The 132071-nt window shown below is 42.6% G+C and overlaps 1 protein-coding gene across 3 annotated transcripts; it reads right to left on the bottom strand.

Annotated features, from left to right (window-relative positions):
- Positions 1 to 5200: 5200 nt before the first annotated feature.
- Positions 5201 to 108667, bottom strand: med23 (mediator complex subunit 23). 3 transcript variants are annotated; one of them, XM_060913754.1, is made up of 29 exons: positions 108496 to 108667; positions 100479 to 100510; positions 100281 to 100368; positions 97294 to 97418; positions 95974 to 96085; positions 94189 to 94287; positions 92806 to 92907; positions 92633 to 92702; positions 92395 to 92507; positions 81893 to 81988; positions 72670 to 72870; positions 72150 to 72293; positions 65629 to 65774; positions 63161 to 63406; positions 54664 to 54806; positions 54246 to 54420; positions 51285 to 51448; positions 51077 to 51201; positions 46963 to 47168; positions 27832 to 28012; positions 26962 to 27132; positions 23058 to 23274; positions 22472 to 22708; positions 21994 to 22159; positions 19995 to 20067; positions 13289 to 13503; positions 10293 to 10413; positions 9662 to 9793; positions 5201 to 7394 (listed from the first exon to the last, which is right to left on the bottom strand). In XM_060913754.1, exons 1-29 carry the CDS (start codon positions 108544 to 108546, stop codon positions 7203 to 7205), a joined length of 4143 nt encoding a protein of 1380 aa, XP_060769737.1. In that variant the 5' UTR covers positions 108547 to 108667; the 3' UTR covers positions 5201 to 7202. The 3 variants fall into 3 exon arrangements, with proteins under 3 accessions (XP_060769737.1, XP_060769736.1, XP_060769735.1); XM_060913753.1 differs by having other exon boundaries at positions 108484 to 108667; XM_060913752.1 differs by lacking the exon at positions 108496 to 108667 and adding an exon at positions 104334 to 104749.
- Positions 108668 to 132071: the final 23404 nt, after the last annotated feature.

A 132071-nucleotide genomic window follows, 5' to 3' on the forward strand; every position in this document is an offset into this window, starting at 1 on the left:
CACAGTGTTACTGTTCAAAGTACTGTGTGTAATGTTACAGTGGCCAACAATATTAAATATACTTGTTAAATAAAACCTCCGCCTTGTTTTTAATGAATACTTAGGCCTACTACGCTACTGTATTTTAATATTGGTCATTATGGTGGTACTTGGAGAGCCAAGTATTTTCTGAGGTGGTACTTGGTGAAAAAAGTTTGAGAACCACTGTGTTAGACCATTGCGGTGTAAAGCATTACCAACTGTTTGCTTGGTGACTGTAATCCCAGCTGCTTTAAGATCATCCACTAACTCTGCCCGTGTTGTATTAGGTCTATTTCTCACCGTTCTCATGATCCTGGAAACCCCATGAGGTGAGATCTTGTTTGGAGCCCCAGACCTAGGTCGATTGATGATCATGTTGTGAGTCTTGTACTTGTGCACAATTGCACCAACAGTTGTCACCTTAACGCCCAGCTTCTTGCTAATGGTTTTGTAGCCCATACCGGTCTTGTGCAGGTCTACAATCTTCTCCCTTAAATCCACAGAAAGCTCTTTAGTCTTTCCCATGTTGGAGAGTTTGGAGTCTGACAAACTGATTGATTCTGTGGCCAGGTGGCTTTTATACAAGTCATTAGTGATATCAGGTGTCTTCAATTTAGGTGACAAGGTAATTTGGAGAGTCTAACTTGTCTGTATTAACAAGAACTCTTGATGGTTACTAGGGGATCAAATACTTCTTTTTCTCAATAAAATACAAATAAATTAATATAGATATTTAAAAGTTATTTTCTGGATTTTCTTTTTGATATTCTGTCTCCACATGTTAGACTACACCTACCATTAAAATTACAGACTGATCAAGTCTTTCTTAGTGGGTAAACCAACAAAATCAGCAAGGGATCAAATACTTGTTTTCCCCACTGTATTAGCATATTTATAGTGGTTACACTACCCTAGAAATCACAATCGCAAATTTTCACTGCTGTTAAATTAGCTAGCTTCAAACACAACACTGAAAATCCCATAGCTGCTGATGGAAATTAGCATTAATTAACTCGTTAACTGTAAAGCAGCGACCCAACAAGCAAACATTTCTTGCCATACAAGATCCGGGTCATATCTACTTCAACGTACGGAGAGTCATAAACCAGAACCGGATTGACAAGACGCTCCATCTACGACGCATGTATTTTTCTCCACAACGAACAAAACAAAGCGAATTGTCTTAAATCTGTGCACACATCATGGTAATAACCTGAAACGCTAGCGGTTTCTGAAGGCGATCAGGTCGTTTGACTAAAGGGGGTGGGACTAATGTAACCCAGCCAGAATGTTGCTCTGTTTATGTTTTAAGCATTTTTCATCTGTCTCCATTCGAAGATTTAAGCATTAACCACATTTTTACGGACCCAATCTTACACAGCAACATTAAATGGACAAAAACTAAACCAGACTATAACAAACAGGGCGCTGGGTGAAGTTGCGACTTTAGTAGCAGGACAGTGTTTCAGCAGTCAGGTTGGATTCTGCTTTACAACTTTTTTTCTTTTGTGCGCAAAGCCACGAACAAAGACTTGTATCATACAGAACTTTCCTCAACGGCATCCCTGCGAGAGGTGCCATGCTTTCAGCCTGGAAAGAACCAGCGTCATTTGAAGTGAGCATCAAAGCAGTCTTTAGAGAGAAACGGAGAGAGCTTGATTGACGGAATGTCTCCACTCGGCGCACGCGCTCTGAGCGACGTTTCATGCAGAACGAGTGAATTATAATCAACAAACAAACCGTGAAAGTTAACTGTCAAGCACCAATGTGCTCATGCGGGAAGTGTGGCGTGTCGACCAACACAACGAGTTTAGTGCTCCAAATAGTCATATCTATATCTCAGGATAAAGGTTTGCTTCCTTTCCTTCCTTCAGATTTACACCTCAAGTGGGCGTGGCTTGAACTGGAACGGTTCTCCTTTCCACCTCTTTCTTTACATCTATCCTTCCTTCTGTTCTTCTTTCCATTTTCTCTTATTTCCTCTGATCCTTCGTTCATTCTGTCTATCCTACTTTCTGATACGATACTCACTCACAGCAGCCTCAGCTGAGTCGCACGCCTGGAGCCCCAATCCTGTCGATCAGCCATGCAGTTGGCAAGCTCAGCAGTACTGGCAGAACCCACGTCCCTTTTCAGGGTGTTGATGAAGGTTGCGGGGGGAAAGCCTCGACTTCTGCAACCCTGGAGAGGCTCCTACAGCACAAGCTGACCAGCAGGCAGATTCTTGTGCCTGAAGCAGTAGCCCAAAAGCCCAAGTCTCTGCCAAGCCACCTTGTTAGAAATTCTGAGGAGGGTACCATATAAATCTTCATTTGGTACATAGCTCTGCTAGCTGATGTTCAGGCCCACATGTAGCATTTGAGCATAGGAGCCATCAAGAGAGCTTTCTAAGGTATGAGGTGTGTCAGAAAAGAAACAGGACTGGGGTCACAAAAAATGTGTCAAATCCAAAGGTTTTCCCCTTCGAAATAATTCCCCTCGAGTCTAACGCACTTCCCCATCCTTCTCTGCCACGCCTCCATGCACTCCTGGAATGATTCTCCTGGGATTCTCTGCAGCTCTGTCATCCCGGCCCTCTTGATGGCTTCCATGTCTGGAAAATGGGTCCCCTTAATGACCCCCTTGAGCTTGGGGAAATGGAAAAATCACGCGGAGCCAGGTCGGGTGAGTAGGGAGGTTACTCCAGCACGGCGATGTTTTTCTCAGCAAGGAACTGCCAGATGCTCAGGGCGTTGTGAGCCGGTGCGTTGTCGTGGTGAAGCAGCCACGAGTTGTCCTGCCACAACTCTCGCCTCTTGTCACGCACTGAACGAAGCAAACCCTGCAGGATCTCTTTGTAGACATGCTGGTTGATCGTCTGGCCCTGTGGCAAGAACTCTATGTGGACGATGCCCCTCACATCGAAGAAGCACACTAAGTCCTGTTACTTTTCTGACACACCTTGTAGAGATAAGGGACCAGCATTCGCATCCGTACAGGACGACAGACTTGACGGTGGCCACATGGTACGATACGATTTTGATTTAGTCATCTCCAATCGATGCATGAGGAACATTGCTCAGAATCTGGGCTAGACCTAACATTAATTCATGAATGATGATCGTGATGAAGAAGAGACGGACTGTTTTAGAAGCCAAAATCAGAGTTACGTCCAAATCCCATCGCTAAATTATTTACGTCAGTTTAACAATATGAATTATCCTTTACCTTTACACACAAGTTTGTTTGCCCTTTCTTTGGATAATATCTCCATCTCTAGTGCCATTCCATCAAAAAGAAAGGCATTAAAAGGAAAGGAGATTTGCTTAGTTCCACTGGACATCAGCTACAGGACTGCACTGGGCTTCGTTTCTTTTCAGGAAAGTTTTAAAGTAATACCTAAATAATTTCACTCTTCTATATGACTCCGTAAAAACAAAGCAATCTGGCAGACAGATGGCGCGCGCTCTATTGTACAAATACTCCATCACTCCAGAGTGTTGAAAATGCTTGAAAACAATGACAAACCCAGGCTTGAACATTGGGTAGGTACTCTTAGGTAGCTGGGAAAGTGTTTTATTTTAGCCTTCAGGTAATAAAATAAGTAGAGTAGATCTAAACTAGCACTGTTCTGGTACACTGGCTGCAGTCTAGTGACTACTTTCCACGACAGTAGTCTTCACTAAGTGACGCATCTCTGTGCCACACTGTGCTTTTCAGAGGTTGGGATTCGGTATTGCCAAATTGAACCAAAAACAATTATTTTATCTTGGCCTGAGTTATAACTTATTGACAGGAATTACTATTGTACCAACAATTACGTCAGTAAAAGATTTTAACAACAGCTGGTACTGGTAATCATTAATATAAACAAAAACAGGTGGTCTGTTACAATCATCCCTCCACCATGTCTACTTGTCAGCTTGCCGAGATCTGAGTGGCACTCACTCACCTCATTGTGGTTGTCAATGTGGCGGTCCTGGTACGGCTCTATCCCAGGCCCTACAATCTCCCTCTCACTACTGTAAGCACATTACTGTAAGCAGCCATACTGTTAAGCTAAGAACCTGGTGCTTAGGAACTGCATTGTCCGTGGAATTGCCAACAAATTTCTCAAGGATGCGTGAATCTGGGATAAGTGTACCAGGATAGTTTCTTCTTTGGAAGGAGTTGGACTGAGATTTTTGGACTCCCCAGACAAAGTCAAAGTCCTTCCAGTGCCAGGACCTGGTCTTCTCAGGCAGTCTCCCGTCCCAGTACTAACCAGGCCCTTGCAGCGCCAATCTCCTATTCTATAGCCCTTGGTCTCTCATCTATTATACAGCTAGACACACACAGCGTGGGGGCGGTTCCTCTGGTAACCATGAGAGTTTGACTCCACACTCATCTGTATTGCAACGTGCCTTGCCAGATAGCAGTAGGTACTATTTTTACGATGGTATTTGGTATGACCCGACCATGAGTAGAACTCATGATCTTCCAACTGAGAGGTGGATACGCTAACCACTAGACCAGCTTGCGGTCAGACTCCCCAATCAAGTCAAGTCGAAGTCCCTCTCACGCCAGAATCTGGTCTTCACAGGCAGTCCCAGTACTAACCAACTCTTTAAGGCGTATGGGTGCAGCACCGATTTCCATTTCGATAGTCCTCGGCCCCTCGCCTATACAGCTAGGGTTACAGTGGGAGGTGAACACACTAACCACTAGGCCAACTTGCAGTCAGACTCCCCAATGGATGGCCAAAAAAGAAACCACCTGAAAATGAATTCCCATTTTTCGATCAAGTATTTTCTTAGCAACCAAGCCAACCCAATCAATCCCAGGACAGATTACAATCATGAGGCCATCTTGCCTTTTCTGAAAGCTTGTGTCCTATTTTCACATTGGAGTAAAACCCGATGCACATGCTCTGCGCAAATGACCAGACAAACCCTTTTATTCCCTTAATGGGATGGCAAACAAGAAGTTTATGAACGGGAATGGGATTGTAAAGCATGTCTATTGTCTAGCGTATGTGTACAGAACGTCGCATCGTATACGCGCACAAAATCAGCTTTCCATCTTTACAGGACACTGGACAGAAATATTTATTCATTTAGGTTTATTTCAAAAATGTGATTCATTTTAAGTGCAACACTCCGAATCAAGTGTTTTGGAACCATTAGCTGGGAGTAGAACCAGCTTACTAAAGAGTACTTGATTCATGGAAAACACCGTTTTTATTTTTAGATCAAGAAAGGGAGACAAAAAAAAAAATACTATACAGTCGTCATGCTTACAAATTTCAAATGCTTTACATTTAAAAAAAGACACACAGAACCTCAGCATCATCTTTTGAAATGTCCATTGATAGTTAACGCAACATCATTAACGGTTTAGTCCATGCACAGGTTTACTTCCTGTTATATGGTCATTCTTAGTTACAGATGAATAGCTCACCCAGGAAATGCTAATGTAGTCAAATCACACAAGCCCACATACACTACCGTTCAAAAGTTTGGGGTCACCCAGACAATTTTGTGTAGTTTTCCATGAAAAGTCACACTTTTATTTACCACCATAAGTTGTAAAATGAATAGAAAATAGAGTCGAGACATTTTTCTGGCCATTTTGAGCATTTAATCGACCCCACAAATGTGATGCTCCAGAAACTCAATCTGCTCAAAGGAAGGTCAGTTTTATAGCTTCTCTAAAGAGCTCAACTGTTTTCAGCTGTGCTAACATGATTGTACAAGGGTTTTCTAATCATCCATTAGCCTTCTGAGGCAATGAGCAAACACATTGTACCATTAGAACACTGGAGTGAGAGTTGCTGGAAATGGGCCTCTATACACCTATGGAGATATTGCACCAAAAACCAGCAGCTAGAATAGTCATTTAGCACATTAGCAATGTATAGAGTGGATTTCTGATTAGTTTAAAGTGATCTTCATTGAAAAGAACAGTGCTTTTCTTTCAAAAATAAGCACATTTCAAAGTGACCCCAAACTTTTCAACGGTAGTGTAAGTGTTAGCATTATGCTGTATAATTTGACCTAACTGACTTCACTGTTATTAGCAACCATTTTGGGGGAAGTACACTTTTAATGAACTCATCTTCACAGTTCGATTGCTAACAGATATTCCCACCCTGCTAAACAATCTGGAAAGGCTTCCAAGAATCATTCTTCCATGATTTCCTGCCAAGTTCTAGTTAAAGAAAGGGCTCAGTTTGCTTGCAAAGTTGAAACTCGTATTCCGCCAGCAGCTTGGACTCAATCTAGCGTTTGTGGCAAGAATTCCACTCGCTTGGATTCTACATAGAGCCAAGAATGCTTGTGGGGTCGATCTCAGTTTTTCAGCCAGATCACAGCTCTGACTGTTTTCTTCCCCTCTCTTAAGGTCATTCCATACATATTTAAATCAACAAAATATTTCACAGAGTGCCGGAAACTGTCGAGTCCTGGTTTTAACTGATCTATCACTTACCTGCCGACCAGGACAGGGCCAAGTAATCGTCTGAGGGGTTACGAGGCAGTGGAAAATGCAGGTGCCGGGGTAATTGGATGGACAGGATAGAGAAATGGTAGGAGGTCAAATAGGAAAAGATTGAAAGGTTAGTGGGGAACAGAGGAATGTTGAGACCAGAGGCGAACATAAAGAGAACTGCCGCCTGCCAACTTCAAATAGGTGGTTAGCGAGTGACAAGTCAAAACTCATTTGCACTTTGTCTCTTATGAGCATGCATCAATCGCTACTGTCGTCACTTGCGGGCGTGACCTGTCAAGAAACCAAAATGTATACTAACTACGTTCCATTATACAATTTCTACGCACCACTTTTGCTTAAAATGTATTGAAATTTGGTTTACGTATAACGTACCTAGTGCTAGCTTCATTCTCAAATGAGATTAGCCAACCGTACTAGCTACGTACACTCGCCAAAGGCACCAACAATCTCTGCTACTCTCTTCCAAGCTTTATTTTTATTCGTAATGCCTCTATACACATTTAATGACATGATAAGAAGTTATAAATTTTACTTCCATATTTGAGTGATGCCTCATAGCAGTGCACTCTGATGTTAAAATACATCGTTCCGACGTAAAATACTGACAGGTCTGGGGATAAAAAGCAAGGTCGGTGATGGTGGATTGATGGTCCGTGGGAAACACAAAGATGGACGTCAGGGTTAGAGAGGTGATTACGAAACATGGCCGAGGATCACTGGGGAACTGAGAGAGGGATACTAGAAGGTCCGCTTCCAGTTTGAGGGGCAGGAGAGGACACCGTGGTGGGCTGGGAGGCGGAGGCTGCCGTGACGACGGCTGTGGCAGGCTCCATCTTGCTTGTGTGTGTGATGAAACGGAGGCGAAGCTTCATGGCTGACCTCAGTGTGCAGATGATTTTCTCCACCTGAGAAAAGGGTGAGAATTTGAAAAGCCTTAGATCTATGAAGTTGTGACAAAAGGGGTGAGAAAAATGAAGTGATTCATTGGGCTTATTCTACTGTGGTAAGTAAATCTGATGTTGAGAAGCAATGGTCAAAACGGAGATGTGGATGATGGGATCAATGGGGATGTGTTGTGGGCCATGGAGAACAGAAATGTAAAGTCACTGTGAAACAAACTAAGGAATGGGAGGTGGTCATTTGGGAAAAGGGTAGGAAGGATAGTAGGAGGTCATTGGCAACCAGATAGAGAGATGGCTGAAGGTAACTGGGGAACAGAAAAAGATGGTAAAAGGTTATTTTGGAACAAACAGAAAGATGGTTGGTGGGTATTGGGGAACAAATAGCGGGATGATTGAACCAGATAGCGGCATGTTAGAAGGTCACTGGGGGCCAGATAGCGGGATGTTTGAAGGTCGCTGGGGAACAGATAGCGGGATGTTTGAAGGTCGCTGGGGAACAGATAGAAAGATGGTTCAAGATCACTGAGGAAAAGACAGAGGGATGATTGAAGATCACTAGGGGCCAGATAGCGGGATGTTTGAAGGTCGCTGGGGAACAGATAGCGGGATGTTTGAAGGTCGCTGGGGAACAGATAGCGGGATGTTTGAAGGTCGCTGGGGAGCAGATAGCGGGATGTTTGAAGGTTGCTGGGGAGCAGATAGCAGGATGTTAGAAGGTCACCGGGGACCAAATAGCTAGATGTTAGAAGGTCACTGGGGAGCAGATAGCGAGATGTTAGAAGGTCACTGGGGAGCAGATAACGAGATGTTAGAAGGTTATTGAGGAACAGACAGAGGGATGTTAGAAGGTCACCGGGGACCAGATAGCTAGATGTTAGAAGGTCACTGGGGAGCAGATAGCGAGATGTTAGAAGGTCACCGGGGAGCAGATAGCTAGATGTTAGAAGGTCACTGGGGAGCAGATAGCGAGATGTTAGAAGGTCACCGGGGAGCAGATAGCTAGATGTTAGAAGGTCACCGGGGACCAGATAGCTAGATGTTAGAAGGTCACTGGGGAGCAGATAGCGAGATGTTAGAAGGTCACTGGGGAGCAGATAACGAGATGTTAGAAGGTCACTGGGGAGCAGATAGCAAGATGTTAGAAGGTCGCCGGGGAGTAGATAGTGGGATGTTAGAAGGTTATTGAGGAACAGACAGAGGGATGTTAGAAGGTCACCGGGGACCAGATAGCTAGATGTTAGAAGGTCACTGGGGAGCAGATAGCGAGATGTTAGAATGTTAGAAGGTCACTGGGGAGCAGATAGCGAGATGTTAGAAGGTCACCGGGGAGCAGATAGCTAGATGTTAGAAGGTCACTGGGGAGCAGATAGCGAGATGTTAGAAGGTCACCGGGCAGCAGATAGCGAGATGTTAGAAGGTCACCGGGGACCAGATAGCTAGATGTTAGAAGGTCACCGGGGACCAGATAGCTAGATGTTAGAAGGTCACTGGGGAGCAGATAGCGAGATGTTAGAAGGTCACCGGGGACCAGATAGCGAGATGTTAGAAGGTCACCGGGGACCAGATAGCGAGATGTTAGAAGGTCACCGGGGACCAGATAGCGAGATGTTAGAAGGTCACCGGGGACCAGATAGCTAGATGTTAGAAGGTCACCGGGGACCAGATAGCTAGATGTTAGAAGGTCACCGGGGACCAGATAGCTAGATGTTAGAAGGTCACTGGGGAGCAGATAACGAGATGTTAGAAGGTCACTGGGGAGCAGATAGCAAGATGTTAGAAGGTCGCCGGGGAGTAGATAGTGGGATGTTAGAAGGTTATTGAGGAACAGACAGAGGGATGTTAGAAGGTCACCGGGGACCAGATAGCTAGATGTTAGAAGGTCACTGGGGAGCAGATAGCGAGATGTTAGAATGTTAGAAGGTCACTGGGGAGCAGATAGCGAGATGTTAGAAGGTCGCCGGGGAGTAGATAGTGGGATGTTAGAAGGTTATTGAGGAACAGACAGAGGGATGGTTGAAGGTCACTGGGGAACAAATAAAGGGATGTTTGAAGGTCGCTGGGGGCCAGATAGAGGGATGTTTGAAGGTCACTGGGGAACAGATAAAAGGATGGTTCAAGATCATTGAGGAAAAGACAGAGGGATGGTTGAAGGTCACTGGGGGCCAGATAGCGGGATGTTTGAAGGTCGCTGGGGAACAGATAGAAGGATGGTTGAAGATCATTGGGGAAAAGACAGAGGGATGGTACTGATACTTGACATCTGTGTTTACCTGGTCTTTGACGCTGTCTCCTGTGAACATATACTTGATGTGGTACAGGAAGTCACAGATGGGGTCCATGTACGCCAGGTGCTTGCTGTGGTGATCAACGGCCTGCAGCATCTCATAGAACGCTACCCCAATCTGAGGATGCATGGAGTCGTGTGAAGTTATGAGACACTAATCAGAATGTACATGCGTGAACTTGAGCCTGTAGCTGGAGCAGGTGTGTGTGCGTGCATAATAATGCATTACAGCTAATATTAGATGTCTGGGGAACTGGAGCGGAAGCTGTACATATGAATAAAACTGTGCGCTCAGAATGGTTGGAATGAAAAGCACCAAAGCATGTATGCAGTGGGGGGAAAAAGCGAATGTTATCATGGGAAAAACAAATTCCTGTTTAATACTGATGAAAGGTGCATGTGTAGAGAAAGAACAAACCTTTAAGCGTAGCTCATAAACACAGTCTGGCGAGTTAAAATTAAAGACCTGGCCTGCATCCTGGCCCTGGAGTTTAGCTTTGCTTACTCAGCTGCCACAACAGAAAACAGGCTCCAGACACGAACACGAGCTCAAAGTTAAGCGGAAAACCAAGAAAGCGTGTAAATGGAGCAGGTTTACAGAGTGAACGCATGCGAACCTCGAGCATGCAGCGTGTCCTCTCCTGCTGGAAGCGCTGGAGAAAAGGCCCAACCAGGTGATAGATATAGAGCAGCTGAAATTCGGTTTTGACCAGCGGCTTCAGGACCTCCGACAGAAACCTGCAACGTCACAAGCACAGAGGCTCACCATCATACAGTCCAACCCTGCACAATCCTCCGTTTAAATTACACTGAACTGAATTGAAGTTTGGATCTCGGTGGTTGTGCAGGAGAGACAGAGAGAGAGAGCATACATGTCAACCTATACGGAATGTCCGTATTTTATACGGATTTGATTCAATAAACGTAGTATACAAGCGTATAAATAAAGTTATATGGATTCTTTAAAAAAACTTCAATATTTATTTAGAGCTGTAATCAATTCCCACGATGATAAAAGAGCGCATAACATTTACAAACGTACTGTACGCCACAGACAGCCAGTAAAGAGTCTTATGAAATCGCGTGTTATCTTGTGGTAGCGAGACTTCGTTCCACTTTTGATCATGCGCACACCGCACTGCGAGAATCCCGCCAACCGTGAAGTCATAGACATATAAACATAGACGCCGCCTTCTGCGTAGAATCATACGTCATCCTCGCCGCCATATTGGATGTGGCAAAGTGGAGATTCTTCAGCCGTCTCTGGTATAGCGTCTAGACAGTAGCCGAGAATACAGATGCCTCATTCATGTGCTGCGTTTAACTGTACCAACAGGTTTACCGTCCAAACGAGATCACATGGGATTACTTTTCACAGGTGAGACTGGAAAAATACTTTTCATTGTATTTGGTCATTATAACGTAATTTTACGAACAGATTTTCCGGCTAATATGAAGTCTCGCGCATAATAGCCGCTCGGTGAAACCTGTCTCCAAACAACGAAGTATTTCCTTCGTAACTACGCTGATAACACTTTGTGTTTTTGTCGAACATTGGAGCTTTGTATTCATTCTGAAGGTTTATTGTTATTAATATTGAATAAAAAGTAACTGGGATATATCATTGTTAATTATCATTCAAATTTTAGGTAAATTATTTTAATTTGCATATTATACGGATTTTATAAGGGAAATACGGATTTTGGAGGTTGGTTATACAGGTTTGATTGACCAAAGGTTGACATGTATGAGAGAGAGAGTAATTGGTTGGGGGAAAAAAATGTGATATTAGCCAATCACAGCTCACTCTATACAGTTATAGTATACATAAAAATAAACACCATAGAATATAATTGCTGCCCAAATGAGGATGGGTTTGCCCAAATGAGGATGGGTTCCCTTTTGAGTCTGGTTCCTCTCGAGGTTTCTTCCTCATGTCGTCTGAGGGAGTTTTTCCTTGCCACCGTCGCCACAGGCTTGCTCATTGGGGATACCGTATTTTCTGGACTATAGAGCGCACCTGTATATAAGCCGCATCCGCTCTATTTTTAAAAAAAAATTTAAAAAAAGATATACAAGCCGCACGGGGCTATAAGCCGCAGATCTCTATGTTGAAAAATTAGATATTTACTGCATGTACAGAACGATTTTGTACTGTAAATGTACATGTATGTACCTGAACAGATTCTTTCCGAACAGTGCCTTTTAACACGGCAGCAACTTTGCTGATTAAAACGGAACAGAACCAAGAGAAAATAACCGGTATTTATTTACCTTCATTTCTCCTGTGTTTGAAACCACAAGTCACTTTAATCATCTTCGCTGGATTTGAAAATAATAACCAGTTAGTAATTTGTCGTGCGTGTTCTATCTGCTAAAGATCTGCTAATTCTTCTTTGCATTGATTTTTCGTCTATCTTATTTTTGATTCTACTTCCGGTTAGAGCGCCCCTAGCGGTGGAAGAAAAATCCACAGAATAGCCGCACCTTTGTATAAGCCGCATGGTTCAAAACCTAGGAAAAAAGTAGCGGCTTATAGTCCAGAAAATACGGTAGATTAGGGATAAAATTAGCTCATGTTTTAAGTCGTTCAAATTCTGTAAAGCTGCTTTGCGACAATGTTTATTGTTAAAAGCGCTATACAAATAAACTTGATTTGATTTGAATATACACACACCCCTTAATTTCATAAAATTAGAATTTATAGGCTTTGAACACAAACGTACTATACTAACATGCATATGCAAAAGTAACATCTCTTCCTCTCTAATATAATACAAAATAGTGACTCGGGTCAAAGACTTGATTCGGTTTACACCTTTTTGATTTTATTGCCAGGAAAATTATTTTTATACTTTTTTTTTTTTACAATACAGCTCGTAGAGCTTAGCCAGCTAACGCAGCAGAAATTGTCAAGCCACAGGACAGCTGAACAATATATTGCTGATCATTAACGCAATCCTGACCTTTGCAATGCTGAGATCATGCAATATGCAAATGAGGCTGAAGTATGCTAATGTGCACTTCTGGATCTGGATTTTTTTTTCGCCCTCCATATTTAGCTGTGGCACATCACAGGTGCTCCAGTGCTGCTTAATATACTGCAAGATGCGCGCGTGTGTATGTATATACATGAGAGCGAGGGAACTTTCAGTTGAAGGTTAAACAAAAAGCTGGAACTTGGTAAACTCTTCAAGGACTTCAAGTTTAAGTGTGTGTGTGAGCATTCCAAGATAATATATGCCTTCAACAAATGTATTGGAGTGTGTCTGCTATGCCTGATGACCTCTCTCTCTCTCACACACACACACCCAGTCTAAACAAAGCAAAACATAATCCAGTGGAAAGAACACTGAAGAGTTCACAAGTGCTAACACCGACCACCTACGAGCTGTTACTTGTAATTTATACCCGCAGTTATCTGCTTTAAATGACACTGCATCTAAAATACGAAGAAAATCTTGAGTACAATAAGGATCCAGCAGTGCCACGTTTCATTTTTAAAAAATAAATAAATAAATAAAAACCTTGTGTAGCTTATAAGATGGATGAAAAGCATTAAATCAGGGGGAAAAAAAATTAGCAAATCTGCCAGGGATCATTTGGAACTTACTTGGGGATGAGAGAAAGCTGTCCGATGCTGGAGTGGTGCCATACGGCGTGTGCTAGCGCTAGCACGTAGCTGCAGTACATCTCAGAGTAGGACTGGTGGCACGCCGTGAAGTCCAGGAGCTGGAAGGGATAACCGACCCACTCGGTCTCCGATGTTAGCGCGGGGCTGCTAATCACGCTAACGATGCGGTCGTGTAGTACGATCCAGTACGGCTCCTACAGCATAGTGAGAGGCGAGTTATTAAGTGAAAGTGAAGTTTGAAAATAAATACTTCGCCCAGAAATGCTGACGCTGTTAATAACGAATTACCATTTTAGGGTGTTTAATAGAACCCCAAATCAGAAACAGTTGCAGACCTCATACTGTGATGGAGCAGAAAAGTACACCGAGATTTTGGAGTACGACATCTTTTCCAGGGAGATTTCAACAAATCGCGTTCTGCGCACATTACAACGGCATGGCTGCGGAAGAAGAGGACGCCTGTCCCCTCTGTCCCCGACAGAGAACGTGTGAACGAAAAATATGACAAAGACGACCCCGTACTCTTCGGCTGCAAACCTTAAGACCTGTTTGCAGGAAGAACGGGACAAAACAACACCTGAAACCCTTCGTCGCTTGGTGTCTTCAGTCCCTAAACCAGGGTTTCTGCAGGCTTGAACAAGTTCAATTTAAGACTTTTTAAGACCATAACAGGTTAAATTTAAGACTTACGGTATGCTGCACAAAAAAAAAAAAAGAAAGAAAATTGGGAGAGCCTGAATTACTTCATCTCATCTCATTATCTCTAGCCGCTTTATCCTTCTACAGGGTCGCAGGCAAGCTGGAGCCTATCCCAGCTGACTACGGGCGAAAGGCGGGGTACACCCTGGACAAGTCGCCAGGTCATCACAGGGCTGACACATAGACACAGACAACCATTCACACTCACATTCACACCTACGGTCAATTTAGAGTCACCAGTTAACCTAACCTGCATGTCTTTGGACTGTGGGGGAAACCGGAGCACCCGGAGGAAACCCACGCGGACACGGGGAGAACATGCAAACTCTGCACAGAAAGGCCCTCGCCGGCCCCGGGGCTCGAACCCAGGACCTTCTTGCTGTGAGGCGACAGCGCTAACCACTACACCACCATGCCGCCCAGCCTGAATTACTTTCAAAATAAAATTTATCATCATTCACCAATGAACTCATTACATCCCTAGGGTGCGCTCTTGCATTAATGAGGAACTAAGTTGCAGTGGAGCCAAAGACATCTAGTGGGGCAGCATAGCTAACCTATTGTGCATTTTGTGATACAAGCACCAAATTTGGCACAAATGTACATTGACATATGGCGAACATTTTCAGATATTGAGCCACTCGGAATTCTCTCTTCATGTCCGCCATATTGGAATTCAAAATGGCCGCCATTTGAAATCTACATTTGCGCTTATCTGACCTAAACTTCACTTCCGTGTTGTTTCCATTCTGTGGACTGTTACATGAAGAATAGATATTTTTATATTCCAATTAAATTTAAGGTAATACTAGCACTGTGTTTGCCATCCAGACTGGTCCTATTGCAAGAGGATAGTGATGACCACATCAGTGGATTTTATACTTTTCCTCATTAAATAATATTTGGTGCAGGTGATGACCTAATCAATACCTCATTAAGTAAAATGAGATGTGTTGGAATCCCAGCACAGACACTGGAATGAAATGGCTGCCGTACACAGAGATGCTGATTTAAGAAAAGATTTAAGTGGTCTCTTATTTCTTTTTTTTCTTTCCAGAGCTGTATGTCATATCTCTACACAAAATAGCCCATATTATTGAGAAATGGATTGATCAGTATAGTTTGCAAAATTATTTACAAATAAAAAAATTCATTTGTCAACTATTCACCCTCCATTGGTGTAAAACCCCTAAATTAGTTATGGTTAAATCAGCTGAAAGTTTCCAGAAACTATGAGGTGATTTCCATGGTTTATTAGAGAGCATACTTAAGCAAACAGCATCATGAAAACCAATAACCTATGAAAACACATGCAGGACAAGGTTCTGAAAAAAGTGTCAATTAGGGTTTGGTTATTAAAAAAATATCCCAAACTTGGAGCACCCACAGAGCAATATTAAATCCATCATTTTAAAAAAAGGAAAGAATTTGGTACAATCGTGAGGAAGTCATCCACCAAAAGTCAGTGACTGAGTAAGTAACCAAGAGGCAGAGGACGGAATAGATGCTCATTCTTGTTCATCAGCATTATCTAGTTGTTCCAGTTAAACTTTCAGGAACACACACCTTCTCCTGCTTGACAATGCAGTCACCTTCACCCTTCCATCCATTATCTGTAGCCACTTATCCTCTCCAACAGGGTCGCAGGCAAGCTGGAGCCTATCCCAGCTGACTATGGGTGAAAGGCGGGGTACACCCTGGACAAGTCGCCAGGTCATCACAGGGCTGACACATAGACACAGACAACCATTCACACTCACATTCACACCTACGGTCAATTTAGAGTCACCAGTTAACCTAACCTGCATGTCTTTGGACTGTGGGGGAAACCGGAGCACCCGGAGGAAACCCACGCGGACACGGGGAGAACATGCAAACTCCACACAGAAAGGCCCTCGCCGGCCCCGGGGCTCGAACCCAGGGCCTTCTTGCTGTGAGGCGACAGTGCTAACCACTACACCACCGTGCTGCCCGTCACCTTCACCTACTTTAGGATAATTAGCCTATTGCTTAACTGTTGGAACTCCTTCGGGTTCCATATCAAACCTAGAACAACACAGAATCTAATCAATAACTCAAACTTGTCAAAACTATTTTTACTTCACAGACTTTGAGTAAAATGTTGTCTTGTCAAAAATACATGATGATGAATATTCATCTCTCATGAATTAAGTGGAGTACTGTAATAAAGTATGTCATTTTGAAAAATGGATACCAGCAAATATTGTCATGTACTATAAAAATATTTGACCCAGAGGTAGTCGCACATGTAGAATTCAAGTGGCGGCCATTTTGAATTCCAATATGGCGGACATGAAGGGGGAATTCCGAGTGGCTCAATATCTGAAAATGTTCGCCATATATCAATGTACATTTGTGCCAAATTTGATGCTTGTATCACAAAATGCACAATCCTTTTGAATATTCGAGCTAAACCGCCCCACTAATCCTGCAAATCGCTTGAGGATGAGGCATTCGATTCCGTACGGTTTGCGTGTTGTAACGTTACAGTTCGCACGGAGTTAGCTGATACACCGTCTCGAGATGTGCTCGGACCTGACAACGGTGAACAAAATTGAGTGATGGCATGCGATTGTTGTAGACTTTTATGGGTAGCCTGGTGCTTCTCCGCTTTCGCGTGCGATTCCGGTGCCTTTACACGCAGTGTGCCGAGTTTGAGTGTTCTTTTGCACAATGTGCAGTACGCCTCAAACGGATTGTTTTTTTTTGGGCCGTTTTCACCCCCATTGGATAGGACAGCGTAGAGACAGGAAATGAGCTGGAGAGAGAGACGGGGAGGGACCGGGAAATGACCTCGGGTCGGAATCGAACCCGGGTCCCCGGATTTATGGTATGGCGCCTTAGTCGACTGAGCCACGACGCCCCCAATTTGGTACGCGTCTACGAAATCATTGCTTTCAAGCCAGCAGTTGTTAAACTTGCATTTACCCATTTTGCTACAAACCGTGACAATCTCCCTCGCTTCTTTTAGGCTCTACTGTCCAAATGCGCGCGTACCATGCCCTGTGCATCACCATGCCAACCGGGCTAGACGCTGGATTCCACTGTGTCTCATTTGTAGTTTGCAGCGTAGCCTACTGATACTAAGTAGGCCTAGCCTATATGACTAATTATGAATATCACCAACGCATTTAACAAAAAAAAGCGAATGGGGTAAACGGATGTAAGGATTTAAGACTTCACAAAATTACATTTAAGACCTACAATGCAAAATATGTAGTGCTGTCAAAAACGTCGCGTTATTAACGCGTTAACTTGACTCAATTTTAACGGCGATAATTTTTTTATCGCGAGATTAACGCTCTGTGACATGATGTAGGTTTTTCATAAGCTTTTGAAACTGCCAGGAACTTGGAACAGAGACTTTGCTTAGAAAACCGATAGCAGCTAGACTGTAATGCCGCGCCCCGCACAGCCAGAGTCCTCTGCCCTCCTCGCCCAAAGAACCAGCGCGGGCAAGGCGCGCTAGTAGAGATGGGATTTATGGCTCTTTGATGGGATCCGCATCTTTGTGATCCGTTCTTTGAAAAGAGCCGTTCAAAAGACTGGCTCATTTGTCTCTTTTTAAATATTTATTCAGTTTTAAGAAGACAGCGTCTAAAGAAGCCAGCGCCCTCTGAACTGTAAACTCAATGCTATCCCAGAAATCCTTCCTGTAATATGCAAATTTGGCCGCCTCTGATTGGACAGCGCGACGCATCAACAGGCAGAAAGTGTAAAAGTACAAAATGTGTTAAGTGAGCTGAAACAGTAAAGATCAGATTCAATGCAATATTTATCAACGAACAACTTAAACTTAATATAATAGCGTACTTTATATTATAATCAAGCATGTCAAGCCTACCGTCACTGTGTAACCTACGTATCTCTCTGATTTAGAGTTGTAGACTAACTCAAGCAGTAGATCATTTCACTCATGGTTCTCTTGCTAGCCCTGCGCCGGTGCTCGGCTTAGGTTTCACTTTGCAGTGGCTGTGTCAAGACGTGTTATGCTTTGCAATAAAAAAAACATTGGTACAGAACAAGCCCATTCACTTTTTTATGCTGGTAAGAGAATTACAATGGTTTTTCACGTGACAAAAATGTGCGATTAAATTGCGATTAATCGCGAGTTAACTATGACAGTCACGACATTAATCGCGATTAAATATTTTAATCGCTTGACAGCACTAAAAATATGCTCGTATTTTAGACTTTTTAAGGCCTTAAATTAGGATTATCAAATTTTAGACTTTTTAAGACTCCGCGGAAACCCTGCTAAACATCTTTGAAGTGTTGTGAGAAGGAATGGAAACATTATAAAGTGGGAAATGCTGTACCATCCCAACTTTTTTTTTTTTTTTAAATGTGTTGCAAGAATTCAAAACTGAAATGTGGTATTTTGAAAAAACAATAAAGTTCATGAGGGAAAGCATCAAATTGTGCTGTTGTATGGTTTTGAGTGCAATACAGGTCAAAGATTATTTACAAATCACTGTTTTCAGTTTTAATTTCAACTTCAACTTCGCGCCCCAACTCTTACTGCTTTGGAATTGTACGCTCAATGAAAAGTGAAAGCGTTGATTAATAGTCCACAGGTGCATCAGATACCCAGACACGATGACTCTCTGGACGTAGCAAAGGAAACGAAGAACGCTGATTAATGGACTGAGAGAGACGGTCTGTTTTTGCATTCTTTCAGGATCAGGAGGGAAGAGAAGTTGAATTGGCTGTTATCTTTCCAAATTTCCGAGCACAGCTGCCAGAAGCACAAGCAACATCAAGAACCCTTGACATGATTAATATTCCTCTGACCTGTTTTATGTTTTCAGCGTTCTGAGAACGTGTTTCAGTAATGTTTACTGAAACACGATGAGATCCTGATCTGGCTGTAGCGATATTAATTAATTCACACATTTCCGTTTAGCTGCTGTAATGCGATGTATAACGGAGAGGTCTTGGTTATGATGTCGCGTATTGGGTGGGGAGGAGTTTGGTTTAGATTTAACGTATCGGGCGTTTTTGGCTTGGCTATGACAGAACGTCTTGTAAATATTTAACCTCCTGAAGTGGTTCGAAGAATAATCCGATCTGTGTTCAATGTGTCTTGGCTGAATTTACATCAGCATTTTAAGTACATACACTACCGTTCAAAAGTTTGGGGTCACCCAGACAATTTTGTGTAGTTTTCCATGAAAAGTCACACTTTTATTTACCACAAGTTGTAAAATGAATAGAAAATATAGTCGAGACATTTTTCTGGCCATTTTGAGCATTTAATCGACCCCACAAATGTGATGCTCCAGAAACTCAATCTGCTCAAAGGAAGGTCAGTTTTATAGCTTCTCTAAAGAGCTAAACTGTTTTCAGCTGTGCTAACATGATTGTACAAGGGTTTTCTAATCCTCCATTAGCCTTCTGAGGCAATGAGCAAACACATTGTACCATTAGAACACTGGAGTGAGAGTTGCTGGAAATGGGCCTCTATACACCTATGGAGATATTGCACCAAAAACCAGACATTTGCAGCTAGAATAGTCATTTACCACATTAGCAATGTATAGAGTGGATTTCTGATTAGTTTAAAATAATCTTCATTGAAAAGAACAGTGCTTTTCTTTCAAAAATAAGGACATTTCAAAGTGACCCCAAACTTTTCAACGGTAGTGTAATAATCTGGATATAATCAGTCATAATACTCGGGACGACTAAAACAAACCACATTGAATACGATCTTAGGGTTTTTTTTTTTGACTCTAACTGGGAACACTGTGACATGACATAATCCTACAGACTAAACTTCTAGTGCTGATCAAAAACATTACTAAATATTCAGATAAAGTTTTGTGTAATGGTTCTTGACAGAACGTGGGTGAGAGAGAGATAGAACAACAAAGAAAAAAAAAATCAAGGATAGGAGGAGGACAAGCAAGCCAGAATGAGTGAACTTTGCAATGCATTGAGGTAGGGAGGGACCCGAACGTACAGGTAGAGCCGTGATGATCAGGCCGATCGCATTCATCCAAGCGGTCACGTTCTCCCGGGGGACGAGTGGCTGACTGTAGGAGAAAAGACACATCAACACACTGTGACACAGTGCTATAGATAGTTTTCACATGACGTCATAGAGTCGGGGATTCCCTGGTGGCGGCCATCTTGGAGGGCTAGCTTACCGTACGGGTCACTGAGCACACATTGTAGCGCGCGAGTTACATTCATTTATATATTTACATTTATAGTTACATTACTACCATTTAAAGCTAGCAATGGTGCACACCTGTTGTATTCACGGCTGTCGTAATAGGTCAGATGATGAAGTCAAGCGGAGCTTTTATGGAATTCCCACTGTACGGGAGCACGAAGGCGAGCAAACAAAGAAACTCAGCATACAAAGGAGAAATCTATGGCTTGCGAGAATCAACCGCAAGGATTATCAGCCTTCCAAACACAGCAAAGTCTGCTCCGATCATTTTATAAGTGGCAAGTTGTTTAAATAAACAATCAATTGTGTTTAAGTTTGTTTTTGGAAACCAAAACATCATGTAAACAATCTCTGGAGAATGCCTAACTGGAACCGCCGAGTGTACGTTTACATTGTAATGTACACTTAATATCGCTCGTTTGTCACGTTTCTATTTGAAACTTGTCACTTCACTCATGCAAAGGTCATTTTTGAAAAACATTTTAGGTCTATTCTGTATGAGTTCATTTGTGTTTGGGATGCAGACAGCGCGCCTTTTGGCGGATGCCGCCTGAATCGCACAGATCCGTTTTTTTTTTTTTTTAGGGGGGGCGTTGGAGTGTCTGATTATAATTTCAAAGTAAATTCTGTATTAAAATTACTAAATAAGCAAATCCGTTACAGTCCATGAAACAGGAAGTATAAGGATGAGCGGTGTGCAGGACTGCGCAAATGTGCGCAGCTTCCCGATTTAAACTGTTTTTTTCTCATCCTTATACTTCCTGTTTCATGGACTGTAACGGATTTGCTTATTTAGTAATTTTAATACAGAATTTACTTTGAAATTATAATCAGACACTCCAACGCCCCCCCCCAAAAAAAAAATCGGATCTGCGCGATTCAGGCGGCATCCGCCAAAAGGCGCGTTGTGAATATATAAAGTTGTATACATCAGACAGCCTTTAAAGTTTGATGAAGTCAGTTTCAGGCTTTGGAGCAGGCTTTGGCAGTTTCAGGCTTTGGCAGCCCTGCATAGTCACTTGAAAATGCATCTTTGTCCACTTCGTAGGGGTCAATTCCCCCAATCAAGGCCAGTTTGGCTGCATACCGTGAGATGTGTCTCTATATACTTCTGTTTGCTTGATTTTGCCGACATTGGTCTTTATTTTAGAAAACTGACTATATAACTTCATAAATTCGTCCGAGATAACGTAGCCAGTAGTGGCAATGGTCTGTTTTGTTTGCCCTCCAAGATGGCGGCTGGGGGGGCGTTCCCCGGAATGCCGTGACGTCAGTGAAAACTATCTATATAAATGTAGCAGAAATACATCCTTATACATTGTCGTTATTGACATTTTGTTCTACTGCAGTCCCCAGTGCTGCAGCTCGACATGTTCGAAAGGTGGATTCAAACAACTCGGCAGAGTAGAGTGCATATCTCCACCAAGCCACATGTTATCAATATCAAAATCAGATCACTTGAACCTAGTATAATACTAAAGCTATCCACCAAATTTCATCCAAATCCATTGACTACTTTTTGAGTTACATTGAGAAAGGACCAAAAAATAATAATAATAATATCCTGGATCCACAGACATATCCATATTTGCATCAAAATCTAAGCAATTGTTCCTTGAACCATGACCCAACGTTCTTCCAAACTTCATCAAAATCTGTTCAATACTTTTTATGTTGGGAACAGACAAACAAACAGAGGCGAAAATATAACCTCCTCCAACACAGTTGGCAGAGATATGACTGGCAACAGCAAACACTGCCTGCTACAGGGATGACCTCTGACCTCTTGAGCACTACATTCAGCAGTGCGTTTCCCACGTCCTTCCCTGGCACGGCAAGGGCCATCAGCTCCACACATGTGACGTGAAGCGCGTGTGCTGCCGGGTTTGGGAACTCGTTAAACCGCCAGTCGCAGTTTGGGAAAGGGCCTGGAGATTTTCCTGCCATCGGTGAGGCATGTTAAGGAAAAACAAAACAAAACACTATGTACAGAATACACCATGCATGTTCAATCCCTGAACATTAAGAATCCTTTTTAAAATCTTTAGGTCTATCTGCATGTTTAATCATCTGTCTGTCTAAGCCTTGCCCGTCTATCCGTCTCACGTTAGTCTGTTTAAAATTGCTCTTAAATGCAAGGGATGTGTTAATATAAAACAAAATGAACACTAGCTGGGATTCGGAGGACATCCACTGTTCAGTAGGGGACGGAACAGTAAGATAGAGTCTTTGGGAATACTGCGAAACACAAGGAAGGATATTGTCCACAAGACGCCCGATGAGTTTGCAGTAGTAGGTGTCGTCAGGGACCCAGATGTTGTCCTCGCGTGGGTTCATGCCAAACTTGAGGTAGGTCTCGCTGAGGCACCATCCAGGAGTACGGTTATCCTTTAGAGAGCTCATGATGGCGTGGACAAGCTTGCGTTTAAGATTGGTGCGGTCACGGAGGTGCCTTTCGTAGTAGTGCAAGGTGTTGTAGAGGTACGTCACTGGCCGATCTGAGGGATGTCAAACCAGCAACAACAGCTATTAGTTAATAACAAATAACTGAAACCAGGAGGTTTGAAGAAAAGGGAAATAATAAGTCAATATAGCATGGGTTCAGTGTAACTAACAGAGTAAAAATGACCTTGACTGGACCTATTACCAGTGACCACAGTGACTTCCACAGTGGTTCTTCATTTTGTGTTCGGTTGTATATTGATAAACTTGTATTTATGAACAGAATCCAGGCAAAGCAAGCAATCACACTACAATCGTATGATACCTACACCACCACATTAAAGCATCCCCCCAATACAATAATCAACACGGACAGGCTGCTGTGTCCTTTTCACTCCCCCTCACCATGGAACTTGTACAATCCGCCCAAGTGGTCCAAAAGGGTTTCCAAGGACTTGGAAACTGGCAGTAGCTCCAGGAATCGGTGGATGACGATGTCAAAGACGGGCAGGAAACGTAAACACACGTTGCCGAAGTATATAGGCAGATACTGTGGCTGGAGCTGCATGGGAGGGTTCACCTGCTCCGCCAGACCTTCAAAGTATAGTTTCTCTGGGTACTTCTACATGTGGGAAAGAAGAGATAAGCTTTAATTCGAGCCCATGGCTCCTTTCCAAGCATTGGTTCCAGCACAGCAAGAACAGGATAGTCTGGTCAGATACGAAGATTCTCTCCAAAGGTAACAAAACTGCTGCCAACATTTCATTTATATCTGGTAACACTGCGAGCTTTTTCTTCATTCTCTTTTGACCCAAAACCCAAGTGCCTAAGTGAAGGAATCTGTTTCATGGCTAAACAAGCAAACTGCCAAGATGCAGTACTGCAATCATAAGGGGACAAGGGTAAGGGGTCAGAAGGGGCTATTGTGATTGAACTCTCTCTCTTTAACATTTACCACAGTTACATAAGAACGCAAGAGAGGGCAAACACTGCAACTCTTAAAATGTCAGTGTAAAAGACAGGGCAGCATGTGCAGCCTGTAAAATTCCATTAAGGAAAGACAGAGAGAGGAGGGACTCATTCGCTGGTCTCTACACTGGAAGCAATCTTGGATAACAATGATAATATTATGGCTGAAAAGCTGAAAAGCTTTTTGTTCCAAAATATCATTCATTTAATTGAGAAGATAACTGCAGCGAGTCAAAAGGGAATTATTAATACATTCATCAATGTTTTTACAACAAATTTTGGTACTCTGGCCCCCTTTTTTAAACCATTTGTACAAAATCTTGGGGTAACGTTTGACAGTGGGCTTAAATTTGATACACAGATTAGTTCTGTTGTTAGAACGAGCTTTTTTCAACTTCGTCTCTTGGCCAAAGCGAAGCCGTTTCTCAGTCGGCAGGATCTTGAGAAGGCAATTCATGCATTTATCAGTTCGAGACTGGACTATTGTAATGCCCTGTATGTTGGCCTCAGCCAGTCTTCAATTTTACGTCTTCAACTTGTACAGAACGCTGCAGCCTGATTTTTAACAAGCACGTCTAGACGTGAGCACATTACTCCTGTGTTGTCGTCACGCCATTGGCTTCCAGTCCGTTTTAGAATTGATTTTAAACTTCTGTTGTTTGTTTTTAATGCCATCGATGGCCTGGCTCCCTCTTACCTGTCTGAGATTTTAACTATTCGTGATCATGGTAGGGCCCTGCGTTCTTCGGGTCAGCTTCTGTTAGAAGTTCCAAGGTCGAGATATAAACAGTGGGGTGATCGTTCTTTTGCTGTCGCTGCTCCCAGACTGTGGAACAATCTGCACCACTATTGATCCCGGCCTTTTTAAATCAAAGTTGAAGACCTACTTTTTTAGATTGGCGTTCAATCCTGACTAGGGGAGTCTTGTTTTTGAGGGGTGCTTCGTTTCGTCTGTTTTATTTCATGTACTTCTGAAAGGCTTTTGGTAATCTGCAGCACGGCGGCACCTTCCGCAGTCAAAACCTGTGTTTTTATGTGTTTTGGTGTTCTGTTTTATGGCTTTGATGTAAAGCACTTTGGGTACCTTTTGGTTATTGTAAAGGGCTATATAAATAAAATTTGTTTGATTGATTCATCAACTACAAACATCCTCTAATGCTTTTCTGCAATGATGGACACTTGAGCTGTTAAAGGGCCCAAAAACGCTGATCTAGCTGAAAATGAATGCAAGCTTGTAGAGCTCTGCTTACATCAAATACAACGGATAACACTAACTGTATAAAAAACCTATATGATTAGTTGTTAAGTGATACTCTGAGATGTGAAGCTTACGTCCTTGTATTGTACAAGGTTGTCTTGTAGTAGCCCTTGGTGTGGTTTATAAAGTCATCAATTTGGTTGGTTCCCCCCAACAAGGTCACATCTTGTGGCATTTTGAGAGTCGTTTCAAGGTACCTTTTGGTACACTAATCTATATTTTGGGTGTGATAGACAAGGTCAACTTGTGGTACAATACATGTTTGGAGTGATGAGTAAAGTCACCTTGTGGTAGGTTACGTTTTTTTGGGTGCTATGTCACTTTGTAATACAATACCTGCCAGGTTACAAGTTGGTAGTAAAAGTCTTTCGTATATTGGGTAAGTTCATACTGTGGTAGAACTATATGGTGTGTGGTGTACAATCACCTTGTGATAAAACTTATATTGGGACAATTTGTGGCAGAACTTGTGTGTTGGATAAGGGTCACCTTGTGTTAGTATTTGTATTTGGTTTGTTGGGTAAAGTCACCTTGTGGGAATATTCGTATTTGATGTGTTGGGTAAGGTAACCTTGCGGCAGAATTCTAATTTGGTGTTTTGGGTAAGGGCAAGTTGTGGTTGGATGGCTGTTTGATGTGTTGGGCAAGTTCACCTTCTGATACTATTCCAGTCTGATGTGTTGCGTAAGGTAACCTTACGGGAGAACTCACATTTGGTGCTTCGGGTAAAGGCAACTTTGTATTTCACATGCTGGATGAGGTAAACTTGTGGCAAAACTCCTATTTGGTGTGTTGGAGGTCACCTTGTGTTTGGATAGTGGTTTGGTGTGTCGGGGTAGGGTCACCTTGTACCAGGTTTCGTATTTGGTGCGTCAAGTAAGGTCACCTTGTACCAGGTTTCGTACTTGGTGCGTCGGGTAGGGCCACCTTGTACCAGGTTTCGTACTTGGTGTGTCGGGTAGGGCCACCTTGTACCAGGTTTCGTACTTGGTGTGTCGGGTAGGGTCACCTTGTACCAGGTTTCGTACTTGGTGTGTCGGGTAGGGTCACCTTGTACCAGGTTTCGTACTTGGTGTGCTGGGTAAGGTCACCTTGTACCAGGTTTCGTACTTGGTGTGTCGGGTAGGGTCACCTTGTACCAGGTTTCGCATTTGGTGTGTCGGGTAAGGTCACCTTGTACCAGGTTTCATACTTGGTGTGTCGGGTAGGGTCACCTTGTACCAGGTTTCATACTTGGTGTGTCAAGTAGGGTCACCTTGTACCAGGTTTCGTACTTGGTGTGTCGAGTAGGGTCACCTTGTACCAGGTTTCGTACTTGGTGTGCTGGGTAAGGTCACCTTGTACCAGGTTTCGTACTTGGTGTGCTGGGTAAGGTCACCTTGTACCAGGTTTCGTACTTGGTGTGTCGGATAGGGTCACCTTGCACCAGGTTTCGTACTTGGTGTGCTGGGTAAGGTCACCTTGTACCAGGTTTCGTACTTGGTGTGCTGGGTAAGGTCACCTTGTACCAGGTTTCGTACTTGGTGTGTCGGATAGGGTCACCTTGCACCAGGTTTCGTACTTGGTGTGCTGGGTAAGGTCACCTTGTACCAGGTTTCGTACTTGGTGTGCTGGGTAAGGTCACCTTGTACCAGGTTTCGTACTTGGTGTGCTAGGTAAGATCACCTTGTATCAGGTTTCGTATTTGGTATGTTGGGTAGAAGGTCACCTTGTACCAGGTTTCGTACTTGGTGTGCTGGGTAAGGTCACCTTATACCAGGTTTTGTACTTGGTGTGCTGGGCAAGATCACCTTGTACCAGGTTTCGTATTTGGTATGTTGGGTAGGGTCACCTTGTGTTCGGACAGGGGGTTGGCGTGTTGGGTAAAGTTACCATGTGGAAGAACTTGCATATGGTGTGTTGTGTACGATCACCTTGTGGCGTGATGTGTTTTGTGTAACTGGGAAGTTTTTTTTTTTTAAAGTTTTTTTTTAAACTAGTAACAGTTTTCCTATTTAGGTTAAAAATCACCCTGTCCGATGACACCTGTTGAGAAAGTTACCCTGCAACAGAACATGTTGTTCATGAGATAGGTAAGGTTACCTTGTGGTAGGACATGTGTTTGGTGTGCCAGTCACTCTGTAGCCAGTGTTCCGGTGCGTTCTCTTTGACAAAGTCGCTGACGCGGTTGCGGAAGTCGTTGGGTTTAAGGAGGAGGAGCTGGATGATGAAGTAGCACACTTGAGCCTCATTGCCTTCATGACTTCTCATTGCCTACGCAACAGCAATCATTGAGGGTGAATAAAAAAAAATAATAATAAATTCTACTATCCCATAATGTCAGAGAATATTAAATATTAAACCAGCACAATATTAAAAATCAGAGTGTGTAAAAATACTAAATTACACAGATGATTTCCTGTTTGAGGAAGTTACCCGTTTATAGTCCTCCAGCAGTGGAGATATTCTTTAATGCTGATATTGTAGGTTACAGATTTTACTGGACCTGGTTTTGAATTACTGTTAAAACATTATTTGTTGCCATTTAAAAAATAAATAAATAGAAACCACTGTCTATAAATTCCTCCATCATCAATACAACCCTTGTTTTTGTGAGGCTCCCGCTGAGAGCAGGAGTGGGCTTACAGGTAAGTGCTGGCATTATTGATCGACTAACAGCTAATAGAGCGTGTTGTTAAAAATGTGGGAGAAATATTGATCAGACCAAAACTCCAGCCATAAAGATGATTCACAGGAGAACATATTAGTGCAGGAGTGTTTAATATTATTTATTACTTAAAGGGTGAGTTTACAGCTTAGAGTTTAATTACATGGTTTTACTGACTGTTCCAGACAGGTGTTGTATGTGTTCTTTAAGATATATTCTATGTGAAGATGTTCACCAAACTAAGGCAGTGGGTGTCATGTTTGAGCTTTAGATCTTTATGGTTTCAACGTCAAAAAAATCCTTACCAGGCAGAGGATGAGACGGTCCAAAGTGACGATGTTGTACTTCCACACCATGTCATTCAGGATCTCGATGCACTTGTTCAGCTGCTGACCGCCCGCCGACGTGGAAAACTCGTACACCAGGAAATCGGCAAATGTCCGGACGTGTGCGACGAGAGCTCGAGCGCCGATTCTCTCCAGAACCCTGCAGGAACAACGACTACAAGTGTCAAGACTTTTCTGAATGGTGGGGTTTTCATCAGTACAGCAAATAGGCGGACACAGAATAAGCAAGTTGCGAACAGGAATGAGATAGTTCTGGGGGGGGGGGGGGGGGGGGTTGTAAACTTATCAAGGGCTTTCGCGTGCAATGGGAAGGTGAATCAAACACGCACACAAAAAAAAGTCAGATAAAGAAATGGATCTTTTAATACGCCATCACATTGCTTTGTAATTGTTAAAATGCATCCTAAGAACTTACAGTTGGGTTGGGAGTGAGCTGCTGCCCCAAGTGAAGGAGTTCAATTATCTCAGGGTCTTGTACACGAGTGATGGTAAAATGGAGCGCAAGATGGACAGGGTGGCGTCAGCAGTAATTCGGGCATTGAGCTGAGCCGGAACGCAAAGCTTTCGATTTACCAGTCAATCTACATTCCAACGCTCACCTATGGTCATGAGCTTTGGAACTCAAACCTTTAACCGAAAAGATGAGATCGCGGATACAAGCGGCTGAAAGGAGCTTTCTCTGTAGGGTGGCTGGGCTCACCCTTAGACATAGGGTGAGGAGCTCAGACATCCAGAGGGGTCTTGGAGTAGAGCTGCTGCTCCTTCATGTCGAAAGGAGTCAGGTGAGGTGGTTCAGGGATCTGATTAGGATTCCTCCTGGGCGCCTTCCTTTGGAGGTTTTCTGGGCACGTCCAACTGGGAGGAGACCTCAGGGTAAACCCAGAACAAGCTGGAGAGATTACACATCTCATCTGGCCTGGGAGCGCCTGGGGATACCCTATGAAAAACTGGAAAGCGTTGCTGCGGAGAGGGACACCTGGAATACCCTGCGCTTAGCCCATGGATTAAAGCAAAAAAAAAAAAAATCATCTGACTGAAAAAAAAAGCTCCATGTCGTTGGCCCCTACCACATCAGCGATGCGTCAAATTTTAAACGCCATGTTGTCCATTATCCCCTCGGCCCCTACTTATAGTACATTTACATAATTTTAACAATGACTAAAGCTAAGGCAAGACTTTACCATTGTCATTACTGGCTATAAATGATGAAACATCAAGTTTTCAGCGCAAAGTGCAAATTTATTTCAACAATACTTTAGTAATGCACAACAGTGGTTAAGAGAAAAGTGCAAGTGCAGTCGAACTTGAACCATGCTTTCAAAAGAGTGGAACAGAAAGAACTTGCAAGAAAAGTAAAGTGAAAGTTCGCTTTTTCTGCTTCTTCGCAGTGAAGCCAAAGGCATCTAGTTTTTTGCCATTGCTTCCATAGACTTTTTTATGGCAAACTATACAAAAGCACACACCTGCCATTTTCATCTTTTTGCACCATGGACTAAATGGCTTGCCATTATCGCCCATTTCATTTCGCCAAGCCCATCTCCACTTATTCTTTACCGTGTTGTCGATGTCTGACACATCTGTGCCTTCATTTAAAAGAAGCGCGTCCATGCTGGCAAAACCGAAAGTAATTTGACGCGCTCTAGTGATGGAAATCGAAGGGCCTGTGTCACGTGGCCTTATACGCAGTACTCGAGTTGAGGGGGGATGTGGGGGGAGGCATCCCCCTTCTGAAATAAAAATCTCAAATCATTCCCCTTATAAAACGGCCATCCCCCCATCACATCCCTTGTGCCATTTTACCGATTAATGTGGAAATTAGCCTACTATTATTTTAACAAATATTACTACTATTTCAACATTAGAGGCTTTGCGCAGTGATAGCCTACATGTAGCCGGATAAAAAAGACGCATATTTATTTATTCGGTTGCACCGCTCATTCACACCTATACGGAGGTTTCAGTCACTGAAAAGAGCTACTTTCGCAAACTCTGGGCAGAGTGGAGATTTCTGAAAACTCCATCTTCAGACGCTCGTGTAAATCGGGAAAACGAAGCAGCAGTGGGCGAGAGGGCGCGCGCGAATATAATGAGTCATAGGTGTGAATCTTTCACCGAATGCCAATTGTCCCGGTTCTTCATGAAATCGTACGCGCACGCACAAATGCATCAGGTTAACTTTCAAATAACTGTTCTTGTGCACTTGCGACACCGGAGCCACTTTCCTGAATTTTGAGCTTCGGAGTATTCGCTTCTTTATCTATTTAATTTATTTGTTACATACATTAAATTACTAATGTAAAACATTAGTAGCCCATTTAAGCAATCGCTGTTTTCTGCACTGTTTTCCGACCTTTTGTGCTTAGTGAATGAGACACTTCATTACACTCCACTGACCGACTTCCAATTCCGGACTTTTTTGAAAATGTAAAATATAGGCCTACGAGATGTTTTTTTGGGACTTAATTCGCGTTGCTCCTTCACTATTAATTTTTGAGACTGACGAGGCACTAAATACTGTGGAATTATTTTCTCCTTACTATGAAGTTTGGCATCTTAAACAAGTGTCGGGAAATCTTGCAGCCCGACTCTGCAGCCTCCAATGTTTAAGCGAACTGCTGAAACCATAATGTTTAAAGATTAAATCGTAGGCTAATCAAACCAAAGAAAAACACAGCCTTTCCAGAACGTTGTCTGCCGAAGCCTACAAAAGGCTTAATAGCAAAGGTCTTGCTGCGGCTTCAACTTTTCACCTGATCACCTTTCAGTAGGCAAATATCATTATTACTACTACTATTAGTAGTAGACAAGTAACCTAGTAGTAGGACAGCCAAATAGTTTCATCAGTAGCCTACGCCGAGCCTCCCCGGGACTAGACAGTAGCGGAGGCTGTATTTATTTATTTATGCCTATCTAGCGCAACAACTTATTCCTTTACATATACTCAAACATAGCACAAGAAAGGGTTCAACAACAGGCAATCACAGCAGCTTGGTGAAGTTCTAAATCACATCGGTGTCAGACCTATGGGCCTACCCCCCCCCCCCCCCTTTTTTTTCCCTCGGATCTGCATCACTCTCATTATTGACCTTTAGTGCTCCCAGTTGACGGAAATCCGTCGTAGCGACGGAAAACTTTAATCCATGTTATCCTGCTGCCACAGTGACCCGACTTCGGATAAGTCGGAAGAAAATGGACGGATCGTAAGAACTATTTAACCTGCTTTTATTGCAGCACAGGCAAGGCAAGTGTTATTGCATCATAAAACATATCAGCCTATCAAGTTTCAATATGCAAATAAACATTTCCCAGAAGAAAGGGGGAGGGGCGTGCAAGGTTTTAGGAGGTTCTCAATAAATAGAATTTGGATCAGCAAGTAGGAGCTTTTTTTCTGTTGTTTACATAAACAGGTTCTGAGTCAGCCAGATAGACAGACATCTGCAATAAATGCACAATAAGGAGCAAGTGTAGTCAGTCAGGCATGAAATGAGGCAGTCAGAGGTGCGCTACAACAAGCTTCACTCATGAATAATCAATCAATCCTCATACGCATCTCATTTAGCCCCGCTGAAGCCCCACAGCAGAACAGAGTTCAAGAGTCCATTCAGAGAGAAACGATAAAGCTTTGTTTGGTCAAATCAGTATGGACCTTTGGCTTTGGCTCCATGATCAAGGTACATCTGGTACTGTGTACGAAGCTCTTTTTGGGCGCCGAGAGAGCCAAAGAATCCATCTGTGATCCATTTGAAAGTCTGGAAACTATCCACATTACATGCTGTTTAACATGCTTGGTACGATGAGCGAAAGAGATGGCGCACCTTATTGATAAATAAAACTAATTACACTATTTTGAGCAATTATTATAAGCCCCGCTCCCAAACCGGTCCTGGGTGCGGAGTCAAGTATGAAAACACCCAGATAAAATGTCTAATGAAAAGAAGAGCGCTCTGATACATACGGTACTGTGTAAAAGCCTTAAACTTTGTTATAGATTTCTATTTTACGTTACCGAGTCAAAACATTACAAAAACATTTTAGAGTTCCAAATGTTCGTTTTCCAGCACAAAATTAAATGTTACAGGAAAAAAAATTTGCTTCTAAACAGCATGTTACATACAGTGCTGTGAAAAAGTATTTGCCCCTTCCTGATTTGTTCCATTTTTGTACATTTATTTGTCATACTTAAATGTTTCATGTCATCAAACTAATTTTAATATTCGACAAAGATAGCCCAAGTAAACACAAAATGCAGTTTTCAAATGATTTCATTTATTGATGGGAAAAAAAAAAAAAAAAAGTTACCCAACCCTACCTGGTCCTGTGTGAAAAAGTAATTACCCCCTTAACCAAACAAACAATTAACTAAATTTAATTGATTATTGGTCATGAGCTTTGGGTAATGACCGAAAGAACAAGATCGCGGATACAAGCGGCCGAAATGAGTTTCCTTCGCAGGGTGGCTGGGTGCTCCCTGAGAGATAGGGTGAGAAGCACAGTCACTCGGGAGGAGCTCGGAGTAGAGCCGCTGCTCCTCCACATCGAGAGGAATCAGCTGAGGTGGCTCGGGCATCTTTTTCGGATGCCTCCTGGACGCCTCCCTGGGGAGGTGTTCCAGGCATGTCCCCCCGGGAGGAGGCCCCGGGGAAGACCCAGGACACGCTGGAGGGACTATGTCTCTCGGGTGGCCTGGGAACGCCTCGGTGTTCTTCCCGAGGAGCTGGCCGAGGTGTCTGGGGAAAGGGAAGTTTGGGCTTCCATGCTTAGACTGCTGCCTCCGCGACCCGGTCCCGGATAAAGCGGAAGACGACGAGACGAGAATTGATTATTGGGTTCAATTTCACTAGGGTCGCAGGCAAGCTGGAGCCTATCCCAGCTGACTATGGGCAAGAGGCGGGGTTCACCCTGGACAAGTCGCCAGGTCATGGCAGGGCTGACACATAGACACAGACAACCATTCACACTCACATTCACACCTACGGTCAATTTAGAGTCACCAGTTAACCTAACCTGCATGTCTTTGGACTGTGGGGGAAACCGGAGCACCCGGAGGAAACCCACGCGGACACGGGGAGAACATGCAAACTCCACACAGAAAGGCCCTCGCCGGCCACGGGGCTCGAACCCAGAACCTTCTTGCTGTGAGGCGACAGCGCTAACCACTACACCACTGTGCCGCCATGAAGCAAGTTAATAGATCTTAAAAAGATGCTGTGAAGTAAAGAGTTGCAAGAACAGATGTCCAACAAAATAATTGAAATCTATCAGTCTGGAAAGGGTTACAAAGTGATTGCCAAGGCTCTGGGACTCCAGCGATCCACAGCGAGAGCCATTATCTACAAATGGAAAAAAATCTACATTGGAACGGTGGCGAATCTTTCCAGGAGTGGCCGGCCTTCCAAAATTCAACCAAGAGGTCACAAAAGAACCCAGATGAACATCTAAAGAACTGCAGGCCTCACTTGCCTCAGTTAAGGTCACTGTTCATGATCCTACAAGAAGGAAGGCACTGGGCAAAAATGGCATCCATGGAAGAGTTGCAAGGCGCAAACCAACCACTGCTGACCAAAAAGAACACAAAGGCTGGTCTCACATTTGCCAAAAAGCATCTTGATGACCCCCAAGACTTTTGGGACAATATTCTGTGATAATACTGAGGAGTCAAAAATAGAGCTTTTTGGAAGACATAGGTCCAGGCGTAAAGCAAACACAGCATTCCAAAATAAGAACATCATACCAACAGTGAAACATGGTGCTGGTAGTGTGATGGTCTGGGGCTGCTTTTCTGCTTCAGGACCTGGACGACTTGCCATAATTGATGGAACCATGAATTCTGCTCTCAACCAGAAAATCCTCAAGGAGAATGCCCGCCCATCAGTTCATGACCTGAAGCTCAAGCGCAGCTGGGTTATGCAGCAGGACAATGATTCGAAGTACACAAGCAAGTCCACCTCTGAATGGCTGAAAAGAAATAAAATTAAAGGTTCTGGAGTGGCCTAGCCAAAGTCCTGACTTGAATCCAGACTTGTAGTACTTGAGTTTGACTTGTGCCCTAATTTTAAGGACTTGTAACTCAACTTGGACTTGAGCACTGATGACTCGGACTTGGATTTGTGCATTAACTGCATTAGGACTCGTGAATTGGAGACGAGGACTCGGATTTTTTTCTTTATTTTTTGTAACATGCCATAATAATTTGGCACAAGATATTTATATCTACATTAAATTTTTGTACTAATTTCACGCTTGGTGCGTGCATCAGATAGACTCTTGGGCACGCTCCGGACAGCATGCGCACCAAGCAGACTCGCTGCACCATAAACGACTCGCACCTGCACAGGATTGAGGCACAATCAGCGCGCCGATATAAAAAACGTGAACACACACTTACTTTGCAAAATACCGAGCTGCGTTGCTGATACATTACCAAGTTGCAGTGCCAACATATTCTCGTCTTGAGTCTACAATAGTCTGTTTGTGCCTCGCTTGACCTATCGCCCGTTTCACCGTTTTACGATTTCGCCTGCCGTTCTGGATTGTTTACCGTCTTCACCTGTATTAATAAACACACCTTCTGCACTTACATCCGTCTCCCAACCATCTCTGACAGAATACTTCACACTCCCTGACAAAGAGAAGCACATTCACCTGTTCATAAGTCATGTTCAGGAACAAACTAATGTTAATGGCGCTGAAACAGCCACCATCACATGGGCCGGCTGGAGTGTTGTTCTCGGACTCGACTCGAAATTTTCTTTAATTGAACACTGAGGACTCGAGACTGGACTCGGACTTGAGGTTTAGTCAGGGCTCCCGCGGGGTTTTAAAAGGTAGTAAAAGGTAGTTAATTAAAATAGGCTAAATTATGGCCAGTAAAAAGTAGTAAAAGGTAGTAAACGTAATCTGACGTGGTAGTACATTTTTTTGACCCCCATCCAACTGGGCCTATGTGTTTTCTAATTCGTTTAATTAACCTGCATGCCATAATATCCATAAATTACTACATTTGGGCGAATTTATTTTTATGTATCGAGGAGGACCGCAGTGAGGAGTTGGTGGCGCATGCACATTGAATTCCAATAACGGTCGAATCCAGTATACATTTATACCAGAGATTGTTTAGTACGAGACTGACTTTGTTTATACGGCTCTAGTCGAATCTATCTGTTGACCCGACTGGCGACATCTGCACGAGAATTAAACAATGGGGAAATGCAAATTTTCAGACCTCTGGCTGGAGGAACCTGATTTTAAAGACTGGCTAAAGGCGGTAGATGGCAATCGGCGAGAGGCGCTCATTGAAAAGTTGATCGAGGCACATGTAATGCGTTGTGCGCGCGCGCGCCTGGTGCATTGTGTGCGCGCGCGCGCCTGGTGCGTTGTGTGCGCGCCATTTGAGGCATCCAAAATGTGATGAGCAAATCTGTTGAACTGTTCAAATGATTAAGATTAACCCTCTAAAACACTGATCTCTGGGAGGAAGGTGTTGACTCTGCCCACGGGCCTTCACGACTACAGGACTGGTGCAAATGACTACCTTAAGCAAACTTGGCAATGTGTTGAGAGACTGCCAAAATAGGGCTTGGGTTATGTGTGTTTTGTATCTTTAGGGTGTGTGTCTTGTCTTTGTCATGTGTGTGTGCGCTTTGTGTGGGTGTGTGTGTGGGTTGGTGTTTGCCATTTGACCTGATCTAAATGTAATGAGTTGATGTACCTAAGCACATAAGATTTTTTGTGCAAATCTGTTCACCTGTTCAAAAGATTATTCCACAAACAAAAGGTTGGCCATCTTGAAAGTGTTGGCCGACAAAATGTAATCAGATCTTGTACCTAATGTGAAGTGTTGACACACAAGGTTTAGTGCAAATCTGTGTACCCGTTAAGAGGTTATGGGCCACAGTTTCACAGTTCAATAAAATTATAACTTGTATGTGGAAGTTTGTTTTCTTTTATGCAAATATGCATTACTCCATGTGTAGCCCTAGCAATGGGAGGTTCTATTATGCGTCCAAAGGGAAAGAGTTACGCTACCGGTACGTTCAGATTTTCTTTCTATCTTGTCTCATCAATCCAACTCTTTGGGTAGAGTTGTCACTAACTTATATGTAGCACATTCACTTGGACTAACACATACACTCAAAGATTACCTTGTTAAATTGTGAGAAAATGTCCAAATCCAAATTGTCGCTGTGGTAGTAAAAAAAAATTGTGAAGGTAGTAAAAAGGTATTAAATTCAACATAAAATATCTGTAGGAACCCTGTTAGTGACTCGACTACAACACTGCTTGAATCCAATTGAGATGCTGTGGCAAGACCTTAAACGAGCAGGTCATGCTCGAAAACCCTCCAATCAGGGTTTTGATTGAATTGAAACAATTCTGCAAAGACGAGTGGGCAAAAATTCCTCCGCAGCGATGTAAAAGACTCGCTGTACGCTAAGTTATTGCAAACGTTTCATTGCAGCTGCTGCCGCCAAGGGTGGCCCAGCCAGTTATTAGTTTTAAGACGGCAATTATTTTTTCACACTGGTGATTTTGATTAACCGTTTACTTTTAATAAATGCAGTGATCATTTAAAAGCTGCATTTTGTGTTTACTTACTTATCTCATATTAGACTTAGTTGGATCCGAATGCAGCAAATAAGCAAAAATGGAAGAAATCCGCAGGGGCAAATACTTTTTCAGAGCACTATAAGAAAGTGCTTTTCAGATTAAAAAAAGAAAACATAATGAAGGCTACCGAGTTTTGGTGCAGAATGAAGAAGCGAGTGTGACAGTCAAAGTGTCCAGAAGGTTCTGCAAGATGCTCAGTAAAACCTACAGCTCATTTCCGCATAAAACGACACTCATTTTAAAGCGAAGCGTCGTCTCAGGCCACCCTTAAAAAAAATCCATTTCCTGTCTACCGGGTGAGCAAAAAAATTTTCAGTCGGGAGTGAAGGATTTTTTTTTTTTTATATATATATATATGGATGGATAAGAAATCGCAATGCTGTGTTTGCTTTTTCTTTCAGTACTTTTTTATTACAAAAGCAGACACATTTAATAAAATATGACGGTTTAATCAACTGAAACTTGTACAAAAACTTTAAGTTAGCATTTTAAATGCTGACTGCAACATTTGCAAAACTTTTACAAAGGTACTTAAAATGTCCGACACGGACTTTTTGTAGTTCTAAATCGACCGTTAGGCCTAGTTCGGATGAAATTACACTATTAAAATGATCACTGAATGATTCGTTTTTCTGAATCTTTACTATTTTGTTGTTCGCTAGAATACCATTTTGCGATTTCACACTTAAGCAAATGTTTGAAAACTCCGGATCTCCTTCCTTCATGGTGGCTGCTTCGATTCTATATTCTGCGCGGAATGCAGGGCTTTCCACAAACGCCGGCTGCCGGCCATACAGCCGACTAAAATTAAATGTTTATCTAACGGACTGACAATAATGTCAAACTGAACCGCACTCATTTAAGTTGTGATTCGCGCTGTTTGTACCGATAATAACCACAAATTCCCCGCCGACTTCGTTGATCAAGGGAGAGTAACTCATCCGCGGCCCCGACATGCGGTGTGTGCACGCGCACTCGGCAGAGGCAGTAGTGTGTCGGGGCTAGGGCTGCACAATATATCGAAAAAGTATCGATATCGCGATATCATAGTTTGCGATACACATACCGCAAAAATTACTTAAATTTCGATAAAAGGCACATTTTTCTGTGCCGTCCAATCACATTTGAATGTCAACAAGCGCCGCGGGATAACTCCGCCCCCTATTGCAAAACAAGTAAAAGCCTCGTGGTGATGGCGGAAGGTGCGAGCGGTAGCAAGTGTGGTGAGACAAACTTGTGTGAGGAGGAACTGGTTTCCAAAAAAAAAAAACCGTACGTCTGCTATTTGGAAGTACTTTGGATTCAGGAGGGATGACTGTGGCAGCGGGGGCGTGGTCAAGCGCCGGTCTGTGACAGGAGGGCGGAGCCAGGGAAGGTGAGTGGCAGAATCGCTACACCTGACGGTAATTAACCTGCGTTTTGTGTGTTTTCCCAGTAACCGCTCCCTATTTAAGGAGGCAGAGGGAGAGCAGAGGGGAGCGCATCCCGGGACAAGAACACAGAGTGTGTGTGTGTGTGTGTGTTACGCCGCATGTTAGGAATTGGCGATTTAGACTGAAAAGTTGGGAAATAAAAAGCCTTTTTTGCATCCAAAGCGTTGTCCTGCCGTCCTCTGTGCTCCACCCACACTTCGAAAGCGCTACAGTGGTTACTGGGAAAACACACAAAACACAGGTTAATTACCGTCAGGTGTAGCGATTCTGCCACTCACCTTCCCTGGCTCCGCCCTCCTGTCACAGACCGGCGCTTGACCACGCCCCCGCTGCCACAATGACGTACTGCAAACTCAGGTACTTTGCAAAACATGTAAAACAGTGGTGGCAGCTACCAAGGGGAACACGACGAATCTCCATAAGCATCTACAACGCAACCATAAACACCTGTACGAAGAGATCCAAGCTAGCGTTAGCAGCAAACAGTCCAATGATATGCCAAGTCCTTCAACATCTAAAATTACGAAGGTGACTACAGTTCAGCAGAGCTTTGCTAATATAACCCCTTATGAGACACATTCTAAACGCCACAAAGACATAACGGCAGGCATAGCGAGATACTTGGCGAAAGACATGATGCCAATGACAGCTGTTACCAGCAGTGGATTTGTGGACATGATTTCAATACTGGACCGACGGTATAAAATTCCCTCACGGAAGTATTTTTCTCAAGTCGCAATTCCAGACATGTACAACACGTGTTGAAAATCAGTTACACTTGAAGTAAGTGGAGCGGAGTACTACGCAAGTACTACAGACCTATGGTCAAGTCGCACCACAGAACCCTACTCGAGTTTCACAGTTCATTTTCTGACTGAAGAGTTCGAGCTGAAGACACGATGTCTAGAGACTCTATACTTCCCCGAATATATTTCTGCTGCGCTCACAAAAATTAAGAGATTTAATGATGATTGACGGACACCATTGCAGGTGTAGCCATGTTTTTCCAATAAAAAATAATGTTGGAATGGAAGCGATGCATTGGGTGTTTTAAATGCTAGACAGGGCAGAACGGCGAGTAGAGGTAAGAAAAACATTATATATTTAATTATCGTGATACATATCGATATCGAGATATTCAGTCATGTTATCGAATATCGCATATTTTTCTGATATCGTGCAGCCCTAGTCGGGGCCGTCGGAGGGAACAGAAGCAGAGATGACGCTTATTTTGACTCCGGTAAACCAGTCTTCTCTCGTTCAATTACATGCTGGCGTCAAAAGACACCATTGGTTGTAAATGAACCCAAACTGAGTGGTTGGAGTGTATTTTCATACACAAATGGAGAAATGTTCGCTGAGTGTTTAATTGTGTAGTCCCACTGCAGACCGTTGTCGTTGTTAATTCATAGCATGCTCAGCTGCGTGAATGTGTCATGCACCGAAAATAAGAGATTTACAAGCCACGAACGCCTCATGATGCAATACGCAAGAAAAGAAAGAAGATTTACTGCCATTTTACTTTGTATTTGAGTAAAGTGAATAAATAAATGGTCTGTGGAAAATACATTTAATCCTGGGAACTGCATGCACAGGAGTTTATTTTGTGTTTACTCCCCCCGGCTGGCTACTTATTTGTCATGGCTGGCTAGTATGAGCCTTAGCCCATGTTTACATTAGACCGTATCAGCGGATCATCAGATTAACGTTTTTAAAACGATTAGTGTGCACACAGCAACACCAATACACGGATACGCTCGGCTCCGCAGGCATCCTGCGCTCCAAATCACTCCGCCCTGAACAGCGAGTGCCCTCTGGAGGGTGCGCACTCCGGCCTTACGCAGCTCACAGAGCGCGCGAGTGAAGTGAACAACCAGTGATTCGGGACTGAGCCGCTGTGTGTGTGATCCCAGCGCATATCGCTTACCACTTGCAAGTGGAAGGATGGCAAGCCTAAAGACAATCATAACTACACAATGGGCAGTATTTGCATCAGTATTTGCAGTATTTTCATACTTTTATACTCTTTAATGAAAGGTGATACAAGGCGGAAGTCCGCGCCGTTTTTCAGCAGTCGCGTCACATGACCAACGCCAGCGAATCAGGAAGGTGGATGTCACAGTGACGTTGTCCAATGACGACGCCAGCTAGAGCTCAGCACAGCGTATCCGCGTATTCTCAATGTTTACACAGCACCGGACCAGACACGATCTGGATTGAATACGTGGACCCTGGCGGATTCCCGTTTCCCGGAGTTTCCAGGCGGTTTAATGTAAACGGACAGTGCATCCGCGAAGAAAACGAGACAGATACGGTCTAATGTAAACTTGGCCTTAGTGGAAAGCCCTGGGAATGCGTAAATGTCAAGTTCGATTTTATATTTACGAACCCGAAAAAATGTCGAAAAACTGGCGTTAAAAAAAAAAAAAAATTTCAACCGCACAAACGGCACTCACCCGGCCGGTGGACCAGAAACAGAACATTTTTCAATAATGGCCTCATATCAAATACTGACTCTGTTTCATTCATGATAGCTTACCGATTACTGTCGGAGTTTTTTTTTTAATATTGAAACATTCATCATTTCATTTTTTCAGCCATTTTTGGTCGACAGCATTTCTTTCCATGTGCCTCAGACTTTTGCACAGTACTGTATACTGAACACTTTGCGTAACATGGTCGATCACGATGTTAAACTGGTAGCTCGAAGCTTCCCTTCGTTCGCCTTGGAGCTCCAGTGCAGAACAAACAGAAAAAACTTGAAACGCCAAACGCATTTTGGGTTCAAATGGGACATTTCTGCCCTCTTAACCATCTTTATCACTCATCACCAGTCAGCTGGTGTGTTCTGAACACTGGCTGTGTTGTCAGTGAGACATCGTGATCCGAGTCATCAGCAGACGCTAGCGGGACTCGCTCAGTCCAACACAACACGACTTTGTGAAACGATCTGCAGCTGCAGCACGTACAAGAGAGCGTTTCAAAATCCTCCGGGTCAGTGCAAGTGTCCTTGATGAAGAACGCTGGAGAAAAATACACATCTTGGGTAATGATTGCGATTATCACCGTGTGATGAAGCAGTGTGACTGTTACCACCGTGAAGTGGATTAATTTACATATAAAAGCATGTCCTGAAGTGGTTCATTTCTCTTACACAACATTTTTTAAGAATTAGACACCGATATTGTCTATGAAGCAAGTTATTTCCTGCTCTTACTTACATTATAGCAGCTATAAACGTTCATTCCCTCACCAGATTCTCTTTTTCATCGCAGTCTTTACGCTAATACATTTTTTTTTTTTTAAAAACTACAAAGCAAAGCTTTACCTCTGACACTGGAGACTCCTTCCAGAAATGTTAAACATCTCTGATTCGTTTTCAATCCGTTTATTATGTGGGACGTCCCTGTGAATAAACCGTTATCTACAGCGGGTACGGAAAGTATTCAGACCCCTTTCAATTTTTCACTCTGTTTCATTGCAGCCATTTGCTAAAATCAAAAAAGCTCATTTTATTTCTCATTAATGTACACTCAGCACCCCGTCTTGACAGAAAAAAACAGAAATGTAGAAATTTTTGCAAATTTATTAAAAAAGAAAAACTGAAATATCACATGGTCATAAGTATTCAGACCCTTTGCTGTGACGCTCATATTTAACTCACATGCTGTCCATTTCTTCTGATCCTCCTTGAGATGGTTCTACTCCTTCACTGGAGTCCAGCTGTGTTTAATTAAACTGATTGGACTTGATTAGGAAAGGCACACACTTGTCTATATAAGACCTTACAGCTCACAGTGCATGTCAGAGCAAATGAGAATCATGAGGTCGAAGGAACTGCCCAAGGAGCTCAGAGACAGAATTGTGGCAAGGCACAGATCTGGCCAAGGTTACAAAAGAATTTCTGTAGCACTCAAGGTTCCTAAGAGCACAGTGGCCTCCATCATCCTTAAATGGAAGAAGTTTGGGACGACCAGAACTCTTCCTAGACCTGGCCGTCCAGCCAAACTGAGCAATCGTGGGAGAAGAGCCTTGGTGAGAGAAGTAAAGAAGAACCCAAAGGTCACTGTGGCTGAGCTCCAGAGATGCAGTAGGGAGATGGGAGAAAGTTCCACAAAGTCAACTATCACTGCAGCCCTCTACCAGTCGGGGCTTTATGGCAGAGTGGCCCGACGGAAGCCTCTCCTCAGTGCAAGACATGTGAAAGCCCGCATAGAGTTTGCCAAAAAACACATGAAGGACTCCCAGACTATGAGAAATAAGATTCTCTGGTCTGATGAGATGAAGAATGAACTTTTTGGCGTTAATTCTAAGCGGTATGTGTGGAGAAAACCAGGCACTGCTCATCACCTGCCCAATACAATCCCAACAGTGAAACATGGTGGTGGCAGCATCATGCTATGGGGGTGTTTTTCAGCTGCAGGGACAGGACGACTGGTTGCAACTGAAGGAAAGATGAATGCGGCCAAGTACAGAGATATCCTGGAAGAAAACCTCTTCCAGAGTGCTCAGGACCTCAGATTGGGCGGAAGGTTCACCTTCCAACAAGACGATGACCCTAAGCACACAGCTAAAATAACAAAGGAGTGGCTTCGGAACAACTCTGTGAGCATTTTTGACTGGCCCAGCCAGAGCCCTGACCTAAACCCAATTGAGCATCTCTGGACAGACCTGAAAATGGCTGTCCACCAACGTTCACCATCCAACCTGACGGAACTGGAGAGGACCTGCAAGGAAGAATGGCAGAGGATCCCCAAATCCAGGTGTGAAAAACTTGTTGCATCATTCCCAAGAAGACTCATGGCTGTACTAGCTCAAAAGGGTGCTTCTACTCAATACTGAGCAAAGGGTCTGAATACAGTGGTGCTTGAAAGTTTGTGAACCCTTCAGAATTTTCTATATTTCTGCATAAATATGACCTAAAACATCATCAGATTTTCACACAAGTCCTAAAAGTAGATAAAGAGAACCCAGTTAAACAAATGAGACAAAAATATTATACTTGATCATTTATTTATTGAGGAAAATGATCCAATATTACATATCTATGAGTGGCAAAAGTATGTGAACCTTTGCTTTAAGTATCTGGTGTGACCCCCTTGTGCAGCAATAACTGCAACTAAACATTTCCGGTAACTGTTGATCAGTCCTGCACACCGGCTTGGAGGAATTTTAGCCCGTTCCTCCGTACAGAACAGCTTCAACTCTGGGATGTTGGTGGGTTTTCTCACATGAACTGCTCGCTTCAGGTCCTTCCACAACATTTTGATTGGATTAAAGTCAGGACTTAGACTTGGCCATTCCAAAACATTAACTTTATTCTTCTTTAACCATTCTTTGGTAGAACGATTTGTATGCTTAGGGTCGTTGTCTTGCTGCATGACCCACCTTCTCTTGAGATTCAGTTCATGGACAGACGTCCTGACATTTTCCTTTAGAATTTGCTGGCATAATTCAGACTTCATTGTTCCATCAGTGATGGCAAGCTGTCCTGGCTCAAATGCAGCAAAACAGGCCCAAACCATGACACTACCACCACCATGTTTCACAGATGGGATACGGTTCTTATGCTGGAATGCAGTGGTTTCCTTTCTGCAAACATAACGCTTCTCATTTAAACCAGAAAGTTCTATTTTGGTCTCATCCGTCCACAAAACATTTTTCCAATAGCCTTCTGGCTTGTCCACGTGATCTTCAGCAAACTGCAGATGAGCAGCAATGTTCTTTTTGGAGAGCAGTGGCTTTCTCCTTGCAACCCTGCCATGCACACCATTGTTGTTCAGTCTTCTCCTGATGGTGGACTCATGAACATTAACATTGGCCAATGTGAGAGAGGCCTTCAGTGGCTTAGAAGTTACCCTGGGGTCCTTTGTGACCTCACCGACTATTACACACCTTGCTCTTGGAGTGATCTTTGTTGGTCGACCACTCCTGGGGAGGGTAACAATGGTCTTGAATTTCCTCCATTTGTACACAATCTGTCTGACTGTGGATTGGTGGAGTCCAAACTCTTTAGAGATGGTTTTGTAACCTTTTCCAGCCTGATGAGCATCAACAACACTTTTTCTGAGGTCCTCAGGAATCTCCTTTGTTCGTGCCATGATACACTTCCACAAACATGTGCTGTGAAGATCAGACTTTGATAGATCCCTGTTCTTTAAATAAAACAGGGTGCCCACTCACACCTGATTGTCATCCCATTGATTGAAAACACCTGACTCTAATTTCACCTTCAAATTAACTGCTAATCCTAGAGGTTCACATACTTTTGCCACTCACAGATATGTAATATTGGATCATTTTCCTCAATAAATAAGTGACCAAGTATGATATTTTTGTCTCATTTGTTTAACTGGGTTCTCTTTATCTACTTTTAGGACTTGTGTGAAAATCTGATGATGTTTTAGGTCATATTTATGCAGAAATATAGACAATTCTAAAGGGTTCACAAACTTTCAAGCACCACTGTACTTATGACCATGTGATATTTCAGTTTTTCTTTTTTAATACATTTGCAAAAATTTCTACATTTCTGTTTTTTCTGTCAAGATGGGGTGCCGAGTGTACATTAATGAGAAATAAAATGAGCTTTTTTTGATTTTAGCAAATGGCTGCAATGAAACAAAGAGTGAAAAATTTAAAGGGGTCTGAATACTTTCTGTACCCGCTGTATAATAAACCTGCACTACTATCAGAGCCGCTCTATAGACCCCTTTCACATGACGTCACCGCGCCGTGAGATTTTGTTAGGCGCCGTATTGGAAGACCAAGTACATGCACTCACAATATAAAACAAAGTACGAGCGAGAGTAAAGTGACACGATGGATGATAATTCGGGTTATGTGAGTACATTACCAGCTGCAGAAAGGGCACGGTATGTGGAGAAACTGGCTGTGATTGATGGGTTTGACCCATATGAGAAGACTCGCGGCAAGGGAGAATGGAAACATAAGGAGGACCGGACACCAATTCTGCCATCTGTTTGCTACCCAGACATTTGCCGCTTTTCCACTACAAACGCGGCTGAGCCGTGCCATGCTGAGTCGAGCTGAGTCGAGCTGAGCGGGGCTGTTGGAGTTGCATTTCGACTACAACCGCACTGAACCGTGCTGGCTGGAAGTGGGTGGACACATTGGGTGGAGTTAGCGAAAGTGGGTGGACGTCACGTGATGTTAAGCAGCGCAAACAGTGACATCAGTGACCGTGGCGGAACAAGTCAGAGCCGGGCCGGGGGCGGGGCAAATGACCGGGCCCTTTATTAAAGCTTATCATAACATCATTTTAGGCTACAAAATGTCCGCAACTGCGGTGTTTACCAATTTCAACACTACCGGGTGCAACTATGTTATTTAGTACATCAAGTCCTTCAAACGAACATGTAACTCAGAAACAAAAAACATTAGGATACTGTACATGGCTCATAATAAAACATCAATAGCCTATACTGCGCACATTATTTGAAGGGCATACGAATGAGCGCTCAGAGGCTGCAACGGTGACAGGAAGAGTCAGAAATAAAAGGAGGGCGGTGCAAACCTCACTGAATGCACTGTGTTTACCAATTTCAACACTCCGGGGTGCAACTATGTTATTTTGTACATTAAGTCCTTCAAACGAACATGTAACTCAAACAAAAAAACATTCGGCGACATACTGTACATGGCTCATAATAAAACATCAATAGCCTACTGCGCGCATTATTTGAAGGGCATACGACGAGCCTTGCGCTCCGCGAACTCGTCCACGATGCTCTGTATGTCACTGATTCAGTGATCTTTTCAGCGGTAGTCTCACGACCCGGAGAGTAAACAATAAACATGGAGGACATGGAGTCGTTAGTGTTGCTGGTCTTGGTGCTGTGGCTTGTTGTCACCGACAACGCCAACAGATACTGGCAAGAGCGTATAGATGAGGCGAGGCGCATAAGGCTTCAGAAATTCTCGTAATTCTTCTTCTTCCGGGTTTGCGGTGTTTACAGATCCCAGCGCGCTCGCGGGGCGTGTGTGGGCATGTGAGGACACTCCTCCTCACCAATCAGTGCACAGGGGAGTGTCTGCTCACGCCCCCAACCTCACTCGGCACGGTTTGGCTCGCTTCAGCCCCACTCCAAAACCGTGCGAGTTTTAGGGGCTAAGCAGGGCTGAAGCGAGCTGAGTCGTGCCGGTTTTTGGTAGTCGAAACGCGAGCCGTGTCGGGCTGAAGTGAGCTGAAAAAGGGTAGTGGAAAAGGGCCAATTGTAAACTATTTGTTGTTTACACCCAGTGCCTACACTCAGTGTTCGAACTATGCCGATATTTTCGGGGGGTCCCTTTTTTTCCCTTGGGGGGAGGGGGGGGGGTGCTTGCGCTTGTTTCGGAGCGCGGATCTCCAAACACATGAGAAGCCTATCTTACGCACATATCACGCGGACTCCACACCTCCACACAGTCTGAAGTCATAACTCATCAGGGGAAATCGTGTCCACATCGGCATGTTCAAAAAACAACCTCGCATCAACAATGATACCACACACAAGAAAAAAAAAAAAAAAAACAGTCAGGCTACTCAACAACCAACCTGGCAGCAGCGAGCAAGCCCCAAACCATCCTAAATTATTATTATTATTAAATTGTAGAAGTCTGGGAGGCTTGCTCCTCATCCAGTTATCAACTTGGGGCCAATTTAGCACGTTTTAAATCTGAATTTCTTGCATTTGCTTACCTCAAAGTGTCCGCAGATCATGCACAGACTTATCCATTATATCCACAGTTTTTTGCCAAGTCTCACACAGGTTTCTTTCAAGTCTACTGTTGGGCCAATAAATCATAAATAAAACAGCTCAGATTTGTTTAAGTCGTTTGCCACTCCACTTTATTCTCGTGGGTTCACATACCGCTGCCGTTATTTCCCCCTAATCACGAGTTTGTTGGTCTTCCAAAATGGCGCAGGGTCTGTCTACTTCCGGTTTCGGGTGACGTCAGTGAAAGGGGTCTATATAGAAAATTAATCAACCTTCTATTTTTGTAAGCTCGAACACCAAGCGACAAGAAAAGAAAACAGCTGGCTTACCTGAAGCCGATCTGGTTTATGTGGTCGGTTTCTAGAAGCATCTTCCAGAGCAGGCAGAGGAAGAGTGGCGGTGAACCCTGCATGGAAAAGTGAGTGATGATGTCGTTCTCGTTGGTCATGGACTTCCACTTCCTGTACTCCTCCTCTACGTTCTTCTTCAGGTTGAAGCGGCTCTCCTGAGGAACGTTGTTCTGCTTGAAGAACGCCTGCGCAAAGGAGGTGGTGGTGGAGTGGGTGAAGGAGAACATACAATCAGAGGTATTCTCTGTAATTTTGAGTCATCGTGGTAATTAAGTTTTACAGCGCCTGAGGAAAAACCTCTGCAATTTTCTCCCGCGTCGAGAATGTGAGGAAGGTCACTGTGTACCGATCGAGACCGAATTAAAAAAAAAAAGAAAATGACAAGCTCGCTTTGGGTTCCGTTTATTGCTAAACAGGATGAAGCGTTGTTTCAAGACCACCTGGCAGCGAGAGCGAGAGCCTCACATCCCACCGAAGTTTCCCTGAAAGCGTACTTTGAAATGGATGGAAATAAATTGCATAATTACGCAGTTGAGGTAAATCTATTCCGCAAATTTTCTAATTTGTGGTAAACAGGAAAGCAGTCATTATTTTGTTTTTACAAAAACATTCGCTTCCATTTGTGCGCGGCTTTAATCCTGAGGAGAGCGAGAAAGCGTCGGGTCTCCCCGCAGAGCACTGCTTTGTCTAACACACAAAACAGACGGGCTGTTACCAAAACAACACCACAGATTTTTAATGTCCTGAGGTGAGTAGCATGATGCGTTAGAAAGCTGTGATGGCTCGATCCTAAAAATAGAACAACAAAATGGCAAACTTATTTCCGAGCCATCAGCAAAAACACGCAAACCTGAGGTTATATTCTTGCCCAGGTTCGAAACGGTTTCTCAAATTCTGTGTTCTAGATTTCCCTTCGAAGTGCAGTATAGTTGGGGTTCTCAAATTCTCACAATGGATCGAAAGGAATTCTAGAATTCTTTTTTAGACTGAGCAACAGTGCCATTCAAGAATTCTCTCCAAAGCTCAGTTCGGTTAAATCTCTCGAATTCTCACCCAGGTTCTAAAGGAGTTCTAGAGCTGTCTCCTAGATTATGCAAAAATTATTATTATTAAAGAATTCGCTCTCAAGTCAAGCACCAGTGGTGTTCTAGAATTCTCTCGGGCCAAGTACCGGTGGCATTCTAGAATTCTCTCACGCATCAAGCAACATCAGTGTTTTAGAACTCTCTCGCAGGTCAAGCAACATTGGCATTCTAGAATTTTCTCACGGGTCGAGCACCAATAGCGTTCTAGAATTCTCTCACGGGTCGAGCACCAATAGCGTTCTAGAATTCTCTCACGGGTCGAGCACCAATAGCGTTCTAGAATTCTCTCACGGGTCGAGCACCAATAGCGTTCTAGAATTCTCTCACGGGTCGAGCACCAATAGCGTTCTACAACCCCGATTCCAAAAAAGTTGGGACAAAGTACAAATTGTAAATAAAAACGGAATGCAATGATGTGGAAGTTTCAAAATTCCATATTTTATTCAGAATAGAACATAGATGACATATCAAATGTTTAAACTGAGAAAATGTATCATTTAAAGAGAAAAATTAGGTGATTTTAAATTTCATGACAACAACACATCTCAAAAAAGTTGGGACAAGGCCATGTTTCCCACTGTGAGACATCCCCTTTTCTCTTTACAACAGTCTGTAAACGTCTGGGGACTGAGGAGACAAGTTGCTCAAGTTTAGGGAGAGGAATGTTAACCCATTCTTGTCTAATGTAGGATTCTAGTTGCTCAACTGTCTTAGGTCTTTTTTGTTGTATCTTCCATTTTATGATGCGCCAAATGTTTTGTATGGGTGAAAGATCTGGACTGCAGGCTGGCCAGTTCAGTACCCGGACCCTTCTTCTACGCAGCCATGATGCTGTAATTGATGCAGTATGTGGTTTGGCATTGTCATGCTGGAAAATGCAAGGTCTTCCCTGAAAGAGACGTCGTCTGGATGGGAGCATATGTTGCTCTAGAACCTGGATATACCTTTCAGCATTGATGGTGTCTTTCCAGATGTGTAAGCTGCCCATGCCACACGCACTAATGCAACCCCATACCATCAGAGATGCAGGCTTCTGAACTGAGCGCTGATGATAACTCGGGTCGTCCTTCTCCTCTTTAGTCCGAATGACACGGCGTCCCTGATTTCCATAAAGAACTTCAAATTTTGATTCGTCTGACCACAGAACAGTTTTCCACTTTGCCACAGTCCATTTTAAATGAGCCTTGGCCCAGAGAAGACGTCTGCGCTTCTGGATCATGTTTAGATACGGCTTCTTCTTTGAACTATAGAGTTTTAGCTGGCAACGGCGGATGGCACGGTGAATTGTGTTCACAGATAATGTTCTCTGGAAATATTCCTGAGCCCATTTTGTGATTTCCAATACAGAAGCATGCCTGTATGTGATGCAGTGCCGTCTAAGGGCCCGAAGATCACGGGCACCCAGTATGGTTTTCCGGCCTTGACCCTTACGCACAGAGATTCTTCCAGATTCTCTGAATCTTTTGATGATATTATGCACTGTAGATGATGATATGTTCAAACTCTTTGCAATTTTACACTGTCGAACTCCTTTCTTATATTGCTCCACTATTTGTCGGCGCAGAATTAGGGGGATTGGTGATTCTCTTCCCATCTTTACTTCTGAGAGCCGCTGCCACTCCAAGATGCTCTTTTTATACCCAGTCATGTTAATGACCTATTGCCAATTGACCTAATGAGTTGCAATTTGGTCCTCCAGCTGTTCCTTTTTTGTACCTTTAACTTTTCCAGCCTCTTATTGCCCCTGTCCCAACTTTTTTGAGATGTGTTGCTGTCATGAAATTTCATATGAGCCAATATTTGGCATGAAATTTCAAAATGTCTCACTTTCAACATTTGATATGTTGTCTATGTTCTATTGTGAATACAATATCAGTTTTTGAGATTTGTAAATTATTGTATTCCGTTTTTATTTAAAATTTGTACTTTGTCCCAACTTTTTTGGAATCGGGGTTGTAGAATTCTCTCACGGGTCGAGCACCAATAGCGTTCTAGAATTCTCTCACGGGTCGAGCACCAATAGCGTTCTAGAATTCTCTCATGGGTCGAGCACCAATAGCGTTCAAGGATTCTCTCGCATGTCAAGCAACATCAGTGTTCTGGAATTCTCTCGCAGGTCAAGCACCAATAGCGTTCTAGCATTCTCTCACGGGTCAAACAACAATAGTGTTCAAGGATTCTCTCGCATGTCAAGCAACATGGGTGTTCTAGAGTTCTCCTGTGGGTCAAGCAACATCAGTGTTCTAGAGTTCTCACACGGGTCAAACAATAGTGTTCAGGGATTCTCTTGCATGTCAAGCAACATCGGTAATCTAGAGTTCTCTCCCAGGTCAAGCAACAGCAGTGTTCTCAAAGTTTACAAATCTACAATTCTAGAGTGCCCTGGAACACCAGTGTAAAAAAAACAACAACAACAACAACAAAAAACTTGGTCTCTAGAGTACCCTAGAATTCTAGGTTATACACAGCTTTAATTTACACAGCAACCTGCTTGCACTGGAACGCAGCTCAAGGTGCTTTTTAAACATTAAACCAGAACATCAAGGGCGTAGTCGCTCATCTGGCCTGCCATCAAAACAACCCTGACGACCAAAACATCAAACAGAACTGAAATGTGACGATGTGAGAGACGACCAACCTCCACGACAAACTGTTCACAACAGGAACATCAACAAAGGACTCAATTTTGTTCTCCAAGTAAAGATCGGCCCAAAAACATCGATCAGAACTGAATTCGGATGATCGATCAGACAGGAGATACAATTCTAGTGAGAGGCTTGGAAAATTTGTTCATTTGGCCTAATTAGTAACTCGTTAGCAAAAAATTTGACAAAACAACGACCAAGTTCTGTGCGGAGTGAAGAGTTCTTTCAAACAAAACACTCGGAACGGAAATCTGTGGAGAACTGACAGAGGAGATACGATTTAACCGAATTGTGGACGACGGACGCGACGCCATGGCAACAGCTCATCCGCCTTATGAGCTAATCAAGGTGTCGGTGGCCAACCTGCAGAGGAGCTGGGAAGCAGCTGAGTGTGTGTGAGGCCCAGTTGTGAGGCGTGAAGTTCATGATGGTCTGTAGAATGTCCTTACACCACGTTCCCTGGATCGAGTCAGAACCCGTGAAGAAATCTGGAGCCACAACACAGAAGAGAACCAGGCATTACGCAGAGTTCTGTAACGTGTGCGTGTGAGAGAGTGAGAGAGAGGAGTACCGGTAATGTGTGTGGCGCGGGCGAGGGTGAGGATGAGTGCTCGGTTCAGCTCCTCCGACTCGGCCGACAACACCGTCTTTGGATCGCTGAGGAACCGTGTGAACTGTGGCTGCACTTCGGAGCTCCCCAATGCTGTGATTAACCTCAGAGCTGTACTTTCCACACTAACACACACACACACGTTTCACATCATAGCTGAGGTGCAGCAAAACAACATTTTACAATTTGTCCGTTTTTCCAGATCACTGAGCTCCATTCATGATTCCATACAGAATAATTTTCATGAAAATTAAAATAAAATTTGTATTTAAAAAAAAAAAAAAAAGACTACATTCTCGTTTTTGTCAGCGTTACAATCCACCCATCCATCATTCAACCCACATTTATTCCATTATCTATTTACGCATCAAGTCATGATTTCATTCATTCACCCATAAACCCAACAACTCATTCATCCATCATCCAATATAGCCATCAAACCACTTACAATCAAATAATTCATTCATTCATCCACCCGTATACCATTCTGTTGTCTGCTCACATTTAATTCATCCACCAATAATTTATACGGTGAGCCAATACAACCATAAACTCATTCATCATTCGCCCACACACACAACAACCGCCTCATTCATTCATCAATTATTATAGCCATCAAATCGCTGATCCGTTCATCCATTCCCCAATATATCCTTCAACTCACTCAGTCATCCACCAACATATCCATGAACTGACTCATCCATTCATACACAACAACAAACTCATCAATTTATCTGTTTCGCGATCAATTCATCCATCAAATATTTGGTCCATTCCTCCAATAAGCCCACATTTAACCATACACCCAATAACTCACTCATCTACCCATACACCCATCAATTCATTCATCCATTCACTCAACCATATACACAACTTGTTCATCAATACCAATCACACAGTCACCAAATACTTAATCCAGTTGTCAAATGTACCCATGGATTCGTTCATCCATCTGCAAACACAGAAATTCATCTGAACAACTCACTCATTCATCCAATAAAAGTTATTCATCCACCAGTATAATTATGATCCTACTCATCCATTCATCCACCAATATAGGCATCAAGTCGTTCATCCACCAAAAGACATCAAATCATTCATCCATCAATATAATGAACCTACTCATCCATTCATCCGTCACTATAATAATGAACCTACCCATCCATTCATCCGTCACTCCGTCACTATAATGAACCTACTCATCCATTCATCCGTCACTATAATAATGAACCTACTCATCCATTCACCCGTCACTATTAATGAACCTACTCATCCATTCATCCGTCACTATAATAATAATGAACCTACTCATCCATTCATCCATCACTATAATGAACCTACTACTCATCCATTTCATCCGTCACTATAATAATGAACCTACTCATCCATTCATCCGTCACTATAATAATGAACCTACTCATCCATTCATCCGTCACTATAATAATGAACCTACTCATCCATTCATCCGCCACTATAATAATGAACCTACTCATCCATTCATCCGTCACTATAATAATGAACCTACTCATCCATTCATCCGTCACTATAATAATGAACCTACCCATCCATTCATCCGTCACTATAATAATGAACCTACTCATCCATTCATCCGTCACTATAATAATGAACCTACTCATCCATTCATCCGTCACTATAATAATGAACCTACTCATCCATTCATCCGTCACTATAATAATGAACCTACCCATCCATTCATCCGTCACTATAATAATGAACCTACTCATCCATTCATCCGTCACTATAATAATGAACCTACTCATCCATTCATCCGTCACTATAATAATGAACCTACCCATCCATTCATCCGTCACTATAATAATGAACCTACCCATCCATTCATCCGTCACTATAATAATGAACCTACTCATCGTCACTATAATAATGAACCTACTCATCCATTCATCCATAACTATAATAATGAACCTACTCATCCATTCATCCATCACTATAATGAACCTACTCATCCATTCATCCATCACTATAATGAACCTACTCATCCATTCATCCATCACTATAATGAACCTACTACTCATCCATTTCATCCGTCACTATAATAATGAACCTACTCATCCATTCATCCGTCACTATAATAATGAACCTACTCATCCATTCATCCGTCACTATAATAATGAACCTACTCATCCATTCATCCGTCACTATAATAATGAACCTACTCATCCATTCATCCGTCACTATAATAATGAACCTACCCATCCATTCATCCGTCACTATAATAATGAACCTACTCATCCATTCATCCGTCACTATAATAATGAACCTACTCATCCATTCATCCGTCACTATAATAATGAACCTACTCATCCATTCATCCGTCACTATAATAATGAACCTACCCATCCATTCATCCGTCACTATAATAATGAACCTACTCATCCATTCATCCGTCACTATAATAATGAACCTACTCATCCATTCATCCGTCACTATAATAATGAACCTACCCATCCATTCATCCGTCACTATAATAATGAACCTACCCATCCATTCATCCGTCACTATAATAATGAACCTACTCATCGTCACTATAATAATGAACCTACTCATCCATTCATCCATAACTATAATAATGAACCTACTCATCCATTCATCCATCACTATAATGAACCTACTCATCCATTCATCCATCACTATAATGAACCTACTCATCCATTCATCCATCACTATAATGAACCTACTCATCCATTCATCCACTAATATACCTTTCACGTAATTTCTACACCAATATAAACATCAAGTCATTCTTGTTTTCATTGATTTTACCCATGAATTCATCCTTTAACCAACATACCCATCATCTTTGCCCAGAAACCCTCTCACCCACACCCATCCATCCCTCCCTCCACCTGTTCATCCACTTTGTAGGACTGTCCAGGTTCCTACCAGAGGTGCAGCTGGTTCTGGTTGGTCTGTGGAACAGCAGCGAGCGAGTGGAGGTGCGAGAGCAGCTGGACACGGTAGTGAGGCTGGATGTGATGCATCCTGTAACTGAACATCTCTAGCAGCGTGTGAAGAATACCCCATGCGTGGGACTTAAACACATTTGGCAAGAGCTGACCTGGATCAAGACAGACAGAAGACACAACCTGTTCAGAAGACATGGAGGAGGAGGAGCTTGCACTTCCATTCCAGAGGAACTGGCACTCTAATTAACATGGCTCATTAAGCACAGACTCCACTGCTCTTCCAACTAATCCACCACACCAAGTGTGTGCTAGCTCTACTGATCAGGGATTCCGCGGTTACCGGAGCAGTCACTCACTAACCCTCTTTCCCATTTTGGTGGCTCATGGGAACTTACTGATGAAGCCTTTGATGCCGAGCGACTCGATCTCCATGTAGACCAGCAGGCGGCTGTAGGTCTCCACCAGCGCCGGCGCTAGAGCGATGCTGGACTTAGCATGGGCCAGCTTTATAACCCGTGTGGCGATACTGTGGATCAGACTAGCACACAGAGAAAAGGGAGTAAGCACAGGTATGCAGGAAGGACCAAAGAGCTCAAATGTTACTCAAGGTGGGGGGGGGGGGGGGGACAAGAAAAACATTTCTATGAACATTTCAGGTTTTGTAGAGCAACGTGTCAGAGCGTTCTTCTTTCATTGTTCGATAATTACACTGAACTGATGGGAACTCCATCCTTGTTGAAGGTTAGCCAAGTTGTGCGCGCCACACAGCTAGAGATTTTATTTCACATAAACGAAATCAAAACATTCTAAATTTACCATGAGAAAGTGAGAGAAGCTCGTGAGGCAGCGAGGAGTCCTGAGAGACTCGTTCCAGATCCACACGTCAGTTCGCTCATCTGACGTTTTATCAGAGAGAAAAAGATGACTGCTCTTTCCGAGTGATGACTCATATTGAGGCACTCCGATGTTCAGAGAAACACTGAACTGCACAGTGCGAACAAACATTTCTTCAAGTGCTATGCCCTCATTCTGACTTAATAACGGGTTATTTTAAGATATTTTGCTATACTGACTTTCTACATCATTTTAAATTATCATTAACTTAATTTTAAAAAGTTTTTATATTAACTAAATTATATTAACTTTTAGGCGGCACGGTGGTGTAGTGGTTAGCGCTGTCGCCTCACAGCAAGAAGGTCCGGGTTCGAGCCCCGTGGCCGGCGAGGGCCTTTCTGTGCGGAGTTTGCATGTTCTCCCCGTGTCCGCGTGGGTTTCCTCCGGGTGCTCCGGTTTCCCCCACAGTCCAAAGACATGCAGGTTAGGTTAACTGGTGACTCTAAATTGACCGTAGGTGTGAATGTGAGTGTGAATGGTTGTCTGTGTCTATGTGTCAGCCCTGTGATGACCTGGCGACTTGTCCAGGGTGTACCCCGCCTTTCGCCCGTAGTCAGCTGGGATAGGCTCCAGCTTGCCCTCGACCCTGTACAGGATAAGTGGTTACAGATAATGGATGGATGGATCTCATTAATGAGCAGACTTGCTCATTGGGGATAGATTAGGGATAAAATTGGCTCATGTTTTAAGTCATTCAAATTCTGTAAAGCTGCTTTGCGACAATGTTTCCTGTTAAAAGCGCTATACAAATAAACTTGACATTACACTGAATCTCGTTATTTCGATTGAGCATCTCATTATTAATCAGCGTCTCACCGTTTTGACTCGGCTTCTCCTTTTTAAGATAGCATTTCACTACTTTGAATGAGCGTCTCACTGTTTTTACTCAGCATCCCATTTCGAGATAGCATCTCACTACTTTGAATCTTGTTATTAATCAGCGTCTCACCGTTTTCACTCGGCGTCGCATTTCAAGATAGTATGTCACTACTTTGAATCTTGTTATTAATCAGCGTCTCACTGTTTTGACTCGGCGTCGCATTTCCAGATAGCATCTCACTACTTTGAATCTTGTTATTAATCAGCGTCTCACCGTTTTCACTCGGCGTCGCATTTCAAGATAGTATGTCACTACTTTGAATCTTGTTATTAATCAGCGTCTCACTGTTTTGACTCGGCGTCGCATTTCAAGATAGTATGTCACTACTTTGAATCTTGTTATTAATCAGCGTCTCACTGTTTTGACTCGGCATCGCATTTCGAGATAGCATCTCACTACTTTGAATCTTGTTATTAATCTGCGTCTCACCGTTTTGACTCGGCGTCGCATTTCGAGATAGCATCTCACTACTTTGAATCTTGTTATTAATCAGCGTCTCACCGTTTTGACTCGGCGTCGCATTTCGAGATCGCATCTCACTACTTTGAATCTTGTTATTAATCTGCGTCTCACCGTTTTGACTCGGCATCTCATTTCAAGATAGTATCTCACTACTTTGAATCTTGTTATTAATCAGCGTCTCACTGTTTTGACTCGGCGTCGCATTTCCAGATAGCATCTCACTACTTTGAATCTTGTTATTAATCAGCGTCTCACCGTTTTGACTCAGCGTCGCATTTCGAGATAGTATCTCACTACTTTGAATCTTGTTATTAATCAGCGTCTCACTGTTTTGACTCGGCGTCGCATTTCCAGATAGTATCTCACTACTTTGAATATTGTTATTAATCAGCGTCTCACCGTTTTGACTCAGCGTCGCATTTCGAGATAAGATTCAAAGTAGTGAGATACTATCTCGAAATGTGACGCTGAGTCAAAACGGTGAGACGCTGATTAATAACAATATTCAAAGTAGTGAGATACTGTTATTAATCAGCATCTCACTGTTTTGACTCGGCGTCGCATTTCGAGATAGTACGTCACTACTTTGAATTTTGTTATTAATCAGCGTCTCACTGTTTTGACTCGGCGTCGCATTTCGAGATAGCATCTCACTACTTTGAATCTTGTTATTAATCAGCGTCTCACCGTTTTGACTCGGCGTCGCATTTCGAAATAGCATCTCACTACTTTGAATCTTGTTATTAATCTGCATCTCACCGTTTTGACTCGGCGTCGCATTTCGAGATAGCATCTCACTACTTTGAATCTTGTTATTAATCAGCGTCTCACCGTTTTGACTCGGCGTCGCATTTCCAGATAGCATCTCACTATTTTGAATCTTGTTATTAATCAGCGTCTCACCGTTTTGACTCAGCGTCGCATTTCGAGATAAGATTCAAAGTAGTGAGATGCTATCTCGAAATGCGACGCCGAGTCAAAACGGTGAGACGCTGATTAATAACGATTCAAAGTAGTGACATACTATCTCGAAACGCGACGCTGAGTCAAAACAGTGAGACGCTGATTAATAACAATATTCAAAGTAGTGAGATACTGTTATTAATCAGCATCTCACCGTTTTGACTCTGCGTCGCATTTCGAGATAGTATGTCACTACTTTGAATCGTTATTAATCAGCGTCTCACCGTTTTGACTCGGCGTCGCATTTCGAGATAGCATCTCACTACTTTGAATCTTGTTATTAATCAACGTCTCACCGTTTTGACTCGGCGTCGCATTTCGAGATAGCATCTCACTACTTTGAATCTTGTTATTAATCAGTGTCTCACCGTTTTGACTCGGCGTTGCATTTCGAAATAGCATCTCACTACTTTGAATCTTGTTATTAATCAGCATCTCACCGTTTTGACTCGGCGTCGCATTTCGAGATAGCATCTCACTACTTTGAATCTTGTTATTAATCTGCGTCTCACCGTTTTGACTCAGCATCGCATTTCGAGATAGTATCTCACTACTTTGAATCTTGTTATTAATCAGCGTCTCACCGTTTTGACTCGGCATCGCATTTCGAGATAGCATCTCACTACTTTGAATCTTGTTATTAATCAGCGTCTCACCGTTTTGACTCGGCGTCGCATTTCGAGATAGCATCTCACTACTTTGAATCTTGTTATTAATCAACGTCTCACCGTTTTGACTCGGCATCGCATTTCGAGATAGCATCTCACTACTTTGAATCTTGTTATTAATCAGCGTCTCACCGTTTTGACTCGGCATCGCATTTCGAGATAGCATCTCACTACTTTGAATCTTGTTATTAATCAGCATCTCACCGTTTTGACTCGGCGTCGCATTTCGAGATAGCATCTCACTACTTTGAATCTTGTTATTAATCTGCGTCTCACCGTTTTGACTCAGCGTCGCATTTCGAGATAGCATCTCACTACTTTGAATCTTGTTATTAATCTGTGTCTCACCTTTTTGACTCAGCATCACATTTCGAGATAGCATCTCACTACTTTGAATCTTGTTATTAATCAGTGTCTCACCGTTTTGACTCGGCATCGCATTTCGAGATAGCATCTCACTACTTTGAATCTTGTTATTAATCAACGTCTCACCGTTTTGACTCGGCGTCGCATTTCGAGATAGCATCTCACTACTTTGAATCTTGTTATTAATCAGCGTCTCACCGTTTTGACTCGGCGTCGCATTTCGAGATAGCATCTCACTACTTTGAATCTTGTTATTAATCTGCATCTCACCGTTTTGACTCGGCGTCGCATTTCGAGATAGCATCTCACTACTTTGAATCTTATGATTCAGTCAGTCAGTGTCTCACCATTCTGACTTCGTGTCTAACCATTCTGACTCGGCATCTCATTTCAAGATACTATCTTACTACTCTGAATCTTGTTATTAATCAGCGTCTCACCGTTTTGACTCAGCGTCGCATTTCGAGATAGCATCTCACTACTTTGAATCTTGTTATTAATCAGCATCTCACCGTTTTGACTCAGCGTCGCATTTCGAGATAGTATGTCACTACTTTGAATCTTGTTATTAATCAGCGTCTCACCGTTTTGACTTGGCATCGCATTTCGAGATATCATCTCACTACTTTGAATCTTATTAATCTGCGTCTCACCGTTTTGACTCGGCGTCTCATTTCGAGATAGCATCTCACTACTTTGAATCTTATTAATCTGCGTCTCACCGTTTTGACTCGGCGTCTCATTTCGAGATAGCATCTCACTACTTTGAATCGTGTTATTAATCAATGTCTCACCGTTTTGACTCAGCGTCGCATTTCGAGATAGCATCTCACTATTTTGAATCGTGTTATTAATCAATGTCTCACCGTTTTGACTCAGCGTCGCATTTCGAGATAGCATCTCACTATTTTGAATCGTGTTATTAATCAATGTCTCACCGTTTTGACTCAGCGTCGCATTTCGAGATAGCATCTCACTACTTTGAATCTTGTTATTAATCAGCGTCTCACCGTTTTGACTCGGCGTCGCATTTCGAAATAGCATCTCACTACTTTGAATCTTGTTATTAATCTGCATCTCACCGTTTTGACTCGGCGTCGCATTTCGAGATAGCATCTCACTACTTTGAATCTTGTTATTAATCAGCGTCTCACCGTTTTGACTCGGCGTCGCATTTCGAAATAGCATCTCACTACTTTGAATCTTGTTATTAATCTGCGTCTCACCGTTTTGACTTGGCGTCGCATTTCGAGATAGCATCTCACTACTTTGAATCTTGTTATGATTCAATCAGTCAGTGTCTCACCATTCTGACTCCGTGTCTAACCATTCTGACTCGGCATCTCATTTCAAGATAGTATCTTACTACTCTGAATCTTGTTATTAATCAGCATCTCACCGTTTTGACTCGGCGTCGCATTTCGAGATAGCATCTCACTACTTTGAATCTTGTTATGATTCAATCAGTCAGTGTCTCACCGTTCTGACTCCGTGTCTAACCATTCTGACTCGGCATCTCATTTCGAGATAGCATCTTACTACTCTGAATCTTATTAATCAGCGTCTCACTGTTTCGACTCGGCGTCTCATTTCGAGATAGTATCTCACTACTTTGAATCTCATTATTTCCACTTAGCATCTCATCATTAATCACAATATCTATTTCCACTTACTATCTCATTATTTCAGGACAGCATCTCATTATTTTAACTTCGCATCTCACTGTTTAATAACATAGTAAGTTGTTACTTCAAGCTTGTGAGTCAAAATAATGAAACAGCCCTTCACACACTGCAGTTCAGCACTTAACCAGGCGTTAAACTGCAGAGCTCCAGCACGAAAATTCATTACAAAAAAAAAAAAGTCATCAGGTCGGATATCGCTGGAGTGTGAGATCATGTCAGAATGATATCGTTACAAGCCTAGCTCAGATGCCCTGAAGAAAAATATTCAACTGTAAAAATTTCCAGTTCTACTTAACATCCCTTTTTTTTTTTTTTTACAAATGAGTGTTTGAGTTTCTGTCGTTCAGGAAGGCAAATTAATTCATTCTACTTAACTGTAAATAAACAGATGACACTGATTAAAATTCATCGTGTTTTACTCATGATTCCTTCCAGTTAGGTCACCATTCGACAACCAAGCTCTCACCCCCCCCCCCCACACACACACACGACATGACTAATCATAATTAATTTTTTCATGAACACAAACAAAAACACAGCATGTTACGAGGCAGTTATGTCTGTTCATTTCTTCTGTGCCCTGAATCTTACACACTGGCTGAACGTGAACACTTTTTTTTTTGATGAATGATAAGAAAAGCTATGGCACTAATTCAGTAAAAGCACACAGAGTGTGATTTAATTACATGTCTCGGGGTACAGAAGTCAATTTGCATAAAAGGACCTTGCAAAAAGAAACATAATAAAACAGACGACCTTGATAACTGCGTGGAAATAACCCACAGCTAGACGATGTGTGTAATTAACCCTCTGGGGTCTGAGGGTATTCTCTGGCGCTCTAATAATTTTGCCGTGCTCCGATTTTGTTGTCAATTTCAACAAATCTAAGCGGTATTTTCAGTCATATGACTTTTTTTGTGTTCAGCTACAATAATATCTCTGTAGTCTGTATATAGACTATACTTTAAAAAAAAAGATAAATGAAGATGTTGTAAAATGTAATTTAAGGACTGATTGAATGTGTGAAAAAACAGGACCTTACTCATTGTGTCGAACTGTTTTGGTCACTCGAGGTGATGGTGATTCTGTTCAGTCTGAGGAATGGATCGAGCGCAAAAACTTAAATCTGCTCCATTGATTTGGACAATTAATTGGCCATCAAAAAAATTTATCTCCTATTGTTTTGGGATAAAGGGTTGGCAGTGGGAGGGGTATTCAATGAGAAGAGTAAAAATTTCCATTCCATTCAATGAGAAGAGTGAAAACCCCTCTTATGCCCCTTTTCCACCAAAGCCGTTCCAGGGCTGGTTCAGGGCCAGTGCTTAGTTTGGAACCGGGTTTTCTGTTTCCACTGACAAAGAACTGGCTCTGGGGCCAGAAAAACCGGTTCCAGGCTAGCACCAACTCTCTGCTGGGCCAGAGGAAAGAACCGCTTACGTCAGCGGGGGGGCGGAGTTGTTAAGACCAACAACAATAACAAGACCGTGAAAGATCGCCATTTTTAAGCGACGAGAGGCAGCAGCTGTACAAACGCGAAGTCATCCATTATTATTATTATTGTTGTTGTTGCTGCTGCTGCTTCTTCCGTGTTGTTTTTACTTCGATATTCGCGCCAAGGTTTATGCAAACGTAGTGACGTAACTGACGTATACAGTGACGTAATGACGTGGCTTCCCTTAGCACCGCGAGCTATGGAAAAGCAAACTGGTTCTCAACTGGCTCTCAAGTTGAACGAGTTGTGAACCAGCACCAGCCCCGAACCAGCCCTGGAACTGATTTGGTGGAAAAGGGGTATTAGTGCCAACTCTTAATCCCATCAGGTCAAGTCCCAATGGGTAAGGTCATGTTTTTTCACACATTCCAACACAGGTCTAAAACTGCTTTTTACAACACTTTCATTTATTTGGTATTGACTCGATTCAGTGGGTCTTGAAATTAAATTCTTGTACTATTTTACTCAGTTCAGAGCCACAACCAACTCTGTTACACAATTACTCCGTATTTTTGCTCCAACTCCAAATTTTACTCTCTAAACTCAAAATAGAGCAAAATTAACTATTTTTGAGGAAAATACTTTTAACTCTGGAAGAATTGCTCAGTCATTTTTCCTGTGTCTGCACTACAGCACACGCATATCAACTGATCTGCTCATCAGAAATAGGAGAAATATTTACACTTACTCAAGTTGATCTTGGGCTGGATCGAGTCGAAGTTAAAAAAAAAAAAAAAGGCACCGCTTATCATCAGTGTCGCGGTTCTCAAGACTGAATTGATTCGCTGTCTGGAATCATGAACTGAATCATGGAGGAGTGTTTTATTCCTCTTATACCAGAGCAACCTTGCCAACTAATACAATTATTTTGAGTAATTAAGTAACGACACATTTTTATCCGTTTGGAAATCCTTAAGTTAGATCCTTAGGAGCAGTTGCTCAGTTACGAATTACAGCTTTATGTTACAAATCTCTAACCCTGGAGACTCCTTCCATCGACGCCAAACTCAGAACACGTAAAAGAGTTTCACCAAAACCAGCCATTGCTATAGAAACCATAACGAGTGCGTGAATATAAACCTGTCATTTTTTTAAATAGAAAAATTCCTCCATATCTTCTGACCAATCAGAATCCAGCAGTAAAATGAATCCTTTATTACGTTCTGGACGTCGTCATGTTTTATACTTTTGCCACGTGTGAACATCTGAGAGATCTTTGAGGGAGAACTCGTTCCTGATCCGTAGCATTCGTTTGTGTTTGGATGCACCTCTTTTTACAGACACTGTGTTATGTGATCCAAGGGGTGGAGCTTTGTGAAGATGGGTGGGAGCAAGGAAGGAAAAATAATAATAATAATTTGAATGTCCAACCCGTTTCCGTAAAAGCTAATGCACTTTTAAAAGGAAGGATGTTAATCCACATGGTTAAAACGAGCTCGGAGTCTTTATTCCGACTAAGACAGACGTCTGTGCCGTGCTCACCTCATCTTGGCGTGGACGGTGAGCGAGTCGAGCAGGTTCATGGGCAGCGGTGTGGTGGAACATGAGGCCATGCAGTTGGTCCCGGGCAGCGTGATGCGTACCGTCCCGTTCCCGTAAATAGTCTCCACCAGGACGCCCATGGGCAGTGTGAAACACTCCGAGTTGGTGGAGTAGGCGTTACACAGCAGCGCGATCTTGTAGTCCGTCATGGGCAGGCTCTTGTTGCGCAAGCTCTGCTGCAGAAACCTCACGCGAGAAAAACACAGGAAAATGTTCACTAACTCGAATAAAACTACTCGAGCTAATTAAAAAAACAAAACAAAACAAAAAAAGGACGTGACAAGAATTAAGCACTCGTTTCTTAAGTCCTACTCAAGACTTTTTCCTGGACTTGAGAACAACGCCAGCTTGTTTCAGTATTATTATTATTCAGTACTCATCAACATTTACATCTCCTGCATTCATTCAGCTGAAATTCTGAAGGAAAAAAAAAAAAAATAGATATACACAGCAGAGACATTGGAGCGTAGCTACAGCACCACACGCTGGACAGAAAGAGTACTGTGTGCTTTAGCTTTTAACATCATAAAATACTTTTAAAAAGATTTAATTGTTAATGAAAAATTTAATACTGAAAAAGACAGGTTATAAAATATATGATATTTAATTAAAGAAAAAAAAACATGTATCAAAATCCCTAATTGAACAATTAAATTATTATAATTATTACTACTACTACTACTACTACTACTACTAATAATAATAATAATAATTCAGCAGAATGTTCATGAACAATAAATAAGTGAAAATATAACTTGAAAAATAATGATTGTGATTATAAAATACAAAAACAGAGTAAAATTAAATGCATAAGTTGAATAAATTTTTTTAAATGTTATTTTACAGTAATTATTTCATTTTTAAAATTATGACCTCGATAAAAAATTTAATCGGCGCTGTGCGATATGATATAATGTTGATATCTTTTAATTACATTTAAATATATATATAAAAATGTTTACAAACTGGATCGAAGCAGCTGATTCGGTGTTCGTCTTTAAAATTGCTGAAAGTGACGCTGACTGGTCTTAAAAATATGTTTTCAATGTTTTTTTTATGAATGTTTTTCTAAATATGTTTTTTTCTAGATATTAAATGAATCATCAGTGATGTCTTTAATGTAAAGTTCGTTTAAACTAGAAACACCAGAACAGAGGAAGTATTTATAATTAAATGCCAAATTAATTAAAAAAAAAAAAACCTTAAGTTTAATTAAAGGGGTACCAAATATAATATATACAGTTGCTGATGTGACAAAGTAACGTATTCTTAAGTATTCTATCAAATTTATATACTAGAAAACAACTAAATATCTTGGTAATTGTAAATATAATAGTCAGTACGCTAAACGGCACAAGAGTCGCCATTTGTAAAAGACCGTGACGTCAGCTCTACCCACTGCACTAGGAGAGAAGTGTGTAATCATGGCGTCGGGCGCATCAAGTGAAAGCGACAGCTCTGTCGAATCATACGAAGAGATCCCGCAAGACACACTGCAAGCAGGCTATGGCTTAGAAGGGTACCAGTTTGAACCTAGGAGAGGTACTCTCGACTCCGGTGATGACGAAAGAAGAGAAGAAAGCTCGGATGACGGCGAGGATGAGACTGATGGGCGTGGCGAGCGTGGGGCAGAGCGTCTGCGTGCAGGTGACACGGCGTGGTGCTCGTGCGGAAAATGTAACGTGGAGTTGCTCACGAGTCCAGCAGAATTTATTTGCTGCAATCAGATAGGCGCCACCCGGGGACTTGCGAAATCGTCGCAAGAGGCAGAAACAGGTATTTCCATTGAAATAACACACACAGTGGCATAATAGACTATACTACTAGTACTAGATCTATAGATCTGAAAATACATGTAGGGCTATATGTGTTTTTCAGCGGAAACGAGTGAAAAGACACGTCTGGAGGATCGTTCTGCTTTCCATCGGTCCTGTTATTACACCCGAAAGCAACACACTGTGGCATTGTGTAGCCGATCACTTACAATTCATCCTACTTTCCGATTCACACATGCTATTCCCAACCTCAATGAGCCAACACAACTGGGCACAGACATACGTCATGAGTGTTACGCAGAGAAAATGAACGTGCATTCTGATTGGATAAAATTAATATCATGGCGGGCTGTTCAAACTGCGGAAATAGTTTGCTCGAGCTACTTTCAAAACACTATAACTTTCCAACCTTAGAACAAAAAACTTTTGTACGTCTTGAATAAGGTTCGTTAATGTGTGTTTTATTGTTATATTTACTCTATATATTGCCCTCTGTTCCCCTTTAAGAAAATTAAATTAAGAAACTCTTCAGTTGTCAAAGAAATATTAAAATAGATTAAAAATTTTATTAAATATCACGCTTCTTTGTTACTTGTGTAGAGAAAGTGGAGACTGTGTGCGTGTGTGTGTTACTCGTGGTGTAGTTTGAGCGAGTGGGGGATGGGGATCTGTAGTTTGGAGTTGTCGTTCTGGGCTTTGCGGTTCAGGTGGATCCAGATGCAGGTCATGGCGAAGGCGTGTGTGGACTGCGGCTTGTTGATGTCCGGTACAGGAATACACTGCAACACACACACACACACACACACACACACACACACACACACACACACACACACACACAGCTGTAACCTCTACCCAGAGGGGAACAAGTGCAACCAAAAGTAACAACAATAATAATAATCATAATAATAATTATTCCCTGTGTATCAACTTGACACAAATAATTTAATTTTATTATTTATATTTATTCTAGTATTTATTTATTTAAAAAAAAACTAAACTGAAAAAGAAAACGGTATTTTGGACGATTCTCTGAATATCCTCTGCAAAAATGTTATTTCTTTCAGAACGATATTTATAAAAAATACGCATTTTCCTGAAGAGATTTTTTTTAATTTATAATTTACAAACTTGACATTAAAATCAGCTGCATTCAGTCAGTTTGTAATGTAAAATAAATAAAATTAATTAATTAATTAATTAAAAACATTTTCAGAATGTCTATAACACCTGTGACAATTTAATTATATGACGACGACGCCCTGGCCACGCCCTGGATTAAACGTGACTGTCTGTGAATGTAACACTGTATTATTATTTTTTTTTAATTTATATTTTATTATTTTTCAAGGTAAAGGGTGGTGGGTACATGAAAACAAGAAAGAAAGAAAAAAAAAGAGAGACAGGAAATGGGGGGGACAAAAAAACGACAACAACAGTAACAACAACTATTTACAAACAGGGAGTAGTCTTTCACATACATGTACTTACAAAAGGATACGTAATATATACACTAATGGCCCTTTTCCACTACCCTTTTTCAGCTCGCTTCAGCTCACTTCAGCCCGACACGGCTCGCGTTTCGACTACCAAAAACCAGCACGACTCAGCTCGTTTCAGCCCTGCTTAGCCCCTAAAACTCGCACCGTTTTGGAGTGGGGCTGAAGCGAGCCAAACCGTGCCGACTGAGGCTGGGGGCGTGAGCAGACACTCCCCTGTGCACTGATTGGTGAGGAGGAGTGTCCTCACATGCCCACACACGCCCCGCGAGCGCGCTGGGATCTGTAAACACCGCAAACCCGGAAGGAGAAGAATTACGAATTACGAGAATTTCTGAAGCCTTATGCGCCTCGCCTCATCTATACGCTCTTGCCAGTATCTGTCCGCGTTGTCGGTGACAACAAGCCACAGCACCAAGACCAGCAACACTAACGACTCCATGTCCTCCATGTTTATTGTTTACTATCCGGGTCGTGAGACTACCGCTTAAAAGCTCACTGAATCAGTGACATACAGAGCATCGTGGACGAGTTCGCGGAGCGCAAGGCTCGCCGTATGCCCTTCAAATAATGCGCGCAGTAGGCTATTGATGTTTTATTATGAGCCATGTACAGTATGTCGCCGAATGTTTTTTTTTGTTTCTGAGTTACATGTTCGTTTGAAGGACTTAATGTACAAAATAACATAGTTGCACCCCGGAGTGTTGAAATTGGTAAACACAGTGCATTCAGTGAGGTTTGCACCGCCCTCCTTTTATTTCTGACTCTTCCTGTCACCGTTGCAACCTCTGAGCGCTCATTCGTATGCCCTTCAAATAATGTGCGCAGTATAGGCTATTGATGTTTTATTATGAGCCATGTACAGTATCCTAATGTTTTTTGTTTCTGAGTTACATGTTCGTTTGAAGGACTTGATGTACTAAATAACATAGTTGCACCCGGTAGTGTTGAAATTGGTAAACACCGCAGTTGCGGACATTTTGTAGCCTAAAATGATGTTATGATAAGCTTTAATAAAGGGCCCGGTCATTTGCCCCGCCCCCGGCCCGGCTCTGACTTGTTCCGCCACTGTCACTGATGTCACTGTTTGCGCTGCTTAACGACATCACGTGACGTCCACCCACTTTCGCTAACTCCACCCAATGTGTCCACCCACTTCCAGCCAGCACGGTTCAGCGCGGTTGTAGTCGAAATGCAACTCCAACAGCCCCGCTCAGCTCGACTCAGCACGGCACGGCTCAGCCGCGTTTGTAGTGGAAAAGCGGCATTATAGTAAGGATTCATTTGGCCATTTGGCAGGGACAAAATATAACCATTTCAACCATCTGTCCAAAAAAACCTCAGTTTTTTGGTTAACATGTGCTGTTATTCCTTCCATCTTGTAAATTTCCACCACAATATCTCTCCACGTAATAATTGTTGGGCTGTGTGGTTGTAGCCAGTTCCTGGTGATGGCTTTTTTACTGGCCACCAGTAGAATGTTAATAAGATATTTGTCCACTTTCAGCCAGTTTTCGGGAACGTATCCAAGGTACAAAGTCTTAAAGTCCAGTGCAATATCTTCTTCAAAGATGTCCTGTAGGGCCTTATGTATCTCAGACCAAAAAGTTTTTATGTTGGGGCAATCCCAGAAAACATGGGGGTGGTTTGCACATTGATGGCCACATTGTCTCCAACAAACAGGGATGATGTCACTGAATTTGCATTTCTGATGTGGTGTTATAAAATACCTGATTAAGTTTTTCCAGTTAAATTCCCTCCAGTTCATTGAACTGGTGCATTTCCATTGAAATTTCCATATTTTTTCCCATTCTTCATCTGTTATTTCAGTCCCTGATTCGGTTTCCCATTTTGCTTTGATATATGATGTGGAGTGTGTATTGAGTCCTAACAAGCAGTTATATGTAGCTGATATAATACCTTTATTAAGAGTTGCCTTGTATGTTCCTCTGAACAATTCTAGCAGGTTGTGTTTTTCTTCTGATATATTTTTAACCTTTGTGTCGACATAGTGTCGCAATTGTAAAGATCTGAAAAAATCTTGTTTATCCAGTAGGTGCTTTTCCTGTAGCGTTTCAAAACTTAATAATACATTATTCTTCATAATGGTGCTTAGAGCTGTTATTCCTTTAACTGGCCATGTTTTGAATCGGGTATCCATTGTGTTTGGTTTGAAATCAGAGTCATATGAACACCATTTTAGGGGAAGAAGATCTCCCTCTAATTTGTATATTTTTATAATATTTTTCCACATTTTCAAGGTAAATTTCAACCATGGATTATCCATTTCGTTTATGTAGTGTTGTATTTTAGAATCTGCTATAACTGCCTGTATGGGGATGGGGAACAGTTTTTCTTCAATATCTTTCCACTGTACTAAATATGATGGATTGCACCAGTATAGTATAGTCCTCATCTGGGCAGCAAAGTAATATTCCTTCAGGGAAGGCAAGCCCTAACCTCCTTTTTCTTTCGTTAACTGTAAGGTTTTGAGACGGACCCTTGGTCTCTTCCCCTGCCATAGGTATCTAGACAACATTTTATCCCATTCACTGAATTGACTTTGAGGTATTTCTACTGGTAGGGTTTGGAATAAATATAGCAACCTTGGTAATATGTTCATTTTAATGGAAAGTATCCTTGAGCTGAAACTAAAGAAAGGAACAAGATTCCACCTTGATATGTCATCCTTAATCTTTTTATCTAGAGGTGGATAGTTATGTTCTGATAATTTTGAGAGATCCTTTGGGATAGTGATTCCTAAATATAGGGCTGTGCCGATAGACGATGCCATCGTCCATCGACGATGGTGGTCATCCATCACGATGGAGAGCCACCATCGTGATACCACGCCCCCTCCTGTCATAATCATGCATATATGGTATCATCTGGGCCTATTTAACCTAAAAAGTTAGTTTTTTGTTAGTTTAGTTAGTTTTGTTTAATATATAAATATATAACATATAATTATAAATACATAATTATATAAATCATTATAAAGTAATATCCTATTACCGCTTGTTCATGTAGGCTATGGTGCAGGGACGTGCTAGTGAACATAACATGTGGTTACACAAATACAGTATGCTACTAATAATACATTTTGACTTCATTTTTTAGCCTACACTATACTTTTAATGTAAAATTTGTCATGTTGTTCAAACAAATAGCCACTATTAACGACTTCAGTCGGGAAATATTGCACCCCAAACGGCAGTGAAGCGCAGACTTCGGCAGAAGTCAAATAACTTTAATCTGGTAAATAGGCCTACTTTCAGACACAAAATGGTCCACTCTAAGCCATAATGTCAAACCAAATGGAAGAATGAAGGTGATTCTGACAAATGTAAAGACAGTAAAAAAAAAAAACCAATATTAAATCATGATTTTAAAAGCTGGTGCAATAATTCAAACACTAATAAATTGGAAAAATTAGCGCGTTCAAGTGCGCACTAAAGGCCGAAACGCATCTTCAATTGATATGGTGTAAATAAACAATGAGTAATAGCTTAAGTGTAGTTTCTTCTCATAGTTTGAATACTAGTCTTTCATTGTTAGAGCAGATTAATATCTTAGCGTGATCAGTGAGTGCTCGGGGAGGTTCATTTCCTCCTGCGCTTTGCGCAGCTCATTTCTCCGAAGCCAGCTGTGCGCAAACGCAGTGTTGACTGCTCGGCAAACTCCAAACGCTCGGTCTGTACTGGCCCTCTGTTGCGCGAGCGAGTTGGTTATGGCCAGGTTCAAATTGTGCCCAAAACAACTTAACCACGGCCATTTCAATTGCCTGATGGCTGTGACAGTATTCGCCCCGTTGTTATACAGGCGATCTTTTTCTCCTCTATTTTCCATTCGGCAAGTGTCTCGCGCAACGCGTCTTCTAAATTGTCCGCTGAATGTGTCTCTGGCATGAAACTCGTCTGCAGGCATTTGGACTGCATTGCCCACTCTCGGTCCACATAATGTACGGTAGCTGACATATAGGGCATCATGTTGCAGCTGGACCACATATCCGTTATCAAGGCCAAATATTCCACATCATCTAGCGCTTTTTTTTCCTTTACGTGCCAAAGCCTCGGATGAGTATCTAATACTTTTAATAATAATAATAATAATAATAATAATAATATATTTAATAATGTGGTATTAAAATCCCCGCCCACGATATGATCGTCCATCACGATGTTTGCACTGTAAACATCGTCGATGCCAATTAAGGGGACATCGCACAGCCCTACCTAAATATTTGAAGGATTTTGTTTGCCATGCCCATGGATCTTGAGATTTTATTTCCTTTGGTGGGTCATAGTTGTAAGCTAACACTTGGGTTTTGTTCACATTGACCTTATATCCTGACAGTTCCCCATACTTTCCAAGAGCCAACATCAGTTGGGGCAAAGAGTGTGTTGGGTGGCTGAGATATGTAATCACATCATCTGCGTAGCATGCTAGCTTATGTTCTCTTTCTGCTAAATGTATCCCTTTGATTTCTGTGTTTTGTCATATATTGGGCAAGCGGTTCAAGGAAGAGAGCAAATAATAGGGGTGACCAAGCACATCCCTGTCTTGTCCCCCTTTCCAGGGTAAACCTATTTGAGAGGTGGCCATTAACTTTGACCCTTGCAGTAGGACTGTGATATATTGTTTGTATAGTTCTAATAATCTTGTCATGGAAACCGAATCTGTGTAAAACTCTATAAAGGAAGATAAAGTTGACCGAATCAAATGCTTTCTCGGCATCAATACTAACCACTAAGGCTTCCATCTTGGTTTTCATTATGTGGCTAGCAATATGAAGTGTCCGTCTTATATTATCTTGGGTTTGACGTTGGTGTATAAAGCCTGTCTGATCATTATGAATGAGATTAGTCATGAGTTTCTCAAACCGTCTGGCCATTATGGAAGTGAATAACTTATAGTCTATGTTCAAGACAGATATTGGTCTAAAATTTGCACATTCGGTTTTATCTTTGCCTTCTTTTGGAATAGCTGATATGATTGCCTCATTCCAGCTAGGAGGTATTTGTGATTTTTCAAGGGTCCAATTTAATGTGGGGAGTAAGACAGGGACTAGTTCCTTTCTAAATTCTTTGTACCATTCTGCGGTGCATCCGTCAGAACCTGGGGATTTACCTACTTTAAGTTTGCATATTGTATCTAGCAATTCCCTTGCTGTTATCTCAGCTGTCAGTGAACCATTATGCTCTTCTGTAAGAGTAGGTAATTGCAATGAATTTAGGAAAGTGTCAATTTGAGCTATGTTTCCTCCTGGGACTTTTGTATATAGGCCTTTGTAGAATGTCTCAAATGCTTCATGAATTTCACTTAGATTATTTTTAAGCTCTTTTGTTATTGGGTCCTTGATTTTAACACTGTATTTTTAGCTGAGAATATCCAACAAAAATTATGTTTTAGATGCACAGATTTCTTTCAAAATGAATTTGATGTCTTACATGATTCACGACATAAATAAATAAATAAATAAATAAATACATTTTTACAGCTAGCTAGCTGGAAGTTATCCGGTAAATTTTCTTGAATACATTTTTAATCTATGAATATATAATGAATTTTTATATAAAATGTGATGTAAATATTTATTGCCGTCGACAGTAGGCGTCCAGGCCACGGCGAAGTGTTACTGAGGGTTTTCCGTACCTCCTTCTCGGGGTAAAGCAGATCGAACAGCTTCATGACGGGGAGGAAGTCAGCCAGCGCGTTCTTCTGGATGCTTCCGGAGATGAACTGCAGCAGAACCCACATCAGGTGATCTCTGCCTTTAATTAGACCACGCCCAGCCAGCTACCACACACACACACACACACACACACACACACACACACCAGGACTTCAGCTCAACATCTATTCAGTACAGCTGTGCGTGTAGAAATGTTTACGACACGTCCATAATGTAATTCGTCAGTGTTTTTTGTAGCCAATGAAAAACGCGCGTCGTTAAAAACACTAACCATCTGGAAATTTCCATGACACATTTACATTCAGCCACGCCCCTCAGAAACTCAATTTCACAAAAAAAAAAAAGTAAACGTGCACCAAATCTTCCAGTAATGCAGCTCAGCCACCGCGTCCTCCTTTTACGGGGTGCCATTACTTTTGTTCTCACATTACGGCTAGCCTTGTTTTGAAACGACAGGCGCTGGAACACACTGGTTTGTACCTTCTGATGCAGCGAGAGCACCATGTGAGGGAAGCTGGCGAACTGGAACAAAACGAAGAAGATGAGCTGACTGGACAGATGTTGCCACAGCAGCTGGCTGGTCCCGCCGTCGTCGAACTGCTCCTCCGTCTCCGAGCGCTCCATGGCGTACACCACCAGATCGACCAGCTGCTCCTCCAGCACGGGGCATCGCTGTTTGTGCTACACACACACACACAGGACAGATACGCTTATGCACAGGTGACAAAGTGGACAGATGTTCCAAAAACATAAATAAATAAAATTTTCAATTCTGTAAAACGTTCCAGGTAGAAGACGTAAACCTCGATTCATTTTGTCACAGCAGAGCCAGCGTCTCACACACACACTTTCTAGCGGTCAGAGAATACGACGCTGTCCCTTGTACAGGCTTCCGTCGTGTGTTTGGACCGAGCTCACGCTTTCAGAGACATTTAAAAGCAACCAGAGAAAGCAGCGGAAAAAACGAAAGAGAATTTAAATGAAAAAATTAATTTAAAAATAAATAAATAAATAAAAACACAGCCACAACACAAGACACGCATGAGCGTAAAACTGTTCACTGCACACAAGCATGGCATGACGGCTGCACACAGAAGCCCTGACCGCAGGGAAAGCTGAAACGTATCCCAACAACTCAACTCAACTCTCTCTCTCTCTCCGTGTGCTTGTGCACTCTGAGCACATGCTGCCCTCTTGTGGCCAGACGTGTGGATTTAAGACGCCCTATTTGGACGGCGTTAGTTTTCACTGCACTGCAATCTCACTGGGTTACTTCACATTTACGGAAGGAGTCTCCAGTCTCAATCTTTACTGTAACAGAGGTTAACTGCTCCATTTTAACGATCTAAGCGCAAGTGCATTTAGGGCGTGTCCAAATCCACTTTTGTTGTTTAAAGATGGAAATAAGTATCGGTTCGAAAGGGTTATACGGAGTCTCTTAATGAGCCGTGAGGGTGTTTTGGTCGTAGCAAACCAATCAGAGCGTCGTCTCTGAGGTCATTCCCTTTAAAAGCCAGGTGCGCTTGGAGCTTTGCCAGGTAGGAAAGCGACAGCAGGATTCCACCAAAGCTCCCTGCGCTGGAGCAGGTGTCGGTGGACGTCGCGACTAATCGTTATGGCGTATACACAAGAACAGCGCAAGAGCATTTGGTATTTAAATCAAACCACACGGTCACGGGACGCAAAAAATGACCCCTACGTCGGCCTCGAACTTGCACAGAGCCCAAAGATTTGCGGCTTCTCGATAACGTGACAAAATCATTTTTCCCCTGTCTTATTAACGTCATGAGAGAATAAAAAGAGGCTGGTGAAGGAATGACCGTTTACAGCTGCTATAACGTACATGATAACAGGAAGTTAATAAGAAGTAGGTGTTGTTTTTAAACGAAAACGAAACTGGAAAATTGCTGCGGCGTAAGAGGAATAAAACACTCAGGGGGTGTACTGTTGGAGAAAAACAATCAGTATTTCCTTGATTTTTTTTAAAGTGGGTATTCAGTCAAGAGAAAATTTACGCTTTTGAAAATTCTTGTAAATATTTCGTCTGTACGGAACGCGTCGCTGAATTTCTGTACGACTTCGAGTATGGATTAGAACAATAGAAAAAGTACAATCCTGTCCGCCGAGTGGTTAGCGTGTCCGCCCCAAATACATGTGAGAAGGGCGTCAAACTCTAACGGTTATCAGAAGACCCGCCCCCTACTCTAATCCTAGCAATGTAACAGGCGAGAGGGCGTGGGATATACAAACGGAGATCAGTGACATCTAGTGCAGCCTGGGAAGACCACAGGAAGGACTTCGTACGCCGATTAAATTGCGGATTATCATTATTATTATTATTATTACGACAGTATCAATGTTACTAATGTTGAATAAATTTAAGCATAAATAAATTACCGATCCTATTCGTGATCGTTTTACGACACGTGACGCCAACATCTGAGTTCATAGGATTCAAAAACCAAACAAAACAATCAAGAAACTCTTTTACAAGGAAACCTGATGACTAAAGTCACTGCTAGCATCATTTCTGAGAAGTAGCTGCCACCTCTGGGACACACCGCGGCTTCCCCTCGGAGGTGGCACGCAAGGATTGACTGCAAAACTGGACGCAAATTTCTACGTCTGTGACATGGGAGCACTTTTGAAAGATGCGTCTCAGTAATTAGTATTCCAGTCGCGACTTCTTTCCTGTTGAAATTCTCTGAAATCGCAGTTCGTATAAACTTGTAACGAATCAAGTCTATATTTTTATATATAGATATAAAATACACACACACTTATTGTACAGGACACGCCCCATTTCTGATTTTCAGCCAGTGATATCCATGATGTTGAAATACCAGGGCTTCATTAACCAAATCACAGTGTATATGAGCAAATTTGGATACAGTGGGGCAAAAAAGTATTTAGTCAGCCACCAATTGTGCAAGTTCTCCCACTTAAAAAGATGAGAGGCCTGTAATTTTCATCATAGGTACACTTCAACTATGAGAGACAGAATGGGGGGGAAAGAATCCAGGAAATCACATTGTAGGATTTTTAATGAAATAATTGGTAAACTCCTCGGTAAAATAAGTATTTGGTCACCTACAAACAAGCAAGATTTCTGGCTCTCACAGACCTGTAACAACTTCTTTAAGAGGCTCCTCTGTCCTCCACTCGTTACCTGGATTAATGGCACCTGTTTGAACTCGTTATCAGTATAAAAGACACCTGTCCACAACCTCAAACAGTCACACTCCAAACTCCACTATGGCCAAGACCAAAGAGCTGTCAAAGGACACCAGAAACAAAATTGTAGACCTGCACCAGGCTGGGAAGACTGAATCTGCAATAGGTAAGCAGCTTGGTGTGAAGAAATCAACTGTGGGAGCAATTATTAGAAAATGGAAGACATACAAGACCACTGATAATCTCCCTCAGTCTGGGGCTCCACGCAAGATCTCACCCCGTGGGGTCAAAATGATCACAAGAACGGTGAGCAAAAATCCCAGAAGCACACGGGGGACCTAGTGAATGACCTGCAGAGAGCTGGGACCAAAGTAACAAAGGCTACCATCAGTAACACACTACGCCGCCAGGGACTCAAATCCTGCAGTGCCAGACGTGTCCCCCTGCTTAAGCCAGTACATGTCCAGGCCCGTCTGAAGTTTGCTAGAGAGCATTTGGATGATCCAGAAGAGGATTGGGAGAATGTCATATGGTCAGATGAAACCAAAATAGAACTTTTTGGTAAAAACTCAACTTGTCGTGTTTGGAGGAGAAAGAATGCTGAGTTGCATCCAAAGAACACCATACCTACTGTGAAGCATGGGGGTGGAAACATCATGCTTTGGGGCTGTTTTTCTGCAAAGGGACCAGGACGACTGATCCGTGTAAAGGAAAGAATGAATGGGGCCATGTATCGTGAGATTTTGAGTGAAAACCTCCTTCCATCAGCAAGGGCATTGAAGATGAAACGTGGCTGGGTCTTTCAGCATGACAATGATCCCAAACACACCGCCCGGGCAACGAAGGAGTGGCTTCGTAAGAAGCATTTCAAGGTCCTGGAGTGGCCTAGCCAGTCTCCAGATCTCAACCCCATAGAAAATCTTTGGAGGGAGTTGAAAGTCCATGTTGCCCAGCGACAGCCCCAAAACATCACTGCTCTAGAGGAGATCTGCATGGAGGAATGGGCCAAAATACCAGCAACAGTGTGTGAAAACCTTGTGAAGACTTACAGAAAACGTTTGACCTCGGTCATTGCCAACAAAGGGTATATAACAAAGTATTGAGATGAACTTTTGTTATTGACCAAATACTTATTTTCCACCATAATTTGCAAATAAATTCTTTAAAAATCAGACAATGTGATTTTCTGGATTTTTTTTTCTCATTCTGTCTCTCATAGTTGAAGTGTACCTATGATGAAAATTACAGGCCTCTCTCATCTTTTTAAGTGGGAGAACTTGCACAATTGGTGACTGACTAAATACCTTTTTGCCCCACTATACATAGCATTTACGTAAGCAACGTAAATGTCGTGAAAATTCACTCAGGCCTGTAAACCTTCAGAGTTTGGTTAATTTTCGTAAAAGGAGACTCACTAACGTGAACCTCGACTGATCAGCTTCATATCGTATAACTGGTGAGGAGCAACTGCGATTTTATATCCGGGTTTTATACGCAATTGGCATTTATAAAACACGCACGTGTGAATACGGAGAAATCCAAAGTTGCCGGACGTTTTCAGGGCTTTTTGTCTGATTTGGCTAATGACAAGATTTTACACACAACGTTACCAGAAGATGATTGATCTTAAGTCGCGTGTATTTTAAAAAAATAAATAAATAAAATAAAACTTAAAAAAAAAAAAAAAACAGGTCAATGAATCCGATTGGAAAATGCTAAATCTGATCCAACACCAATTTAGCAATTCCACTTCTGTCTAGTCTTGGAATAATTACGTTTATTTTTTCCTGCTATTAAATGAGCACAAATCCGAGCCTCATGCTTTTTGGCGAGACGAAAGTTCCGATCTCAAAAATAAATAAATTCCGTGACGGAAATGATGATCCAGCCAGAGTCCGAGCAAATAACAGCACACACACAAAAAAAAAATAAAAAAAAGCGCAGTAACAGAACCACAGATACACACATGCGCCAACCAGGGCTTGAAATTAACGTCTTCATCGTCATCATCATCATCATTTCATAATCTGGTGCCTCGTTAGGAAAGGAGGAATGTTTACAGATCAACGTTTAAGTGCTTCTTCTCCTGATTCAGCATGGGAAATGGGTTGGGAATGGGAACTCCCAAACTGGAACTAGACGGATTACTTTAGACATTTTTCATACATTACTTTACGCACTTTTCCAGAACTTTGTCACGTATTTGTTTTGATTGATTGCTGCTCTTTGTGGGAATGGGAATTCTCAAACAGGGGTTGGGAATATCTTAAAACCAGATCTGTTTGGAGTTTCCATTTTCAGGAAGCATTTCCTGAACGTGTTCCTTGACATTTGACTAAAAGGGAATGCTGAGGTTTGTTTCAAACACTTCGAGCGTTATTTTGCAATGGTGCTAATTTTGTATCATTTATTTTTGGAGATTTTTACCCCCCCAAAAAAACAAAAAACAAAACCACAATATGTGTAACACTTGAACTTGCAAAACATTTCACTGTAACCTTTGTCGGTTGCATAAGTATTCAAACCCTGGGTCAATAACCACCTTTCACTGGATATCTGCTTGGATAGCACATCTGGATCCTGATATCTGTGTCCCTTCTTCTTGCTCAAACTCAGAATGGATAGAGACTGCTGCTGGAGAAATCAAATGTTCAGGCCTTATAGCAGATTCTCGGATTCTTCAACTCTCGGACTGGGCCGTTCTAACACGTTCAGAAGTGAAGCTCCGCCCCAGCCTCAAATCCGTTTCCCTTTTTCTGCCTACATCCATCTCACCCTCCTCAACCCTGACCAGTTTCCCAGCACATACTAATGAGAATCATCTCCACAACTTGATGCTCCCACCACCATGCTTCACGTTAAGAACCATGTTCGCAGTGTGACTGACCAAAAGATCCATTTTGATCCCATCAAACCATTTTTGTTTGCCTCTGAGAAGCATTTTGGGCAACCTTATGTGACTTTCTCCTCGACGCTGTTCCATAAATCCCTGCTTTCCTGTAAACATCATCTCCTGTCTGAGCTCTGGATCTCTCCAGCTCCTACAGAGTCGCCTTGAACATCTTGTTTGCTTCTCTGATTAATCCTTTCTTTAATCCGTCACTGACTTTTGTTGGACAGCTTTCTCTAAGGCAGAGTCGCCACCGCTGTGACGTACTCTTTCCATTTTAAAGTAATGGATTTAATTTCCTAAAGATAGGAATTTTTTTTGACATTTCTCCAGAACTTTGATTTTGATCTCTTTGAGCCTTGTGATGCCATTTGTTTTGGTATGTTCTTCTGAGTTCTTCCAGGAATAGGTACATTTATACTGAAATCACATGACACTTTAATTGCACACATGCACACCTTTCAACTAATTGCATGACTTCTGACAGGGACTGGTTCTACCAGAAATAATATTCACAGCAGCTACTAAACTAATATGGTGGTCAGTCCTATGTAGAGTTATGACATACAGCATAATCCTGACTCCATTTCCAAGTTTGAAAAGTCCAAAGGGGGTGAATACTTATGCAGGACCCTCTACAGGAAGTGTTGTTTCATTTTTAATCGGGTCATGATTGGAAACACCAGAAAATGTGTTAAATGTGGGTTTTAGTTGTTCAGCTGGACCTTACTTGACCCTACTTTAGATTTGACCTGAGAGAGAGAGAGAGAGAGAGAGAGAGAGAGGAGCATTTATTCATCATGATTCTGATGAGAGAAAAGCTCTGGCATTAAAAGCAAAGAACAGTTGATTTTTTTTTGGAGGAAAACAACGAGAAAGATTTAAAACTTGGATATTGTGCATGAGGAATTAGCCGAGTGTGATGTTGACCAAATGGAGCAGAGGTAATTTCAAGCCCCATGTTTAGATTTAGCCTTTCTTCGTGTATGTGTGTGTGTGTGAGTGAGATAATTAGAAAGGAAAAAAAAAAAAAAGATCTGACTGGGTGTGGACAAGCTTCCAGAGTCAGGTTAGTCACAATACAACAGTAAGATTATGAACATACCTGAGCAATGTTCAGGGTCTAGAGCATTGGCGCAAGGTGGGCGGGGTAAGACAGGACAGAACAAAAATAAAGGAAGAAAAAAAAGAAGACAAATACAGTGACTAGGAGGCCGGCTCCGAGTACCCCCTGCCAAGTCACCACCAAACCACTAAATAAATAAATAAACAAATAAAAACCACCCCCTACCTCCCCACTTCCCCAAAAACACACATGTATCAGAAAGACAGGCGGGGCTATAGGGCATGCCAGACGGACAGGGAAGAGAGACTCCACCCACCCCGACTCTCACAGGGTTTTGGCAGCAAAGCACAGGCAGTGTACAGGGTGTTTACTGGAGGCTGGCTTTTGTGTGTGCAATGAATACATCAGTAAATAAACAGCAAAAATCAATTAATCATTCACTTTGCAACCGCCTACCACCGCACCCACTGACCCACCGCACCCACCATACCCACTGACCCCACCGCACCCACTGACCCCACCATACCTACCATACCCACTGATCCCACCGTACCCCCTGACCCCACCATACCTACCGTATCCACCATACCCCCTGACCCCACCGTGCCTATCGTATCCACCATACCCACTGACCCACCGTACCCCCTGACCCCACCATACCTACCATATCCACCATACCCACTGACCCCACCATATCCACTGACCCCACCGTACCTACCATATCCACCATACCCACTGACCCCACCGTATCCACTGACCCACCATACTCCCTGACCCCACCATACCTACCGTATCCACCGTACCCCCTGACCCCACCATACCCCCTGACCCCACCGTACCTACCGTATCCATCATACCCACTGACCCCACCGTATCCACGGACCCCACCGTACCTACCGTATCAACCATATCCACTGACCCCACCATACCCACTGACCCCACCGTACCCACTGACCCCACCGTACCTACCGTATCCACCATACCCCCTGACCCCACCATACCCACTGACCCCACCGTACCTACCGTATCCACCATACCCACTGACCCCACCGTACCTACCATATCCACTGACCCCACCGTACCCACTGACCCCACCATACCTACCGTATCCACCATACCTACCATATCCACTGACCCCACCGTACCCACTGACCCCACCATACCCACCATACCCACTGACCCACCATACCCACTGACCCCACCATACCTACCATATCCACCATACCCCCTGACCCCACCGTACCCCCTGACCCCACCATACCTACCGTATCCACCATACCCACTGACCCCACCGTATCTACTGTATCCACCATACCCACTGACCCCACCGTATCCACTGACCCACCGTACCCCCTGACCCCACCATACCTACCGTATCCACCATACCCACTGACCCCACCATACCTACCGTATCCACCATACCCACTGGCCCCACCATACCCACTGATCCCACCATACCTACGGTATCCACCATACCCCCGACCCCACCGTACCCCCTGACCCCACCATACCTACTGTATCCACCATACCCACTGACCCCACCGTATCCACTGACCCACCGTACCCCCTGACCCCACCATACCTACCATATCCACCATACCCCCTGACCCCACCATACCCACGGTATCCACCATACCCACTGACCTCACCGTACCCCCTGACCCCACCGTACCTACCGTATCCACCATACCCACTGACCTCACCGTACCCCCTGACCCCACCGTACCTACCGTATCCACCATACCCACTGACCTCACCGTACCCCCTGACCCCACCGTACCTACCGTATCCACCATACCCACTGACCTCACCGTACCCCCTGACCCCACCGTACCTACCGTATCCACCATACCCACTGACCTCACCGTACCCCCTGACCCCACCGTACCTACCGTATCCACCATACCCACTGACCTCACCGTACCCCCTGACCCCACCGTACCTACCGTATCCACCATACCCACTGACCTCACCGTACCCCCTGACCCCACCGTACCTACCGTATCCACCATACCCACTGACCTCACCCTACCCCCTGACCCCACCGTACCTACCGTATCCACCATACCCACTGACCTCACCCTACCCCCTGACCCCACCATACCTACCGTATCCACCATACCCACTGACCTCACCGTACCCCCTGATCCCACCATACCTACCGTATCCACCATACCCACTGACCTCACCGCATCCACTGACCCCACCGTACCCCCGATCCACCATGCCCACTGATCCCACCATACCCACTATACCCCCTGACCCCACCGTACCCACGATCCACCATGCCCAATGATCCACCATGCCCACCACCTCACCGTACCCCCGACCCACCACGCCCCACCATACCCACTGACCCACCACACCCCCGACCCACAGTACCCACCAACCCACCGATCACAAGCACATTTGCTCTCTACTTTCATCATTTTAATCTCATTCTCTGTGTCTGGACTAAAAAAAAAAAAAAATAAGTAAATGAAATGTAAAAAAAAAAATCAGAGGACAGACAGAGAGAGAGAGAGAGAGAGAGAGAGAGAGAGAGAGAGAGAGAGAGAGACAGAGAGGCGTACCTGTTTGTTGAGGCCGAGCATGTTGCACACCATGTCTCTGGAGTACGGCTGCTCCAACACGTACCTCAGCAAACCCGTCTGCGGCTCGAACAGGTCCTGGAGCCGAGAAGACAAAACTCACCATTGGATACAAGTCCAGCTACGCACCACATTACACTGCTGTGTGTGTGTGTGTGTGTGTGTGTGTGTGTGTGTGTGTGTGTGTGTGTGTGTGTAAATTGCTGTATCCCATTTTGTATAGTTATATTTTATGGTACTGACTGTATTGTTGAACTGCTTGAGAAAACATTACACAAGTGCTTCAGCTCTCAAAATCACATTAGATATCAAAACACAATATATACTGCACATCCTCATCTCATCTCATTATCTCTAGCCGCTTTATCCTGTTCTACAGGGTCGCAGGCAAGCTGGAGCCTATCCCAGCTGACTACAGGTGAAAGGCGGGGTACACCCTGGACAAGTCGCCAGGCCATCACAGGGCTGACACATAGACAACCATTCACACTCACATTCACACCTACGGTCAATTTAGAGTCACCAGTTAACCTAACCTGCATATCTTTGGACTGTGGGGGAAACCGGAGCACCCGGAGGAAACCCACGCAGACACGGGGAGAACATGCAAACTCCGCACAGAAAGGCCCTCACCGGCCACGGGGCTCGAACCCAGACCTTCTTGCTGTGAGGCGACAGCGCTAACCACTACACCACCGTGCCACCCTACTGCACATCCTATTTAATAATATTTCACCACGAAGAGTTTCCCAAGTGCTCAGAGTTTCTTTTTTTAAACAAGAAATGACACACCCACTGCGATCCTATTGGTGCCAAGAGGACATTAGAACTTCACGTGACCTTGTGCAAATTTTTTTTCTTCTTTCACTCTTGCAAACCATCATAAAATGCTATTGAGGGTCCACGTAAACGGCGCTGTGCGCACACACATGTAAAAGTAAATCACACACACTATCAATACTCACAGGTGAAATGTACGTCCCGTCCACAACCTTTGACCTGACGGTTTGTACGGTTCACTGTTGCACACGCAGCCATTTCTCTTGTAATTTTTCTCATCAACTACATAAATAATTTGTGTAGCTTCCAGTAGAAAGCTAAATGACTGTTCTGCTCCACGATGTGAGTCATCGTGGGACTACTTTTTTTTTTAAAGCAAAGGGTCGTCTCACGCCAAATATTGACTTTAATTTATTATGCCTTACTGCTTACAGTATTTGTTAATGTTGAAACATTTCATTTCATTATTTTTTAAGCCATTTTAAGTCGGTAGCATTTCTTTCCATGTGCCCAAGACTTTTGCCCAGGACTGGATATGTTGCTCTCAAAAGGTACTCCTTTCTTAGACAGACATCATGGGAACATGTACAACCCTGATTCCAAAAAAGTTGGGACAAAGTACAAATTGTAAATAAAAACGGAATGCAATGAAGTGGAAATTTCAAAATTCCATATTTTATTCAGAATAGAACATAGATAACATATCAAATGTTTAAACTGAGAAAATTTATCATTTAAAGAGAAAAATTAGGCGATTTTAAATTTCATGACAACAACACATCTCAAAAAAGTTGGGACAAGGCCATGTTTACCACTGAGACATCCCCTTTTCTCTTTACAACAGTCTGTAAACGTCTGGGGACTGAGGAGACAAGTTGCTCAAGTTTAGGGATAGGAATGTTAACCCATTCTTGTCTAATGTAGGATTCTAGTTGCTCAACTGTCTTAGGTCTTTTTTGTCGTATCTTCCGTTTTACAATGTGCCAAATGTTTTCTATGGGTGAAAGATCTGGACTGCAGGCTGGCCAGTTCAGTACCCGGACCCTTCTTCTACGCAGCCATGATGCTGTAATTGATGCAGTATGTGGTTTGGCATTGTCATGTTGGAAAATGCAAGGTCTTCCCTGAAAGAGACGTCGTCTGGATGGGAGCATATGTTGCTCTAGAACCTGGATATACCTTTCAGCATTGATGGTGCCTTTCCAGATGTGTAAGCTGCCCATGCTACACACACTAATGCAACCCCATACCATCAGAGATGCAGGCTTCTGAACTGAGCGCCGATAACAACTCGGGTCGTCCTTCTCCTCTTTAGTCCGAATGACACGGCGTCGCTGATTTCCATAAAGAACTTCAAATTTTGATTCGTCTGACCACAGAACAGTTTTCCACTTTGCCACAGTCCATTTTAAATGAGCCTTGGCCCAGAGAAGACGTCTGCGCTTCTGGATCGTGTTTAGATACGGCTTCTTCTTTGAACTATAGAGTTTTAGCTGGCAACGGCGGATGGCACGGTGAATTGTGTTCACAGATAATGTTCTCTGGAAATATTCCTGAGCCCATTTTGTGATTTCCAATACAGAAGCATGCCTGTATGTGATGCAGTGCCGTCTAAGGGCCTGAAGATCACGGGCACCCAGTATGGTTTTCCGGCCTTGACCCTTACGCACAGAGATTCTTCCAGATTCTCTGAATCTTTTGATGATATTATGCACTGTAGATGATATGTTCAAACTCTTTGCAATTTTACACTGTCGAACTCCTTTCTGATATTGCTCCACTATTTGTCGGCGCAGAATTAGGGGGATTGGTGATCCTCTTCCCATCTTTACTTCTGAGAGCCGCTGCCACTCCAAGATGCTCTTTTTATACCCAGTCATGTTAATGACCTATTGCCAATTGACCTAATGAGTTGCAATTTGGTCCTCCAGCTGTTCCTTTTTTGTACCTTTAACTTTTCCAGCCTCTTATTGCCCCTGTCCCAACTTTTTTGAGATGTGTTGCTGTCATGAAATTTCAAAATGTCTCACTTTTGACATTTGATATGTTGTCTATGTTCTATTGTGAATACAATAACAGTTTTTGAGATAATTTATTGCATTCCGTTTTTATTTACAATTTGTACTTTGTCCCAACTTTTTTGGAATTGGGGTTGTACATCAGTGCTAATTAAATATATCCTGGGAGAAATCTGGTAAAAATATCTTAAAACATAAAATACATCCTCGAGTAATTGGAATAAAATACCTCCTGGGATAAATCAAGTCAAATAAATTTGGGCTAAATTAAGTGAAATATATTCCAGGCTAATTCCGGTTAAACACCATATCTCCTGGGACAGTTCTGGTAAAATACACCCCAGAGAAATTGTAGCCAAATATATCCCAGATTCACTCAATTAAAAATATATTACAAGCTAACTCCAGCTTGTAAACATTGCCTTGGTTAACTATTGTAAAAATAGATTTATCATCATTAAATATATCCTGGAATAAAACTTATCCTAGGTCAACTGCACGAAAATGCGTCTGAGCTATTTCCAGGTAAATATAGTCCAAGATAATTCCAGTTTAAAAAAAAAAAAAACATGGTTAACACTTGTGAAATACATCTGTGCGAATAAAACATATCCTGGGATAAATCTTCCAGTACCAGTACTGGGATAAATCTTCCAGTACAATACATTACACCTGGGCTATTTCCAGAAAATTATTTTCCAATATGATTTCAGTTCGGGTTTTTTTTTAATGGTTTGGGTTAAATGTTGTTAGACATCTGTGCTAGTTAAATACAGTGCCTTGCAAAAGTATTCATACCGCTTGAACTTTTTCACATTTTTCCACCTTACAACCACGAACTTAAAAGTTTTTTTATTGAGATTTTATGTGATAGACCAACACAGAGTAGCACATAATTGTGAAGTGAAATGAAAATGATAAATGGTCTTCAAAATTTTAAACAAATAAAAATCTGAAAAATGTGGTGTGCATTAGTATTCAGCCCCCTGTACTCTGATACCTCTAAATACAATCCAGTGCAATCAATTGCCTTCAGAAGTCATCTAATTAGTTAATAGAGTCCTACTGTGTGTAATTTACTCTCAGCATAAATACACTTGTTCTGTGAAGGCCTCAGTGGTTTGTTAGAGAACACTGAAGAACAAACAGCATCATGAAGACCAAAGAACCCACCAGACAGGTCAGGGATAAAGTTCTGGAGAAGTTTAAAGCAGGGTTAGGTTATAAAAAAATATCCCAAGCTCTGAACATCTCAAGAAGCACTGTTCAATCCATCATTCAAAAATGGAAAAAGTATGGCACAACTGCAAACCTACCAAGACATGGCCATCCACCTAAACTGACAGAGCAAGCAAGGAGAGCACTGGTCAGAGAAGCAGCCAAGAGGCCCATGATCACTCTGGAGGAGCTGCAGAAATCCACAGCTCAGGTGGGAGAATCTGTGCACAGGACAACTATAAGTCGTACACTCCACAAATCTGGCCTTTTTGGAAGAGTGGCAAGAAGAAAGCCATTGTTGAAAGACAGGCATAAGAAGCCATGTAGGGGACACAGCAAACATGCGGAAGAAGGTGCTTTGGTCAGATGAGACCAAAGTTGAACTTTTTGGCCTAAATGCAAAGCGCTATGTGTGGCGGAAAACTAACACTGCTCATCACCCTGCACACACCATCCCCACTGTGAAACATGGTGGTGGCAGCATCATGCTATGGGGATGCTTTTCTTCAGCAGGGACAGGGAAGCCGGTCAGAGTTGATGGGAAGATGGATGGAACTAAATACAGGGCAATCCTGGAAGAAAACCTGTTGGAGGCTGCAAAAGACTTGAGACTGGGAAGGAGATTCACCTTCCAGCAAGACAATGACCCTAAACATACAGCCAGAGCTACAATGGAATGGTTTAGATCAAAGAATATTCATGTGTTAGAATGGCCCAGTCAAAGTCCAGACCTAAATCCCATTGAGCATCTGTGGCAAGACTTGAAAATTGCTGTTCACAGACGCTCTCCATCCAATCTGGCTGAGCTTGAGCTATTTTGCAAAGAAGAATGGGCAAAAATTTCAGTGTCTAGATGTGCAAAGCTGGTAGAGACATACCACAAAAGACTTGCAGCTGTAATTGCAGCAAAAGGTGGCTCTACAAAGTATTGACGCAGGGGGGCTGAATACTAATGCACACCACATTTTTCAGATTTTTATTTTTGCTTAAAATTTTGAAGACCATTTATCATTTTCGTTTCACTTCACAATTATGTGCTACTCTGTGTTGGTCTATCACATAAAATCTCAATAAAAAACATTTAAGTTCGTGGTTGTAAGGTGGAAAAATGTGAAAAAGTTCAAGCGGTATGAATACTTTTGCAAGGCACTGTACAGTGGTGTGAAAAAGTGTTTGCCCCCTTCCTGATTTGATTTTTTTTTGGCATGTGTCTCACACTTAAATGTTCCAGATCATCAAACAAATTTAAATATTAGACAAAGATAACACAAGTAAACACAAAATGCAGTTTTTAAATGAAGGTCTTTATCATTAAGGGGAAAAAAATCCAAACCTACATAACCCTGTGTGAAAAAGTGATTCCCCCTCGTTAAAACATAAATTAACTGTGGTTTATCACATCTTTGGAAAGCTGAGTTCAATTTCCCTAGCCACACCCAGGCCTGATTACTGCCACACCTGTTCTCAATCAAGAAATCACTTAAATAGGACCTGCCTGACAAAGTGAAGTAGACCAATGCCGCTTTTCCACTACCAACGCGGCTGAGTCGGGCTGAGCCGTGCTGAGTCGAGCTGAGTGGGGCTGTTGGAGTTGCATTTCGACTACAACCGCGCTGAACCGTGCTGGCTGGAAGTGGGTGGACACATTGGGTGGAGTTAGCGAAAGTGGGTGGACGTCACGTGATGTTGTTAGGCGGCGCAAACAGTGACATCAGTGACCTTTTAAGCGGTAGTCTCACGACCCGGATAGTAAACAATAAACATGGAGTCGTTAGTGTTGCTGGTCTTGGTGCTGTGGCTTGTTGTCACCGACAACGCCAACAGATACTGGCAAGAGCGTATAGATGAGGCGAGGCGCATAAGGCTTCAGAAATTCTCGTAATTCGTAATCATTCTTCTTCTTCCGGGTTTATGGTGTTTACAGATCCCAGCGTGCTCGCGGGGCGTGTGAGGACACTCCTCCTCACCAATCAGTGCACAGGGGAGTGTCTGCTCACGCCCCTAGCCCCACTTGGCTCGGTTTGGCTCGCTTCAGCCCCACTCCAAAACCGTGCGAGTTTTGGGGGCTAAGCAGGGCTGAAGCGAGCTGAGTCGTGCTGCTCTAAGGTAGTCGAAACGCGAGCCGTGTCGGGCTGAAGTGAGCTGAAGCGAGCTGAAGTGAGCTGAAAAAGGGTAGTGGAAAAGGGCCACAAAAGATCCTCAAAAGCTAGACATCATGCTGCGATCCAAAGAAATTCAGGAACAAATGAGAGAAAAAGTAATTGAGAGCTATCAGTCTGGAAAAGGTTATAAAGCCATTTCTAAAGCTTTGGGACTCCAGCAAACCACAGTGAGAACCATTATCCATAAATGGCGACAACATGGAACAGTGGTGAACCTTCCTAGGAGTGGCCGGCCGACCAAAATTACCCCAAGAGCGCAGCGGCGACTTAGCCTGGGCCCGCCCATCCTAAGTGTGACGCAACACGGGGGCCTGTTGCAAACTTAGTCTGGCAAGGCAAGCTATCTCCAGCTCTTCCAAGCTCCCGAAAAATCGGGAGCCAATCAACTTTGAGCATCTCCAACGGCCCTGGGTAGAGGCGTGTTCAAGGCAGTGACGTAGTAGAACTGCGACCGGAAGCCATAGATTGTTTACAGAATCTATGCCGGAAGCGCTTCATTCACTAGAAACATTACGAACATGGAGCAGCGGCAAGCCTTTGACACAGCAGTAGATGCTGTATTGAAAGCATTCAACGGGAAGTTCTCATTGAAAACGGAGCAAAGAGCAGCCCTGGAGGTATTTATCTTCTTCCTGTTACTCAAGCAGTTTCCGTCGCGTCACATACGTCAGAGGAAAGAGTGATGTGATTGGTTTAAGCTTCGTCACAGCCTTTTCTGGCTTCGACCAGTAGCAAACTGAGGCATTTCAGGGAGGCGGGTCAACCACGCGCTTTGGGAAACGGTTGGGCTTAATATCTTTGCCAGACCAATGCTCGCAGAGCTTTGAAGTTGCGTTAGCCAGACTAGCGGCGACTCATCCAAGAGGTCACAAAAGACCCCACAACAACATCCAGAGAACTGCAGGCCTCACTTGCTTCAGTTAAGGTCAGTGTTCATGACTCCACCATAAGAAAGAGACTGGGCAAAAATGGCCTGCATGGCAGAGTTCCAAGACGAAAACCACTGCTGAGCAAAAAGAACATAAAGGCTCGTCTCAGTTTTGCCAGAAAACATCTTGATGGTCCCCAAGACTTTTGGGAAAATACTCTGTGGACTGACGAGACAAAAGTTGAACTTTTTGGAAGGTGTGTCCCCCATTACATCTGGCGTAAAAGTAGCATAGCATTTCAGAAAAGGAACATCATATCAACAGTAAAATATGGTGGTGGTGGTGTGATAGTCTGGGGTTGTTTTGCTGCTTCAGGACCTGGAAGACTTGCTGTGGTAAATGGAACCATGAATTCTGCTGTCTACCAAAAAATCCTGAAGGAGAATGTCCGGCCATCTGTTTGTGACCTCAAGCTGAAGCGCACTTGGGTTTTGCAGCAGGACAATGATCCAAAACACACCAGCAAGTCCACCTCTGAATGGCTTAAGAGAAACAAAATGAAGACTTTGGAGTGGCCGAGTCAAAGTCCTGACCTGAATCCGACTGAGATGCTGTGGCATGACCTTAAAAAGGCGGCTCGTGCTCGAAAACCCTCCAGTGTGGCTGAATTACAACAATTCTGCAAAGATGAATGGGCCAAAATTCCTCCACAGCGCTGTAAAAGACTCACTGCCAGTTATCGCAAACGCTTGATTGCAGTTATTGCTGCTAAGGGTGGCCCCATAGACATCCTATTATTACGTAGACGGAGCATCCAACGTAAATTCTAAAAGCGCTGACGAGACGCGGGGCAGCTATCTTGGAGTGGTGATACGCTGCACTCAGTGTAATGCGCCATAGACACCCTATTATTACGTAATAATAGGATGTCTATGTAATGCGCTGGCTCGCATTTTTTTGTCATGCATGTAGCTATGATAAAGGATAGCGGCGGGGTTATTATTCATAGTTGGCTTCACGTTAATAGAATATCCTGATATTAAGTGAACAGACGTCGGAGATTGTTGAAGTTGAGGGAACGGTGATTGATATCCTACAAAAAAATGTGTGAATACTAAATACATTAGATATAAACAGCTTAACGTTTTTCTATCGGCTACAACCACCAATCTGTTGCAATGGATAGGGTAAATTCAGGTAAAGTGGGACACTTTTTTAAATAAAATGCGGTTTTAACAATCTAAATCCATTATAATGATTCAAATGTGTGTATGTTTTCTTTAAATAGATTGTTAAGAACATATCAAAGGGGAAATTAATCTAGTCAGTGAATTTATAAGAGCCTTTTACATCCTTCAACACAATCTGACCCCCCTTCAGCAAAGCTGATGTATTCAGGTTGAGTGGGGCACTTTCGCTACGTTCACACTGCAAGGCTTAATGCTCAATTCCGATTTTTTTGTGAATTCCGATTTTTTTGTGAGGTCGTTCACATTAACAAATATATGCGACTTGTATGTGATCCTCAGTATGAACGAAAAGCGACCTAAAAGTGTTCCGCATGCGCACTGCAGGATACGACGACGTCACACGCAGTGAGCATGGCCAGTGTTTACGGAAGTAAAACCGCCCGGTTGCGGTATGACCCATCCAATCTAGCTTGAATAGCTGCATCCCCCCAAATGGAAATCAGCTCCCTAACCTCTGCGTCCTTCCATTGAGAAGATTCAGAACCTTCACAGCCCGAAGCGTCCCTCGCATTGATGTCATGCGCAGGGGCGCAGATACGTTTTTTGAACTGGGACGGACAAAGCTGCCAGCAAACCAACCCCAACCCCGATATGCCTGTCAAACTTGTTGTTAGTAACCATAGCAACCAAGCTCGAGCTCGAAACCTGTGCAGTCTGCGCAGCTCAACCAACCGAATATCAGTCTTTGTTTTGTTTTATGTGAGTTGTTGCAACTATGTATACACTGCTGTGCACCTCAATAAACCGAATGGTAATTAGTCTTTTGATTTTTCCGTGAGGTTTGCCTTGTGCAAAGAAAGACAGCATAGACGTTTTTTCCTCCCTATAAGTGGGGGGGACCGAACGAGGTGAATTTAAATCTGGGTGGGACGAGTCCCACCCTCTATCTGCGCCCGTGATTATGCGCCATGTTGTTGTAACTTTTTTTGAGAGACCCGCCGCCTACTTCAGCGCAGAATAGTGACGTTTGTGGCTTGTTGATGACGTGTAAGTCGGATGAATGCGACCTGGCGGTTCAGACTGAAGTCGCATATGAAAAGAGCGGATAGGGATCGAAATTAGGACCACATATCCAAACGGCCTGGGTCGCATTTGAAAAAATCGGATCTGTGTCGTTCATATTGTCAATAAAAGATCGGATACAGGTCACATATGGGCGAAAAGATCGGATTTGAGTCACTTCAGCCTGCAGTGTGAACGTAGCCAAGGACAATGTGTGATGACCATATATTGACCACAAACATTTTTTTTTTGTTTTAAAGCATATCAAAACATTTATTTATAACAAATTAATGTCAAACATAAAAAATATAACAATGTAGTAAATGAATAAATAAAAAAGGTAGTATATGAGTAAACATTTAATAACAATATATATAATATTAGCATACAACATTAAAACATGACTCGTGAAACCACTTATCACACTTACAGCAGGCATCTTGTCTCTTGTCTTCTTCTTCAGTCGTGTAGTATGGTGCAGTAATAGACGTTACCTTGATATATACGAGTATCTCGCGCTTATCTCACCACTCCAAGATGGCGACCGTATTTCTCGCGTCAGAACAGCCGACGCTCCGTCTACGTAATAATAGGATGTCTATGGGTGGCCCAACCAGTTATTAGGTTTAGGGGGCAAACACTTTTTCACACAAGGTCATGTAGGTTTGGAATTTTTTTCCCCCTTAATAACAAAAACCTTCATTTAAAAACTGCATTTTGTGTTTGTGTTATTTGTCTAATATTTAAATTTGTTTGATGATCTGACACATTTAAGTGTGACAAACATGCAAAAAAAAAAAAAGAAATCAGGAAGGGGGCAAACACTTTTTCACACCCTTGTATATCCTGGGATAAATACTTACATAAATATTACTATATTATTAACACATTAAAAGAATATCATCTTCTGGGAGAATTCTTGTGAAGTGAATTTTATCCTGGACTAATTCATTTCTTAGATGGCTTTGATTAACTTTTACCTTTTAAAAAAAAAAAAAAAAACACCTGTGCTAATTAAATATAACCTGGGATAAAACAAGTGGGTCTGATTCAGTGAAACACATGCCAGAGTGACTATAAGAAAATAAATTTTATATATTCTGAGCTAATTACAGTAACATACATCCTGACTGTTAACATATACACTGATCTGTGAAATGTGTGTGTGTGTGTGTGTGTGTGTACCTTATCATAGGGCAGCATGCCTCTCAGAGGGAAGCGCAGTGTGGCAGGGTCGAGCTTCCATGAGTTACAGATCGCTCCCGAGTTATTCACCACAGGCAGGAGGCTACAGCGACCTGATACACACACAAAGAGAACACAGACTTTTGACACTGACATGGTGGCGTGCGTGCGTGTGTGTGTGTGAGAGAGATATAGCAGTACCAGTGTAAGATGCATCACGACAGTGTTTGTATCTCACCACAAATGGAGTTGATCCTCGCAGTGGGACGGAAGCTGTCCACGAAGTCGGAGATCAGGCTGCCTAAAAGCTGGAGGAGAAAAATAACAGAAATAAAAGTATATGAACGTTTTACGTTATGATGTAAATGTGTTACATTCAGCAGCGTCCGGTTTGAGGTGTCTGTCCCATACCCAGTGTGAGAGCTGTCCCTCTGGATAAAGCTTCCGGATCTCAGTCACAGCGAAATAAGCAGGCAGGAGACACGCGTTCCTGTCCAGGATATACTCCACCACCTTCATCATAATCACACACGCCATGAACAATTACAGTCAGTCAGTCATTTAAATGCATCACAGGATACGTCCAGAGAAATGTCTTCTGGCCCAGGTTCAGGAAAACATACTGTCCATCCTGGATTAAAACTTAGTTAATACAATCCTGGAATAATTTCCAGATTAATAGTACAGAAAAATATATTACAGACTAAATACACTCTCACTGCTTCTCACGACAGAAGCAGATTAGGATAATTGGCTTATCCCAATAAAATACATCTGTGGCTACTTCAAATAAAATATATCCTGAACTAATTGTAGTGAAATACATAGCAGGCTAACTGCAGCGGACATATATCCCGGGATTAACTGCAGCGGACATATATCCCGGGATTAACTGCAGCGGACATATATCCCGGGATTAACTGCAGCGGACATATATCCCGGGATTAACTGCAGCGGACATATATCCCGGGATTAACTGCAGCGGACATATATCCCGGGATTAACTGCAGCGGACATATATCCCGGGATTAACTGCAGCAGACATATGTCCCGGGATAATTGCAGCGAAATATATCCTGGGCTAGTTCTAGTAAAATATATCCTGGGATAATTCCAGTAAAGTATATAGCAAGCTAATTCCAGTTAAAAAAAATATATATAAATATATATAAATATATATATATATATATATATATATATATATATATATATATATACACACATACACACACACACACACACACCTGGGTGAATTCCAATATATTCGTCTGCTAATGAAATCTATAAAACTGATGAAATATCTTCTGGACCAGTTCCAGTAAAATAAATCCTGGCATAATTACAATAAAAATTATCCTGGGTTAAATGCAGTAAAATTTAATCTTGCCTAATTCCAGTAAAATGCTTTTTACACCATTTCGAGTTACATTTATTCCAGGATAATACCTTCTTTTTTTTTTTTAATTGGATGTGGTCATGGTGTTGTAAAATACATCTGTGCTAATTAAGCGTAGAGAAATATCTTCTGACCCACTTTCAGTCAAATAAATCTGGAAGTATAATAAAATATATCCCGGACTAATTCCAGTCAAATATATTCCAGTTTTCAATTAAAATATTTTTTCCTGGACTACTTCTAGTAAAATATATTCAGAGTTAAACCTCGTAAAGTACATTCGAATGTGTTAACGCATATAAAAATAATCCCAGGCTAATTCCATTAACCCGGGATATAAGCTCAGGTTAATAAATACGGTTATATGAGGAGAGTGTGACTGATGAAGTGATCTGTACCTCTCGCGCTGGGAGGAGCTGCTGCACCACAGCAGAGCTGACCAGGTTTGGGGTGGTCTGTATTTTATCCAGCACAGCCTTCAGAAGGTCCCTCACACCCTGCGGTCACACACACTTAAAGCACACCTCCAACACATTGTATTTACAACCCCGATTTCAAAAAAGTTGGGACAAAGTACAAATTGTAAATAAAAACGGAATGCAATAATTTACAAATCTCAAAAACTGATATTGTGTTCACAATAGAACATAGACAACATATCAAATGTCGAAAGTGAGACATTTTGAAATTTCATGCCAAATATTGGCTCATTTGAAATTTCATGACAGCAACACATCTCAAAAAAGTTGGGACAGGGGCAATAAGAGGCTGGAAAAGTTAAAGGTACAAAAAAGGAACAGCTGGAGGACCAAATTGCAACTCATTAGGTCAATTGGCAATAGGTCATTAACATGACTGGGTATAAAAAGAGCATCTTGGAGTGGCAGCGGCTCTCAGAAGTAAAGATGGGAAGAGGATCACCAATCCCCCTAATTCTGCACCGACAAATAGTGGAGCAATATCAGAAAGGAGTTCGACAGTGTAAAATTGCAAAGAGTTTGAACATATCATCATCTACAGTGCATAATATCATCAAAAGATTCAGAGAATCTGGAAGAATCTCTGTGCGTAAGGGTCAAGGCCGGAAAACCATACTGGGTGCCCATGATCTTCGGGCCCTTAGACGGCACTGCATCACATACAGGCATGCTTCTGTATTGGAAATCACAAAATGGGCTCAGGAATATTTCCAGAGAACATTATCTGTGAACACAATTCACCGTGCCGTCCGCCGTTGCCAGCTAAAACTCTATAGTTCAAAGAAGAAGCCGTATCTAAACACGATCCAGAAGCGCAGACGGCTTCTCTGGGCCAAGGCTCATTTAAAATGGACTGTGGCAAAGTGGAAAACTGTTCTGTGGTCAGACGAATCAAAATGTGAAGTTCTTTATGGAAATCAGGGACGCCGTGTCATTCGGACTAAAGAGGAGAAGGACGGCCCGAGTTGTTATCAGCGCTCAGTTCAGAAGCCTGCATCTCTGATGGTATGGGGTTGCATTAGTGTGTGTGGCATGGGCAGCTTACACATCTGGAAAGACACCATCAATGCTGAAAGGTATATCCAGGTTCTAGAGCAACATATGCTCCCATCCAGACGACGTCTCTTTCAGGGAAAACCTTGCATTTTCCAACATGACAATGCCAAACCACATACTGCATCAATTACAGCATCATGGCTGCGTAGAAGAAGGGTCCGGGTACTGAACTGGCCAGCCTGCAGTCCAGATCTTTCACCCATAGAAAACATTTGGCGCATCGTAAAACGGAAGATACGACAAAAAAGACCTAAGACAGTTGAGCAACTAGAATCCTACATTAGACAAGAATGGGTTAACATTCCTATCCCTAAACTTGAGCAACTTGTCTCCTCAGTCCCCAGACGTTTACAGACTGTTGTAAAGAGAAAAGGGGATGTCTCACAGTGGGAAACATGGCCTTGTCCCAACTTTTTTGAGATGTGTTGTTGTCATGAAATTTAAAATCACCTAATTTTTCTCTTTAAATGATACATTTTCTCAGTTGAAACATTTGATATGTCATCTATGTTCTATTCTGAATAAAATATGGAATTTTGAAACTTCCACATCATTGCATTCCGTTTTTATTTACAGTTTGTACTTTGTCCCAACTTTTTTGGAATCGGGGTCGTATAATAAAAGACAATGAGATACATCACGCCGCACCTTATAATCCACTCCGCCGATTATCTTCCGGATGAGTTTGAAGGTCAGAGACCAGAGCTGAGTGCGCTCCCACTCCAGGGTTTCAGAGACGATCAGCGCCTGACACACCATTCTACACACACACACGATGCAAAACAAATATCAGTTAAACGTTTGTACAGCGCTGCTCACAAAACTCATACTGATTCAGACCAACTCATTCTGACTCACACTGACTCGTTCCAATTCACACTGACTCATTCTGCCTCATACAAACTCAGAGTTATACCGTTATACCGACTCGTACTGATTCACACCAACTCATTCGGACTCACTGAGTCATTTTAACTCATACAAACTAGGACTCTGTGTTATACCGACTCGTACTGATTCAAAACAACTCATTCTGACTTACTCCAATTTATACCGATTCATTCTGACTCACACAGATTCATTCTGAGTTATACTGATTCACAAAAAAAAAAAAACATTCAGCCTCATATACAGACTCATTCTGACTCACTGAGTTAGACCGACTCTTACCAATTCACAAAACTCTTTCTGCCTCATTCCAATTTATAGCGATTCATTTTACTTCAGACCAACTCATTCCAATTCATACCGACTCAATTTAACTCGAGTCATTGAGTGAGTTAGACTGACTCATACCGATTCACAACACTCACTCTGACTTATTCCAATTTATAGCGATTCATTTTGACTCAGACCAACTCTTTACAATTCATACCGACTCACTTTAGCTCATACAGACTCATTGAGTTAAACTGACTCTTACTGATTCACAACACTCACTCTGACTTATTCCAATTTATAGTGACTCATACCAACCCTTTATAATTCATACTGACTCATTTTAAATGAGTCATTGAGTTAGACTGACTCTTACCGACTCACAACACTCATTCTGACTTATTCCAATTTAGTGGTTCAGTCTGACTCAGACCAACTCATACCGACTCAATTTAGCTCAGAGTCATTTGGTGAGTTAGACCGACTCTTACTGATTCACAACACTCATTCCAATTTATAGTGACTCATACCAACTCATTCTGACTCTTTCCAATACATACGGACTCACTGAGTTAGACCGACTCTTACTGATTCACAACACTCGTTCTGACTGCTAGCTGATACTGATTCCTACACCACTGACTGTTATAAAGCACCGACACTGGAGACTCCTTCCATAAGTTTGTAAAAATCTCCGCCGTGCATGTCTCTGTTACTATGGAAACCATGACATATTACAAACCTTCTTGATGCTACTTTTATAACAGTGGTGTAATCAATAACACCGTGTGTGTGTGTGTGTGTGTGTACTTGGGCGGTAGCAGGCTGGTCTCCACAGCCATCTCTAAGCAGTCGTAGAGGAAGGAGATGCGTTTGGGGCTGTGTTGGCTGTGGATGAAGCGTACGATCCACTGCACACACTGCTCATGGGACTCCTGCAGAGAGAGAGAGAGAGAGAAACACACACACAGCTGTTTAGTCACGACAGCTACAATCTTAAACACTTTCCAATTACAATACATTTACTCAATCAGCCGAGAGACGCCTTACTGGTGTCGACGTTTACATCTTCAGAATTTTAGCGAATAAAGGACGCTTGTCTCGCTCAAAACCCTTTTGTGAATCTAGACTTTCATCCAAATCACTTCCAGCTTTCAAATCGCAAACAGGCTGCATGCTTTGTTCACAGATGATCCAGCCTTTTTCCAACGAGTCACTTAAAGTGAACGAATCAGTACAAGTCAGAACGAGCCAAGCGTTAGGATGAGACTGAACGAGTTGTTCTTTCTAATGAAACCACACACACACGGTACATTTGTATTTTTTTTTTGGTGTGTGTGTGAACGATTCAGACTTAAGTTGAACGAGTCAGTCTTTCACAAAAAAAGAAATTTTTTAAATCACTAACGTGAACGAATCAGTACGAGTGTACGAATCGGAAAGAGTCAGTATGAGTCAGAAAGTGTCATGACGAACCTGCAGGATACAGAATGAGTCAGTACAAGAAAGTACGAATCAGTAGGAATGAGGAGGAGTCGGAATGAGTCGGTATGAATAGGAAGGATTCAGTATTCACTGGAACGTGTCAGAGGTGTGTAAGGAGACGGAAAGTGTCATAACGATTCAGAATGAATCAGTAAAAGAAAGCACGAGTCGTAACGAGTTGGTACAAGAGAATCTGAATCAGTCAGCGTGAGGAGTCGTCAGAATGAGTAAGGCTGAGTCATAAAGAGTCAGTCTGTGTAATATAAATGATTCATTCATTCACTGAATCAGTTAAATGAATCACATTATTGTTCAGTAAAGCCAGTATCTCACTGGGCTGCGACAGCTTGCGAATGTCATTCGCGAGAGAGTTTCAAAAGTGTCTTGAAACATTCGCGGGGCTTCTCAATTTCCTCGCATGAGTCGCTCCTTCGTCGCTGAAATTTTGAACATGTTCAAAAAATTTGTGCGACAAAATTTCTCTCAAAATCAGGGCTTTGAACCGGTTCAAGGAACGAAAACCGGGAACTTTTTCTATTTCACATGGAACAGAAACGAAACCAGAAACTTTATTATTTTTTATGTTCCGGAACAGAAACACTTATTAAAAATAATGGTAACCGGTTAATACCGGTTTTTATTTCGTTCCTCAAAGTTTCCGTAGCCTACAAATAAAAAAAGTCATTCTTCTCCTGCGCAAGTTTCTATGACCCGCTGGGGTTCACTTCCTGTGTGACGTTCGCTGACTGAATGGAGAGAGCGGGAAGGTGGACTACTATCACGTCTCCACGTGATAATAAGTGAGTAAGTGCATTACTGACTGTCTGAGCAAAGAAGAGCCTGAACATTGCAACCTCCCTATTGGCTGTTTGTAAAAATGTATCAGTTGTTGCCCTTCCCACGGGAATCATCGCGGGCTCGAGAGACGAGACCTGACGAGTTAGTTCGTTGGTAGCAGAACAAAATGTCTGGACACAAATCGGGTTTTCAGAAAAGGAAAGAAAATAAACGGAGGGTCGAAAATACAAAAAAGGAGGCAGAAAATGCAAAACGAGTTTTAAGGTAGGACGAATGGTTACTTTTCTGAGGCAGCCCGCCGTGGCTGCAGGCTTTCAGTTGTCATTGAATGGTTACTTTTCTGAGGCAGCCCGCCGTGGCTGCCTGCAGGCTGATTTATTATAGCCCATTTAGTTAAAATAGTTGATATAAAATGTTTATAGTTATAGTTATGTGATGGTTGTCCTGATTTAGACTGTTTTTTTTTTTTGGGGGGGGGGGGGGGGGGGGGGGGGTTGCGCGATGTTGCACCCGGGTCCAGATTAGGGCAGAACCGGCCCTGGCTACATTTCAGCTGTAGTTTGTTTTATGTATGTATGTACTTGCATAGATGTGTACTTGGTCTTCCAATATGGCGCCTAACAAAATCTCGCGGCGCGGTGACGTCATGCGGTAGCCCTCTATAGGACCTGACTAGCCTTTGGTAACACACTAAACGAATTCTCTTTCATTTTTGGCACTTTTTCTGTTTGTGTAGATGGGAAGACATACTGAGAATCCAAATCGCCAACATTTGAAATAATAATTGTTTTGAATTATTTCTTGTCTTATTTAATGAAGGTTGTAATAGAATTAGCCTACGTTTGGCTTAAGCTGGATGAGACAGAGACATAATTTCATAGCTATTTGTTAAACAGCTGACAGGGAACGTAATTAACCGTTCCGGGAACGAAATTTTTTTGATCTAACCAGTTCGGGAACGTCTATTTAATGGTGGAACCCAAAACCGGAAACGTTAAAATTCCGTTTCTGTTCGGAACGAACCAATAGGAAAAAAATTCTGGTTCAAAGCCCTGCTCAAAATAGCCGCAAATGCGTCGCGAACCCTTCTCGAGTCAGTTTCAGTGAGGCTTCCTCTACTTCCCTGCCTGCCGAGGAAAAGCCGGGCTGCGACAGCCTGCAACTAGTTGGAGACACAACAATAGCGGTAAAATATGCGAATATCAATTCAGTGTGATTCCAAGTGAAAATTGCCGCTAATTTGCATATTTTATTATCGCAATTGTTGTGTCTCCAACTAGCCGCGAGCTGTCACAGCCCAGTGAGATACAACATGCTAAGGGACTCAGAACGAATCGATTAACCGGCTCAGATGACTGAAGGAACTGAAAAGACTCGGTGTAACTTTGGAAACGGACAAACGTCGGGCACAACGCGTCTCGGCTGATCGTCCATCTCATTTGGTTACGACTTTAGTGGATCTTTGTGTAAACATGATGTTTTGAATAAACGTTTCCTTTCCCACACTTCCTGACCTGAGGGAGCGAGCCCCAGTACTGCCGGAAAGCTCCTAAACAGCTGGTCAGTTTGGTCCGTTCATTTTCCGGCGTGTCCATGAACATCCTGCAGTTTTGGGGGAAAAAAAAAAAACACACACACACACACAACCATCATCACTGTTCATGTTTTATTTCTTTAATTGTTTGTGTGTTTATTGACACTAGTTAACTTACCCTGCAAAGGCCTCCTCAATTACTTCAGTTTTCTGTTTACAGGAAATTAAAAAAAAAAAAAAAAATTACATGAAGCAGTTTGTGCAATGTTTTTACTTTTCTATGTTACAGGCTGAGGTCACGTGACCAACATCACTCATTATGAATGGTCTAATGATAAAAAGTTTATTTTCTGTATTTTGACTTAATTGTCATTCCAACACAAATTAAACTTGACAGTGTATTTTTTTTTTTGCGTGTGTGTGTTTTTTATGGAAGATTTATCTGGTTAAAATACAATAATTAAATACATAAATATACTTAAAATGGTGTAAATAAATGCATAAATAATTAAAACATTGATATAGATATTGTATTACTGCAGAGCCTAATCTAGGGCGCGTAATACGCGATAATACGCGTTTTTTATCTGTCTGTCACACATCCACTTTTTGGGCACGAGAGTGATATCGCGTATCTATTCATTTTGCTGCGCATTTATAAGTAGAGAGCGTGTAGTCGCGTTTTACTGAATCTTGTGTGCGTATCGATTTGTCAGCACCAGCTAGCAAGCACTGCGGTAAATATAGCGTTGTTTACACACCAATCGGAAAATATCGGAAAGGACCGAAGTATTCCGAATGGTTTATTTAGCGGGTAAAACAGTTTTGTGAACTATTATATCATTGGTCACTGAACTGGAAGACAGTGCATCTCAACCAATCGTGTGAAGTGTTTTAAAAATACCCAAAAGCACATGGCCAGCGGTCTCAAAAGTAGCCGGTCACCGGCGGCAAATCGCCGGCTATGGCTTGTTATGCCGCCGGCTATCGTCAGTCGAGTCACAAAATTTAATATTAAATATTTCTGACAGCAAAAAAAGTTGTGAACGTAAATTACATCCACTATGTCATGTATGTCCGTTGCCGCGTCAACTGTGTTTACATCCTCGACACGAGTGCAGCCATTACTGCCGCCTGTGTTGCCAGATTGCGCGTTTTCCCGCCCAATTTGGGCGGTTTTAAGTGCATTTTGGTGGGTTTTGAACATATTTTGGGCTGTAAAACGTCAGCAGTATCTGGCAACATATTTTTTTACTTAATACAAGAAATTAATGGATGCCAACGTTTTTGCCAAAATGGTATTTTATTTTCAATTGTTTAGGCAGCTTCAGCATCATACTGTGAGATTCTGTTCAAATTTTTTTTTTCTATGAAGCCTGAGCCATTTATTTTATTAGTTTATAATTATTGTTTAATTTGGTCTTCAGGAGAGACTGCCTGCACACAGTACTAGTATTAATAGTTTTTTTTCTTACATGAAAGCTGAGGCATTTATATTATATTTTAAGGTAACTTCATGTTGTGCTGTGAGGTTCTCTGCACTTTAACTTTTGAACCAACAGGTGCATTTGGATAAGTAAAGCCTATTTTTCTGCATTCTTGTAGTCCTGGTAATCTTTTATATTGGTAAAGTTGTTTATAGGACCATTTCTCAGTCTGTTTTTTTAATCAATAGTTTTTCAGTAATAACTTAATATTTAACATATCACTCAATTTCAAACAACCCCCGCGCCTCCCCCATAGTCTCCAAAATTTCTGTGGGAAACACTGGCGTGCGTAACAACGCTAATCAAGCTTAAGCTAGACAACCCGCCTCAAATACCCGTCCCGGGTAAATGTTATCCCAATTTTAGATGGCCTGTTCCAAACCATCCCACCCCATGAAAAATTCGTACTTGCATATCTCTCTCTATATCTATCTATCTATCTATCTATCTATCTATCTATCTATCTATCTATCTATATCCCTGCACGCTTTGCATGCATTATGTCTGCCGCTGGCAGACATTTTACCATTTTGCACCCTGCTATAAATTATTTGTACCCTGCTATTCTCCCAAACTTTGAAGCCCCTGCATGGCATATCGTTCTGTCTCATCCAAACAATGTCAAAACGAGTGGTCACGTTGAAAGACCTTTGGACGAAAAAAGAAAACAAAACGAAGACACAGAAGTGACACAGAAGTGAGTATTATCTCATCTCATCTCATTATCTGTAGCCGCTTTATCCTTCTACAGGGTCGCAGGCAAGCTGGAGCCTATCCCAGCTGACTACGGGCGAAAGGCGGGGTACACCCTGGACAAGTCGCCAGGTCATCACAGGGCTGACACATAGACACAGACAACCATTCACACTCACATTCACACCTACAGTCAATTTAGAGTCACCAGTTAACCTAACCTGCATGTCTTTGGACTGTGGGGGAAACCGGAGCACCCGGAGGAAACCCACGCAGACACGGGGAGAACATGCAAACTCCACACAGAAAGGCCCTCGCCGGCCACGGGGCTCGAACCCGGACCTTCTTGCTGTGAGGCGACAGCGCTAACCACTACACCACCGTGCCGCCTGAAGTGAGTATTATGTTATTAATCATATTCAAATAGTAAAGGTGCTTAGTTGATATATAAGACATATATAAGTTTGTGTACAAATATGATCTTAGAGTAATTATGACAGTGTGAAGACATACTAAGTCATTTGATTCTGACTGATAATGGCTTTTGAAGTTTGAATTTGATATTATTTTCCTAATGCCAATATACAATTAGTCTGATAATGTTTGGTATCATGCAAGTTTTATTTAAAAAAAATATTATGAAATATATTTAAACTGTTCTTGTGTAATTGTAGGTACTGTAAGATTGTAAATGATGGGGATTATATACTTCTTAGGAAGTCTGAATTTTGAGATTATCTCCAGTCATTTATGTCAAAATCTAGTTTAAACATAGGCAGATTGTTTAATGTTTTTCACTTTCATGAAAGGTGGTCTGAACAAAACAAATATGATAGCATTTTTAAATATCTGATAGTGATTTTATTTTATTCAGAAAGTCAGATTTTTCATCTTATTATTAATTAACAGTGGCAAGACTACATGGATTTTAGACTTAACTGTATCAAATGATGTAATATTAACCTAGTCATATTTGAAATGCGGGGCAGCACGGTGGTGTAGTGGTTAGCGCTGTCGCCTCACAGCAAGAAGGTCCGGGTTTGAGCCCCGTGGCCGGCGAGGGCCTTTCTGTGTGGAGTTTGCATGTTCTCCCCGTGGGTATCCTCTGGGTGCTCCGGTTTCCCCCACAGTCCAAAGACATGCAGGTTAGGTTAACTGGAGACTCTAAATGGAGCACTTGCATGTGACGTCACAGCCGATTCAGATTGTGACAGACGCCATCTTGTCGGTCAAACACCATATTTCCGCCTTCTACTTCTGGTTCTACTTCTGCTTCTACCTTTTCTTCTGGAAAACCCTACTATATACAATTCTACTACAACGGCTGCAAGCTCTCCCTACCTGTGCACGGTTTTTATGTTTTTTGTGTGTATTTTTGCATGTTGTTCGTCTGTACCGGACTTCAATATCCACTACAACCGTATGGACTTACTGGACATTGGTTTCCAGCAGAAAATGACGGTTTGTAGCGATTTCCATCGCATGCACAACATTCCGGACGAGATAGTGAGACCAGCGGGGTCTCCGTGGATTGTTATCGGAAGCAAAGCGAAGGAGGCAGCGCCGGGAGCGGAAGCAAAAGCGAGGCTGCAGAGCCGGTGTTCTGTAAATTTATCCTACCTCTTGGATTTGTTCTACCAAGCCTACTGCGCATGCGCGAAATCCAGGAGGGTACACCGGCCTGTTGACTAAGCTCAGAAAACAGCCACTCAAACCTCCACTGCTAAGCCTCTACCTCTCCAACGCCAGATCCATGGTAAACAAGACGGACGATTTGGAATTACAGCTGGAATTACCTTATTCTATTCTATAATCGGCTGGTCAGTGCTATACTCAATACTTAAGTGACTTACCCATCCAATGAGGATTATTTTCTTGTTTACAAGATGCCACATCTGAGTCGCTGACAAATCCTGAATTTCTGTAAAGATAACTGTGCAGAGATTTATAAGCACGCAGTGCTTCACCACTGAACAGCGAGGGAAAGTTAATGAGGTAATTATACATGTCTGGGTATTCCGCTGGCAGTTCAAAATCCACTGACACGGTCGTGAAAACTCCGTCCGGTAAGCCATAAGGGTCACTAATCTGTAGATCGTTTATTTTAGACATATATCTAGTTATCTGTTCATTAGAAAAATGAGCCGTGTAGTCCGTCGGTTGAAATTGATCCATTCTGTACACGAGTGCAGCAGTATTCAGCTGTGTTTTTTACCGACAAGATGGCGGCTGTGTACTTTCCGGTCACGTGACTGCAAGATCTCTATTGACCGTAGGTGTGAATGTGAGTGTGAATGGTTGTCTGTGTCTATGTGTCAGCCCTGTGATGACCTGGCGACTTGTCCAGGGTGTACCCCGCCTTTCGCCCGTAGTCAGCTGGGATAGGCTCCAGCTTGCCTGCGACCCTGTAGAACAGGATAAAGCGGCTACAGATGATGAGATGAGATATTTGAAATGCAACATTATACTACTGGTGGTCAAATTGGTAAAAATAGGCGTGTCACATGATTTATAGTAAAACAGTAACCTAGTCATATAACAGAAAACTAGTCATATTTGTAAGGTTTTGCAGTATATAATTCTTCATATAGTTTTTGATCTAAAATCTTTACATTTTTAAAGTTCAGATCTGATCATAATGTTTGTGCAAATATACTATAAACTGTGGATAAGGGTTTGCTGATATGGCTTTCATATCACTGTATTAAAGGATATGTATAGTGCCATAATTATGATATTCTATAGATTAACATCTGATATGAATGTTTGTTACCATACCTGTCAACCCTCCTGTTTTTCCCGGGAAATCCCTTATTTTGACTTATTTCCCGCTGTCTTCCCGTTTTTTTATTTTCCCGAAAATATCCTGTATATTCACATTATAAAAAAGTCGGTAGGTCCAGAATTCATGACGCGCCTCTGACAGGAGTTTACAGCAGGAAGTCGGGGCATGAATTCACGTCCCCGCCCTCTCAGGCATCAGTAATTACAGAACTACGTCCGGAGGCGAGGCTGAACAAGTGATTAGGTCCAGTGTTGCCAGATTGGGCGGTTTCAAGTGCATTTTGGCGGGTTTTGAACATATTTTGGGCTGGAAAACGTCAGCGGTATCTGGCAGCACTGATTAGGTCTGAGGTGAAGATGGCGATGCTAATAGCTAAGAAAAACATTAGCCTCTCTTTCTTTGATGATTTCAACAAGTGCGTGGCTGGAATGTTCCCAGACTCTTCCATCGCAAAGAAATTTTCCATGGGGAAAACGAAAGCCTCCCAAATAATCAAAGGTAAGCTACACATGTTTACATTAAGTATGTCCTGGCTAAGACCTCATAAATAGCCTAGTGTAAACTAATTGGTGTATTAACTGTTTTATCCACTCATTGTCTATTTTATTTTCTATCTGAAACTTACACATTTTAAGGCCAAGTTTACATTAGACCGTATCTGTCTCGTTTTCTTCGCGGATGCACTGTCTGTTTACATTAAAACGCCTGGAAACGCCGGGAAACGGGAATCCGCCAGGGTCCACGTATTCAATCCAGATCGTGTCTGGTCCGGTGCTGTGTAAACATTGAGAATACGCGGATACGCTGTGCTGAGCTCTAGCTGGCGTCGTCATTGGACAACGTCACTGTGACATCCACCTTCCTGATTCGCTGGCGTTGGTCATGTGACGCGACTGCTGAAAAACGGCGTGGACTTCCGCCTTGTATCACCTTTCATTAAAGAGTCTAAAAGTATGAAAATACTGCAAATACTGATGCAAATACTGCCCACTGTGTAGTTATGATGGTCTTTAGGCTTGCCATCCTTCCACTTGCAAGTGGTAAGTGATATGCGCTGGGATCACACACACAGCGGCTCAGTCCCGAATCACTGCTCGTGCGCTTCACTCGCGCGCTCTGTGAGCTGCGCAAGGCCGGAGTGCGCACCCTCCAGAGGGCACTCGCTGTTCAGGGCGGAGTGATTTGGAGCGCAGCCGCTGAGGAGGAAGCGATGAGCCGCACTGACACATTTCAACTTGCGTGCCGAATTAGTCATGTGATTAGCGTATCCGTGTATTGGCGTTGCTGTGTGCACGCGAATCGTTTTTAAAAACGTTAATCTGATGATCCGCTGATACGGTCTAATGTAAACCCCACCTAAATCACTCTTGGTTTAATATCTTCAGGGTTTTTTCTAGAAAAATTTAGTATGAGGGCGCTCACCATGGCGAGGGAGCAAAGCGGGGGGGGGGAGATGGTGCCGATTGTCCGTCCCCCGCCATGCAAAGCCTTTGAAAAATGCTCCAATGGGACATTCTGAGGCTATCTGAGAGAGAAATTGTAGCAAATTGTCTGTCAACATTGAAAAAGAAAGAAGTAATCATCTTCTGCCCCGGACAGTCTTTGGCTTTCTTCCGCTTCGTGCCGCGGGATGACATCTTTAAATGCCCAAGTGTCAACAAAAACAACTCGCGAACTACTTCTGTCAAAAGCTCCCGCGCCGGTGGGTGAAAGGTCATTCAGTCTCGAGAAATCTCGCTCTACAAGTCAGCTGACCTTGTATGTAACCCATGTCAAATCTCGCGAGAGCAGCCGCGACAAGTAAACAACTAAACAACATGGCGCCTCAGTCTGGAAAACGCCAATTCGGATTGTTTTTGCACCGTCTGGCGGTGTATCTACTATGATTGGAATATCTCATCTCATCTCATTATCTGTAGCCGCTTTATCCTTCTACAGGGTCGCAGGCAAGCTGGAGCCTATCCCAGCTGACTACGGGCGAAAGGCGGGGTACACCCTGGACAAGTCGCCAGGTCATCACAGGGCTGACACACAGACACAGACAACCATTCACACTCACATTCACACCTACGCTCAATTTAGAGTCACCAGTTAACCTAACCTGCATGTCTTTGGACTGTGGGGGAAACCGGAGCACCCGGAGGAAACCCACGCGGACACGGGGAGAACATGCAAACTCCACACAGAAAGGCCCTCGCCGGCCCCGGGGCTCGAACCCAGGACCTTCTTGCTGTGAGGCGACAGCGCTAACCACTACACCACCGTGCCGCCCGATTGGAATATATTTGGAGCAATTATAACGTATTTGATGATCAGACACATTGTCACGTAGTGTTGCTGGGATGTTTTCACGGAGTCGGTAAGGGGGCGCACGCCGAGAGTAAGAGGGCACAGCGCCCCTGTTCCCCCGTTTAGACGAAAGCCTGATCTTGTCTCTTTATTACTCTATCTATCTATCTATCTATCTATCTAGTGTTCCGAGGCCATGATTATGGTAAAACCATAATAAATTGCAATGGAATTGAATTTATTGACTGGTTATATAATTACCTTTCTTATTTTAACATAAGTTACGTATTTTAGCCCTTAATTTGGGAAATAACTGGTACCACTGAAAGCAAATAAAAATAAATGTATAGTTTATTCACAAATGCACTCTATAAACCATAAGCATATTGAGTTTGGGTCTTGGCTATCACCAACATGCACCAGAGTCCAGGAAATCACAAATACTAGATAGAAAATTGCCCCCCATTCAACTACACACCCACTTTTGGTGAAGGGTATGACTTTCCGAAATTTTCCCTTATTTTGAGTTAAAAATCTGGGAAATATCCCTTTTTTTCAAACCTCAAAGTTGACAGGTATGCTTGTTACATGTATTTAGTTGTATTAATAAAACTGTTCTGTTTATAGATGTACTCTTGAAAATATCCACCAGTGTATTACTTATTTTTCTGTCCCCACTAACTGGAGCAAATGAGGGATATTTTTTACCCATGTTAATATTTTCTGTCCCCTATTTTCAAATTCCTAGATTAGGCTCTGTTACTGCAACACGAGTATAAATTCAGCTCCCTACATTTACATTCTAGGACGTTTACATATTATTATTATTATTATTATTTACACCATCACAATAAGACTAATTTCGCGTCTGAGTTTTGTTAGCAATGTTAGCATTCCGCGCTACATGGCTAAATAACACAAAAACAAACCGGAGCACACACCACCACATCCTCGAATATGCTCTGAAGCTGAGTTTCCATCGGAACCGCCATTATTTACAGCTTTACACTCCACAAAAGTGTGCAGTAACTTTAAATGTTGACTGCTTCCATTTCGTTAGCATGAATCTGCAGTAGCGTTATGATGCACTCAGCGCACCCGCAATCTGGAAAGTCCCGCCTCCTGTGCTACTATTGATTAATTTCACTGTCTGTAGGGCGAATCCGAAATAGTGACCAATCATAGCAGTGTTTCTAGACAGCACCAGCCTATTAAATCAGAGAAGGCGGGACGTATTGTTGTAATACGGGTAGAGAAGAAATGGAATCGAATCGGTTGTCCGTGTGCCGCCACCGGAAGTGAGTGCACTTAACAAAATAGGCCGGCATAAAACACATGCTGAAATGTTGGTTCCTGAGCATTAGATTGGATAAGATTTCATATTGTTAATCAGTCTACGTTTATAAATGTTATTATTTTTTAATAATACTATGACTCCGTGTGTCTAATGTGAGAAATTTAATATAGTTAATCTACATTTCAGAATATTTCTTTTTTTGGGGGGTGAGGGGTTTAATCCATACTTAGACGAAAAAAGTGAAACAATTAACAGATTGATAATAAATTGATTCATTATTGATTGTTAATGATTGATAATCAGAAATCTCCAGCTTGGATCGAAAGAGGTCAAAAGGGACTCACTGAACTCACTGACTCTGACTGACTCATTCTGACTCCTGACTCATTTGGATTCATTCTGACTCCTGATTTATTCTGACTCTTGATTCATTTGGATTCATTCTGACTCCTGAATCATTTGGGCTCCTGACTCATTTGGACTCATTCTGACTTCTGACTCATTCTGACTCCTGACTCATTTGGACTCCTGACTCATTTGGACTCATTCTGACTCCTGGCTCATTCTGACTCCTGACTGATTTGGACTTCTGACTCATTTGGACTCATTCTGACCCTTGAATCATTCTGCCTCCTGACTCATTTGAACTCATTCTGACCCCTCTGACTCCTGGCTCATTTGGATTCATTCTGACTCCTGACTCATTTGGACTCATTCTGACTCCTGATTCATTTGGATTCCCCCGACTCCTGATTTATTCTGACTTTTGATTCATTTGGACTTGTTCCGACTCCGGACTCATTCTGACTCCGGACTCATTGTGACTCCTTACTCATTTGGATTCCTGACTCATTTGGATTCATTCTGACCCCTGGCTCATTTGGATTCATTCTGACTCCTGGCTCATTCTGACTCCTCACTCATACTTATTCTGACTCCTGACTCATTTGGACTCATTCTGACTCCTGATTTATTCTGACTCTTGATTCATTTGGACTCATTCTGACTCCTAAATCATTTGGACTCATTCTGACTCCTGAATCATTCTGACTCCTGAATCATTTGGATTCATTCTGACTCCTGAATCATTCTGACTCCTGACTCATTTGGACTCATTCTGACTCCTGATTTATTCTGACTCCTGACTCATTTAGACTCATTCTTTTTTGTAGCATCTGTTGATCAGATCATGTCTTCAAAAAGACAGAAATAATCCCCGGATTCATTGATTCATTTATTGATTAATTTCAGAACGAAGAGATTTTCAGAAGCAGGATGTTATTCAGCTAAACTTTGCTACGAGCCTCCACTTCTGCACAGATGCATGGAGTCAAAGCCACAGCTGTCACTCTGAAGCAGTCTCATTTTGAAATGTCCTCATGTCACAGCGGTTTGTCTGAACACATTCTGTTAGAGGAAGTCGTGTGGAGAGCTCCTGACCAAATATTTGTAAAGGTTTCAAGGGGGAAATGTGAGACGAGGAAATAAATGAACCTTCACATGACCGTGTTTGTGCAGTAAAGTAGCACCAACACCACAGAAGTGAATGTTTTCGTGCAAGGATCCTGGATCAATAACCATAAATGCAGAAGGGTCAGATATGGAACATTAATTGAGAGGGATCAGTACACTGGACCTGCAGAATAACATCCTTTGTGCTACAAAGAAATGTTTACAACACATAACAAGACCAAGACTGAAAAAAATAGAATTTACTAGGATTGAAGTAAAAACAAACAAAAGACAAATTAATAAATATAATATAAAGCATATAAAGAGAAAGGTGCCGATATGTGGAGGTGTTTGTGCAGTACAGTGCTATACAACATCCAGCTGAGGTGGTTACAGTGAATGGAAAAAGAAAGTTTGCGAACCTGACGAGAAATTAATTCATTTCAATTCAATTTTATTTGTATTGCACTTTTAACAGTGGATCTTGTCACAAAGCAGCTTGACAAAAAATATAAATTCTGGATATGAATTTAAAATTTATTCCGAAAGAGCGAGCCAGAGGTGACGGAGGCAAGGAAAAACTCCCTGAGACATCATGAGGAAGAAACCTGGGGAAGACTCAGACTCAAAAGAGAACCCATAATCATCTGGGTGACATTGGAGTGACATCGTTTGGTTATAAATCATTTCCCTGATATAACTGTGTGTGACAGTATTTGGTTGAAATAAGTGCAATTATGTAACAAGGATATTCATTATAGTTTTAACAGGAAGTGTATTTCAGTAATGTTTGCATGAAAAAATTGAAACAATTAATAGATTAATAATAAATTGATTAATTATCAATTACTAATGATTGATAATCAGAAATCTCCAGCTTGGGTTGAATAAGGTCAAAAGGGACTCACTGAACTCACTGACTCTGACTGACACATTCCTACTCCTGACTCATTCATTTGGACTCATTCTGACTTCTGACTCATTCTGACTCCTGACTCATTCATTCGGACTCATTTTGACTCCTGACTCATTTGGACTCCTGATTCATTCCAGCTCGTTCTGACTCCTGACTCATTCCGGCTCCTGACTCATTTGAAATCCTGACTCATTCTGACTCCTGACTCATTTCTACTCATTCTGACTCCTGACTCATTCCGACTCCTGACTCATTCCGACTCATTCTGACTCCTGACTCATTCTGACTCCTGACTCATTCATTTGGACTCATTTGGACTCCTGATTCATTCCAACTCATTCCGGCTCCTGACTCATTCTGACTCCTGACTCATTTCTACTCATTCTGACTCCTGACTCATTCTGACTCCTGACTCATTTCGACTCATTCTGACTCCTGACTCATTTCAACTCATTCCGACTCCTGACTTATTCCAACTCATTCTGGCTCCTGAATCATTTGGACTCCTGACTCATTTCAACTCATTCCATCTCCCGACTCATTCTAACTCATTTGGACTCCTGACTCATTTCAACTCTTGACTCATTCTGACTCCTGACTCATTCCGACTAATTCGGACTCCTGACTCATTCCAACTCCTGACCCCTGACTCTTTCTGACTCCTGACTCAAAAAGGAACCCATAATCATCTGGGTGACATTGGAGTGACATCGTGTGATTATAAATCATTTCCCTTCTATAACTGTGTGCGAAACTATTTGGTCAAAATCAGTGCAATTGTGTAACCAGGATATTCATTACAGTTTTAACAGGAAGTGTATTTGAATTGAAGTATTTAACAGGAAGTGTAAGTGTATTAAAGTTAGCAGCTGTTCACTGATGGAGACTTGAGTGCAAGACTGTTCGTATCAGTTACAGTCCAAAGCCATGGATATGGTTCCTGAGTGTTGTTATATACAGTATTAAAAAAAAAAAATCTAAGCGTAATGTGGATGGATTCCAAGTTTCAAAAAACTGTTGCTGGTTAAAACCGAGCCACTAACAAGTCGTTCAACCAAATAAAATGGTTAAAGAAGAACAAAGTTAATGTTTTGGAATGGCCAAGTCAAAGTCTTATTGGACCTTGAGCCAACAGAAATGTTGCGTGAGCAGTTCATGAGTATGAAGAAACCCACCAAGGTCCAGAGGGACAGGCTGAAACTCATCCAAGTTCATGTTCAGGATCTGATCAACAGATACTACAAACGTTTATCTGCAGTTATCAGAATCTGAAAGCAAAGCTGCACATACTTCTATGTAAACTAAATAAATAACCAAGTGTAATATTTTGGTCTTTCTTTCTTTAATTGGGTTCTCTTTATCTTCTTTGAGGACTCGTGTGAAGATCTGATGATGTTTCAGGTCATGATTCTATTTGAAAAGAGTTCACACACAGTTTCAGGCCCCGCTGTAGGCTGTACTCTTTCTTTCCATTTCCATTCCTGACTCACCTGCGACTGGAAGTTGCTGCACAACTGTTTGGATGATTATTTTACTGGATTTATGGATTATATTTTTAGAATATTGATCTATGATCTATTTTTGCATTGATGCACAAGAAACGTCTGCTGTCTGGGTTTAATTTTGTTCAGGAGAAAACGGTAAAAGGAAAAAAATAACACAAACACAATAACTGATATGACACATGACGTGGTTTAAAGGTGTCTGAGATAAAAGTGCAGCTTAATAATGACTAAACTATTCAGAAAATGGGGGAAGTCCCGCTCGGTCTGCATGTGTGCCGTGTACTTCCTCATAACCTGCTTGTTAGAGCTCTAGTTCTCACCCAAAGTGTTCACAGGTCAGATGTTTATCTGTGTGTTCTGATCAGAAGCTCGAGGCTGCATTTGGAATTTCAGTATTTGAATGCAAAATCAAAATATTTGAAAATCTGTTTTTATTCCTCCACCTACAAGCTCCATCGTCCATCCAGACCCTGCTCCTGTTCTCTTTTCACGAATGGACTTTTACCCTTTTTTATTTGATCTTAAAGATAGAAATACTGACATTGATTTGTTTTTTCTTACAATCCCACCATTTAAGTGACAGTAAATTTACAGTGGTGCTTGAAAGTTTGCGAGCCCTTCTATATTTCTGCATAAATATGACCTAAAACATCATCACCTCCCTATGTGTTGCGCCTTATAGTGGTGGGGAGGTTTGTGCGCCTTAAGGATCCTAGGAGCTATATCAGCTGGGGCCTTGGCCCCTGGTAGGTTCAACCTTGCTGGGCAGGTTCCAGGTGAAAAGCCAGACGAACTGCAACACCTGGCCCTCCAGGTTGGGGGTTGGGCGATGGGCCAATGACCCATCCCTGTAAAAGAAATCACATTACGGAAACCAGACACACTATTCAAGTAAGTTATGGGCAGGAAGAAGAGGCTAGCCAGGTACCTCCAGACAACGATTTTTGTTTTATGGACTATCAGCGCAATATGACATTGGCTGGAGAAAGCTACTCAGAAGCCCGTCAATCGAAGATGTCACTTCTGAAACCCAAGAAAGTATTGGCCATTGGGAACTGGAATGTATGCACTATGTACGCTGTTGGCAAGGCAGCACAGGTTGCCAAAGAAATGCGAGAGTATAACATAGACTTATTAGGAATCAGCGAATGCAGATGGACTGGCTTTGGAAAGATGAAGCTCATCTCAGGGGAAACAGTAATCTACTCGGGAAGGGAAGATGGATTCCATCGAGATGGGGTTGCCATAATGATGTCCAAGCAGGCCTAAAACAACATGGCGACGGACGATTGAAAAGGAGAGGGATGAAGCAGGCTGGAGATCATGGGAGAGGGTCCGGGTCCTTGCTAAGGACAGAAATGATTGGAGGAATCGTGTGGCGGCCTTATGCGTACCTAAGCGCGAAGAGGCGAGGTAAGGTAAGGTAAAACATCATCAGATTTTCACACAAGTCCTAAAAGTAGATAAAGAGAACCCAGTTAAACAAATGAGACAAAAAATATTACAGTTTTATGACAGGTATGTAATATTGGATCATTTTCCTCAATAAATAAATGACCAAGTATAATATTTTTGCCTCATTTGTTTAACTGGGTTCTCTTTATCTACTTTTAGGACTTGTGTGAAAATCTGATGATGTTTTCGGTCATATTTATGCAGAAATATAGACAATTCTAAAGGGTTCACAAACTTTCAAGCACCACTGTACAAACCAAGAGCTTCAGTTAAAGGTATACTGCCTTTCAGATTTCTCAAATTTAGGCCATAAAAAGAATTTCCCCCGACACCCATTTTTTATTTTTTATTTTTAGTGGACCGAAAGCTACTAAATTCTAGCCTAGTAAACTAGACCCACCCGCCTAGCGGCCAAAAATATTTTTTGCCTAGCGAATGGGTCTAGCCTCGCACCATATAAACAAAAACACCCCGGGCATCAAATCGTGCCCGCCAATCACAACGCAAGGTTTTTGTTTGGATTCTTTGGGCGGGCTTTTGCAGGAGTGACGACAAAGCTGCGCGACGCTGGAGAAAGCACAACAGGAAAGATGGCTACGGCTAGTGAACAGCGCGCGTTTGACTCCGCTTTGGAATCAGTTTTAGAAGAATTAGACTTGGAGTTTTCGTTGAAACATGAGCAGGAAGAGGCTCTCCGCTCGTTCCTTTTCAAGAAGGACGTTTTCACTGTTTTGCCGACCGGCTATGGCAAAAGTCTGATCTACCAGCTGGCTCTGCTCGTAGCCAAAAGGATGGGGCTAGTTTGTGCAGTACGAAGAATTAATAAACAGCTTTGAAACATTACTTTTTGATTGTTTCTTATTTTCCCGTTATTTTAAATTTAAGGGAAATTATTTCACCAAACACCACTAAATAAAAACTCTCAAAAACAGTTTAAGCAAACCCTTGAAAAACACTTGGAAAAAAATGTGTATGTGGTACAGACTCCAAACTTGTGGTCGTTATCTCCAAACTTCTTAATATCTAGAACCTGTTTATTAATTAATACGCATTTTGAAAAATTATTTATTTCAAGGCCTCCCCCACTGCTTTCTGTCGCTCTGACTACGTCACAGTCACTGTTGCGCTGATTGGTCAGAGCATTGGCCTATTGAGGTATTTCACTCACGTGACCAAGTCATGTGATGCTGCCATTTTGGACGGCACGGCTCGAATCAGTTTGAATGCGAGGAAGGCGACAAACGAAAAACATAAAAGAAAAAGGAGCGAGATGCAGAAAACACCTTCGCTATCCAGCGACGTAGGGCATTTACAGGGTGAGCAGAGGGAGAGGTATTTGCAAAAATTGAGGTTAGCAGGCTTAGAGAACGACGTTTACCTGCTTCCACCAGGATTGTTCACTGACGTACGGAAGTACACGAAGCCCTCGTCTTTACCTGACTTCGGCCCACATGATCTGTATACCTATGTCATTAAAAACCCATCGCCATACACAGGTATTGATCTGAAAGCGTATAAGAGTTTGCATACCTACAAATATTTTGTGTCAGGCTGGGTAACATGCCTACATCAGCGGGTCGTCCCTGGAGCCGGTGGTCGCCATCTTATTACAGCTAAGGTGTTCACATTTTCATTTACTTTCGGTCCTCAGGATAAACAAAATGTTCTTAAATGTCATTGAAATAACTTCTTAGTCTGTTGAGACATGGCCCGTTATAAATTTGCTGTTACCAGGCAATGACCAAGAACTGTATTATTAGGGTCGGTGTAGTTGTAGCAGTGTATTAGCAACTAGCTGTTAACACTAGCTAATGTCAACAACATCGTAGCTGGTATGTTACTGTAGCAATATTTACGTTCAGTCATTTGGATGACTGTTAAAACCTTTCAGTCTCAAGTTTTTCCTTTACTGGATTTACTAGTTTACTGAGCTAGCGCGCTCGGCCAAGCCGGGAGCCATCGCGCGCTCGCCGGCCAAGCCGGGAGCCATCGCGCGCTCTCCGGCCAAGCCGGGAGCCATCGCGCGCTCTCCGGCCAAGCCGGGAGCCATCGCGCGCTCGCCGGCCAAGCCGGGAGCCATCGCGCGCTCGCCGGCCAAGCCGGGAGCCATCGCGCGCTAGCCGGCCAAGCCGGGAGCCATCGCGCGCTAGCTCAGTAAACTAGTAAATCCAGTAAAGGAAAAACTTGAGACTGAAAGGTTTTAACAGTCATCCAAATGACTGAACGTAAATATTGCTACAGTAACATACTAGCTACTGTTGTTGACATTAGCTAGCTTGCCGTCCAAAATGGTGGACACCGGGGCGTCACGTGACCCTGTGACGTCAGGTGAAATACCTCAATACGCACAGAGACAGTTTGAAAGACAGCGGTTTGTTCCTCCTACCCGCTTCGGAAATGTCTACGGATCGAGGCTAGACTAAATATTCACATTTAGTCTGGCTTGCCAGGCTAACTAAATTCGAATCACAGACTTCAGATTTTATTAATTTGTTTCCCTAAAAGAACAATTAATTAATTTAGAGCCCCGTGGCCCTAAATTCTCCACCATTTTTTTCTTGCCTCGTGTCAAGATACTACATCAGACATGACGTGATGGGCTTTCCCCGTTCGCGCAAGGCATTGTGGGATACAAATTTGAAACAGGAGAGAACAATGGAGGATGTGAGTGTGCAAATGAAACGTGAAAGAATGACTACAGTAACAGAAAGCGAGAAGAAAAGACGCTGTATTGCAAAGGAAAGGAAACTAATAAATATCGGCGCTCAGCGAGCACCTCGGTGTGATCAGCTGTTCGTTTAGCGACAGAATGATGGAACTGTAGCCCTGTGATGACCTGGCGACTTGTCCAGGGTGTACCCCGCCTTTCGCCCGTAGTCAGCTGGGATAGGCTCCAGCTTGCCTGCGACCCTGTAGAACAGGATAAAGCGGCTACAGATAATGAGATGAGATGAGATGAGATGAGATGAGATGAGATGATGGAACTGTCAGTGCACGCTCAAAGGGAAACCTGTAGATGGCAGTAATGCAACACTGTGGATGCCAGCTGACATAAAACCCAAAAGGTGAAGAAGATGACGATGAAGGCTCAGGTAAGAGTGCGCAAGCGCACACACGGACTTCCTCTGTCTGCTTGACTGCGCGAAGCGAGCGATTTCATGCACATTGTTTGCTTTAATCCCCTCAAATTAAATAACTTCCCAGCCACAGAATGGCCTGATATTTTGTGAGATATTACAGAAATAAACATCTATCACAATCACCACATTTCAGACGGAACTAAATTTCATCGATTTTATGAAATCGAAAGGCCGTCTCGCTTTAATACTCACGATGTTCAAACATCAGAACGGGAAAAATTGTGATCTCAAACTGTCACTTTCTTTCACAGTGGCATGGGTGTTGGTTTGAGTATTTCAGAACCTGCTGATCTCCTCCTGGGGTTTTCACATGCAACAGTCTCTATACAGAATGGTGCAAAAAACAAAAAACATCAAGTGAGTGAGTGAGTGAGAGTTCTGTGGGTGGAAACAAGCGCCTTGTTGATAAGAGAGGTCCGAGGAATATAGACAGATTCGAGGTGGTTCAAGCTGCCAGGAAGGATATAGTAACTCATATAATCACTGTTTACAACCGTGGTGAGCAGAAAAGCATCTCAGCATGCAACAGCAGAAAGAAGAACATATTGGGTTCCACTCCTGCAGCCAAGAACAGGGATCTTAGAATCAACAACTAGTCAGTGAGTGAGTGTGTATTAGCCTAATAAGCTTTTGCTTCTTCTTCTTCTTCTTCTTCTTCTTGGTGTTTTTTTACTTATTTTTTATTGGGTTTTCAATGACAACATTCCAGTATATACACTTTTCTCTATCCAGCTATAGATGACAATTGTACACATTATATCCAAATTAAAGTTACAAGCAAATAAGACAAACAAAAACAAAACAGGTGGCACGGTGGTGTAGTGGTTAGCGCTGTCGCCTCACAGCAAGAAGATCCAGGTTCGAGCCCCGTGGCTGGCAAGGGCCTTTCTGTGTGGAGTTTGCATGTTCTCCCCGTGTCCGCGTGGGTTTCCTCCGGGTGCTCCGGTTTCCCCCACAGTCCAAAGACTGCAGGTTAGGTTAACTGGTGACTCTAAATTGAGCGTAGGTGTGAATGTGTGAATGGTTGTCTGTGTCTATGTGTCAGCCCTGGGATGACCTGGCGACTTGTCCAGGGTGTACCCCGCCTTTCGCCCGTAGTCAGCTGGGATAGGCTCCAGCTTGCCTGCGACCCTGTAGAACAGGATAAAGTGGCTAGAGATGATGAGATGAGACAACAGGACTCCACCGCTTAGTAAAGATGGGCTTTTGGAGCCTTAATAAATATGTAATGTGCTCCATCTGATAGAGGTCCCAAACCTTCTGGATCCATGTGTTATATGAAGGGGGGGTTGGTTTCAACCATCTAATAGTTATGCACTTCAGTGCAGCTGTAAGTAATATATTTAAGAGATATTTCTTGGACCTCCCATTCAATCCTTTAGGAATTACTCCCAATAGGGCCACAGTAGGATCTTGAGGTATGTCCTGTTGGAAAACCTCTTTAAGAGCATCAAAAACCTCTCCTCAGAATGTCTTTAGTTTCAGACATAACCAGAATATATGGGTATGATTGGCGTTATGTGCCCCACAATTCCTCCAGCATGAGCTGGAATGTGACTGGTTCATTCTAGATACTATTTCTGGAGTCCTGAAAAATCTAACAATTATTTTCCACTTAAACTCCCTCCATGTATTTGAACTTGTGACCATGTGTGCCTCACTACACACCTCCTCCCAGGCTTCCTGTGATATGACCATATCCATTTCTGCCTCCCATCTCTGCTTAATTTGTAAGGAGTTTTGTGTATTCATGGATAAAAATATATTGTAGAATCTACTAATCATTTTCCCAGCTCTATTTCCTGTTTGTATTTCTATTAGGAACTGTTCGATAGGAGAAGTTTTTATGAGTTTTCCCCATTCTTTGTGCCCTGTCAGAAATGTTCTAAGTTGCAAATATTGGTAGTCTTAGGGAGACCATAATCATTTCTCAACTGCTTGAATGTTCTTAGATTACCAAAACTGAATAACTGGTGCAGATATACCAAGCCATACCCTGACCACCTTCTAAAGCCAATGTCCAAATTATTAGGTGTGAAGCTCTTCATAGATCCAATGCTGATTAATGGTGATATTTGTGTCGGTAATCCAAAAGTTGACTGTATTTTAATCCAAATTTTAAGAGTGTTCTTAGTCCAAGTTGCCATTTCCTTGATGGGAACATCCACGAAGGGTAGGTCTTGCAGAGACTTTAGCGAGCATAGACCTTTTTCTATGTTAAGCCAACATGTACCTATATTGTTCTGAAGCCACGCTATCATCGGCTTCATTTGTGCAGCCCAGAAATAATATTTTAGATTGGGAAGTTTAAGGCCGCCGTTTGATTCCTGTTCAACTGGGGGAAGGTAGAGTCACCAGCCTGCGCCCTGTGCCAGAAAAGGGGGACACTGGAGCACATTCTTAGCAGCTGCCCAAGAGCTTTGGGCGAGGGACACTACCGCTGGCGCCATGACCAAGTGCTAAGGGTGATTGCGAATACCATCTGCAACGGAATCAACCAGTGCAACCGCCTCTGCCCTGCAAAGCAGACTATCGCTTTTGTGAGAGCCGAGGAGAAACCACTAGCTGTGGCCAGGACCAAGTATTCTGGTTTATTGGCAACAGCTCAAGACTGGGAGTTGAGAGCTGACTTGGGAAGGCAACTTAAGTTCCCAAAAAAGGTAGCCACAACAACGCTAAGACCAGATCTAGTCCTCACCTCAGAAACCATCAAACAGGTGGTCCTCTTAGAGCTTACTGTCCCATGGGAGGAGCGCATTGAGGAAGCTAATGAGATGAAGAGAGCTAAGTATGCTCAACTAGTGGAGGAGTGCTGCCGCAATGGGTGGGGGACAAGATGTGAACCCATTGAGGTTGGATGTAGAGGGTTTGCAGACCAGTCCCTTTGAAGGGCTTATAACATGCTGGGCATCACAGGGGCAAGGAGGCAAAGGGCCATAAAGGAAGCCACTGAGGCAGCTGAAGTTGTCTCACAGTGGCTGTGGATCAAAAGAGGAGATCCGTGGGCAGGGTAGCGCTACCTGGTCACAAGCTGGGGCTTGATCACCCCTGGCTGGGTCACCTGGGTGAGAGTGTATGATGTTTGAAAGACCCGAAACACTTGAAGACCCCAGGTAACATCACTGAAGATGTGTCCAGGTTGCATCACTTGCTGATGTATGTTATAAGTAAGTTCTCTGTTAAGCCAACGTGTACCTATATTGTTCTGAAGCCACGCTATCATCGGCTTCATTTGTGCAGCCCAGAAATAATATTTTAGATTGGGAAGTTTAAGACCGCCGTTTGATTTAGATAACTGTAGGGTTTTAAGTTGAATTCTAGGGCGCTTTTTTTTTGCCATATAAATCTTAACAACATTTTCTCCAAATTATCAAATGTCTCATCTCATCTCATTATCTGTAGCCGCTTTATCCTTCTACAGGGTCGCAGGCAAGCTGGAGCCTATCCCAGCTGACTACGGGCGAAAGGCGGGGTACACCCTGGACAAGTCGCCAGGTCATCACAGGGCTGACACATAGACACAGACAACCATTCACACTCACACCTACGGTCAATTTAGAGTCACCAGTTAACCTAACCTGCATGTCTTTGGACTGTGGGGGAAACCGGAGCACCCGGAGGAAACCCACGCGGACACGGGGAGAACATGCAAACTCCACAAAGAAAGGCCCTCGCCGGCCCCGGGGCTTGAACCCAGGACCTTCTTGCTGTGGGGCGACAGCGCTAACCACTACACCACCGTGCCGCCCATTATCGAATGTAGATTTTGGAATTTCTATAGGTAATATTTGAAACTAAAGTACGGTAATCTGGGCAGAATGTTCATACGGATACTTTCAACGCACCCCAGCAGAGACAGGGGGAGCATAGACCACCATTCTAGATCGTTATTAATGCTCCGAATTATTTTACTATAATTAGCGTCAAACAGATTCTGCAGAGATGGGGGAATGTATATACCTAGATATTTAATACCTTCCACGGGCCATCTAAATCCACTCTGAAGCTTTACACTACTGTATGTGGGATCGTGCCATTTATATCCATAGCCATAGTTTTCTCCACATTTACCTTGTATCCTGAATAAAACCCAAACTTGGAAATTTGTCTTTTTAAATGTGGGATCGTTAATGCAGGTTTTGTCAAATACAGAATCACATCATCAGCATAAAGCGATAATTTGTGTTCCTCTCCATTAATTACAATTCCTTTTATATCATCATCATCTCTGATGAGTTGGGCCAACGGTTCGATACTAATAGCAAATAGTAAAGGTGATAAAGAACAGCCTTGTCTGCCACGGGCACAGATAGAGGGTGGGACGGGTGGGATTCGTCCCACCCAGATTTAAATTCACCTCGTTCGGTCCCCCCCACTTATAGGGAGGAAAAAACGTCTATGCTGTCTTTCTTTGCATAAGGCAAACCTCACGGAAAAATCAAAAGACTAATTACCATTCGGTTTATTGAGGTGCACAGCAGTACATACATAGTTGCAACAACTCACATAAAACAAAACAAAGACTGATATTCGGTTGGTTGAGCTGCGCAGACTGCACAGGTTGCGAGCTCGAGCTTGGTTGCTATGGTTACCCACAACAAGTTTGACAGGCATATCGGGGACAGCTCCTAGTTCAGGACCCCAACACGGCATGATGAAGGGTGCCAAACCGAAAAGGCAGAAAATGATTGCATCGTTTTTTCAAAAAACAACGACTGTAAGTAAACTGTGCCTTACTTTATCATATCACCTTGCAATTTTTTGATAGTCTGTTCAAAGTAATGTCGTAGTGAAAGTAAAATCGTACGGAGTAGAGATGCCTTTCTGGTAGCCTCCTTCTTTCGGTGGTAGCCTGTAGATACAGTACAGTGCTCAGAAGGCAGTTTTAATGTTTAATCTGGCATTCCCTGCCATAATTTCAGCGAGCATATCGTTTCATAAGGAAACTTTGCGAAGAGTTGTTGACTGACTGCCGCTCACGCAACACACAGGCATAGTTAGAAAGTTAGGATGCACTGGTTTACACTTTACACACACACACAGACATCACAGCAGACATCCAGCAGACATCACAGGTGTGCTCTATTCCTACTCTTTATTTATTAGTAGGCCTAAGCTAACGGTTGCAGGGATGAAGGAGTGATGTTTTTTTTTGTCTTAGCTGAGTAATGTCGCCGCCCTGAGGGCATCAGAGTATATTCCTCGCACAACACATGTTGGGGGTGGGGGTGGGGTTGGTTTGCTGGCAGCTTTGTCCCCCCCAGTTCAAAAAACGTATCTGCGCCCCTGTTGTCTGCATCCACGTTCCAAAATGAATCTCTCAGATCTACAGCCATTAACTTTGACAGCAGCCTGTGGTGACGAGTACAATGTTTGTATCCAAGTTATAAAGTTAGGGCTGAATCTAAATCGCTTTAATGTTTGAAATAAATACTGCCATGATACACGGTCGAATGCCTTTTGGGCATCTAAGGATATAATTACTGATTCTAATTTCTTATCTTGCTGATGGGATATTATATTTAGTAAGTGGTGTACATTATCTCTGTAATATCTCCCAGTGATGAATCCAGTCTGCTCAGGGCGGATTATTTGAGTGATTATCTGGTTAACTCGCCTGGCCAAGACTGCCGTTAATATACGCAAGTCCCCATTCAGCAGTGATATTGGTCTGTAGGATTGGCATTCAGTGGGATCGTTACCCTCCTTATGGATCACCACTATAGTTGCCTCATTCCAGGATGGTGCCATAATTTTTGATTCAAGTGCATGACGGTATGCCTTTAGTAACTACGGTGATAGCAAATCTTTGAATGTCCTATAAAATTCATTAATATATCCATCCGGGGGGCGGCACGGTGGTGTAGTGGTTAACGCTGTCGCCTCACAGCAAGAAGGTCCCGGGTTCGAGCCCCGTGGCTGGCGAGGGCCTTTCTGTGTGGAGTTTGCATGTTCTCCCCGTGTCCGCGTGGGTTTCCTCCGGGTGCTCCGGTTTCCCCCACAGTCCAAAGACATGCAGGTTACGTTAACTGGTGACTCTAAATTTACCGTAGGTGGGAATGTGAGTGTGAATGGTTGTCTGTGTCTATGTGTCAGCCCTGTGATGACCTGGCGACTTGTCCAGGGTGTACCCCGCCTTTCGCCCGTAGTCAGCTGGGATAGGCTCCAGCTTGCCTGCGACCCTGTAGAAGGATAAAGCGGCTAGAGATAATGAGATGAGATGAGATATCCATCTGGACCTGGGCTTTTATTGTTTTTGAGAGATGAACTCACCTGCTTGATCTCCCATTCTTCAATTGGCCTATCTAACTCTTCTGCTGCAGACTCTGTCAATTCAGGCAATTTTACGTGGTCCAGAAGCTCTGCAAGTTTCGTATCATCCGAGCAAGTGTCTGTATTCTTATATAAGCCTTTATAAAACTCTGCAAAGGATTCTGTTATTCTATCAGGCTTTGTAGCAAAGGTATCCTGTAACTTTACTCTCTGTACCGTGTTGGATGCTTGCTGTTTTCTTAAACTAAATGCGAATAATCTACTCGCTCTATTGCCATAGTCATACCGTAGTATCGCTGATTGGTAAATCTCAGTGGTCCCTCAACTTTGTCTGATAGTAAACTATTAAGTTCTCTACGAGCTGCATTCAAATTATTTAGGATACTGATTGAAGCCAATTTTTTGTGTTTTTGTTCAAGCTCTTTTATTTTATCCTCCAATTCTCTCTGTTTAGACTCTTTTTGTTTTTTCCTGGCGCATGAGAATGAAATAATTCGGCCCCTGATATATGCTTTGGCACAATCCCACAGTATCAGTGGTGATGTTTCAGGCGAGGTATTGGTATTTAAAAAATCCTTAAACTCTGCTGTGATAAAGGAGACAAATTCTTTATCATTCAGAAGAGATGCATGAAGCCTCCACTGCTTGGAAGTTGGTCTGTGGCCTATATTCCACATAAGCGTGATGGGTGCATGGTCTGAGATTGTAATAGGTAATATCTCAATATCTACTATCCTATAAGACTCACTCTTACACGGGCAATTGCTCTAAGACAACGAGGGAGGCTCAGCCTCCTCTAAAAATGACGAACATCGTGTAGGATGAATTGCGCTAGGCTTATGTTATAGCCGACCTTATAACATTGCTATTTCAGATCCAGAATCATAGAAATATATGTGCTCAACCCAACTACAGTGCAAAATCATTCCGTTATAACTTTCCCCAGTTCGCCTAATGTGTGCGTGAGTTTTTCCCCCTTGTGACAGCGCGATGCAGCCCAGCCTCAGTGGACTTCAATGGCATTTGGGAGCTCTGCGCTTTTCAATCTCAAAATGCAAGACGATTATTGGACAAATACTGCGAAAACGCCCGCCCATGGAGTCTCACGGACTCCCAGCCTCAGTGGACTTCAATGGCATTTGGGAGCTCTGCGCTTTTCAATCTCAAAATGCAAGACGGTTATTGGACAAATACTGTGAAAACGCCCGCCCACGGAGTCTCACGGACTCCCAGCCTCAGTGGACTTCAATGGCATTTGGGAGCTCTGCGCTTTTCAATCTCAAAATGCAAGACGGTTATTGGACAAATACTGCGAAAACGCCTGCCCCACAGACTCCGAGCCTCACAGTGGGAGGGACATGGCAAAGCTTTCCGCGAGGAGACTAGTGATTGGTGAAAGCGGCCGGATATTTTCTTTGATTGACAGCTCATTTCAAATATAGACAGGCAGCGGTGAATTTCAGTTCAGTCCCATGCGGATTCACAAGTGCTGTGGTGTATTGTAAGAGATCAGCTTACATTTGGATTTCATTCATTACATACGGTTTCTACCAGCTTTTTTAGTTTGTATATATTTTCACTGTAAATAAAATGTAAATATAGTGTTGTCAAGTTTGCTATCTTAGTTCCAGAAATTTCGTTTATTTGAGTGACTGAACTTAAACTTGAGGGGGCTAGTCAGCTAGCAAGAAAGCTGCGCACGGATGCCAAGCATTGCTGATTTAATTTTGGCGAAGCCATTTGCCAGTCTTCCTTTCGAGGAAAAAATTAAAATTAAAGAGCAGGGTAGACCAACGCCTCAAATTGACTTGGTGAAAAAGGTAGGGAATAATACTCGTTCCTTTCAGCTCTCCTGGTACGAGAAAGTGAATTGGCTAACAGCAAATGACCCACATCAACAACAGTAAATAGGCTACTTTAGTAATATGTCATGGATGGACCAAAAATATAGAATCTACCGTATTTTTCGGACTATAAGTCGCACTTTTTTTCATGGTTCGGCTAGCCATGCGACTTATACTCCAGTGCGACGTATATATGTTTTGTTTTTTTTTTCACCGCGGAATAACTGGAGCTGATGCTGAGTCTGACGACAGCCACGCAGAAGAAGAGGAAACGGTGCTTCGTCTGCCGCTGGAGGCAGAGTTGTTCAGAAGCGACACCGAGGATGAGGAATTCAATGGATTTGCTGATTTGGAGTGAAATCGCCAGCTTGATAAACTTGATTGACCTGTGTTTTATTATTAATGATAGGCCTATAGTTATTTAAAAAAGTTATGTAATGATTTTAGGCAGTGCATAATTTGTGAAGTGGGAGGTCCCGGAATGCAGGAGGTGGGTGGGTCTGGCGACTCAAAAAAAAAAAAGGTGGGGGGTGGTTTACTATAACTTTACGCACACGCGCTTATTGTGTGTGTAAAAAAAAAAAATAATATCAGACATTATGATCTTAGAAAACGCTTTAGTGACGAACAGTTACAGACAGTAATATGTCGTGATATGTTATAAAATATTATTTTTATTAGGCTATATATTAAATTATATATTAAATTTATCTTCTAAAATAACAGACTACTCATATCACAACCGGTTTATTTCACCATTGGAGATCAGATCACACAAGACATGAGTTAAATTACTCTTTTTAAGGATTTAAGTAGGGTATTTAAAAGCGGTTGTTGTTGTTTTTTTTCACTAGACGGTTGTCTTTGGAGATGATATACCTATAGCCTACTTGACCTCTGATTTAATGAAATAAAATTCGACAAAAATGAAGAATGATACTCCTCGATGATGACTACAGCTTTAATAACACAGATGAAAGAGCCATGGGGCGATAATAAGCCCTACCGGTAAAAATATTCTAAAAGCAAACTGATTAATGCATCAGTAATAGGCTACTAATATTAGTTATAATAATAATATAGGCTATTAGTAATAACGATAGTGAAAGTATTAAAGATAGTAGTAGATATTTAAAATAATCAGACTAGGCTAATTACAGGGCAAAGGGCGCGTTATCACTGCTCAGCTGTTCGTTTATTAAATAAACAATGCAGTCATGCAGTAACCACGCACCGCTTATCAGATACAATCACAGATTCTATGGATAGAATAACCCTTCAAAAAAGTGCAACTTATAGTCCGGTGCGACGTATATATGTTTTTTTCGTCTTCATAATGCATTTTTTGGCTGATGCGACTTACACTCCGGAGCGACGTATAGTCCGGAAAATACGGTATTTAAAATGTTTATGCTGAGTATATTATATTGGAATATATATTTTTCTGGATATGAATTAAACACAGCTACAATTTGGAAAACATTTTTAAACAAAAACACAGCCGAGAACATTTCACACTACAGACCTGGATTAAAAGTGAAGGGTTATCAAAATTGTCAATAAAACATTTCTCAGTCAAAATAAGTAAAATATAGGGAAAGTGTCATTGAATGAAATGTGTGGCACCCAGCTCTATGTTTGACTCCCCAAGGTCAGTGCTTGTGCCTATTCCAGAACACTCTGCTGTTACTGCTGAGGTTCCTGACAACGAGCTGCTTTCAATAATGATCAATTTTTAAACAACATGCCACAATTTTAAAATATAAAATGTTAAAATATCCCCCCCAACACCACCATCATGTATATTGGACAGTAGGCTAATGGGCCAAAAGAACCTGTTATTTCACAGTTTGTGACCCTGCCAACAATCAGCCAGATCAGAGGCAAGAGTATGGGCAAAATTGATGTGTTTTTTCTTTTAAAATCTGGAAATATCGTAACCGACCAGCCTCCCCTGTTTGAAAGACTACCAGCCACCACTGCACTCTTAAGTGTGAAAAAGTAATCAATCCTTGAATAGGACATACGTCTACTTGAGTAGAAAGTACAATCTTTACTTCTTGGAAATTTGCTCCTCCATACATCCACAAGACCTGACTCTGTCGATAGATGTTTAAGCATTCTGCTCATTTTAGACAAGGGGACTTTCGAGGCAGGTTGCTGATCCATTAACTGTGACATCACACAATTAAAGTCTCCTCCCATCAACGATAGAGAGTGCTATACTGTAATATTATATCAAACAGTATTCTGATAAAGCCTGGCTCGTCTTCATTGGGTGCGTGTACGTTTAAAAGGGATACCGCTATGCCATCAATTAGCCCGTTGACCAGAACATATCCTCCTTCAGTGTCTTTGTGCACCACCGTTTGTGTGAAGTTGATTTGTTTATGTATAAGTATAGACACCCCCTTACTTCTTCCGGAGCGGTGTGAGGAGTAATATACCTTGTCTGCCCATGACTTTTTTAACTTTTCATGTTCCCCAGTGGGTTTCCTGCAGATATGCTATCTGACAGTTAACCTGTTTCAACTGGCGCAAAATTTTCTTTCTCTTAATAGGATTATGAAGACCCTTAACATTGTAGCTTATGACTTTTAGTGTGTCCATTATCTATAATATGAAATATATATCTTGGTCTTCAGACATGGGGCAACCAGGAGGAGAAATGAGAAGCAAAGGCGAACACTTTGCACATATCCCGTCAGCATTATTAGGTGGATCATGGGAAGCGGTAATACTGATTGGATACACAGGAAGTGGAAAAAGAAATGACTACAGCTGTATCTAAAATTTCCATCATTAACAGAATCAGTAAGAATACTGATGTAGAGGAAAGTTGGTGCCCTTGTTGTCATGGTGTTTGTCACAGGGTCCCCAAAGAACAGAGGGACCAGAACAATCAAAATAACAAAAACGCTAACGGAACTACAATTAGCTAACATTGATAAAACAATGGTGGGACCAAGTCCCTAGCTGCAAAAGTAAGCAGCAAGAGTGCATGTCTAGGTTGGATTTGACTGTGCTTGGGGTACACTAGAATAGAATAAAAATAAATCTGTTCTTGGGCTCCTGCAAATTCTAATACAGTTTCAGCATCTCCTTATTCTAGTATAACAACTCAAATTACACACAGAATTAAGTTCAACTGAAATATTGGAAATATAAAATTTGCACCTTCCTGGGGAGGTGTTCCAGGCATGTCCCCCCAGGAGGAGGCCCCGGGGAAGACCCAGGAGACGCTGGAGGGACTATGTCTCTCGGCTGGCCTGGGAACGCCTCTGTGTTCTTCCTGAGGAGCTGGCCGAGGTGTCTGGGGAAAGGGAAGTTTGGGCTTCCATGCTCAGACTGCTGCCTCCGCGACCCGGCCCTGGATAAGCGGAAGAAGATGAGACGAGACCTTCCAGGTGTAGTAATGAGTAAATAAGCAATAACAAAGTAATAAAATTACATTAACTTATGTAGTAGTGAACTAACTTAAATACAAAATACAATATACAACTGAGATCTTGGAGCAGCAAATGAATTACTGCTGGGATACAACAGGTGATATTTACGGTATGTACTAGCCTTAATAATGGTAGTATAATGTTCACCTTACTGTTGTTATCCATACATGTATTGATACATTCAGACCTGAGGCTCTGTGAATGGGATAACCTTCTTCTGGACAAACTCCATGGCCTTCATAGGATCCAGAAACTCCTTGTCCTCATCCTTATATGAAATGCGGAGTCTAGCAGGATAAAGCAGACCATAACGGACTCCTCTCCGTCCCCGGAGCTTCTTCCTTACATCCATAAATGCAGCTCTGGCCTTGGCCACGGCAGAGGTGTAGTCCGGAAATATGGCAATCCGGTTTCCATTGTAGATCAGCAGAGCTCTCTCCCGCACTCTCCGTAGGATCTCCGTGGCGTCTCCGTCATGGTGCAGCTTGGCGATGATCACTCGTGGCTTCTCCAGGTCTCCTGTTGTCCAGGGGGTTGCGATGTGGTGCGAGCGGTCTATTTTGATGTCCCGGTCCATCTGCAGGGCTTCTCTAATAACTTTTGATACAGCTGTTGGTGAGCTCGAGTCCGGCTGTTCATAGATGCCGGTTATTCGGATGTTGCCCCGTCTCATCCTGCCCTCCATATTCTCACACTGGTCTTTTAGGGTGACCACCTGTTTTTGAAGATTGATCACTGTAGACTGCAGCGAAACCACCTCGTTTGACCATGTTGACAGTCCATCTTTCATGTCCTGAATGTCCACATTCATATGCTCAATTTCTGTGCGGATCGCAGCTGTTTTATTTATGATGTCCGACCGCATCACCTGTATTTCCGACTTTAGGACATCGAAGTCCTCCTCCAGTACGTTCTTAAGTTCCTTTCTGATAATTATGGAGATCTCTTCCCTTATGGATGATATCATGTCCGCTTTAAATTCGTCGGCTGCCATCCCTGAACTTTCCGACTGGGTGGGTGAGGGTGGGTCTAGGTTACCTGGCGTAAGCGTAGTCTGCCTCGTGTTCCTGGCAGGCCAAGGCGCATTAGGCCCGAACTTGTATTTATTTAACTTTTCCTCCATGCCAGCTGATACCGCTTCTCTACTCGGTTGTTAGTATCCCAACAATAATCTCTATGGATTAATCACTTATTTTCCAATTGTAGTTGCTGTTTTAGTCAAGATTTATTGCTATTTTTGCAGGAGCCCCGAGAAAGGTGTCCTACTCCATGCTCTGCTCAATAGCGCCCCCTTCTTGGTGTTTTATGGTGGTTGGCAGACAATGTTTTGGTGCATTATGTCACCAACTGGTATGGAGTGGGGCTCAGGATACTAACTATATCTTGTCTTTAAAATAAATAAATAAATAAAATTGTAATTCTCTCCATCAATTTCACTCTTCTGAGATCCTGAAACAAAAATAAATAACATTTCTCTCCAGAGCTTCTTTGTAAAAGATCCTGCAAATCCAAATTTAACTTTAATTTTTCAAGATTCAGCCTCAGTTCCCTTCTCATCGTTTCATATTTTGGACAGTAAAATCATAACACGTTCTATTTTTTCTTCTTGACCACAAAATTCACAACTTCCTGTATTATGTTTCCTTATTGTAAATAAAGTGCAATTGAATCCTGTATGACCTAGATATGACAGTTTCTTCTCTCCGTGTTCTCCTTGTGTTTCTCATCATACCTACTTTTCTTTGAATTCCATAAAACCATCCTCCTGTTCTTTCTTCATCCCACTGTTTTTTCCACCTTTCTTTCAACTTTTGCTGAATTACAGTCTTCATTTCTGTTTTGCTGAAGGGCACTCTGATGCCATCTTGATTTGTTCTTGGAGCTTCCTTTGCACATTTGTCCGCTATTTCATTTCCTTCGAGTCCTATATGTGCTGGTGTCCAAACTAGTGTCACGTTCAGTCCCATCATTTGAATCCTGGATAGTGTTTGTTGAAAGTTTGTGCACCCTTTAGAATTTTCTATATTTCTGCATAAATATGACCTAAAACATCATCAGATTTCCACACAAGTCCTAAAAGGAGATAAAGAAAACCCAGTTAAACAAATGAGACAAAAATATTATACTTGGTCATTTATTTATTGAGGAAAATGATCCAATATTACATATCTGTGAGTGGCAAAAGTATGTGAACCCCTAGGATTAGCAGTTAATTTGAAGGTGAAATTAGAGCCAGTTGTTTTCAATCAATGGGATGACAATCAGGTGTGAGTGGGCACCCTGTTTTATTTAAAGAACAGGGATCTATCAAAGTCTGATCTTCACAACACAAGTTTGTGGAAGTGTATCATGGCACGAACAAAGGAGATTTCTAAGGACCTCAGAAAAAGCGTTGTTGATGCTCATCAGGCTGGAAAAGGTTACAAAACCATCTCTAAAGAGTTTGGACTCCACCAATCCACAGTCAGACAGATTGTGTACAAATGGAGGAAATTCAAGACCATTGTTACCCTCCCCAGGAGTGGTCGACCAACAGAGATCACTCCAAGAGCAAGGCGTGTAATAGTTCGTGAGGTCACAAAGGACCCCAGGGTAACTTCTAAGCAACTGAAGGCCGCTCTCACATTGGCTAATGTTAATGTTCATGAGTCCACCATGAGGAGAACACTGAACAACAATGGTGTGCATGGCAGGGTTGCAAGGAGAAAGCCACTGCTCTCCAAAAAGAACATTGCTGCTCGTCTGCAGTTTGCTAAAGATCACGTGGACAAGCCAGAAGGCTATTGGAAAAATGTTTTGTGGACGGATGAGGCCAAAATAAAACTTTTTGGTTTAAATGAGAAGCGTTATGTTTGGAGAAAGGAAACCACTGCATTCCAGCATAAGAACCTTATCCCATCTGTGAAACATGGTGGTGGTAGTATCATGGTTTGGGTCTGTTTTTCTGCATCTGGGCCAGGACAGCTTGCCATCATTGATGGAACAATGAATTCTGAATTATACCAGCGAATTCTAAAGGAAAATGTCAGGACATCTGTCCATGAACTGAATCTCAAGAGAAGGTGGGTCATGCAGCAAGACAACAACCCTAAGCACACAAGTCGTTCTCCCAAAGAATGGTTAAAGAAGAATAAAGTTTTGGAATGGCCAAGTCAAAGTCCTGACTTTAATCCAATGGAAATGTTG

Source organism: Neoarius graeffei, chromosome 2, assembly GCF_027579695.1.
Source record: "Neoarius graeffei isolate fNeoGra1 chromosome 2, fNeoGra1.pri, whole genome shotgun sequence".
NCBI classification, from domain to species: Eukaryota; Metazoa; Chordata; class Actinopteri; order Siluriformes; family Ariidae; genus Neoarius; species Neoarius graeffei.

Coding starts and splice junctions, on each gene's coding strand:
- med23 (XM_060913752.1), bottom strand. CDS start 104,555: ATGGCTTACCGGACGGAGTTTTCACGACCGTGTCAGTGGATTTTGAAC. Junction 63,407..65,628: donor TCGCTCAAACTACACCACGA/GTAACACACACA, acceptor TTCTCGCGTGAG/GTTTCTGCAGCAGAGCTTGC. Junction 51,449..54,245: donor CAGAACCAGCTGCACCTCTG/GTAGGAACCTGG, acceptor TGTGTGTGTTAG/TGTGGAAAGTACAGCTCTGA.